The 144,179-nt window shown below is 41.4% G+C and overlaps 2 protein-coding genes and 1 long non-coding RNA gene across 7 annotated transcripts; all 3 read left to right on the top strand.

Moving 5' to 3' along the window:
• The first annotated feature begins 20,239 nt into the window (after positions 1-20,239).
• Positions 20,240-52,764, top strand: Gpr173 (G protein-coupled receptor 173). 4 transcript variants are annotated; one of them, XM_045140815.1, is made up of 3 exons: positions 20,240-21,210; positions 22,032-22,112; positions 48,554-52,764. In XM_045140815.1, exon 3 carries the CDS (start codon positions 48,651-48,653, stop codon positions 49,770-49,772), a length of 1,122 nt encoding a protein of 373 aa, XP_044996750.1. In that variant the 5' UTR covers positions 20,240-21,210; positions 22,032-22,112; positions 48,554-48,650; the 3' UTR covers positions 49,773-52,764. The 4 variants fall into 4 exon arrangements, with proteins under 4 accessions (XP_044996750.1, XP_044996748.1, XP_044996749.1 ...); XM_045140813.1 differs by having other exon boundaries at positions 22,032-22,227; XM_045140814.1 differs by having other exon boundaries at positions 22,032-22,245.
• A 1,011-nt stretch (positions 52,765-53,775) lies between these two features.
• On the top strand, positions 53,776-59,952 carry Tspyl2 (TSPY like 2). 2 transcript variants are annotated; one of them, XM_045140855.1, is made up of 7 exons: positions 53,776-54,820; positions 56,047-56,124; positions 56,234-56,345; positions 56,431-56,576; positions 56,703-56,794; positions 57,155-57,825; positions 59,227-59,952. In XM_045140855.1, exons 1-7 carry the CDS (start codon positions 54,041-54,043, stop codon positions 59,373-59,375), a joined length of 2,028 nt encoding a protein of 675 aa, XP_044996790.1. In that variant the 5' UTR covers positions 53,776-54,040; the 3' UTR covers positions 59,376-59,952. The 2 variants fall into 2 exon arrangements, with proteins under 2 accessions (XP_044996790.1, XP_044996789.1); XM_045140854.1 differs by having other exon boundaries at positions 59,224-59,952.
• Positions 59,953-66,350: 6,398 nt separating this feature from the next.
• Positions 66,351-135,199, top strand: LOC123456759. Its single transcript, XR_006634651.1, has 5 exons — positions 66,351-66,637; positions 66,725-66,800; positions 79,452-79,554; positions 127,390-127,487; positions 135,086-135,199. It is a non-coding gene; the product is annotated as an uncharacterized LOC123456759 (long non-coding RNA).
• The last annotated feature ends 8,980 nt before the right edge of the window (positions 135,200-144,179 follow it).

Raw genomic sequence — 144,179 nt, 5'->3', positions numbered from 1 at the left:
ACTACACAGCATAATAGGTCACATACAGCAATAGTGGGTGATTTGATGCCCCAGTCATATATTTAGGTAGGCCTACTAAACAAAAATATCAGCAGGGCTGGAGAGATGGCTCAGCAGTTAAAGGTACTTGCTTTCAAGGTGTGATAGCCCATGTTTAATTCCCAAGTACCCACTTAAAGCCTGATGCTGGGAAGATGACTTAGCAGTTAAGGAACTTGCCTGTGAAGCCTAAGAGCCCAGGTTTGATTCCTCAGTACCCACATAAGCCAGATTCACGAGGTGGTGCATATATCTGGAGTTCATTTACAGTGGCTAGAGGCCCTGACACACCCATTCTCTCTCTGTCTATTTGCCTCTGTCAAATAAATAGATAAAATAAGTTTTTAAAATGTCAACAAATACTTGCAAACTAAATTGAAGAACTCATTAAGGGGTTGAGGAATGGCTTAACAGTTAAGACACTTACCTGTGAAGCCTAAGGACTCAGGTTCAATCTCCCTCCAGATCCCATGTAAACCAGATGCACAAAGGTAAGGCAAGTGCAAGGTCACACATGCCCACTAGATGGTACAAGCATCTGGAGTTTGAATGCAGTGACTGAGGCCCTGGTGCTCCTCCCTCCCCCTCTCTCTCTCTCTAACAAAACATAAATAAATAAGGGCTGGAGACATGGCTTAGCAGTTAAGCACTTGCCTGTGAAGTCTAAGGACCCCAATTGGAGGCCTGATTCACCAGGACCCACATTAGCCAGATGCACAAGGGGGTGCATGAATCTGGAGTTCATTTGCAGTGGCTAGAGGCCTTGGAGCACCCATTTTCTCTCTCTCTCTCTCTCTCTTTCTCTCTCTCTCTCTGTCTCTCTCTCTCTCTCTCTTTCATAAATACATAAAAATAAACAAAAATTGAAATAAATAAAAAGAACACATTAAAAAGATTATACACCATGAACAAGTTAGTTTCATCCCAAGAATGTTGCTTGACATATATAAATAATCAATGTAATTCACTATATAAATAAACTTAAGAACAAAAATCACATCATCATCTCAATAGATGCAGAAAAGGCATTTGACAAAGTTCAGCATGGCTTCATGAAGAAAGTCCCAGAGAACTTAGGAATAGACAAAACATAACTCAAAATAATAAAAGCCATATATGACAAACCTATAGTCAACATCATGCTACATGGGGGGAAACTGAAAAGATTTCCTCTTAAATCTGGAAAGAGTAAATGGTGCCCACTATCTCCATTTTTATGCCACACAGTGCTCAAAGACTGACCTATACTGACAAGAGAAAGATGCAAAAGGGTTAATTATAGGAAGGGAAGAAATTAAACTATCCTTATTTGCAGATTATGTGATTCTGTACCTAATATACTCTACCAAAAAAATTTATATTTAATGAAATAACTTTAGCAAAGTTGCAAAATTGAAAACCAACATACAAAACCCAATAGCTTTCATATATTACAACAAACGAGCTTGTAAACAAAGAAATTAGGAAAAATATCCCATTCACCATAGCTCTTTAAAAAATAAAGTAGCACTGGGTATGGTGGAGCATGCTTTTAATCCCAGAACTTGAGAGGCAGAGTTAGGAGGATTGCAGAGAGTTCAAGGCCACCCTGAGACTTCAGAGAGAATTCCAGGTCAGACTGGGCTATAGGAAGACCCACTTTGAAAAAACAAAATAAATAAATAAAGTAGGGACAGTCTGGGGTGGTGAGGGACATAGCATGTTTGGGGCCAGTGCACTCCAAGTGGGTGAGTGGCACCAGCACCTTTGGGATCTATGCAGTCTGGGCTGGTGAGGGGCACCAGTGTATTTGGGGCCTGTGAGCCCCAGGTGGGTGAAGTACTTGGTGTGTTTTGTGCCTGCATGTTTAGGGCCTGTGAGCTCCAGAAGGGTGAGGGGTGTGGAGTGTGTAGGGGGCCTGTGCTTTTGAGTAGTCAGTGTATTTGGGGCCTATGTGCTCCAGGCTGGTGAGGGCTTCAATGTATTTGGGGACTGTGCACCCAATCTGTGCCACTAGTGCCCTAGTGGGTCCCCCTCCTCACCCTGTGCCTCTTGCATCAGCAGATCTTTTGGGCCTCAGCCATCTCCACTGATCCTGCAAAGCTGTGCTGCTGGCTGCATCCTCTCACCAATTCCCCTACACCAGCTAAATCCTCAAACCAAGCTCCAACCTGGTCTGTGGAGCCTGGTACCCCACACTCCACTCCCTGCCCTACCTATCTCCCACTGCTGGTATCCACCTACCTGTGCCCCCTTGGGCACAAATAACAAGGCTAATTAGTACAAGGAAGCACCAATACTGACTCAGTGGTGATTAAGAATCAAGTGCTCACTCTACTTTGTACTTAGTCCACTGTGCTGGATGCTAAATGTGAGCACACAAAACAACAATTTTGAAGTCTTTCCATTGCTGATTAACAATTCTGACATTAGGTGTGTCACTTATGCTCTCTGTACCTCAACTGCATCATCTGTAAAAGAGAAATGATGATTTCTTTGCAAAGTTCCTGTCCCAGACAGGGAGCACATGAATATCTGTCAACCACCCACCAGAGGGTACCACTGAGTCCTCCACAACCTGCTCAGCTGGATACAGTAAGGAAGCAGGGCAAAGTGCTACAGCCCCTGGGCCCAACAGGCAAGGCACAGCTGTGATCATAGGCTATAGAGATTCCAGACCTCCAACCACAGCTCTCAGATAGCCACCAGCCCAGAGTTGCAGGCACACTTGCAACCTACACAACCCGTGCAGATGTAGATAAAATGACATCCCTCTCTAATATGGTTCAAACCCATAGAACACTCATTGAAGATCCTAGAAGGGCAAAAAGTTTCTTCCTTCTTGATAAAACAGATTGTTACCCCAAGATAGGCATGCCCCAACACAAGAAAAACAACACAAAACAAAAAAACTAAGAGATCCTCACCAAGGTTACCTAGTCCCACAATGGAATTCTCCAATGAAAACATAGAGGAGAAAACAGAAATTGAATGCCAAAATAAAAGCACAATAAGCTTATTTACCCTGACCAAAAAAATCACTGAACTGGAAGCAAGTCATCAAAAAACCAACAAGCGTATAAATGAAATTGAGCAAAATCATCTCTTAGAGCACACAGCTTTCATCACTAGGCTTAACTTAATGGACAAAATCCAGAGAGACCTCAAAAGACAGATAAATGAATTGAAGGGGAATCAACAAATAGAGAATCTCATTAACCAGCTGATTAAGTTTAATGAAGACATGATTAAATGGAAGAATGAATTCCAAGATGCATCAAGAAGATCAAACCATGATCTGAAATTGAAACTCAATAAAGGGATGGATACAATGCAGAAAAATTCAAAAGAAAACAAAATTCAATAGAATGCTGGGCATGGTGGCACACGCCTTGAATCCTAGCACTGGGAAAACAGAGGTAGGAGGATTGCCATGAGTTCGAGGCCACTCTAAGACTACTTAGTGAATTCCAGGTCAGTCTGGGCAAGAGTGAAATCGTACCTTGAAAAAAAAAATCAAATAAAGCTTATAAAAACTTCCCTAGAAACCCTCACTAACAGAGTAATTCATGGGAAGACTGAACCTCAATTCTGGAAGACAAAGTAGAAGAAATGGTTCAGTAGTCCAAAAACTTTGATAAGTTCAAAAAAAAAGTCATGCAAACAAAATATGAGGGAATTGTGGGATACCCTAAGACAACCATATATCTAGATCATGGGTATACCAAAAGTGGGGAAAATCCAGGCCAGAGGCATAGAGAACATATTCAACACAATTATTGAAGAAAAGTTTCCCACATTCTCAGAAGAAAGACCCATCCAGATACAAGAAGCTCCCAGAACACAAACACACTAGACCAAAGAAGAAACTCTCCAAGACACATCATAATGAAAACTCTAAATAATGAAAACAAAGAGAGAATGCTAAAACCAGCAAGAGAGAACAAAATTCATAGCATACAAAGCCAATCCCATCAGAATTACCTCAGATTTTCCAATGGAAACTCTGAAAGCCAGAAGGGCTTTTAATAGAGCACTTTAAAATCTAAAATTTAAAAAAAAAAACTAGGGCTTCCAATCAAAACTACAGTATGCAGTGAAAGTATCATTCATAATAGATGGTGAAAGGAAACCCTTCAAGATAAAAGCCAGTTGTCTGTTTATATGGACACAAAGCCAACTCTACAAAGAATGCTTCATAATCCTCACAGAAGAGTTGAACAACCAACCTCAAGAGCCTACAAGAGGAAAACACAATAATCAAAAGTAGAGCAGGCACAAAAACATTCAATGTCCAAGAAAGCACCAAATTCCGTAAATCCTCCAACATGGCAGAGGTTAAATTGAACCTCACATTTATGACATTAGATATTAATGATATTAATTCATCCATAAAGAGACACAAGTTTACAGGGTGGATGAGAAAAAATGGACCCTTCCATCTACTATCTTCAAGAAACCCCTCACCACTAAGGATAGACACCTTCTCAGGACAAAAGGATGCAAAATGATTTTCCAAGCAAATGGAAATAAGTGTGGGCTCTATTTATATGATAATGTGGACTTCAAACCAAAACTAATCAAAAAGGACAAAGATGGAAATTTTTTTTATTCAACAAGGGGATGTTCTAACATGCAGACATCACACTGAGAACACAACATACCAAAACCTTTGGGACAAAATGAAGGCAGTCCTAAGAAAGAAATTTATAGCTTTAAGTGCCTGTATTAATAAATTAGAAAGGTCACAAGGAAACAACTTAATGCTTTCCCTTAAGGCCTTAGAAAAAGATGAACAATGGGGCTGGAGAGACGGCTTAAGCAGTTAAGGCGCTTACCTGGAAAGCCTAAGGACCCAGGTTCAATTCCCCAGCACCCACATAAGCCAGATGCACAAGGTGGCATATGAATCTGGAATTCATTTGCAGTACCTGGAGGCTCTGGTGCACCCATTCTCTCTCTCTCTCTCTCTGCCTCTTCCTCTCTCAAATAAATGAATAAAATATTTAAAAAAAAATTAAAAAAAATAAAGAAAAAGATGAACAAGGCAAACCAAAAATCAGTATATGGGAATAAATAATAAAGATTAGAGCAGAAATTAATGAAATAGAAACAAAAAAAATCAATAAAACAAAGAGTTGGTTCTTTGAAAGGATAAACAAGATTGATAAAACCTTAGCAAATCTGACCCGAAAAGAGAGTAGAGACACAAATTAATAAAGTTAGAAATGAAAAAGGCACCATTATAACAGATAGCAAAGAAATTCAGAGAATCATAAGGACATACTTTAAGAAAATACATTCCACTAAGTTTGAAAATCTGAAAGAAATGGATGATTTCCTTGATTTATATGACCTACCAAAACTAAATCAAGATAAGATAAACCATTTAAACAGACTATAACAAGCACAGAGATTAAAACAGTCATAAAAAAAAAATCTCCCAACTGCAAAAAGTCCAGACCTAGATGGATTCACAAGTGAATTTTACCAGACTTTCATGGAAAAACTGCATCAATGCTTCTCAAACTTTTCCATTAAATAGAAAGGAAAGGAATACTACCAAACTCCTTCTACAAAGCCAGCATTACCCTGACACCAAATCCAGACAAAGACAGAACAAAAATAAATTACAGGCCAATCTCTCTCATGAACATACATGCAAAAAGTTCTCAACAAGCCGGGTGTGGTGGCACATGCCTTTAATCCCAGCACTCGAAAGGCAGAAGTAGGAGGATTGCCGAGAGTTTGAGGCCACCCTGAGACTACAGAGTGAATTCCAGGTCAGCCTGAGCTAGACTGAGACACTACCTCAGAAAACCAAAAAAAAAAAAAAAAAAAAAAAAAAAACTCAACAAAATACTGGCAAACAGAATACAAGACTATATCAAAAATATCATTCATGGGGAGGTAATATGATGGAGAATGGAATTTCAAATGGGAAAGTGTGGGGGTGGGGAGAGAGGGAATTACCATGGGATATATTTTAATATCATGGAAAATGTTAATAAAAATTAAATAAATAAAAAAATAAAAATAAATAAATATATATATATATATCATTCATGGGGAGGTAATATGATGGAGAATGGAATTTCAAAGGGGAAAGTGCGGGGGGTGAGGGAGGGTATTACCATGGGATATTTTTTATAATCATGGAAAATGTTAATAAAAATTGTGAAAAGAAAAAATATATATATCATTCACTCTGAAAAAGTAGGTTTTATCTCAGGGATGAAGGGATGATTCAACATACACGAATTGATAAATGTAATATACCATATAAATGAACTGAAAGTCAAAAATCACATGATCATCTCAGTAGATGAAGAAAAGGCATTTGACAAACCCCAGCATGCATCGGTTCATGGTAAAAGTCCCAAAGAATCTGAGAATAGAAGGAACATATCTCAACATAATAAAGGCTATTTATGACAAACCTACAGCCAACATAATACTAAATGGGGAAAAATTTGAAGCCTTTCCACTAAAATCAGCAAAAAGATAAGAGTGTCCACTGTGCCCACTATTATTTAATATAGTGCCTGAAGTCTTAGCTATAGCAATAAGGCAAGAGAGACATACAATAGTGATATGAATTGGACAGAAGGAGATCAAATTATCATTATTTTCAGATGATATGATTCTATACATAAAAGGACCCTAAAGATTCTACCAGAAAACTGTTAGAGCTGATGTGGTGGTTTGATTCAAGTGAACCCCATAAATGTAGCCATTCTGAATGCTAGGTTCCCAGCTGATGGATATTTGGGAATTAATGCCTCCTGGAAGGAGTGTATTGTTGGGGGCGGGCTTATGGGTATTATAGCCAGTTTCCCCATGCCAGTATTTGGCACACTCTCCTGTTGCTATGGTCCAGCTTACGTGGGCCAGGAGGTGATGTCCACACTCTGCTCATGCCATCATTTTCCCTGCCGTCATGGAGCTCCCCCTCAAGCCTGTAAGCCAAAATAAACCTCTTTTTCCCAGAAGCTGCTCTTGGTTAGGTGATTTCTACCAGCAAGATGAACCAGACTGCAACAGTAAAATGGTACCGAGGAGTGGGGTTGCTGCTAGACACCTGACTGTTTGGCTTTGGCCTTTTGGAGCCGATTTTCAAAAGGAATGTGGGAGGATTTGAGACCTTGGCCTAAGAGATGCCTTGCAGTGCTGTAAGTACAGCTTGATGGACTATTCTGGTCTGAGTTGCAAGACCTGAATGCAGTAAGAACTATGGACTGTGAGGATTGGCTTATGAGGGTGAGAAAGAGCTTTGCTTGGACAGGGCTAGCAGTTTGTGAGAAGCTTGCTCTTATGCTCATGTCCTGAGAAGTTGTGCAGGGTTGCTTTGCATAGAAATGAACTGGTGTGAGCAGAGGGATATGGCACAGAAAGAAAAATCTTTGGGTGAACTGTTGCGCGTTCAGCTGCAACTGAGAGATTACAGCCTTTGAGACTGGGCTAGCTGCCCTGCACTGGGGCAACAGGAAGAATGTCGGTTCTTTTGAAGGGGCCTGAGTGCTCAAGGAGTGTCTTGTTCTTCAAAGTCTGCTTTATTCCCCCCTGGATTAACAAATTGGAACCCTACCTGGTATTGTGGAGTATAAGAAATGCAGGAGCCGGGCGTGGTGGCGCACACCTTTAATCCCAGCACTCGGGAGGCAGAGGTAGGAGGATCGCTGAGAGTTCAAACCCACCCTGAAACTACAGAGTGAATTTCAGGTCAGCCTGAGCCAGAGTGAGACCCTACCTTGAAAACCAAAAAAAAAAAAAAAAAAAAAAATGCAGGAAAGACAGGGTCATTAAGTTTGCAACATGGTCTTGTGTTTTGGAAATGGCCATGGGCAGTATGAAGCAGGTTTGCCGGATGCCTGCATGGAGACCCCATGGGGCCATGAGAATGAACCATGGCTTGCAGAGGAGACCCAGTGGAGATGCCAGGACCACAAGATGGCTGCTAAGGAGAGCTATTGGCCCCGATTCAGTTTTCCAGGACTGTGAGTAGCCTAGCTGGAGGGGCAGAATTGGAATGCCAGAGACTTGTTGCTGGTTAGACTTATCGGACTTGGAGATTTGTCACTGGCTATAGTTGTTGGACTTGAAGCTACAGAGTTTGATGTTTGCCCTGGTTGTTTTAAATTTTGTATTGGTTGAATGTTTCTTTGCTATGTCCAATGCCATCTTTTGCAGTGTGAATATTTATTCCGTGCCATTATGGGTTTTCTGAGGTTTTTTTTTTTTTTTTTTTTTTTTTTTGGTATTTTGGCTCAGTTAAAAGATCTTGGACTATGTGGTTATATGAACATCATTGGAATTGATAAAAACTATGGGACTTTTAAAGTTAGATGAATGCATTGCATTTTACATCATGTATGGTTATCAGTTTATGGGGGCCAGGGGCAGAATGTGGTGGTTTGATTCAGGTATCACCCATAAACTTAGGTGTTCTGAATGCTAGGTTCCCAGTTGATGGATATTTGGGAATTAGTGCCTCCTGGAAGGAGTGTATTGTTGGGGGCAGGTTTATGGGTGTTATAGCCAGTTTTCCCATGCCAGTGTTTGGCACACTCTCCTGTCGCTATGGTCCACTTTATGTTGGCCAGGAGGTGATGTCCACCCTCTGCTCATGCCATCATTTTCCTGCCATTGTGGAGCTTCCCCTCAAGCCTGTAAGCCAAAATAAATCTCTTTTTCCCAGAAGCTGCTCTTGGTTGGGTGATTTCTACCAGCAATGTGAACCAGATTGCAACAGCTGATAAACACTTTTAGCAACATAGCAGGATACAAAACAAACACACAAAAATCAGTAGCCTTCCTAAATACCTAACAACAAACATGCTGAGGATGAAATCAGAGAATCACTCCCATTCACAATTTCCTCAAAAAAAAGTGCCTGGAAATAAACATAGGCAAAGAAGTGAAGGATCTCTACAATAAAAACTTTAAAACACTGAAGAGAGAAATTGCAGAAGACACTAGAAAGTGGAAAGCCATTCCATGTTCTTGGATTGAAATAATCAATATTGTGAAAATGTCAATCTTACTAAAAGCAATATATACATTTAATGCAATCTCCATCAAAATTTCAATGGCATTCTTCACTGAAATCCTAAAATCCATTTGGAAGCACTAAAACACCTCAAAGAGCCAAAACAATTTTGAGTAACAAAAATAAGTTCTCAGGTATCATCATATGTAACTTTAAGCTACATTATAACACCATAGTAACAAAAACAGTAGGTACTGACCCAAAAACAGACTAGAACAATGGAACAGAACAGAGGACCCAGATATAAGTCTGGACAGCTCTAGTCATCTGATTTTCAACAAAAATGTCAAAAAGACTCATTGGAGTTCCTGGTCCAGTTTCCTGCCCCAGAGAGTATGTTGGGGGGGGGGGTTATGGTAGCATGGAGTGAGTATACCAGATCCCTGTTTCTTGGCTCCTCCCTGTTTTCTGGTCTGGGTTTCCTGTGACAGAGGGTGTTGCAGGGTAGGAACAGCAGCAAGGAGTGAGTAGGCCAGTTCCCTGGTCTGGGTTCCCTGCAACAGAGGGTGTGCAGGTAGGCATTGTGGCATGAAGTGAGTGGGCTGGATCTCTGCTTCCTTCTTAGCTCCTCCCAGTCCCCTATAGGTCTGGTCCTTGTGTGGGATGTGGAATCTGTCCTTTTGCTTTGGTATCCTTACTGGTCAGTGGGTACCAACATCCCTGTATACCTGAGTCAGAGGGTACATGGGCCAAAGGACAAAAACTTGTTTCCTTAATAAAATAAATACTCTCTCTAAAATGGGTAGACCACAACACAAAAAAAAGCCAACAAAAGTCAGAAAACTGAGAGATCTCCACCAAGGATGCCTAGTTCTACAATGGAAACCTCCAATGAAATCATAGAGAAAACAACAGAAATTCAATCCCAATATGAAAATACAACAACCAATGAGACCCTGATCAAAAGAATCACTGAACTGGAAGCAAACCATCAAAGAACCAACAATTTTATTAATGAAATTGAACAGAATCATCTCTTAGAACATTCAAATTTTGAGAATAGGCTTAACTTGATTGAAGAAAATGTTAGAATCCTCAAAAGGGATATGGATGAATTGAAGATGAGTCAAGAAATGGAAGATCTCAACAGCTGACTGATTAAGCTTAATGAAGACTTGATCAAATGTAAGAATGAATTCCAGGAAGCATCAAGAAAGTCAGAAAGTAAACTGATATCATACCTCAAAACAGACATGAACATGATGCAAAATAACACAACAGAAAACAAAAATCAAATAGAATTTATAGAAACCTCTCTATAACCCCTCACTAACAGAGTTGCTCATGTGGAAGACAGAACCTCTGACCTGGAAGACAAGACAGAAGAAATTGATTGGGAGGCCAAAAACTTCACTAAGTTCAAAGAATCAAGTGAACATAATATGAAGGAACTGTGAGATACACTAAAACGACCAAACATATAGATCATGGGTATACCAGAAGGAGAGGAAATCCAGGCCAGAGGCATAGAGAACATACTAAAAAAAAAAATTATCGAAGAAAATTTCCCCAACCTCTCAAAAGAGAGGCCCATCCAGATAAAAGAATTCCACAGAACACCAAGCAAACAGTACCAAAGGAGAAACTCTCCAAGACACATCATAGTTAAAACTCTTAACAACGGAAACAAAGAGAAAGTGTTAAAAGGAGAGAAAAACAACTCACAATATACAAAGGCAATCCCATCAGGATTATGTCAGATCTTTCAATGGAAACCCTGAAAGCCAGAAGGGTAGGGAATGGAACACTTTAAAGTCTCAAAAACTATGGCTTCCAACCCAAGCTACTTTACCCAGAAAAAGTATCCCTCATAATAGATGGTGAAAGAAAACCATTCCATGAAAAAGTCATTTCTGTAATTATATAAACACAAAGCCAAACCCACAAAGAATACTTCAGGGAATATTCCACAAAGAACACTCAAAAAACCAATCTCAAGAGCCAACAAGAAGATCACAATAATGAAAAATAGACTAGGCTCTACCTAGTACAAAACACAAGAAAACACCAAACCTCATAAAACACCTTGTGGTGGTTTGATTCAGGTGTCCCCCATAAATTTAGGTGTTGTGAATGCTAGGTTCCAAGATGATGGAGATTCAGGAATTAATGCCTACTGGAGGGAATGTATTGTTGGGGGCGGGCTGATGGGCTTTATAGCCAGTTTCCCCATGCCAGTGTTTGGCACACTCTCATGTTTCTGCTGTTCAACTTATGTTGGCCAGGGCTATTGTGGAGTATAAGAAATGCAGGAAAGAGAGGGTCATTGATTTTGCAACACAGTCTTGTGTTTTGGAAATGGCCATGGGCAGTGTGAAGCAGGTCTGCTGGTTGTCTGCATGGAGACCCATTGGGGCCATGAGGATGAACTGTGGCTTGCAGTGGAGACCCAGTAGAGATGCTGGGACCACAAGATGGAGAGCCAAGGAGAGCTGCCAGCCCCAATGAAGTTTTCCAGGACTGTGAGTAGCCTAGCTGGAGGGGCAGAATTGGAATGCCAGAGACTGCTGGTTAGACTTATCGGACTTGGATATTTGTTACTGGCTATATTTGTTGGACTTGAAGCTGTAGAGTTTGATGTTTCCCCTGGTTGTTTTAAATCTTGTATTGGTTTAATGTTTCTTTGCTATGGCCCAATGCCATCTTTTGCAGTGTGAACATTTATTCTGTGCCATTATGGGTTTTTTGAGGTTATTTTTTGGTATTATGGCTCACTTTATGGGGGCCAGGGGCAGATTGTGATGGTTTGATTTAAGTGTCCCCCATAAACTTAGGTGTTCTGAATGCTAGGTTCCTGGATGATGGAGATCAGGAATTAATGCCTCCTGGAGGGAGTGTATTGTTGGGGGCGGGTTTATGGGTGTTCATAGTCAGTTTCCCCATGCCAGTGTGTGGCACACTCTCCTGTTGCTATGGTCCACTTTATGTTGGCCAGGGGGTGATGTCCACCCTCTGCTCATGCCATCGTTTCCCCCTGCCATCATAGAGCTTCCCTTGAGCATATAAGCCAAAATAAATCTCTTTTTCCCAGAAGCTGTTCTTGGTTTGGTGATTTCTACCAGCAATGTGAACCAGACTGCAACACACCTCATAACTGCAGGGATTAATTCAAGCCTCATAATAATAAATATTAATTATTATTAATATTAAATATTAATGGTCTTAACTCACCCATCAAAAGACAAAATTTATCACGGTGGATCAAAAAAGTGGACCCTTCTATCTACTGTCTCCATGAAACCCACCTCACCACTCAAGATAAACCCCACCTCAGGGTAAAAGGATGGAAAATGATATTCCAAGGAAATGGAAATCAAAAAACAAATAGATGTTGCTATATTTAAACTAGACTTCAAACCAAAAGTAATCAAAAAAGACAAAGAAGGCCACTTCTTACTCAAGGGAATGATCTAACATGAGCACATCACAAATATATATGCACCAAACACAGGTACACCACAGTTTATAAAACAAAATCTACTTGACGAAAAGAAAAGAAAAGAAAAGAAAAGAAAAGAAAAGAAAAGAAAAGAAAAGAAAAGAAAAGAAAAGAAAAGAAAAGAAATAGGCCAGACGTGGTGGCACACACCTTTAATCCCAGCACTCAGGAGGCAGAGATAGGAGGATTGCCATGAGTTTGAGGCCACCCTGAGACTCCATAATGAATTCCAGGTCAGCCTGGGCTAGAGTGAGACCCTACCTCAAAAAAAAACAAAAAAAAAAAAAAAAGAAAAGAAAAGAAAAAGAAACCAATACCATCATAGTCAGAGACTTAAATTTTACTCCACTATCATCAATAGACAGATCATCCAAGCAGAAAATCAACAGGGAAATAATAGAACTCAATAAAATCATAGATCAACTAGGCCTAAAGGATATCTACAGAACTTCATACCCCAACTCTACAGAATACACATTCTTCTCAGCAGCCCACAGAACCTTCTCCAAAATTGACCATAGGTTATTAGGCCATAAAGCATGCCTATATAAAGTCAGGAAAACTGAAGTAACTTTCTGCACCATGGCAGATCACAATGCTTTAAACTAGAAATTAGCAACAAGAGACACATCAAGAACTCCATCAACTCCTGGAGACTAAACAACACACTTTTAAACAATGAATGGGTTGTGAAAGAAATCAAACAGGAAATTGTAAAATTTCAAGAATTTAATGATGAAGAAAACACAACCTACCAAAACTTATGGGACACAAAGAAGGCAGTCCTAAGGGGAAATTTCATAGTGCTAATGCCTTCATTACAAAGAAAGAGAGAACCCAAATTAATAACCTAACTGTCCAACTAAAGGCACTGCAAAAACAAGAAGACTCTAACATGAAGAGCTCCAGATGGAAAGAAATAATCAAGATTAGTAAAGAAATTAATGAATTGGAAACTAAGAAAACAATTTAAAAACTTGATGGTATGAAGAGCTGGTTCTTTGAAAAAATAAACAAGATTGACAAACCACTGGTCTATTTAATCAAGCAAAAAGAGAGAGAAAGAGAAAAAGAAACTCAAATTAACAAAATCAGAAATGAAGAAGGAGAGATCTCAATAGACATCAATGAAATTGGAAGACTCATAGGGCATACTTCCAAAACCTCTACTCCACAAATCTGAATAATCAGGAATAACTGGATAAATTCCTAGACACATACTACCTACAAAAACTAAACTTAAAGCATATTAATCTCCTAAACAAACCTATCACATTCATGGAGATTGAAAAGTTAATCAACAACCCCCCCCAATATAAAAGTCCAGGACCATATGGCTTCTCAGCTGATTCTATCGAACTTTCATTGAAGAACTGAAGCTAATTTTTTTTCAAACTGTTCTGCATAATCAGAAACCAGGGAATCCTCCCCAACTCCTTTTATGAAATGAGCATAACCCTAATACCAAAACCAGACAGAGATGCAACAAGAAAACTATAGGCCTATATCCCTCGTGATCTCAGATGCAAAGATCCTGAACAAAATCTTTGCAAACAGAATTCAACAACACACTAAAAGCATTATACACCTCGATCAAGTAGCCTTCATCCCAGGGATGCAGGGATGGTTCAACATATGGAAATTGGTCAATGTAATATACCACATAAATAAACTTAATCATAAGAACTACACGATCATCTCAATTGATGCAGAGAAGGCCTTTGACAAAATACAACACCACTTCATTATCAAAACAATGGAGAGAACAGCCATGGAGGGTTTATATCTCAACACAACAAAACAAATATATAATGCAACTAAAGCCCAAATAATACTTAATGGGGAAAGACTCAAGGAGTTCCCATTGAGATCGGGAACAACACAAGTGTGCCCACTCTCACCACTGCTCTTCAACATAGTACTATAAGTCCTAGCCCAAGAAATAAGACAGGAGAAAGAAATAAAAGCCATTCAAATTGGAAAGGAAGAAGTCAAGTTAGCCTATTTGCAGATGACATGATCCTGTACAAAAGTACAACTGGAGGTATCACCATACCTGATCTAAAGCTATATTACAAAGCCATAGTAACACAAAAAAAACAGCATAGTACTGACATAAAAACAGAAACATAGACCAATGGAACAGAATTGAAGACCCAAACCTTAGGTCAAGTAACTACAGCTATTTGATCTTTGACAAAGTTGCCACTAATGTAGACTAGAAAAAGGACAGCACCTTCAACAAATGGTGTTGGACAAATTGGATGACCATATGTATAAAAATAAAACTAGGCCCACTCATTTTGCCATACACAAAGATCAAGTCCAAATGGATTAAAGATCTCAGTATGGGGACCTGAAATTCTTCAACAACTGGAAGAAAAAAAAAATAGGAGGCACACTCCACAATATAGGACTGGGAAAAGACTTCTTGAACAAAACTCCAGTAGTCAGGAAATTAAACAACTTCTCAACCAATGGGATTTCATGAAACTAAAAAGCTTTTGCACAGACAAACATACCAGAAGCAAAACCAAAAGTTTATCTACTGAGTGGAGGAAAATCTTCGCCAGCTGTACCAGTGACAGAAGCCTGATATCTAGAATCTACAAAGAAGTAAAAAAAATTAAACAATAAAAGATCAAACAAGCCATTCCAAAAGTGGGGCAGAGAACTGAATAGGGAGTTCTCAAAGCAAGAATTACAAATGGCTCACACACACTTAAGAAAATGTTCAACATCCCTAACCATTAGGAAAATTAAAATTAAAACAACTATGAGATTCCACCTCCCCCTAGTAAGGATAGCAAACATTAAAAAATCTAATGAAAACAAAGGTTGGCAAGGATGTGGAGAAATACGAACACGCACTCACTGTTGGTGGAAATGTAAGGTGGTACAACCACTATGGAAATCAATATGGAGGTTCCTGAAAAGGATGAATATAGAGTTACTAACTGACCCTGTTATTCCCTTACTGGGAATTTACCCTAAAAGCTCCACACTTCAGTTCAAAGATATTTGCTCAACCATGTTTATAGCTGCTCAATTTATAATAGCTAAGAACTAGAATCAACCCAGATGTCCATCATTGGATGAATGGATAACCCAGATGTGGTATATCTACACAATGAAATTCTACTCAGCAGTAAGAAAAAAATGACACAATGAAATTTGTTTTAAAAAAATGGTCAAACTTGGAACAGATCATACTAAGCGAATTCACACAATCACAGAATGACAATTATCTCATGATCTCACTCATCTGCAGTTCCTAACATGGATCAGCCCGTGTTGCTGACATACCTGAATAGCATCTTGAGGCTTGGACAATAGGGAGGATAGGACTTGAAGGAAGGGGAAGAGTGGGGGGGCACACAAAACTGAACCCAAATTGAACCAGCACCATAGAAACCTATATCCTGGAAGTTAGATTAAAAGGTTGAACCCTCAACAGGGCCTTAGGGGAAGCACCTGAATCAAAGGGCCCTGGAGAGGGTGAGATGAAGCCTAACCTCAAATTTCTCTTGTTTCTCTTTCTTCTCTGTCGTTTTCGTTTTTCTTTTCCTTTGGCACTGGCCTGTAATTCCCTGTTCTGGGACATGGTTAACATCCACAATGAGCTATTAATCAGAGAGACCTACAAGGTCTCCCAAAACAAACAAGACAGACTTCTGTCAGAGCACTTGATTACCCACTGAGGTTAATGTTAAGACCCTACTCTTGAAGACACCATACACTGTTGGTATGGACCATGGAGAGACCTTGTTGGAATCCAGAAAAAAGCCAGTCCCCAGACAGCCCATTTAGTGCTGGAAGGTGCTAAATTAGTTACCGGGGAAACGTGGCCAACATTTGTCTGAGCAACTCAATATCTAAGCGACTCAGAAGCAAACAACCTGATTTGATGCTCACACAATAGTGGTTTCCCTCTAGCCCAGGCTGACCTGCAACTCACTATGTATTCTCAGGGTGGCCTCAAACTCATAGTAATCCTCCTACCTCTGCTTCCCAAGTGCTGGGATTAAAGGCATGCACCACCACACCTGGCCCTCTAATAGTTTTAAATACATTTTCATTTTCTATACACATATCATCTATAAATATTATTAGATATGTCATATAATCTGTTAATATTTTCATGCATACTTTTCTTTTCTAATCCATATATACATACATACATATATATATATATATATATATATATATATATATATATATATATATATATATATATATTTTAATGTGCTGGCCAGGGCTTTTGGTACAATTTGAGCAAAACTGATTACAATGGACAACTGTGTTTCATATGTAACTATTTACTTTCATTAAATAGTTATAAACTTCTTAGAAAGCATTCAACATTTCCACAATAAATTTGATATTTGTGGGCTGGTGAGATGGCTTAGCGGTTAAGTGCTTGCCTGTGAAGCCTAAGGACCTTGGTTCGAGGCTCAGTTCCCCAGGTCCCACGTTAGCCAGATGCACAAGGGGGCGCACGTGTCTGGAGTTCGTTTGCAGAGGCTGGAAGCCCTGGCGTGCCCATTCTCTCTCTCTCCCTCTGTCTTTCTCTCTGTGTCTGTCGCTCTCAAATAAATAAATAAAATTTTTTTTAAATTAAAAAATTTTTGATATTTGCTATGACATTCCAAGAAGCTTCTTTAAATTATTGGCAAACTTAAGTTTACTAAGATTTTTATGATGCTTTTTTGTACCTGTTGAAATGATCATATAAGTTTTTCCTTAAATTCCCTGAAAAACTTGTGCAAAATTAGACATTAGTGGAGTTTTTCTTCAAATGTTTTGTAGAATTCACTATTGCCAATCTCCAGGCCTTGAAGTTTCTTTGCAAAAATCTTTTTCTTTTTTCATTTATTTATTTGTAAAGAGAGAAAGAGAATGGGAGTGCCAAGGCCTCCAGCCTGAACTCCAGATGCATGCACCACCTTTGCACATCTAACTTTATTTAGGGAATTGAACTCAAGTTGTTAGTCTTTGCAGGCAAGTGCCTTAACCACTGAACAATCTCCCCAGCCCCAAAATTCTTTCTTATTCTTTTTCTTTTTTTTTTTTTTTTTTGAGGTATTGTTTTACTCTAGCCCAGGCTGACCTGGAATTCCCTATGTAGACTAAGGTGGCCTCGAACTCATGGCAATCCTCCTGCCTCTGCCTCCCGAGAGCTGGGATGGTGTGCACCATCATGCCTAGCAAATTCAGGCTGAAGAGATGACTCAGCCATGAAGGTGCTTGCCCATAAAGCATAAAAACCCAAATTGGATTCCCCAGTACCCATATAAAGCCAAATGATCAAAGTGGCACATGCATCTAGAATTTGTTTGCAGTGGCTAGACCCTAGTGCACCCATTCTCATTCTCTCTTTATTTCTCTTTCTCCCTCTGCCTGGGCATGGTGGTACACACTTTTAATTCCAGCACTCAGGAGGCAGAGGTAGGAGGATCACTGTGAGTTTGAGACCAGCCTGAGAAATAGTGAATACCAGGTTAGCCTGGGGTAGAGCAAGAACCTACCTTAAAAAAAAATTATAAATTGGGCTGGAGAGAGGGCGTAGCGGTCAAGCACTTGCCTGTGAAGCCTAAGGACCCCGGTTCGAGGCTCGGTTCCCCAGGTCCCACATTAGCCAGATGCACAAGGGGCGCACGCGTCTGGAGTTCGTTTGCAGAGGCTGGAAGTCCTGGCGCGCCCATTCTCTCTCTCCCCCTCTATCTGTCTTTCTCTCTGTGTCTGTCGCTCTCAAATAAATAAATAAATAAATAAATAAATAAATAAATAAATAATTTTTTAAAAATTATAAATTCAGTTTATTTAAGTTATAAACTTGCTAAGATGTTGTATATTTTTCTAAGAATTTCAGTAAATTTTATTTCCAGTAATTTTTCTAATTTGTCAGTATAAAATTCTTTCTAGTGCCCTCTTGTTATAATTTAATGTCTATAACAATAAGTGCTGACAAGTGTACAAGCAGAAAGGAACCCTCATCCACAATTGGTGGGAGTGCAATCTAGTGCAACCACTATGGAAATCAGTATGGAGGTTCCTCAAAACGTTAGAAATAGATGCCCCATAGGATCCAGTCATATCACTCCTAACTATATACCCTAAGGACAACACACCCTACAGCACAGATACTTGCACATCCATATTTATTGCAGCTTTATTTCCAATACCTACGAATTGGAAATGGCCTAGATAGCCAGTGACAGATGAAAGGATATGTAAATATGGTAGATACACGCAATGGAATTCTACTCAGCAGTATGGAAAAGTGAAATGATGAAATTTGCAGGAAATGGATGGATCTGGAAAGAATCATAAGTGAAGTGGCCCAAACTCATAAACACCATGTCCCCTCTAATATACAAGTCTTATATTGTCTTATATATACATGTATATAGGAGGAAAAATGTGGATGAGACCTGTAAACATAGAACTGTAACCAAAAATGAATATAAAAAGATGACCTAGAAGAAGGAGAGAGACCAAAGAAAGGATACTTGTGACATGTGAACAGAAGGGAGAAAAATATGAGGGGAAGAGAATAGGGGAAATAGGGGTAAGGGTGGGAGGAGGGACAGGAAACCACAAAAGCAAATTTTATTTGAAAACATCAGAATTTTTAAAAAATGTTTAAAATCTTGTGACTGGGGAGATGGCTAAGTGGTTAAAGGCGCTGAAAGAATGGTTCGGTGGTTAAAGGCACTTGCTTGCAAAGTCCAGGATTGGATTCCCCAGTACACACATAAAGCCAGATGCACAAAGTGGCACATGCATCTAGAGGTTTTTGCAGTAGCAGGAGGCCTTTGTGCGTCCATACACACACACACACACACACACTCACTCTCTCTCTCTCTCTCTCTCTCTCTCTCTCTCTCTCTCTGTTTTTCTGTTTCTCTCTCTCAAATAAATAAGATAAACACGATCCAAAAGAAGAAAGGAAATACAATACAATTTTATATGAAAAGAATTGGAATTGTTGAATGCTATAAAAGTAAAGAAACTTCAACATCATTTGGTCCCAATTTAACACAATTCTCCTTGTCTTCATTTCTCTGCCCACGAGACATTTTTCTCACCTGTTCCATTATGCTGTTCTGGAACATGGCCCCGAATAAGAGTTCATGTCTGTCTCCTGGTCCAGAAAAAAGTAGGGGTAGCATGGGATATCTTGACAGGGCTGTTCAAGCTGTACACCCGTTACTCCCTCACCCCACCTGCAGCCCCATCGCCTAGCCTTGCCCATAAAACTCCATTGTAAACAAGGTTATCTATCTTACTTTCAAAGGCATAAGCATCCTTCCCATCCCAAAGCATTTGAGAAACTTCCATCCACCCTTCGTCCCAAACAAGACCCCAGGCCTCCCTAAACGCTGCCCCCTCTGCACTAGTAGCTTAAGCAAGTTGCTTTATAGGCAGCCCCTCAGTTCTCTCTCCCCGTGTCCACGCAGGCCTCTCTGGACCATCCCAGAAAAGCCCGTGCCTGACTTTGCCAGCCAGCTATTGTTCTGTCAGCCCAGCCGGCACCCCAGCACCCTCACCAGTCAAGCCAGCCTGCCAGCTGCTCCCAGCCTCGCCAGTTTTCCACCCCACCCTCTACCCCGCCCCGCCCCGCCTCAGGGAGGACCTAACTGGTGGCTGAGAGTCTCCCTGCCTGCTCAGCCTCTCTCCTTTCCTCCCTCTCTCTCCCGGCCTCCCTCCCTCCGCCGCCCGCCCCTCAGGCAGGAACCGTGCAAATCGAGGAGAGGGGGGACTAACAGGCTGGATAGGGTCCAGTTGAGGGTCTGGGAGTCCTCACTGAGAGCCTACTTAGCATGAGCGCCCCGGCATCTTAGGACCTGGATTTGTGTGGACTACAGTAACTGCCAGACCTAGGAAGGTCCTTCCAGCTGGTCCATGGTGCCCTCGTCCTGCATCAGAACCCCCGCAACTCGGATGCTCTGAACCACCCTTCTCAACCCGGATCTAAAACCTGGGACACAGCTATCAGGCCAGCCTCTCTCGCCACCCCACCCCCTCTTTCTGGCTTCCATCCCCTCCCCAACACCACCTCTGCTGCTGCCTCTGGCTGTGGACCTTCACCTCTTCCCACCCCTCGCCAGGCCTGGGGTGTGGGGTGAGCATGGATAAGAGATCTCTCAACCTGGGGTCCTCCCATGCCATGGCCCGTGTGCTCCCAGGGAGGAGCCCCAGCCCCTGAGCATCTGCTAGAAGCTTGGCAGAGGCCCCGTGGGGACTGTGTCTTCTGAGGACAAAAGGCTGCGGCCAGCAGGCACATGGGGTGGAGTGGGGGTGAACCCGCAGCCAGACAGGCAGACCGGTAGAAGGAGCCAGCACTGCCCCCCTTTAGCAGCTTAGCGGTGACATGAAAATGGGGATAGGAGTGGGTAGTGGGGGAAGCACCTACCCGGGCTCCCACCTGCCAGCTACTTGGGAACCCCAAGGCTGTGTGCTGCCCACCTGGTGTTCCCCAACATTTTCAGCCCTGCCAAGTGCACCCCTCTGGTGCCTGCTTCCCCTGGTGCCAGCAATTTAGACCAGCCCGGCTGTATCCACGGCAACAGAAGCAAGAGTGGCACTGGCTGCCAGAACACTGAGGGTCCCACAATGTGGCCTGAGCTGTGATTACCCTGGGTGGGACAGCTTGAGTCCCCTTCCAGAATTCCAAGACAGCCCTGCTTGGAGAACCCAGGTAAGAAATCAGCATTCTTCCACCAAGGAGGGTGTGGGGGCTGGGACTTCTCTTGTTTCCCCGCACATTTCAGAGTCTCCATCACTGCCATGCTGTCTTTCCCAGTCTCTCTGCTTCATCTTTCCACTTCACCACATGAGCTATGAGGGCACTAAAGCCCTGAAACTACTTATCTCCCCCCTATCTTCCCCACATCCAAATGTCCCATGAGAAAGGGAACCACCACCTGTTTCCCCTGCACAGGATCTGTGTTAATCTTTATGATCACATTTGGACACAAGGTTGTTAATATTTCTTTGTGTGCTAGCCGTGGAAGGGGTGCTCAAGAGCACGCTGTACTCCTCACATTGCCTGCAAGTGCTTCCTCTCCCTTTTCCTTCACCCTCTACAGGTTCCTTGGCCTGTTTGTAGGATTGTGTGTGTGTGTGTGTGTGTGTGTGTGTGTGTGTGTGTGTGTGTCAGAGAGAGAGAACACCAGGATAGTAAGCAGGTGGGTTGATATGACAGGAAAGCTGCTGCTAGCCCAGACCACCCCTTCCTTCTTTCATTCCTTTCCCAGTCTCTCTCCATAGGTAACACAGACATTTGCTCACTCACCATGGGAGATGCATTGTGAATCCCAGCTATGGGGAGGAAGCTTCTGTAGTGTTAAAGGAAAGTAGAGTTTGGGGTGAGGAGCACTTCCAGGTCTTAGGCTGCCTAATAGCATAGAGGGGGCATGGGCCAAGCCACATGACAACCTGCAAGAGCCAGGAACAACGTGGTGGTCCTCACAGTGTGGGCCCAAGCCTCTATCACTTGGCTCTCTGTTTCTGTTTCAGATGCCCATGTTGTGTCTGGGACCTTCAGATGTATGGCACAGTAGCCAGAGGTCCCTGTATCTGGAGGGTCAGAAAAACCTGGTATATGGACAACATGGATTCTACCAGGGACATGGCCCCTAACTACTAGCTCTGCAGCTTTAGTGGAAGCCTGCCACTTATTGAACCGCAGTTTTATCATTTGTCAAAGAGACTGGTAATTCTTCCTTCATGGGTGTGTGCAGGGATTAAATAAGTTGTTGCATGTAAATAAAAGATGTGCATAGAGGTGGCACCGAGTAATGTCAGCAAAGCATAGGACCCAGTATTGCTGATTATTCATGATTAAAATTGCTATTGATTATTGTAGAGAGGGACTCTAGTACCTCTTCTCCAGGGTTTCAGCAGAGATCTGGGGAAGGCAGCATGTAGGTAGATGGGATGGGAAGTGGGGGAAAGCAGAAATAGCTTTTTGTTGTTACTTATTTGTAGGAAATAGTTGTAGTTGGGGACAGAGCCCCCATCCCCACCCATTGACAGACTTCCTTGCACTTTCCCTTGTTTGTGTCCCTCTGTGTGTGACACACACACACACACACACACACACACACACACACACACACAAGCATGAGCCAGCAGAAGCCTGGTTTGAAGCCTGCAACATGCCTGGCTCTAGTATATGCCCCTCTGTTGAGGGGAAACTTGGCAAGAGTTTGGTTTGTGGGCAGTGGTTGTCAGGGCGTGGAGATAAGCCTGAAGCTTCTGAGATCCATACAGCTTTGGATAGAGCTGGGGTGTGTCTCATGCAACAGCCAGATCTGTGAGGGATAGGTCTTAGGGAATTTGAACACCTAGTCTCTGGGTTAAGGGAAGAGTGGGGGTCTCCTGGCTTGTTTCTTTGAATAGATATATGGTGGAATACAGAAAGGTTGGAGATGAGGAGAGGAACTGGATAAAGGGAGAAGTGGAGATCAAGAAGACTCTCTCTGTGTGGGTAGGAAAATCTAGGCTTTTAAACATGACTAGACTTTTCTGAAGAAGCATTTGGTATGGCAGGGAAGGGACCAGCCTATTGCCCAGGGGAATCTGGACCTGAGCAACTGAAAACATGTGTCTGTGTGTCCATGTCTGACTGTGGGCACTGTGAGTATGCTTGAGTCTGTGTGTGAAGAGGCCATGTGACAGTATATAAGAGAGTGGGTGTCTGGGTAGGTTTATGTATATACAGGGTGGGTGGGTGTATTAGTTACCATTTTTGTACCATGACCAGATACCTAACCAGAACAACTTAAGGAAGGAAGGGTGTATTGCAGCTTACAGTAGAGGTTATCATGGCAGGGAAAACAGGAGCTCCCCTGGTCACATTCAGTCCACAGTGAGGAAGCAGAGAGTGATGAATACTTTTACTCAGCTTACTTATTTTTCCCCTTATTATTCAGTGAGACCCTGGTTTATTATATGTACCACCTACAATTAGGGTGGGTCCTCCCATCTCAGTTAACCTAATATAGGAAATCCCTCACAGATGTTCCCACAGATTTGTTTCCATGGTGATTTGAAATCCTATAAAGTTGATAACTAGAGATTAACCATAACAAGTATATCCCTTGTCAATTTGACACTCAAATATAAAATTCTTAAGTCAAACCTTCAGTCCTTTGTCCCCATAGGCTTATGGCCATCAAAGTGCATCTGTACAACTTAAAAAGTTCTTATAATCTTGCAATTTCAACACTGTTCAGAAGTGTAAGTGGATAGTCTCTTCAGCAATTCAGGCAATATCTTAACCATCGGCCATGTAAAATCAAAACACTAGTTACATATTTCCAACATGCTGTGGCACAGATTAAACATTACTATTCCAAAAGGAGGAATGAGGGCACTGAAATGAGAGACCAGATTAAAGCAAGGCTGAAACAGCACAGAAAACTCCAAATTTTGTAGCTCCATGTCTGGCATCTGAGGCTCATGATGAAATCATCTAGATGCCAAAGGCTTAGCTAGTCCTCCCCTCCAGCTTTGCTGCCTATAGCACTCACACCCTGCTCTCTCAGGCTGTCTCCACTCTGAACCTGCAGCTTTCCTTGGCAGACATCCTATGGTTCTGGCATTTCCAACATACTGAGGACCCCATTGCAACTTGGGCATAACCTTATCAGCTTCACACAAGGGCCTCATTACAGGGACTCTAACCCTGCCACACATTGCCTGGCCTCACTGGCCCTCTGGGACCATTGTTAATGCTCCATGGTCCTCTCAATCTTCCATCTTTCATGATCCCAAAACTGTTACCATGTAGACAATCCTGCCAAGTTCTGCTGCCAGCTTGGGATGAAGCCCAGCCCCCATGGACCACAGCTATACAGGCTGACTCTGGTGAAACATTTCTGTAAGCAATTGTGTTTGAGTTGGGAACACTCTCATTTTAGACTTTATTCTTTTAAATGAATTTGGATTTTCCCATGATGGTTTAATGCAGTGTTTTACCCTTATACCTTTTCTATTGTCCCAGTGCAGTACAGAAGGTTTCTATTCAATGGTGCTGGTCTCTAACAATTTCAGCTGCTTTTTCAGTACCAGCCTAAATGTTAATCTGTCTTGATATTTCCTCCACCAAATTAATCCATTTCTTTTAATTTTTTTCATTTATTTAAGAGAGAGAGAGAGAGAGAGAGAGTGGCCATACCAGAGCCTCTAGCCACTGTAAATGAACTACAGATGTATGTGCTACCTTGTGCATCTGGCTTTATATGGGTATTGGGGAATTGAACCTGAGTCCTTTGGCTTTGCCGGCAAACACCTTAACCACTAAGTCATCTATCCATCCTTAGTCCATTATTTTTTAATTCAGTTTCATTTAAGTTCTCAGGACATTGGCAGAAAGCAGCCCGTTTCTTTGATATCATATAATATGAACTGCTTCTAACTCAGTGCCTGATAGAGTTCTTGTTCTCCTCCAAAACCTCACATGAGCCAAACCTTCACTGTCCACATGTCTCTCAGCATCCTTGTGTTCCAAGCTCTCACCAGAATGACCCCATTAAACTCTGCCTACAGTATTCAAGGACTTTTCTAGCCCAAAGGTCCAAGCTCTTCCATGTTCCTCCTGCATGCCAATTCCAAAGGTTTACAAACCACATGGTCAGGTTTATCACAGTAATGGCCCCACTTCTTGGTACCAATTTCTTGTATTAGTTACTTTTTCATTGCTGTGATGAGCTATTTGACCAGAAACAACTTAGGGAAGGAAGGGTTATTTCATCTTACAGTTCTAGGTTACAGTCCATCATGGTGAGGAAGGCATGGCAACAGGAGCCAATCTGGTCACATTCTGGCCACAGTGAGGAAGTAGAAAATAATGAATGTTTCTGCTCAGCTTCCTTTCTACTTTTTATTCAGTCTGGGACCCCAGCCCATGGAATGGTGCCACCCACAGTTAGGGTGGGTATTCCCATCTAAATTAACCTAATCTAGAAAATCTTCTACAGACATACCCAGATATTTGTTTCCATGATTCTAAAACCTGTCATGTTGATAACAGAGATTAATCATCATACTAGGTATGACTTTGCATGTCTGTCTGGGTGAGCAAATGAGCATGTTTGATTCTGACCAAAGTATAAGTGTGTTTCTCTAAGCCTATACATTTGTTGAATGTCTGGATGTGTGTGTTGGTGTGTGTATCATCAATTTGTTTATGAGCATACATGTCTTGTTAAATGTATATGAGTATGTGAGTTTCAGAATGCCTTGGTATATATGTCCAACTAAGTGAATGCCTAGCTGTATCATATGGTATATATTCTTCTATGCCTGCATATGCCTTTAGTGTAGGCTCATCTAAATGGTGTGTTTGTGAGTATAAAGACATATATATGTGTGCCTATGCCTATAGGAAGATATGTGTGTGAACATGTTTGTGTGTTGTGTGGGGTATCTGCCATATATTCATGTGAATAGACTTATGTGACAATGTCTGTGTGGATTCTCTAGCATTTTTCATTATGTCTATGTCTGTGTGTGTATGTTTGAGTGTCCACTATCTGTAGATAAGCCTATGTGTCTATATCCATCTAGAGAAATCTAAGTATAAATGGGCATACTATGATAAGGAGAGCTAATTGAGTGGGTAATGCAGATTATATAAAGTAAAATGCATATTCTATATGTTCACATTGGACTATGTATATGAGTATGGCTATGGGGAAAGGGCATAGACTGGTATGTATCATATATACACACACAAGGCTGTATGCATAGGGAAATGGGTGCATTTATATATATCTAATTGTGTGTGAGTGTATATTTGGTTGTGGTATGCATGAATAACCATATTTCATACTAGATGGCTGCCCATAATTACTATATTTTTATTTGAATTTCTGTATATGAGTGTGAGTATGTGCTTGGATATGCCTAAGAGTAATTGTGCACATATATGTGGCTATATATGGTAGTATGTGTGAATATTTGACTGTGTGCATATGTTGAGTGAACAAATATGTATATATGCCTGTGTATTCACATGCATTTAAGTATATATCTCTGAATATGCCTGTATATGCCTGTCCAAATGTACAAATATGTAAAGTACCAGTTTGCACAGTTCTGATTATTTGCATTTCTGCATTTGTATTTCTTTGTTTGGTCTGAAGCATATATTATAGGACAATGTAAATAAATCTATGTGCATGCTATTCTTGTCTTCTAAGTATGTTTGAGTGTGTGCGCGCGTGTGTGTGTGTGTGTGTGTGTGTGTGTGTGTGCATTTATTTGAGGGTATCTTCACATGTGTGTGATAAGGGGATCAAATCTTCTAGTGCAGATGAATATATAGATGTGTAAGAATATGTGGGTATATTTCCATGTGTGTATATGTTTGAACATGCCCTTGTGTCTGATCTGTCTGTGCAAATATAGGTATAAATGAATGTTCTTTCATTTGTGTGGCTTCTCATTATAGATGAATGTGTTTGAGTGTATATAGTGTGCGTATTTGTGGTAATGTGAATGCTTCACAAGCATATTTATATTTTCATATCTGTGTGCATATGGGAATGACTTCATGTACAAATCTATATACATGTGAATATGCTTATATGTGTACATGCTCAGTTATGCATATAAGTCTATGTATTAGAATAATCTCATTTATATATGCATATGTATGCATATATTTATGTATGCAATCACACATCCACAGATAAGTATATGTGCATGAATATATTTGTGTGGTTCTACTTGAGGATGTATGTATATACTTTTCTGTGTATATGTATCTTCATCATCTCCTTACATTGATAGAGTTGGCTCATCTGTATACTTGTACAAGTATGCCTGTGACTACCCTTGTATTTGTGAATGAATGTATGTCATTTATGAGTATATTAGGTGAATTTATATCTTACATATATGCCTACATTAATGAGTAAATGGAAGTATACATGCATGAAAAAGCATGGTATGAATATGCCTATGTATGAATAAGTAAAGCTATTTGTGTATTTACTCGAAGATGATGTAAGAGAGAGACCTGAACTTAGTCTTTGACCTTGGTATTCTGTGATAGTCTTTATCCCTGACAGAGTAATAAGAGAGATAACTTTGGAGTTTGAGTGACTTGTGTACCACACAGCATGTGTTTATATGGATGCCTGAGATTCCATGGTACCTTGATAGACCATATCTGTCTACAATTGTGTAGATGTCCTACATATTGGCAAACTTTGGGCACATGAGCAGTCCATGACCTACTGAGATCTTTCTGCCTTTGACCAGATACTGGGCTTTTGTGGACATCACAGGATAATTTTTAAAAATATTTTATTTTTGTTTATTTAATTATTAGAGAGACAGAGAGAGAGAGAAAGAGAGCCTTTAGCCACTGCAAACCAACTCCAGATGTATGTGCCACTATGTGCTTCTGGCTGACATGGGTACTGGGGAATCAAACCTGGGTCCTTAGGCTTCACAGGCAAGCACTTTAACTGCTAAACCATCTCTCCAGCCACCTCATGATATTTTTTTGTAATCATTCACACCCAAAAAGTTGGAACCACTTGTGGCTGATATTCTACTGGATGATGTTTAAAAAGGATTCTTTGAAACATAAATGTCTCCCTTCCCATCCCACCATCATTAAAGGTATAGGAACGAATAACATTGTTACAGTAAATAGTTTTCAGAGAGGGAACCCAAATTTAGGAAAGTGTGAGTGTGTATGTAGTGTGGTATATTTGGAAAGAGAAGGCATAGTGAGGGCTTAAAGGTGTGTGAGATGATACATATGTGTAAGATGTGAATGTATCTTGCTGAAGTGTTAGAGAAAATGTGTAGAAACATTTTAGCTGTATAAAACAGTGTATGTGTGTATTTGGGTTTGAATGTGGGTGTGAGCAGGATGTTGAACAGGGCAGAGTGTGAGTATATTTAGGTGACTGAGTGTATATATGCAAATAGTGTGCTGTAAGATCTTTGGTTGTATATCTGGATGGGAACAGAGAGAAGGAGAGAGAAAGAAAGAGCAAGCTGGATGGAGTATATGAAAAGCCTGGGGCACATCTAGGTGAGAAATATACTATGGCATGTGAATGCCTTTGAATAGTGTGGAAGGGATGACAGAATGGGTTTATACGGGTAGTGAAAGCATGCAGAGATCCATTCAGATTGCATGCATGACATATTTGTGAAGGGAATGTGTATCAGTTGATGTATCTAGATGGTGTGTGTATATTTGCATGGACCTTGGTAGCATATATAGAATGAATCTGGATGGTGATGCATGTATCTGAATGGTGCTATGCTCATATATATGAGAGAGATAGAGAATGTGAGAAAGTTTGAGTATACATTTGGATAAGATTCATTTATGAATATGGTTTCTCTGAATTATGTGTAGGTAGAGATCTGTGGGGAGTGTGTGTATGTGCGTATGTACATGCACACACACACGCATGAGCAAATATATTTGGTTTGAGAATTCATAAATATATCTAAGTGAGGTGTATTGGAGTGTAGGACTTTTGGAGGGTATATGGGTCTTGATGCTATGTTTGAGAGAAATTCTAGGTGTATCTAAGGCAGGTATAAGAACTCTAAGTTGGCCAGAGGTGGGAGGATAAGTTTGAGTGTATCTAAAGGTTATATGGGAGAATATGGGTGTTTTCAGTTGGAAATTGTATAAGTGTGACTATCTGGATGGAGTGACTATAAGGGCAAACATATGAGGTGCATACATAGGCGAATGGGTGTACTTAGATGGTATGTATGTGAAAAACAGGCAGGTGCATGGTGTTTAGTATGTGTGAAAGTGGTTGTATTTGAGTGGTGTGTGCATGTGTGAGGAGACTATGTGAATATCTGGATCCGAGCTTACTAGAGTATGGGTATATCTAACTAGGATATGTTCAATTCTCTGGGGAGAGAGAGAGCATAAGTGGTATATGTGAATGAAAATATACACACAAGTCTGTGTGAAATGCGAGTTAATCTGGCATGTATACATGTGGGTTTATCTGGATAGTGTGTATGTGGTGGGAAATATATCTAAAATGGACCTGCAAGGTCTCTGTTGGAAGCCTCTTGGTTTGAGTACTAGTTCTGCAATTTATTGGCTGTGTGGCTTTGGGTATGTCACCTAACCTCAACAAAGCCCCAGTATCTTGTCTGTAAAGTAGTGGGGGTGGGGTAATACTACTTGTCTCACAGTGTAAGAATCAGAGGAGTTAACCCATAAAATGTGCTTGGAACACTGCCTAGCACATAATGAACCCTCTCCTGAGGAGTTATCTATTACAGAAAACAACAGTTTATTACCTGACTCTATCATGTTTATATACCTGTTATAATTATTACCTGCCCCAGTTGGTTAGTGTATGTCCATCTGCAAGTGCAAACGGGGTTTCCATGTCTATATTTTCCCTATTATATTTGCCCATGAGTGTGAGAAAGAAACTGAACTTACTTTCTTGATATATGAGTGTGTTCGCACATGAAAATAGATTTATACTTATAACTTATTTCAGTTTTCATATAAAAATGCAGGCATGTGAGAAAAGAACTTTCTAAGGGGGACTGGAGGGGGCTGGGCCCTTTGTGTATATTTACTAGTGCACGTTCTTGAATGCACAGACTCATATTTATGGTAGTGTCTTCGGGAGTGCAGGAGTTCTGCAATGCTGGTATGTTTGCATATATGAGCACACTTCTCGATCTATGTACATACACGTCAGTGTATTTTTATCTGACCATGGAAACAGGTTTATAGTTTTTTTTTCTTTTTTTAAAATTCCCATTTATTTTTATTATTATTATTATTTATTTATTTATTTGAGAGCGACAGACACAGAGAGAAAGACAGATAGAGGGAGAGAGAGAGAATGGGCACGCCAGGGCTTCCAGCCTCTGCAAACGAACTCCAGACACGTGCGCCCCCTTGTGCATCTGGCTAACGTGGGACCTGGGGAACCGAGCCTCGAACCGGGGTCCTTAGGCTTCACAGGCAAGCGCTTAACCGCTAAGCCATCTCTCCAGCCCTATAGTTTTTTATATGTAAACATGTACACATGGGTTTCTGTTCGTTCTTAAAATGTCAAAAGGTTGGCATTGAGGTTCATATGTGACGATGCAAATGGAGGCATTTGTATGTGATGTGTTTATGTCTATATGGCCGTGTATTAGGATGAGTGTGTTTCTGTTATTCATTCAGTATGGATTGCATATGTGTGAATGAATGTGTGCATCTGAAGGCTTGTGTCTCTATAATCTTTTTTTTTAAGATTTTATTTTTATTCATTTATTAGAGACAGAGAGAGGAAGAGAGATAGAGACAGAGAGAGAGAATGGGCACGCCAGGGCCTCTAGCCACTGCAAACGAACTCCAGACGCATGCACCACCATGTGCATCTGGCTTATGTGGGACCTGGAGAATTGAACCTGGGTTCGTAGGCTTCACAGGCATGCACCTTAACCGCTAAGCCATCTCTTCAATCCTGTTTCTCTATAATCTTTGATGACTACTGTATACATGAGTCTACATTGCTCTACATGTCTGCTTGCCTCTGTGTAGAATTAAGCCCAAGTTATGTGCCTATGAGCATACCTGTACTGTGTGTATGTTTGTGTATCAGGGAAGATTTGTGAGAGTGGGTCTGTATAAAATAGTGGGTCTCAATCTCTTAGTGTGGGTGTCAGTCTAAGGTGGAGTGTGTGAGTGGGGTGCTGAATCGTAAGATGTGAACAAGACTTCACCTATGACTGAATGTCAGTTCTTGTCTGCACATGTATTACTGTGTCTGAATGTAAATCTATGTAGTTAGGTTTGTTTGTATGTATGTCTACATGAAAGTTCCCTTTGAATAGTGAATGTGTCTCTGTCTATGCCTGTACTTTTAAAATATATATATATATTTTATTTTTATTTACCTATTTCAAAGAGAGAGAGATAATGGGTGTGCCAGTGCCTCTAGCCACTGCAAATAAACTCTATATGCAAGCACCATCATGTGCATCTGGATTACCTGGGTCCTGGGGAATCGAACCCAGGTCCTTAGATTTCACAGTCAAGTGCCTTAACTGTAAAGCCATCTCTCCAGCCTCCTATACCTGTACTTTTACTGCAAGGCAGTTATGTCTTTGTGATATATATCCTTCATTGATTTGCTGGTGAATGGGTGAGTGGTGAGACACATACCTATTTCTTTGTGAAAGAATGTGTGTGTGTGTGTGTGTGTGTGTGTGTGTGTGTGTGTGTGTGTGTGTACCTGCTTGTTTATCACCTAATATAATTCTAAATGTAGTTCAATTTGGGGGGGAGTTCAAAATAGGGTCTTATTCTTGCCTAGGTTATCCTGGGATTAGTCTCAGGCTGGCTGCGAACTCACAGCAATACTCCAACCTCAGCCTCATAAATGCTAAGATTAAAACTTTGTGCCTTTCAGGACAGAGAGATGACTTAGTTGTTAAGGTACTCACCTGCAAAGCCAAAGGACACAGAGTCTATTCCCCATGACCCACATAAGCCAGATGCACAAGGTAGAGCATGTGTATGGAGTTCGCTTGTAGCAGCTGGAGGCTCTGGTGTGCCCATTCTATCTGTGCCTCCCTCTCTCTCTCAAATAAATAATAAATAAATAAATAAATAAATGAATGAATAAATAAATTATTTGAATATCCATGTACATTACATATATGCTCATGTACATATATTTGTGTATGTTAGGGTTTCTATGTAATGTACTTAAAGGTGAATATTTTAGGGCATTCATAACTCAGCACTCAGAGACAGCAAAATTTGTAGGTCACACTGGAGTAAACTGAAGAGGATTAGGGGTACTGGAAGGTGGCTATTATATAATGGTATGCAACTTTCAAAGAAAATATTTTGCCAGGCATTGCAGCACATGCCTTTAATCCCAGCAATTGGGAGGCAGAGATCAGTAGCTCACACTGAGTTCAAGGCCAGTCTGGGACTACAGAATGAGTGCCAGGTCAGTCTGGGCTAGAGTGAGACCCTATCTTAAAACAAAACAGAACCATATATATTAGGATTTTTCATGATGCGGTGTTTTGAATAGATGGCTCCCAATATATTCAGTTTTTTTATTGTTTGTAGTTTGCATCTGCAACCACCTGGCTGGAGGCAGTATCACTGGGTGGATCTTAAGGTATGGTGGTGGGTTTCAGATTTCAATCTAAAGATATGCAAAGTGTGCCTAGCTGGAGTTCCTGAAGTGTGTTGTGGCTTTTGGCTTTTGGCTTGTGCTTCTCTCTCTCTGCTTGGTCCTGTGAAGGCAGGCCAGTTTCTCCTGCCATTATGGAACTTCCCCTGGATCTGTAGGCTTCAATAAATATCCCTTCCTCCATATCTGTGTCTGATTTGAAAGTTCATCTCAGTGAACCTGAAGATGTCTGCTACAAAACTTGGTACCAAGGAATGGACTGAGATGAACCTGACCATATGGATGTTGAACTTTTGGAACCTTTGTTTTGGAGAAATGGGCATGGTTTGGGTGCTTGCAAATGAAGATGCCTTCTGGAGTGGTAAGCCAAGTTTTATGGATTATTATGATGAGAGTTTGAGAATTCTAAGTGTAGACAATATTGAAATTTGAGGCTTGGCTTATGAGCTTTCTAAGGGGAAGGAAAGACTTCAGAGGACTTTGTTGGAACTGGGCTACTGGCATAAGGGCTGGCTGCATCCTGCAGCCCAGGCCCAGAGAGTTTGATCAAGGTTAAATTTGTAATGGACTGTTGTGCTTGGCTAGAGATATTGGACTGAGAGATTTAAGATTTTAAGCTGGAAAACCTCAGGCAAGTTAAAATTACAGGCACAGAGACTGGTTTTAGGTTACTCAAGCTGCTATTTTCAAACACATTAGCAATCTTAAGGAAGATGGTCCAATTGCTTTACCATGGAAAGGACACCTGAGGAAAGACTATCATAGAAATGCAAACTCTTTTGAAAAAAGAGTTGATTGGAGAAGGAACCTGCTTTTCAAGGTTAGTATTTATTTTGTCCCTGAATTAATAATATGGCTGTGTCCTGTACACCTGGTATTGGATTCAGAAGCATGGAAAATGTGAGGATTGATTATGAATTGCACATGCTTCCAGGAGCGGCTGCTGAGATGCGGCATGAGGCAGGGCATGATGCCCTGATAGGCTGAAAGAGCCTTTGGAAGATGGACCATGGTTTGCATGAAGACCTCAAAATGTCTTGGATATACCAGGACTATGCAAGCGCTACCATAGAGCATACTGTTGGCCTAAGATGGAAGTGTTCCCTGGCTACTGTGCCTAGCTGGAGGGGTGGAATTGGAAAATCTGGAGACTGTCAGTCTCTGGTTGTATTGGACTTGAACTGCAGAAGTTTGATATTTGATGGTGGTTGAGTTTGCATTGTTTTAGTCTCTCTTTGCTATGCCTTATACCAGTTGAAAATGTTTACTCTGTGCCTTTATATGTTAGAATTGTTTAACTTGTTTGATTTTACAGGTCTTAATATCTTAAATTGGTCAATACTGTGGGGTCCTTTGAAATGGAATTGAGTACAATTTACAATGTGTGATGGTTATAAATCTATTGGGGGCCAGGGGTGAAATGTGGTAGTTTGAATAGATGGCCCCCAATATATTCAGTTTTTTGTTGTTTGGAGTTTGCATCTGAAGCCACCTGGCTAGAAGCAGTGTCACTGGGTGGATCTTAAAGTGTGGTGGTAGGTTTCAGCTTTCAGTCTAAAGATATGCAAAGTGTGCCTAGAGGGGATCCTGAAGTGTGCTGTGGCTTTTGACCTTTAGGCTTGTGCTTATCTCTCTGCTTGGTCCTGTGAAGGCAGGACAGTTTCTTCTGCTATAATGGAACTTCTCCTGGATCTGTAAGCTTCAATAAATACCCCTTCCTCCATATCTGTGTCTGGTCTGAAAGTTCATCTCAGTGAACCTGAAGCTGTCTGCTACACGTGACATAACTTTTTTTGAGACAAGTTCTTACTATGTATCCCTGGCTGGCCAAGAACTCACTGTGTAGTCTAGGCTGGTCTCAAACTTGTAGCAATCCTCCTGCCCCTGCCTTGCAAGTGCTGGGATTATAGACATGTACCACTATGCCAAGCTCAGAATATAACAGTTTTTATTCGTTCATGGAAATCTGTAATGGTCAACATTTGTGGCCACTCCTCTGAGTCGTTAGTCATGACTGCAGTGGTTTATTTTATTGTTACTTCGCTCCTTTATCATTATCTTAATTTGGATTTGGTAAATCAATTGGTACTGAGTGTGTTGATGCTTCATCAAGTAATTATACTTCTTGGTGAAGACCCAAATAAGTAACAGTTGTTTGGACACATAAACTTCTGTCATGGCATGTCACTTGATCTTGGAAGCCATGTGTAAGGTAAGCTCACTCCACGGACATTATTCAAGCACAATTTGCCTTAAGTCCTCCATAATTCACTTGAATATGTGAAACATGGCTAGATGATTATGCCGATCAGCAACCCTTACATTAAAAAAAATGAGCTTCCTAGTCATGGGATACCACTGTGACTTCTCTGGAGCATCAGGTAGTTTCTAGCGTTCAGTATGGCTGGTGAGTTCACACCATAACACCTTATACTGAGAAATGTGCCATCCTTTTTCACCTCCCCTTTATAACTCACTTGTTCTTACCATAGTCAGGCAGAAATCCTGGATTTATGCTCAAAATAGCTACATATCTTCCATTTCTTGGCAGTTACAGTCAACAGAAAACTACTTACAAAAGGAAGCAGCAACAAATGGTCAAAGTGTAACTGTGAACTGTGCCTCAGTGTGCTGATTAAAACTCCAATGACCTGGGTTGAAGAGATGGCTTAGTAGTTCAGGCATTTGCCTTTGAAGCCTAAGAATCCAGATTCAATTCCCCAGTACCCATGTAAGCCAGACGTACAAGGTGATGCATGCATCTGGAGTTTGTTTGCAGTGGCTGGAGGCCCTGGTGCTCCCATTCTCCCTCCCTCTCTCTCTCTCTTCATGCCTCTTTCTCTCTCAAATACATAAAATAAAATAAACTTCAATAATCTGGCCAGAAAGATGGTTCAATGGTTAAAGGTACTTGCTGGCAAAACCTGATGGCCCAGGTTTGATTCACCACTCCCCAAATAACTCCAGATGCACAAAGTGATGCATTGTCAGGAGTTCGCTTGCAGCATTGAAGCCCTAGTGTGCCCATTTTCATTCTGCCATTCTTTCTCTCTTTCTCCCCCCACCTCAAAATGAATAAATAAATTAATTAATTTTAAACCTCCAATAATCTCACCAATAATCAGAATCTGCATAATTTAGCATTTGAATTTTGTGTCCAAGAGGGGGGATTCTGCTTCATAACTACTATCTCTTTCTTTTCATCCAGTCAAATGTGGTGTCAAAAATTCCTATAACAAGTACTCATGAATTTTGAATGAAAATGATAATTTTAACTTTTAGTCTCTCAAAATGGTGACAAAACCTTTCCTCTAAGTAGACACAGGCTTTGCTCTATACATACTAATAAGTGTTCTTTCATATTCAGATTATAATACTAAGGACTCATCAAGCAGGAAACCATGCTTAACCTCACTTCTTCTAAATTGGAATTCTACTTTGAATTTATAAGCTATGTCAGTGCTGCATAATCCAATATGTAGTATTTAAGTGTCTTTAATTTTTTTCAATGTAATTCCATTTTCATATGTTCAAAGAGCCATTTGTTGAAGCCAGTAAGCATCAAATCTGCAAAGTGAGAAGCCTTCTCAAAGAAATACTTAAATGTCTCTTTAGATCATTTCTCTAAAACAAAATCCCTACACTTTTAGGTTTAAAACATCAGAAAAGGGTATATTATCCCAATTCTGCACAGAAAGCTAAAAGATATTTGGGGAGAGTCTTGGTCTTAGTTAAATTCAACTAGCATTATTTACTGTTGGAATTAAACTTACAAAGTGAGTGACCCCTAGCCTATTTCCTTTACTTCATCCATCCCAAAAACAGTGTGGACAGTTTCCCTGCAGGGAACTAATATGTAAGATTTTACTTAGGCTTCTTTTTTTTTAATTTATTTATTTATTTATTTATTTGAGAGCGACAGACACAGAGAGAAAGACAGATAGAGGGAGAGAGAGGGAATGGGCGCGCCAGGGCTTCCAGCCTCTGCAAACGAACTCCAGATGCGTGCGCCCTCTTGTGCATCTGGCTAACGTGGGACCTGGGGAACCGAGCCTCGAACCGGGGTCCTTAAGCTTCACAGGCAAGCGCTTAACCACTAAGCCATCTCTCCAGCCCTTTACTTAGGTTTCTTAACCATTAAACCCTGTCACTACCTGATTGAGCTCTATGTAAGAATGCTCTGGGGCTGGAGCAATGTCTTAGCAGGACCCATATTTGACTCTCCAGATCTCATAAGCCAGACACACAAAGGTGAGGCAATCTCAAGGTCGCACATGCCCTCTAGGTGGCACAAGCATCTGGCCTTCGTTGAGGCCCTGGCAAGCCAATTCTCTCCCTCCCTCCCTCCCTCCCTCCCTCTCTCTCTCTCTCTCTCTCTCTCTCTCTCTGGTGTGTGTGTGTGTGTGTCTCAAAAATTTAAAAAGGGGGGCTGGAGAGATGGCTTAGTGGTTAAGGTGCTTGTCTGCAAAGCCAAAGGACACAGGTTTGATTCCCCAGGACCCATGTAAGCCAGATGCACAAGGGGGCACACACATCTGGAGTTCCTTTGCAGTGGCTAGAGACCCTGGTGTGCCCACTCTCCCCTCCCTCTCTCTCTCTCTCTCTCTCTCTCTCTCTCTCTCTCTCTCTCTCTCTTTCTCTCAGCCCTGCCTACTTCCATATTTCTCTCTCTCTCAAATAAATAAATAAATAAAAACTACAATATATTCTTTAAAAAGACTGGGCGTGGTGGCACACTCCTTTAATCCCAGCACTAGGGAGGCACAGGTAGAAGGATCGCTGTGAGTTCAAGGCCACCATGAGAGTACAGATGGATTCCAGATCAGCCTTAGCTAGAGTGAGACCCTACCTCAAAAAAAAGTTAAAAAGAATGTTCTGGCTGGGTGTGTTGGTACACGTCTTTAATTCCAGCACTTGGGAGGCCAAGGTAGGAGGATTGCTGTTGCAGAGTGAATTCTGGAGTTTGTTGGCAGTGGCTGGAGGCCCTGGTCTGCCCATTGTCTCTCTCTCTCTCTCCTTCTCTCTGTCTCTAATAAATAAAAATAAAATCATTTTTAAAAATTTTTTATTTATTTATTTGAGAGCGACAGACACAGAGAGAAAGACAGATAGAGGGAGAGAGAGAGAATGGGCACGCCAGGGCTTCCAGCCATTGCAAACAAACTCCAGACGCGTGCGCCCCCTTGTGCATCTGGCTAACGTGGGACCTGGGGAACCAAGCCTCGAACCGGGGTCCTTAGGCTTCACAGGCAAGCGCTTAACCGCTAAGCCATCTCTCCAGCCCATAAAATCTTTTTTAAAAAGTCTGTGTCTACAGCTAGAGACAGCAACCAAATATATATGTATGTATGTATGTATGTGTATATATATACATATACACACACATATATATATTTATAATAGACACTTTAGAATACTAGAAATGAGGGACTAGATGAATTGTAAGCAAAGAAGACTGGTTTCTGAGTTTATAATTGGTGAATCTGGGCATTGGGTACACCAAGGTTCATCACAGTGATTTCTCTTACGTTTTTATGTTTGAATGTTCTACAATGAAAAGTTCCTTATAAAATGACAACCAAAGAAATTAATTGCATTTGCTTTAGGAACATGTAATATTCAGATTGAGCATTTCTAACCAAAACTCTGAAATGTTCCATGGTCCAATTTTCTTTTTTTTTAGTGTTAACAAAATGATGCAAGTGGCATATTTCACACCTGACATCTTGCGATAGGTCACAGTCAAAATTTTGGCACATATTTGTATAAAATTACCTTCAGGGTATATGTGTAAGGTGTATACAAAACACAAATGAATTTATTTTATTTTTTTAATTTTTTTTTTTTTTGGCTTTTCGAGATAGGGTCTCACTCTAGCCCAGGCCGACCTGGGATTCACTATGGAGTCTCAGGGTGGCCTTGAACTCACGGCAAACCTCCTACCTCTGCCTCCCAAGTGCTGGGATTAAAGGCGTGTGCCACCATGTCCGGCACAAATGAATTTTACATTTAGACTTGGGTCTTATCCCAAAGATATTACATTTATACAGATACTTAAAAATCCAAAAAGTTCAGAATCTGATATACTTCTGGTCCCAAGTATTTGAGATAAGAAATACTCAACCTAACCAACATGTGTTTGTTTGCATACTAAATATGTCCATATCTAATGAAAAAGGAAGGAAGGAAGGGAGGAAGGGAGGAAAGAAGGAAGGAAAGAAGCTTTCATGTAACAACACTGCCTGCTGTACCAACGTTCCTTAACATTTTCTCCACTATAGGTACTTATTACTGCTCAGAGAAGCAGTCACATCAATATGAAATTACACTAAAATAAACAAGATTCTATACAGAAATGAAAGAAATACTCAACCTAACACGTGTGCTTGCGTCCATACGCACACCCATACTGTGTGTGTGTGTGTGTGTGTGTGTGTGTGTGTGTGTGTGTGTGTGTACATATACAACCCTCCTCTTCCCTCAGAATAGGACCTTGTGCATGCTAAGGCAAGCACACTACCACGGAGACACATCCCCATCCCCAACTTTTCTATTTTGGTAGGGGGGAAGGGGTGTGAAAAATTATGAACAAAATTAACTCAAAAGATAAACAAGGCCTGGGGCGATGGCTCAGTGGATCAAGTGCTTGCTGCACAAGTTCAGATCCCCAGCTCCCATATAAATGCTAGGTGGATATGGCAGCCTGCCTACAAGCACAACAGAGGCAGAGGATTTCCATGGCAAGCTAGATGCATAGCTAGACTAGCCAAATCAGTGAGATCTGAGTTTATGGAGAGACCCTACCTCAGTAAAGAAAGTGAAAAGCAATCAAGGAAGATAGTTAATCTCTGGCCCACACGCACACATGTGCACACACATACGCATACACATGCACATACGAGCACGCAAACTCACACAAATATGACCACAAGCATATAGACATACACACATGCATACACACTACAACCACATTCACATGTAAAAAATAAAAAATATAAACACCATATAAATACAAGTATGGCCAAATCAAAAATTTCACTTATTGGCAGGGCATGGAGGCACAAGCCTTTAATCTCAGCACTTGGGAGGCAGAGTTAGGAGGATTGCCATGAGTTCAAGGCCACCCTGAGACTACATAGTTAATTCCAGGTCAGCCTGGGCCAGAGTGAGACCCTACCTCAGAGAAAAAAAAAATTCACTGATTATATGCAAATGCAAAGTAATAATCTAACTATCTGGGATATTTCAATAAGATGCAATAAACATACAGTGTAGGACTGGGAAGATGGCTCAGCAGTTAAAGGCACTTGTTTACAAAGCGTACTCATTCAGGTTCGATTCCTCATTACCCACGTAAAGCCAGAGGAACAAAGTGGTGCATGTGTCTCAAGTTCATTTGCAGTGGCAAGAAGTCCTGGCATGCCCATTTCTCTCTCTCTCTCCTCAAAATATAAACTATTTTTAAAAACAGAGTCTAAGCCGGGCATGGTGGCACTTAGGAGGCAGAGGTGGGAGGGTCGTCGTGAGTTTGAGGCCAACCTGAGACTACATAGTGAATTCTAGGTCAGCCTGGACTAGAGCAATACCCTACCTTAAACAAACAAACAAACAAAATCCTACCTTTCCCACAGCCTCCTATTATGGCAAGTGCCCACCAGCTGGGAAGTTCAACATATCCTTTCATCCTTTCAGGCATTAGCTGATCTGTGTAAAAGAGCAGATTTATTACTAGAAATATTCCTGTGGTAGTATGTGTGTATCAGTAAATTTTTGTGTGAGACTAAGTTGGTATATTCACAAACATTTGTCCATGTGCAAGTGTCTGTATACGAGTGTATCTACACATATAAGTAAATTATATAAATAAGTATATTGCTAATGTATGTGTGAGAAGGAATGGACCTCTGTTCTCTCTGTGTGTTGGAGCTGTTGCACTGCTGTACATTGGTAAGAGTTCATATGTGAGTGATGAAGTGCCAGGATGCACGTATCTGTATTGGTGAGTATGCCCAAACTATGTGAGAAGGTTTAAATTGATTTCCTTGTTATAGAGTGTAGAATAGATATGAGACTATTTTTATTTGCCTGTTTTTTTTAATTCTGTATAAATATATCTGTAAGTATCTTGGGGGGATTCTATCTGTGTATACATACCTGGGAGGCAGATTTCAGGTGTATGATTTTTAATCTTAGTATTTGTAACAGCGTTTGTATTTGAGACAATGTAGATATGCTGTTATAAAAGTCTGAATGTGGGGGAGGATTTACATAATAAGTTATATCAGCTCAGTGATTTACATATGAGTCTATGTTTAAGTGACATTTGGTTTGCTTGTTAGTGTTTGAGAAAGAGAGAAAGTGTGTGTGTTTGTGTTAGAAAAGCTCTAAGTGGGGTTTTGTGGGCCAGTACATATGTTTGAGAGACTGTGAATCTGAGTGTGTCTGTGTTGATAACCAATTCTCAGCTCTCATATACCTAATGTGCTCCTTTCTGTACCATGTTTAGTACACCAAATGTGTCCTTTACTATCTGGAAATGGAGTTTGTAGATAATATAAACTCTGCATATGTACTTTCAAAAGAAAATCCATACAGTACTTTAGATAATATCCATGCTGTGTTATATATAATACCAGAAAGAAATAAAGGGAAGTGATTTATAATAAAATAATTTGTATCTCAGTATGTAAATGCTTGAGTGTGGCACTCTCTAGAAAATTCAAGAAAATAATTAGGCTCACATGACTTATAATTAATAAATATGAATTTAGAAGAAGGGGGAAAGTCAGATTTACACAATGCAGGAAATGACAGGCAGAGACTTACAAAATTTTTGATTCCTCCATGCAAAATACACTGCAAAGCAAAGTACTGATACTGTTGACTCACATGATAGTCACATTTCTGGATAATTCAGGGTATATCAAAACCAGGAGGAAAAAACATATTTATTGATGAAACAGAGCTAGATTATAGGATCAGCTAATTCTAAGATCAGAGTTCTGGGAGTTTCAGGACATGTTGGTGATGTGAGACTCTTCCACCTATCACAGGATGATCAGTACCTTTTCCTCTGATCCTTAAATATGATGGCATCTTGTACCCATTGTAGCAAACAATTCTCATGCAGATTTCTGAAATGTCCTCTAGGGGGCAGTAATGCCTTTGTTAAGGACAACACTGTGGTGCTTAAAGCAAGGGTACTGTGTACCTGTGGGGCTGGGGGTGTAGCTCACTTTGGTAGAAGCTCTGGGTTCATTCCCCAGCATCACACGAAACTGGCTGTGGTGGCACATTCCTGTAAGTTCAGCACTGGAGAAGTGGAGGCGGATCACAAGTTCAAGGTCTTCCTCACATAGTGAGTTTGAGGCCAACCTTGGATAGAGAGGCCTCAAAAGTTTTTGTAGAGAAGAAAAGAAAATGCAAGAGTACACGATATACCTCCATGTGTGTGTGTCGTGTGTGTGGGCGGGTGGGTGGGTATATGTAGAGAGATTGAGAGAGCTGGTTGTTGCCTATGGGTCTCCACATCAGTAGACTGTGTTTGAGAAGTCTGTGAGTGTCCAGCACCAGCAGGTTTTTATAGTGCATGCATGCTCATCTTTGGCTTCAGCTGGAGCTCAGCCATGGCTGCCAGTCTGCTCAGGAGCACCTCCCTCATTTATACAATCTCCCTTGCTTTCCCAGCAACATTAGGGCTTTGTTTGTTTGCTGTGTTGGGTTTTTTTGCGGGGGGTGGGGAGATGAGGTTGTTTTGTTTGTTTTAGAATTTGTTTCCACTGAAACTCTGGGCTACACATTATTTATCTTCTCAGTCTTAAGTGTGTCTCCCTCTCTCTTTCCATCTTTATGTCTATTGCTTGGACTCTGTCTCTGTCTCCAGATACTCTCTCTGTATCTCCCTGCTTTCCTTCATCTCTCCTAGTTTTCCAAATCAGGACTTCTTAAACTTTTTCCACTCACAACCTCTTTTCACTTGAGAATTGTCTCATTTAAAATTTTTATTGATTTATTTGAGAGAGACAGCAAGAAAGAGACAGACAGAGAGAAACAGTAAGGATGGGTGAGCCAGGGTCTCTTGCTGCTGCAAACTTCAGATGCATGGGCTGCTTGGTTCATCTGGCTTCAAATGTGTACTGGGGAATCAAACCCAGGCTGTCAGGTTTTGCAGGCAAGCACCTTTAACTGCTGAGCCATCTCTCTAGCTCCCACTAGAGAGATTTTTATGCAGTCCTAAGCATATAGGTATATTAAATAGGTATACATAATTTTACCATTAAAGACCAAAACAAATCAATCAATGGAATTGAGTTGAACTGTTATACATAGAGCATTGTAAGTGTTTTTAAGAGTGGATATTTTGATTTTTATAACTGTCAATGCTAAAAACACCACTTCACCTAAATACATAATACATAATGGCAGAAGTATGTCTAGGACCATTTTGTAAATTTTTGGAAATTGGGCCCTGACATCAAGCAAAATTCATCTAGTAGGGTTTTTACATTTTTATTTTTTGAAATTCAAGTCATCAAATCAAACATTGCTTGAATTTAAACAGTTAAACATTAAACAGTGTTTAAAATCAAACATTCTGGGGCTTGCAAGATGGCTCAGCAGCTAAAGGTGCTTGCTTACAAAGCCTGTTGCCCTGGGTTCAATTCCCCAGCCACCAATATAAAGCCAGACAGGCATTCATTAGCAAAGGCATTCAAGAGCAGCCACACACACGCTCACTCACTCACTCACTCACTCACAGATGCAAATAAGTAAATAATTATTTTAAAACATTCTAGGGCTGGAGGGATGGCTTAGCGGTTAAGGCGTTTGCCTGCAAAGCCAAAGGATTCAGGTTCAATTCCCCAGCATAGCACCCACGTAAGCCAGATGCACAAGGGGGCGCACGCATCTGGACTTCATTTGCAGTGGCTGGAGGCCCTGGCGCACCCAGTCTCTCTCTCCCTCCCTCCCTCTTGCTCTGTCAAATAAGTAAAATAAAATAAAAAACATTCTAGCCAGGAGTGGTGGCACACGCCTTTAATCCCAGCACTTTGGAGGCAGAAGTAGGGGGATCACTGTGAGTTCGTGGTCACCCTGAGATTCTGTAGTGAATTCCAGGTCACGTTGGGCTAGAGTGAAACCCTACCTTGGAAAACCAAATAATAAATAAATAAGTAAAAACATTCTAAAACAATACAATTCAAAGAAAGACTAATTTGATACTTACATGCCGAGGAATGATAGGAAAATACTAAAAAAAAAAAAAAAAAAAAGTTTTCTACAATGAAGATACATGGTTTTAAGATGTTTATATAGGAGCAGTAAACTTTGTATGAACAGTAAAATACTTCAATTTGTAACATACATTAGTCTTCAATCTGAGCCAAGGTGTTTCCAGCAGCATATGATGGCACTGTGTGGGGTGACGAGCATGCACAATACAAAATTGTGTGTTGTATGTTCAGAACCAAGGCTTCAGGAAAGTCATGTGTGGCAACATGGACAAGCGCTGCCAGAAACACTTTATGCATTTGATTTTGAATTAATTTCTGGTTATTGTGTGTTAAGAAGCTTGTCAAAATTTTTACAACCCCCACATTCAATTGTGTGACCCCCGTATGGGGTTGCAACCCACAGTTGAAGAAGTTATGTTCTAGGGGCTGGAGAGATGGCTTATCAGTTAAGCCTGTGAAGCCTAAGGATGCCGGTTTGAAACTTGATTCCCCAGGACCCATGTAAGCCAGATGCACAAGGTGGTGCATGTGTCTGGAGTTCGTTTGCAGTGGCTGGAGACCCTGATGCACCCATTCTCTCTCTGTCTCTGTCTCTCTCTCTCTCTCTGTCTGTCACTCTCAAATAAATAAATATTTTTTTAAAAAGGAAGTTATGTTCTAGGGCTGGAGAGATTGCTCAATGGTCAAAGTTGCTTGCTTGCAAAGCCTAACAGCCTGGGTTTAATTCCCCAGTGCCCATGTGAAGCCAGATAAACAAAGTGTGGAGCATATGTCTGTAGTTCATATGCAGTTTCAGGAGGCCCTCATATGCCCATTCTTTCTCTCATTCTCTCTCTCTGCTTGCAAATAAATAAATAAAAATATTAAAAAAGAAATTATGCTCTAGGTTCTCTTTCCTGTGTTATCCCTCCCTCCGTCTTTTCTCTCTCATTTCTTTCTGAGTCAAGCTGTTTCTCTATATATCTGTGTGTCTTTTTCTCAGTCTTCCTTCCCTTTCTGTCTGTCTCTATTTCTATCTTCTCTCCCCGTTGTTTCTTCACTGTATCTCATCTGTCCCTCTCACATGTCTCTTTCTATGTAACTCTCGGTGTATCTGATTATCTCTTACTTTCAGTCTGTCTCTGTCTTTTTCCTTTTACCCTTGCTGCTCTCTCAAGAGAGAGTGTGTTTGTGTGTGTGTGTGTGTGTGTGTGTGTGTGTGTGTGCCCCCAGTTCTAAGGGGGGGAATTAGGCATTGAGGGGCTGAAAGAGAGCTTACCAACCCTACTTCTCCCCAGCCCCTGCCCTAGCTCCTTCTTACCAGTAAGCTGCTGGCTCTGAGACTTACTGGTGCCATCAAGAAAAGCCTGGTTTGCTAAGAATGTAGCTCAGAGGTAGAGACCTTTTCCAGTGGTATGAGGCTCTGAGTTCAATCCCAAGTACTGGCCAAAAAAAAAAAAAAAACTAAACTTACAGGGCTGGAGAGATGGCTTAGCAGTTAAGCACTTGCCTGTGAAGCCTAAGGACCCTGGTTCGAGGCTCGATCCCCCAGGACCCACGTTAGCCAGATGCACAAGGGGGAGTGAACGCATTTGGAGTTCGTTTACAGCGGCTGGAGGCCCTGCCACGCCCATTCTCTCTCTCTCTCTCTCTCTGCCTCTTTCTCTGTCTGTCACTCTCAAATAAATAAAAATTAAAATAAACAAAAAAATTACAAAACATACTGGTTCCAGGCCAGGTTGTGTTGGGCAGCAAAGCAATGAAGAGGGGATGCTTTTATGGGCTACAGTAGAGAGGAAGACATACACTTTAAACCTCATATCTCTTCAGTCCAGCCTCAGACCTAGCCCCAATAGTTATCCTGAACTTTTTCAGTTTCTGCCTGAGTAGCCCAGTCGAGCTACCCTGTCTCTGTGATCTGTCATGTCACCTAGGCACAGCCCCACACTCCCTGCCTGTCGCTCCTGTTTTCTCCAGGCTTTGCTGTGCCACTCTTGATGCCAGTCACGCTCCCCGGGCTGCTCTTTCAGAGAATCCTGTCTGGATGTATCCGGGCAGCCCTCTGCACCCACCAGTCTATTTAGTCTGTCAAGAAATTCATTCACTTGCCTGTTTCCACCAAGAGCCTATCAGGTGCACCTTACTGCTCTTTCAGTCCATAAATGCTGCCTTCATGTAGGGTTTGTTCTAAAAGGATGAGGCAGGCCATAGCCTAGATTTTAAAAGCAAATGATCTAATGTCATAGAAGAGAGAAATTGTAGGAAGAAAAATAAGAGATGAAAAGGAATATGGGATATTATGATCTTTCACCTGAAGTACTACGGCAGAAGCTTCCTCAGCAGTCTCCTTATTTCCACCTATGCCCCACATGATATGTTCTCACAGCAATATGTAGAAATTTATTCAATCCTGAGTCCTAATCACATCTCACCTCTGCTCAAAACCCTCCCAGCTCACTCTGCATCAAAGTTTTCACCACAGCCTCCATGATCTGTACTTGCCACGTCTGTGATCTTACCTTCTAGCACTGGCCTCTTGCTTGCCGTGGCTTCCTTGCTCTTTCATTTCTTTTTTTTATTAATTTTTATTTATTTGAGAGCAACAGACACAGAAATACAGAGAGAGGGAGAGAGAGAATGGGCGCATCAGGGCTTCCAGCCTCTGCAAACGAACTCCAGACGCGTGCGCCCCCTTGTGCATCTGGCTAACGTGGGACCAGGGGAACCGAGCCTCGAACCAGGGTCCTTAGGCTTCACAGGCAAGCACTTAACCGCTAAGCCATCTCTCCAGCCCTCCTTGCTCTTTCTTAAATGTACCATTTAACTCAGGGCCTCTGCTCTGGCTAGTCTCCCTGTCTGAAATTCTCTTCCAAATAGCTACAAGACTCAGCTCCTTGCTTAGATGTTTCCTCCTCTGCAAGGCCTGTCCTCATCAAAAACTGCTTCACCACCCCTAGCACTTCTGATCCTTTTTCTCCCCTTTATGTTTATTCTTAGGAACTTGCCATCATCTGCTATACTAACTGCACCTAGGTCTCTTCTTATCTAGAATGTCAGTGTCACAGGGGAAATGATCTTCATCCGTCTGATTCTTGGCTACATCCTCAGTATCTAAAACAGCAAATGGCACAAAGTAGATGCTCAATAATTTTTTTTTTCAGTGAGCTAACACAAGCATGGAATATATTCACACATACTCCTCACTTCAGCCAAAATAAATACCAAAGGGCCGCTCACAATCTTACACAATTTGCCCCTGGACCTTTATGACTTCAATTCCTATCCCTGCCTCCCTCCATTGCGCCACTGTTCCTTGAGCATGCTAAACACATTCCTGAACATGCAAAAAGAAATCTGTTTTGGTGGTACAGACCTGTAATCCTAGCACTTGGGAGGCTGAGGCAAGAGGATCCCAACTCTAAGGTCTACTTGAGCTGTAGAACAAATTCAAAGCCAGTTTGGGCAACTTAGCAAGACCCTGTCACAAAATTAAAAGTATTTTCAAAAAGAACTTGAGGCCAGGCATGGTGGCACACACCTTTAATCCCAGCATTTGGGAGGCAAAGGTAGGAGGATTGTAGTGAGTTCGAGGCCACCCTGAGACTACATAGTGAATTTCAGTTTAGCCTGGGCTAGAGAGAGACCCTACCTCAAACCTCCCCCATAAAAATAGCTTGTATAAGCCGGGCGTGGTGGCACACACCTTTCATCCCAGCACTCAGGAGGCAGAGGTTGGAGGATTTCCATGAGTTTGAGGCCACCCTGACTACATAGTGAGTTCCAGGTCAACCTGGGCTAGAGTGAGACCCTGCCTCAAAAAAACAAACAAACAAACAAACAAACAAACAAACAAAAAAAGAGCTTGAGTATATAGCTCATTAGTAGAGTTCATGCCTACCATGCCCAAGACCCTAGTTTCAATCTCCAAACAGAGGAGAGAGAGAGAAAAGAAGGAAGGAGGAGGTGGAGAAATCTAATGAGTGCCTGCAGCATTTTGGATTTTTAAATATGAAATACAATAGTAATGAATGAGTCACATTACACTTAGGGCCAGTACCATTTTATAAAACCTTTAGGTGAGCCATGTCTGTATATGTGCATATGAGTAACGGGGTTGTAATGTAATACATCCCTTTGTTTTAGTATGTGGGAGCAGTAAAAAAAAAAAAAAAAAGTCTGACCACAACCTTAGGGCTGTGTAAAGAGGGAAAAGAGCTGCAACAATATCATAACCCTACTGACCCACCAATAGAGGAAACAGGTAACTGAGGATATCAAATGACATGAAAGACCCACATCTAGCAAGGAGGGGATAAGCGCAGGACTGGGCTTGGGCACAGGGCCTGACCCTATCTGGGGAGTCAGTGGGAAGGGCTTGTAGACACACTAACCCTGCCCTTTCTGTTTCTTTCTTGCCTTTCCTTTCCTTTCCATATATTTCTTGTTGTCTTGTTTCTTTCTCGCATCATATTCTCATTCTCTCCATCTCTGTGTTGTTTTCTATCCATTTATATCTTTGGCTCTACTTTTCAATCTCTCATTACTTCCCACTCTGACTCTGCGTGCATTTTTTCTGTCTTCTACCCGCATCTCTCTGTCTTTCTGTGTCTGTGTCTGTGTCTGTGTCTCCCTCCATTGTCCCTATTTGCAGGTGTAGCCCAGAAGGACAACTGATGGGGTCCCTCAGGGCCCATCAAGTACTGGACTGGCTGACCCCATAGGGTTGGGAGTAGTCCTTGCCCCTCAGTATGGCCAACACCACCGGAGAGCCCGAGGAGGTGAGCGGCGCACTGCCTCTGCCATCAGCATCGGCTTATGTGAAGCTGGTGCTGCTGGGATTGATCATGTGTGTGAGCCTGGCAGGCAATGCCATTTTGTCCCTGCTGGTGCTCAAGGAGCGTGCCCTGCACAAGGCTCCTTACTACTTCCTGCTGGACCTGTGCCTAGCTGATGGCATACGCTCTGCCGTCTGCTTCCCCTTTGTACTGGCTTCTGTGCGCCATGGCTCCTCATGGACCTTCAGTGCTCTCAGCTGTAAGATCGTGGCCTTTATGGCTGTGCTCTTTTGCTTCCATGCGGCCTTCATGCTGTTCTGCATCAGCATCACTCGCTACATGGCCATCGCCCACCACCGCTTCTATGCCAAGCGCATGACACTTTGGACATGCGCAGCTGTCATCTGCATGGCCTGGACCCTGTCTGTGGCCATGGCCTTCCCACCTGTCTTTGACGTGGGCACCTACAAGTTTATACGTGAGGAGGACCAATGCATCTTTGAGCATCGTTACTTCAAGGCCAATGACACATTGGGCTTCATGCTTATGTTGGCTGTGCTCATAGCAGCCACACATGCTGTCTATGGCAAGCTGCTCCTCTTCGAGTATCGTCACCGCAAGATGAAGCCAGTGCAGATGGTGCCAGCCATCAGCCAGAACTGGACATTCCATGGCCCTGGGGCCACTGGCCAGGCTGCTGCCAACTGGATCGCCGGCTTTGGCCGTGGGCCCATGCCACCAACCCTGCTGGGTATCCGGCAGAATGGGCACGCAGCTAGCCGGCGGCTGCTAGGCATGGACGAGGTCAAGGGTGAGAAACAGCTGGGCCGAATGTTCTACGCCATCACACTGCTCTTCTTGCTCCTCTGGTCACCCTACATTGTGGCCTGCTACTGGCGAGTGTTTGTGAAAGCCTGCGCTGTGCCCCACCGCTACCTGGCCACCGCTGTTTGGATGAGCTTCGCACAGGCTGCTGTGAACCCTATCGTCTGCTTCCTGCTTAATAAGGACCTCAAGAAGTGCCTGAGGACTCATGCCCCCTGCTGGGGCACAGGAGGTGCCCCAGCTCCTAGAGAACCCTACTGTGTCATGTAAAGCAGGTGGATAGGCAACAGGCAGGGAAAAGGTCATGGGCACCATGATGGGGAGCAAGGGAAGGGTGAGGCCCCATACAGAAGCCTTCTTTTTGAGCCCCAGCCCCAGCCCCTCTAACCACCCATAATTAAGGCACCTTTGCCAACACCTCCCTAGGGTGGAGAACTGAGTGAGGAACTGGGAAAGAGGCATTTCTAGTTTTGTGGGACCTATCTCCACAGCCTCCTTCTCCACTTCTACAATCTCATATTTTCCTTCCCTCTCTCCTTCCCTCTTCCCTGTTCCCTCCACTTCTCTCCTCTTTTTCAAGTGACAATTCAGAAAAAGAAAACAAAACTGAAAAATGCAGGGTTTTCTACTAACAACTGAGGAAACAGGCTTTCTTGCTTAAATGTCCCTCCTTCTGACATTGTCCAAAATGAGGGAATCCGTTCTGTAAAATAGATTCTAGAGATCTTATTGAGCCCGGTGCTCCCATTCACTCTCTCCTTCCAAGTCTTATAGCCAAGCCTAGATAGGAGAAATTGATCCAAGGCTGCTGACAAGAGGGACCAAAGGGAGCACTGGGTTCCTGGGGGGAGGATGTCTAATTGCTATGTGGTGTGCAATGTTGTCTTTGGCTAACCCTGGTCCCAAACCCAGTCTCCTCTCCCTCCCCACAAATGTCCAGATTTCCCAAGTATTTCTTGGGGCTCTTTTGTGAAGCCAAGAGGGTGGGGAGAAAGGCCTCCAAGATGGGCCCAGGCTAGGTGAAGAGCAAGATGGGAGATGAACTCCTCAACCTGAAGAGACTAAGCTTGACTACCTTCTCTCAAGTTTCCTTCTGGATCCTAAGCTCCCAACTTTTCTTCCTAGTGATATACATCCACTCCAGTCCCACTAAGGATGATGTGGATTCATGAAAGCAAGGGCAGCCCCCAGGGAAGCATAGGGAGCAAGATGAACTCCCTAGAGTCTGGGGTCAGCTAAATTCAACCCCAGAATTGTCTTCTTGGTGCATATAACTCTTCTGAAGATAAAAATTCTTTTGGGGTCTTGGTAACTAATAATGGTATAAACTCCAGGGCACTATGGACTTGACCTCTTTTTGTCCTTCTTAAGCCTCAAACCTCTCCTTAGTTGCCCTTGACCTTCTGGTCCCAAAATGCCCTTCCTTCCAACAGTCCTCTTCCTTCCTCTCTCCACCCTTACCTATACCCAAAGTGGAGCAGACTGCACCCAGATTCCCCAGATGGAAGGTCCAAAGTCTCCCTTCCAGTGACAGAGCCCACTCTGGGTTTATTTCAAGGCCAGTTCTGTGGACTGGTGAGCCACACTGGCTTTCCTTTGCCTGAGCTGGCCCATGTTATCTGTTTCCCACTCATTTCCTGCAGAGACAGGGATCTATCTGTATTTATCCAGCCCCTTCTCTTCCTTATATAAGCCCCTGTCTTAATCTCCCTCCCTACCCCAAGACAGTTCCTGAGCTGGGCAATTCTTGACCCAAAAGGAATACGGAGGGCACTCTAGACAAAAGAGATATTAATGAACCTGGCTATTGAGTGGCCCTGGAAAGGAAGGCCAGAGTGGCTGAAAGGTTGGGAGTGTGTATGGGGGGCAACCTAACCTATTTTCTCAGTGATAGTGATGGGGGTGCCTTTCTGAGGGGTGGGGTGGAAAGACCAAGGGGGTTGGGGAACAAGTAGGGTATGCTTAGGAGGGTTTTCCTCCATTTCTTTTTTCTAACTGCCTGGATTCATCGTTGGATTTTGTAAATGGAAAAACTGAAAAGAAAAATGTTATATTGGTCGTTTTCTTTTTATGTGTGTGTCTGTGTCTTGTCTGTATGAACACGTGGGATGGTATGCTTGAGTGAGACAGTGTGAGACTGTGTTGCTTTGTGTGGAGAGGAACCCTGAGGGAAACTTGCCTGATACACAAATGTGAGCAAACACCTGTGTGTGGAGAAATGTAATCACACACACACACACACACACACACACACACACACACACACACACACACATAGCAGTTGAGAGGAGATAAAACCTAGTATGTGCCTGCAGCAAGAAATAGAGTGTTTGGAAGATGAAAATTCTATGTATGTGTGTGTAAGAGGGCCAAGTTCCACCTCATAAGATTGTCTTCATCCAGTGAGAAGGGAGGGATAGGGAAGAATACTTAAGAACCCCACCTCTTCCCAATATCTGGAGATTCAATCTCCTCCCCAAAACTCAAACAAGATGTTTTCGAAATCGGACCACCATTGGGACTGGAGGGATGGCTTAGCCATTAAGGCATTTGTCTACAAAGCCAAAGGACCTAGGTTCAACTCCCCCGAACCTCATGTAAGCCAGATGCACAAAGGGGCGCATGCGTCTGGAGTTCATTTGCAGTGGCTGGAGGCCCTGAGCACCCATTCTCTATCTGCCTCTTTCTCTCCTTTCTCTCTCTCTCAAATAAAAGTAAAAATATTTTTTAAAAAAGAAAATAAATTGGACCACCATGAAGAATGAAAATTGGGGATCAAACATAAAAGTAACTGATGAGGTTAGAAAATGGTTCCAGCCAAGTAGTGAATTCTGGAGGAACTGCCCAATCTGACCTGGGAGCCCTTCTTAGGACTTTAGTCAGCTTTGACTAAATTCAGTGGAAGGTATGGCATGGGGAAAAAAATCTAGGTCTGCAGGGTTCTACCCAGCTAGCCTACTTCTTGGGCGCTCATTATTATTTATTTAATCTCTTGGGTGCACAGAATGGGGCTGACCACACTACTCAGTTGGCACATTGTCATCATTGGTCCATGCAAAGTCCTTTTATGGTTTTGTTTTGTCCCTGTCATCACTTATCCCTGATCCCATTCTCTTCCACCCCACAAAGGCACTCACTCTTGTGTATTTAATGTATGTCTTTCCAATCCACCGTTCATATGTTTATTTACGTATATGTATCTGTGGAAAATATATGGTATTGATGTGTGTTTTTATTTACATAAACAGTATTGTACTAGAAATCTTGTTGTTTCTTTTTTTTCCACTCAACATTCTGTTTTTGAGAGATCCAGCCATGTTGCTTGCTATACATAGATCAAATTCATTTTAACATATATTACATTTTCTTATCCATGCCTCTTGTGGTGGATCCCTAGGTTCCCTCCAATTTTCTGGTACCACTACCCTGCAACAATTACTTCCTGTCTTTAGGGATGCCTAATTTAGAGGAAACAAACCGTGATTTGGTTAGGGTCACAGTGGAAGGGACACACCTGTGATGTAAATTTTAGAACCAAAGCCAAAACTTCACTATCGTGCCTCACCAAAGACCATACGTGTCTGGTCATAAAACGGTAATAAAAAATTAAGATAGCAGCACACGCTTAGGAAAGGTTAGGAGGATAATCAGTAAACAAAGAAATAAAAGTTCTAGAAAAATCTAGCAGACGAGTTGAATGATAATCATTTGATGACGCAGAGGAAGTTACTTTTGTTGCGACTGTGATTATTTCTGGAGCCATTTTGCACAAATGAAAAAGAGCAAGTCAAACCCTAACCTCCAAAGACCTTGGGTGCCTAAATGACTAGCGCAGCAAGGTAGCCAGTGCCCAGAGGGGCAGCAGCGCTCACCCGCGGCGAAAGCTGGTGGGGGAAGGAGCTGCAGGTTTAAGAAATGCGTAGTTGCTGGAGAGAAGAGAGCAACGACGGTGAGGCTCACCGATTTCATGAGCGCACATCTTGCTCAGTGCTTGCGTGTCTTGTCCCCTCCCCCCATCCTGCCACCGCCATTTTCTTTATTTTTTATTATTATTATTTTGTGTCCACTGATAAGTTTTCCTATTGGATAAAACGTCCCAAGAGTAAGGAAGAGGGGCTTCTTACCCTAGCTTTCCTCACAGCCAATCATCCTGCCGTTTTCCCTACTGCGCTGGGTGGGGGGGAGGCAAATCAGCCCCATGATTGGTGGATACGAAGGGAACCAACTGGAAAGTGATGATGTGTAGTGTTGGCAAGCGGATTGTGTGAGAGCTGATAGGGGTCGAGGGAACGCAAGCGCCTCCAGCGAGGCAGGCAGCCAATGACGAGACCCAGCAGCCCCTTGTCAGGGAGTGGGCGGCGCTTCGGCCTTTGGCGCGGTGGGAGTAGGGCAGGCGCTATGTGAGGGAACGTCACAGCGAGGCGGCGAGCCGAGTTGGTCGCGTGAGGTGTGGCAGCTCCACTTCAAGTGTGGCTGGTGGCGACGGCCTGGCGGAGAGCCGAAGCCGTGTACTTACCTGAGCTTTGAGCGCGGTCACCATGGACCGCCCGGATGAGGGGCCTCCAGCCAAGACCCGCAGGCTGTGGAGCTCCGAGTCCTCTCGGCGCGACCCGCCGCCCCCGCCGCTTCTGCGACTGACCCTGCCTCCACCCCAACAGCGCCTGAGGCTCCGGGAAGAAACCGAGGCTGCACAGGTGCTGGCTGATATGAGGGGGGTGGGCCCCACGCTGCCCCCACCACCGCCCTATGTCATTCTGGAGGAGGGGGGAATTCGTGCGTATTTCACCCTGGGTACTGAGGGTCCAGGTTGGGATCCTGCTATCGAGTCAGGGTTCGGGGAGCCCCCTCCCACGGGGACCCTGGAAACATCCCTCTCTTCCGAAACCTCTGGGGAAAGCCTGGAAATTGACTTTCAGGTTGCGGAGCCCAGCAGCCTCGCAGTAGAGAAAGCCCTAGAAACCTGTAGCTCAGGGGGGTGGGGGCCTCAGATGTTAATCTGTCCTAAGAGGAAGGAGGAGGCTGTCATCCTAGTGGAAGATGAGTATGAGGGTGAAAAGGAAAGTGTGAGGAGGAAGCATCGGCGTTGGAGGAAGAGAAAGCAGAGGAAGGTGAAGAAGGAAAGCAAAGAGAGGAATGCCCAGAGGATGGAAAGCATACTGCAGGCACTAGAGAGCATTCAAATGGACCTGGAGGCAGTGAACATCAAGGCGGGTAAGGCTTTCTTACGTCTCAAACGCAAGTTCATCCAGATGCGAAGACCCTTTTTGGAGCGCAGAGACCTCATCATCCAGCACATTCCAGGCTTCTGGGTCAAAGCAGTATCCTTCTCATCAATACTCATGGCCAGCAGCCCATGACAGAAAAGGGGTGGGGGTGGGGGGAAGGACAGACAGAGGGGATGCAAAGATGGGGGTGAGCCCATGGGAAGACTCAATAGCTTGAGTCGAAGAGGGATGAATGGAGGAGGGCAAAACAGCAGAGAATCTGTATTGGGGTTGAAAATGAACAGGGACACACAAATGGGAAACAGGAACAGCATAGCATTAAAAAAAATGGATCACAAACAGTGAAAGGGGGAGGGTAACAGAGAGCGTACAGCAGAAAGACTGGACGGAGATAGTAAAAGGAGGGAGGATACAGATGGGCACATAGTAAAGAAACTGCCCAGAAAAGATGCTTAAACCACACAGCCTGGGTCTCTGCTTAGATACCTGGAGACCTTTACCCTGGCTACAGAGCTATGCATTATAGGGGCAGAGATATAGCTTGGCTGGAGTCCCTGAAGGACCCAGGGAAAGAATACCCGGATGTGAAGACCAAGGGGTTAAATAAAGGAAAGAGAATAAGAAAAATCCAATTCACTATTAGTAAATGTTAAGCTCATCCCTAGGGAATATATATGAAAAAAAAAAAATATATATATATATATATATATATATGACATATTTAAAGCTCATGAGTTTAACATCTTAATAGAATTTACATGGGTACAGATCCTTTGCCCATAACACAAAGTATCACATGATTATAGGCCTTCAGCACACAGGCATAGGTTTTCGTGTAGACATATGACTTCCACACTCAGGCACAGTGTTATGTGGCTACAAGCATACAGCATACAGACCCTCAGAGCCATTCACACATCATGTGGATGCAGGCTTTCAACACCCACACATGCACTATCACGTGAAAACAGCAAATATATTATCAATTGGCCATAAGCCTTTAGCCCTCAGACATAGTATTTTGTGAACACAAGCTCTCAGCACCCAGAGACAAGGATCACATGGACATAGACCCTTAGCACATAGGCACAGCACATATGAACCATAGCAATACCACCTAACAATAAGACTTAGTATTGCATGAACACTAACATTTTCATGGGAATAAAGTAAGGTTATGTCATATGACATTCCACATACATCACATGCACATGGAAGGAATCCTACTTCAACCTCTGTTGTGCTCTTTCCTGTCTGGCCTTCATCCCCTCCCTCTCATTGAACAGTTAATCCTTGACCTAAACTGCTCCACTCATCAGTTCCTCAACCACCCCAGAATTTCAATCTTGATCAACCAACGTGATGAAGACATTTTCCGCTACCTGACCAATCTTCAGGTCAGGCCACGGAGATGACCAAGGATCTGGTCCTCAGAGGTGAGGGGGGGGGTGGGAGGGGTCATGGACAGGACAGATACCACCATTATCTCCCCCAACCCCTGAGCAGGTACAGGATCTCAGACATATCTCCATGGGCTACAAAATGAAGCTGTACTTCCAGACAAATCCCTACTTTACAAATATGGTGATTGTCAAAGAGTTCCAACGTAACCGCTCAGGTAAGTAGCAATCCCAGATTAAATCTAAATCCCCCCCCCCCCATCTTGTCCTTTCCCACTTCTTCTAGATGTTCTTCTTCCCCAGGTCGGCTAGTGTCTCACTCCACCCCAATTCGCTGGCACCGGGGCCAGGAGCCCCAGGCCCACAATCACAGGAACCAGGACACCAGCCACAGCTTCTTCAGCTGGTTCTCAAACCACAGCCTCCCAGAGGCTGACAGAATTGCTGAGGTGAGGCTCCCTGACATTGTCAGAGAAGACCTTGCTAGGCTTTTCCCTGGGTGCCTGGGAAATTGGGAGTAGAGTCAGAGGCTCATACTTATCACTTTTCTCTCTCTCCTCATCTTATTTCAACAGATTATCAAGAACGACCTGTGGGTTAACCCTCTACGCTACTACATGAGAGAAAGGGGATATAGGACAAACAGAAAGAAGCAAGAAAAGGAAAGGTGATGGGACAATTAGTGCCTACTGAGTTGGGTTTTGTTATTATTTGGAGATAGGGCAAAGACTAGGCTAGTGTCACACAGGGTTTATAGAGGGACAAGGGACCTTTGCAGGCAAGCACCTTAACCACTGAGTCATCTCTTCAGACCAACAGGGGACCTTTGAGATAATAAAATGCAGTGCTTACAGGTGAGGCCAAGAAGTGGCCTGATGTTACAGGGTCAGGGGCAACAATAAGACTTTTCCCATCCCTAGAAGCCCTTGTACCCTACTGTCTCCCTAGTTACTTACCACATTTTGATGTCTGTCCTGGGGATAATCCTCTCCATTAACCTCCTAATCAGTCCCCAACTTTCCAACAGTAAAGCCAATGATGAATATGAAATGGTGATCATGGAGGACACTCATGATCTTTACACAATGGAAGAAGTTCTCAGTGAGATCTCAGACACTGATGAAACTACCGACAATGAGATCACTCATGACATCAAGATCTCTGACTTCATGGAGACCACTGACTACTTTGAGACCACTGACAATGAGATAACTGACATTAATGAGAGCTTGTGTGAGAATGAGGGTCCAAACAATGATAGTGCTGATGATAGCGAGACCTCTGACAACAGTGAGCCTATTGTCATTGAGGAGAGTCCTGATGGCAACAATGAAAACCTGGAAGACAAGAACACCTATGACAATGAGTATCCCAAGAATGAGAATGCTGAAGGTGAGAAGAACCTGAAGAGTGACAACCAGCAGAGTAATGGAAACAACGTATTCAGCAGTGATAGTGACAATGGAGATGAGGGCAGTGATGATGAAGATAATGATGGTAATGAAGGTGACAATGAGGGTAGCGATGACGATGGAAATGAGGGCGACAATGAAGGAAGTGATGATGATGACAGAGTCATTGACTATTACAAGAATGACATTGAAGTGTTCAACAAGGATCTGTATAATAGCACAAACCAGGATGACTATGAGGTAGAGATCATCTCTGACGAATCAGAGGAGGAAGATGTTAGTGAAGGTGAGCCTCTTCCTTTCTCTTCTGGGAAATTCCAATCACCGTTGGGTAAGATGGTGTGCTCTGTGGGCCCAGAAAATGGAGGAGATACTTGCACCTCAAGTAGTGGGGAAGGAGGACAGAGAACTGGAGAAAGGAGGTAACATTTGAATTGAAAGCTGTATTCCTTCTGAAGAGCATTGTGGAACCTCCATGGGATGGATAATGTGATCAGTGGTCTTGAAGGTCTTAATGCATAATATTTTTGGCAAGGTTTCCAAAATTGTCTAAGCTATCTTCCCAGCCCTGAAATGAGGTTTTTAAAGACAGGATTCTAACAACCTCTAAAAGGCCAATATTGTATATATTATTTGCCTAATACATTTGCCCACCAAACCCTTCTGTAAGAAACAGCTTTCAGAACTGGCTGGGGAGATAGCTCAGTCGGTAAAGTGCTTACCTTGTAAGCATGAAGACCCGAGTTTTATCCCAGTACCCACATAAATGCTTGCATGATGCCATGCACCTGTAATTCAAACCTTAGGGAGGCAGAGACAGGTAGATCCCTGGTGGACGGAGTACCTAAGATGCTCATGCATACACACCTATACATGAGCATCCACACACATGTGAACATGCACACATACTACACACAACACATTTAAAAAAAATCACTGTAAAATTCTGCATTTCCTAAATTTCTTGACCACGGAAGCCATGGTCTTTGTTGACCAAAAAGAATGCATTTAGCAAAATGCTTGGGAAGGGTTGCGCATGGAAATTTGAGGGAGAAAGACATTTATGGTGACTCCCAAGTTTTGTTCAGGCCTGGAACCTGACTATAGTCAAATGGGAGGTGGGACCCTGTGGGAGGTGGAAGGGCCAGAAAAACCAACCATTCCTGAGGATTTGACCATGAGGTTCCTGGCAAACTTTCACTGAAGAAAGGGGCAGGGCACAAAGAATGAAGACATTCCATGAGCGAGTACCAAACTTGATACATATTATTAAACATGGTAGGGGAATTGTCAGTTTTCTCCCTCTCCCACCTGATGGTATCTCTTCACTCCCAACAACGAACAAGAGCACAGAGCCATCAAACCTAGCCCTGGGGTGAGAGCTGAAGTGGGAAACTGGGCTGAAGAAGACAGACTAGAGCCTGTTTGGAGCACACTAGGGGAGGGAGCAGAAAAGGCTACTTTCAGAGATGTATACATTTTAACAGGAGAGGCAAGGTGGGCTTGAGTATATTTATAGTGTGTCTGTCTCTGTCCATTTTTCCCTTTCTCTTCCTCTCCTGTTCCAGAGGCACTTGGCAAGTGGTCCCAGGCCAGCAAAAGCCCCAGCTATGTGTTCTGTTCCTTTTCAAGAGACACCTTCCTTCCCACCTAACCGCTCCTCTCCATGCCCCCCTCTCCTTAGCAGACAGCATGCAAGGTGAAGACAGCTATGAAGAGGAACAAATCTTTGAGGAAGGAGGAAGTGAAGTCGACTCAGAAGATTCTGACATCCAGGAGTTGCTGCAGGTCCCAAACACCTGGGCCAGCCCAGGGAAGAAGGGGAAAACTGGCTAAACACCTGAGTCTTTGGGGCTCTCTCAGTATCGCCCCTCCCCTGCCCCATTTGACCTCCTCATCAGCTAGGGCTTGGCAGTCCCCAGATTGCACTTATTGGGGGAGGGCTGCTGACTTCTTACACGGGTTTAAAGGCTATTTTTATGGTTTAGTAATTGCAGAACTCGTATTTGGGAGGATTACCCCTTTTTGGCTCACCTCTCCCTGCAGGCTTGTGTGTGCTGCTAAACATATTTATTGTGATGCCTTGGTTTAGGGCCCCTCCTAGCCCACTTCTCCTCAATAGCATTGGCCTCAGTCCCTCCCCCGTGCTGTGTGGACACCCTGATCCCCAAGTTGGGAGGGCCGCTGTGGCCTTTGCCGCGGCAGCACAGTGGTCTCAAGGCTCTGGCTGCTACCCTCTTCTCCCAAGTGTCCCCTTCCAGCCCTCTTCTTCCCTCCTTGCTGTGCCGCTAGTCTGCCTCGGTGTCTATGCAAGGCCATTTCGTCACTGCGGTATTCCACCCAGCCCCTCCCACCAAGGCCTCCTCTTTCTCTGTGAACCCAGATGATCCTAATAAAACTGAGCATATTCAAAGTTCTACTTTGAGTCTTTTGTCCGTCGCAGTACGTCGTCCTTAGCCGTCAGTCTGTCCACGGGTTAGTACGTACAGAACTGGCCTACGCAGTTGCCAATAAGAAGGGAGCCATGAAAGCTTCCGCAGGTGGGCGTAGGGTTCAACAAGACCGCAAAGGCGTTGCATCAGGCCAATGCGGGCCGTCCTGGCCAATGACAGGGCCAAATCGGGTAGCCCCTCCCATTCCTGACGGATGCAACAGACCCTGCAAGATAGCAAAAAGCTTCCCACGCCTTTCCCTGTGGCGCACGCGCAGAGATGCCCTGCACCCTAGAACATCAATTTATTTGGTGATTCATCTATTCATTTAGAGTGCGTCAAACCTTTCTTCAGGCCTAGTTTAAGCTGGCATGGAGGAGCCAGAGGAATCAATTTTTGTCGTCTGCACGCAGTTTAAAAATAAAAGTCACGATTCCGATCTAGACAGCAAGACCGAACCACACAGGAATGTTCTTTTATCTTATGGAGGGGATTCAGGATCACCGGAGCTGGGCCTGATGGGGAAGGCAGGACAAAAGATGGCTGCGACACAGGAGTTCACATAAAGATAAAAGGAGAACAAAAGGAAATTACTCCGTAGCGGTGGGATGGAGTGGAGAGGTCCGGAGCTGGGCATCTAAAAGGCAGGCTTTATCTGGGAGACCTTGGGAATAAAGGCTGACTTGTATTAAATTTGGATACAGTAACTTTATTTCAGAGGACACCATAAATATTTGCTTTAGAGCATAACAATGAGTTTTAAATAAACATCCTGACTGGTCTTTTACAATGTATCTTTTGAACTTTCTATCCAAAGCCTTCATTTTGCAGGAAGACTTTGGATATTGTCAGATTTGTGTTTTGTTTTGTTTTGTCTTTGTTTTGTTTTGTTTTTCGAGGTGGGGTCTCACTCTAGCCCAGGCTGACCTGGAATTCACTATGGAGTCTCAGGGCGGCCTCGAACTCACGGCAATCCTCCTACCTCTGCCTCCCGAGTGCTGGAATTAAAGGCGTGCGCCACCACGCCCTGCAGATTTGTGTTTTAAAGAGTGCTTTCTGCTGACTGCCCCGGGAATAGATGGAAGGAAGGATGGCAATGGGGAAAGAGTTTCTTAACATTATCGCAGGTGAGAGTGACATGATATAGATGAATTTGGGTGTCTTTGAAACTATTTTTTTTCTTTTCTTTATTTATTTAAGAGATAGAGAGAGAGGGAGAAAAAGGGAGAGAGAACGGTCATGCCAGGGCCTGTAGCCATTGCAAATGATGTGACATATTGTGCATCTGGTTTACATGGGTAGTGAGAATTGAAACTGGGTCCTTAGGCTTTGCAAGCAAACCCCTTAAACACTAAGCTATCTCTCCAGCACCCCCTTTTTATTTCCAAGGTATAGTCTCAGTCTAGCCTGAGCTGACCTGAAAATCACTCTGTAGTCCCAGGCTGGCCTTGAATTCACAGCAGTCCTCTTACTTCTGCCTACCAAGTGCTGGGATGAAAGGCTTACACAACCACACCTAGCAGAAGACAATTTTTTTTTGGGGGGGGGTTCAAAGTAAGGTCTTGATCTAGCCCAGGCTGACCTGGAATCCACTATGTAGTCTCAGGGTGGCCTTGAACTCTCAGAGATCCTTCTGCCTTCTGTCTCCCAAGTGCTGGGATTAAAGGCATGGACCACCATACCTGGTTTAGAAGACATTTTTTTTAATGTTTCAGAGAAGTTTAGATATAAAAATATTAGGAAATAATACTGAGAAATCAGGCTAATTTCCCTTATTAATATTTCACATTAGACACAATTATGGAAGCAATATCAGCATATTATGATTATCCAAATATCCATATTTTATTCAGGTTGCCTTAGTTTTAATCCATGGTCCTTTTTCTGTTCCAGGTTTTCGTCCAGAATGCCATACTCCATTTAGTCATTATGTCTCTTTAGGCTCCTATTAGTTGTGCCACTTCCTCGGACTTTCCGTGTTTGTGATGAGCTGGTATACTCAGCGTTGGAGTGGGAAGATATGCTCCTCTTCCATGAGAGGAAAGTACCTACATAAGATTATTGGACTTTTTCTGCACAAAAAAAGCTGTCTGTTCCATACAAGGTTTTAAGATACTGGGGTTTTCAGATTTGTTTTCTATATGGCAATGGAGATTAAAAGAGCAGGGGTGACTGCCAGGTTGCTCTGGGACTCTTCTTTAAGATGGTTTGAATACCAGATCTAATTAACACAACTCGAGGTGTTTCTGATGATGAATTGGTAAGAGGATAGAGATTTATCATGCCTGGTTCTGACCTTGACTCACCTTGTTAGAGATAGGTAAACAGAATTGAGACTTGGAAAAAAGGAGGACCTAGCCAGGTGTGGTGGCGCACGCCTTTAATCCCAGCACTAGCGGAGGCAGAGGTAGGAGGATTGTCATGAGTTCGAAGCCACCCTGAGTTTACAGAGTGAATTCCAGGTCAGCCTGGGCCAGAGCAAGACCCTACCTTAAAGAACCAAAAAAAAAAAAAAGAAAGAAAGAAAGAAAGAAAAAAGGAGGACTTAGCCAGGTATAGTGCTTAGTGCTGCTCACCTGTAATCCCAGTTATTCAGGAGACTGAGGCTGTGAAATTGCTTGAGCCCAGGAATTCAAGCTTGGGCAACATAGCAAGACTCCATCTCAAAAGGCAAAATAGCTATAAGAAAGAAATGGAAATGGCTTGCCCAAAGCAATGCAATATCTCAAAGCTAGAGCTTACATAATAAGTACAGGCTTGTGCATCATAAGGCAACATATTCTTGAACTATGAACATATAGCATGTATGTGTGAAGAGGAAAGGCCACAGGGGCAAAAAGCCCTGGAATGGGCCAGAAGAAGGACAGGCTGACAGGCTGGGATACTCTTGGCAGGCTGACCTTCTGGCAAGAGTATCCCAGTCTGTCTGAGAAGTAGCCAGCCTGGATGCTCTTTTGTTGCTGTTGTTTTTTCAAGGCAGGGTCACACTCTAACCCGGACTGACCTGGATCTCACTCTGTAGTCCCAGGCTGGCCTTGAACTCATAGTTATCTTCCTACTCACCCTCCTGAGTGCTGGGATTAAAGGTGTGAACCACTACACCTGGCCAGCTTGGTTACTCATGCTTCATCCTATCTTTGCTCATGGAGCTCCCTCATTTTATCTAGAGGACCTCAGTTTTCCCATCTACAGTTGTAGCCCAATCATTCTGGGGGATCAGCCCAGAAGAAACAACCAGCATGTGATCCCTGGATTCCTAAATGGAATCTAGCCTTGAAGCCAGTCTCTGAAGTCTAATCTTCATCATGGTTTTCCCTGATTCCTTTAGGTACTCCCAGTCATCTCTAGCTCATTAGCCTAGCATTTGAAGCTCCTAGCTCCTGGGTGTGAGGTTTCCAAAATCTCCTATTACCAGGCCTTTAAAGTGCCACCCACTTCGATGGAAAGAATTAGATTGGCAGAGACAAACTGGATTCAGGGGCTGGGGAGAGGGCTCAGCTCTTGATGCTTACAAAGCCTGATAGCTCAGGTTCAGTTCCCTAATACCCACATAGAGCCAGATGCACAAAGTGGCACATACTTTTAGGGTTTGTTTGCAGTGGCAAGAGGCCCTGATATGCCCATTCTCTCCTTCTCTAATAAATAAATAAAAATATTGCCAGGCGTGGTAGTGCACACCTTTAATCTCAGCACTTGGGAGGCAGAGGTAGAAGGATCAATGTGAGCTCAAGGCCACCCTGAGACTACATAGTGAATTCCAGGTCAGCCTGGGCTAGAGCAAGACCCTACCTAGAAAAACCAAAAAAAAATTTATATGCATTAATATGCCTTCTCTGTTCCATAGTATATGCCCACATGAAGCCAGATGCACAAAGCAGTATATGTATCTGGAGTTTGTTTGCAGTGGCAAGAGGTCCTGGAGCTCACCCACTTGTTCTCTCTGTGTCTCTCTCTGCTTGTAAATGAATAGATAAGTAAAAACATTTAAAAAATAGATTCAGGAATGTCCTTAAGATGGTCCTTTCAATTGAAAGTGTGGAGCATGAGCAGGGAAGAATTCATATTCATTCAGTAAATACTCTTTGAATATTTGTGTGCCTTATACTAGATTAGGTAATAGCAATACAGCAAGGAAATGAGAGGCCAAATCTCTGTCCTCTTGGAGCTCAGCGTTCTTTGTGTGTGTGTGTGTGTGTGTGTGTGTGTGTGTGTGTGTGTGTGTCATGGACTTCTTTAGTGATCTAGTGAGGCCAGGGGAACTTTTCTCCAAAAATTCTTTTATTTTCATTCATTTATTTATTTACTTTTATTTTTCAAGGTAGGGTTTCACTCTAGCCCAGACTGACCTGCAAATTCACTATGGAGTCTCAGAGTGGCTTCCAAACTCACAGTGATCCTCCTATCCCTGCCTCCCAAGTGCTGGGATTAAAGGTGTGCGCCACCACACCCGGCTCAAAAATTCTTTAAATACATAAAATAACATACCTAGAATTAGAAAAGAAACAGATAATACTGAAATAGTAAAATGCAGACAAAGGAAATATATGCTAAAGTAATATATTTGCTCTTCATAAATGTATTAAATCATAAGATTTTATAGAAGTTGTAATGACTATATGACTTTAAAACAATGACTACATATTTCAGAGATTATATATTTCAAAGGATCTGCACTTCTTTTTTAAAATATTTTATTTAGCTGGGCATGGTGGTGCACGCCTTTAATCCCAGCACTTGGGATGTGAGGTAGGAGGATCGCTGTGAGTTCGAGGCCACCCTGAGGCTACACAGTGAATTTCAGGTCAGCCTGGGATAGAGTGAGATCCTACCTCAAAAACCAAAACAAAAAAAAATTATTTATTTATTACAGAGAAGGAGAAAGAGGCAGATAGAGAGACTGGGCCCATTAGGACCTCCAGTCACTGCAAACGAACTCCAGATTCATGCACCACCTTGTGCAGCTGGCTTACGTGGGTCCTGGGGAATTGAACCTGCATTCATAGGCTTCACAGGTAAGCACCTTAGCCACTAAGCCATCTCTCCAGCCTGAGATCTGAAACTTTGGTAATATGAAATGAAAAATCTCTGACTTCTGCTGGTGACAGTACTACTATTACTATTATGGTTAGTTGCATTCTTTTTCTTTTTTAAGCGCTAAATTTTACTGCATGGAAAGGAAAAACAAAAACGTAAATTTGTTCTCATCCAAGTCATGACTCCCTAAACCTGGTCCCAAAACCCTGCAGAAGGTTTTTCATGGAATTCAAATGTAAAAACAAATGAATAGAAAACAAATAATAAAATACATTTAAAGGGGCTGGAGAGAGAGCTCAGCAGTTAAGACATAGACATTTGCTTGCAAAGACTAGACCTGGGTTTACATCCTCAGTATCCACGTAAAGCCAGATGCACAAAGTGGCACATGTGTCTGGAGTTTGTTTGCCGTGGCTAGAGTCCCTGGTGTGCCCATTCTATCTGCCTCTTTCTCTCTTAAATAAATAAGTCAAGTATTTAAATTACATTTAAAAATAGGAGGTTTCTTCCTGTCTTTCCTTCTTAAACAGTTCTCTTTTAGGGCTAGTAAACTGGGTTTTACTTGGGAAATTGTTGTGATTCCAAGATAAAAAATTTGCTTCCCTTCTTCCTTCTACTTGAGCACTGGAAAAGGCAAGAGTTTGAAAGGTGAGAACTTAATTTTCTTTTCTATTTTATTTTTTGACTTTTGCTGTTTTTGAGATGAGTTTTCACTCTATAGCTCCTGCTGGCCTAGTGACTCACTATGTAGCTCAGGCTGGTCTCACTCATTGTGATCCTCCTGGCTCAGCCTCCCAAGTGCTGAGATTATAGGCATGTGCCACTACACCTGGATAAAACCTTAATCATTTTTGCCATAGGCAATTCATTTATGTTATTTCATTTCATCTTTACAAAATTGGGAGAAAAAAATTAAGTATTTTCCCATTTCACAGATGGCTCCTAGTGGGGTTGTCACTTGACTAATGGATAAGTAGTTGGGTGTGGTGAGTAGCGGGCCATATGCTCATCCTTACCTTATTCTCCATGGATGGAATTGTGAACAATGTTCACTTAGAGAAACCTGGCTCAGAAATCCCTGCAGGCGAGTGTGGAAACTGGGAGCATAGCCACGGTGTCTCTGAGCAGAGCTGGTAGGGACAATGTATCTTTATGGAAAGTAAGACATCAAGATGGTGGGAACTCTGTTCACTGACTCACACTTAGCCTGGCTTAGGGCTTCGCGCCTGCGTGCTCAGAACTAACTCCCGGAAACCCCGTCGAATAGACCAGCAAAAAGGAATGACTAGTGCTCCTCTCCTGGCCAATCGTATTAACCGATGAGCTTGGCTTACAAACCAATCGAAGACCCTGAGGGGGTCGAGTTTTCTTCTCCTTGGATCTGGGTGGGTGGGCGGCAGATGAAAAGTGTCCCCATCTCCAGCCAATCCCAGGGAAGACCAGAGGGCACTCATCCAATGGGAGCCGAGAAGCCGACCGTAGCGGTGGAGGCCCGGGAGCTTACCAGCGCTCCAGCTAGCAGCTAGGGGCAGCGTCCCGAGTGTTCTCGAGATTCTGCTGCAGACTTTCCGTGTTGTTTCGTGTGCAGGCTCAGCCGAGCTGCGGGAGGCCGGAGATATCCCTATCGAAGCGGTAAAGATGGGGTTAGTGGGAAGAGTGGCCCAGAGAGCGTGAGGGCTGGGCCTGGCGCGCTTTTACCTGGAGGCCTCTCTACCCTAGGTCCGTGGGTGGCGGAGTATCATTTGCGTAGCAAAGGGAAGGCGAGCGCTCCGGAAGCCCCCACACGGGCCACCAGGTGAGTACCCTGCTGAGCCCACGACAGACCTGAGCCCGACCTCCTCATTGTCTTGAGCAAGAATTCTGTGCAGATCTGTCATTCACTTAATTGTGTTCTGGTCTGACTCCATATCACCTCCCTCCTACTGTCTGTGTTTCTCTCACTGAGACATATTCCAAAACAACCCAGACGTAGGAAGGCTGAACCTGAGATCAAACTGGCTATGGAACTTTGAGCTATTAGCTTAATCCATCTGGGCCTCAATTTCATCGTCTGTCATATGGGGAATCTAGTAATTTCTACCTAAGACGATGCATGTGCCTGATCCCCAGTAATTTCTTTCAATAAATAATGAAGATCGTGATTGGAAAGGATATTGTTTCTCTTGTTCTACCTTTGTCCCCCCTCCCCCCTCCCTGGTCTAGCTCCCTCCCACCTTGGATCTTCTTTCTGAATGCTTCTGTCTCCTCTGCTGTGTTTTCACTCTAAACCTGTCTCTTTCCCTTTTGCAGCCCCAAAGAAATTAGAGGTGCACTGTTCATAACAATGAGATTGGCCTAAGAGAAAGGTGCAAAAATGGAGCCTGTTTAGACTGTTGCTAGTCTCATTGTGGAGAGAACCTCTCTGCTCCCCAGCCTTTTCTGTTAGGTTAGAGACACTCTGAAAGGGGAACAAATTAGATTAAAAAATAAAACACTTTTTACCTAGCTGTGGTGGTTCATACCTGGGATTACATCATTCAGGGGCTGAGACAGAAGGATTGCCACGAGTTCAAGGCTATCCTAGGCTACATAGTGAGTTCCAAGCCAAACTGGGCTACAGTATAAGACCCAGTCTCCAAAATAAAACAAACAACCCCCCCACATTTTACTAGCCCTTCGTCCTGTGTAATGTTACTCACCAGAAGAATCCCAAGGACCTTTTAGTTACATCCCCGCTATGCAACCCTGGTCAGAAAAAAACCCTGGTTTTTTGTCCTTATCCTGAAATCCTTCCACCATACCTCCTGAAATTTCCCATCAGGTAGCCAGCCACAAACCTCAACCTCATTTCATCCTGGCTATTAAATATTATCTTCATTTTTCCTGTCATACCTTGGTCATTCTGACACCTGTTGGGCACAGCACTCATTTTTTTTTTTTCAAGGAGGGTCTCGCTCTAGCCCAGGCTGACTGGGAATTCTCTATGTAGTCGCAGGTTGGCCTCAAAATCACAGTGATCTTCCTACCTCAGTCTCCCCAGTGCTGGATTAAAGGCGTGCGCCACCATGCCAGGCTCAGCACTCTTGTTGTTTGGTTTTTTTTTTTTTTTTTTCATTTTATTTTATTTTGTTTATTTGACAGAGAAAGAGGGAGAGAGAGAGTATGGGTGTGTCAGGGCCTCCAAACCACTGCAAACAAACTCCACATGCGTGCGCCCCCTTGTGCATCTGGCTAACGTGGGTCCTGGGGAATCGTCCTTTGGCTTTGCAGGCAAATGCCTTAATTGCTAAGCCATTCCTCCAGCCCACTTTATTTTATTTTATGCGTATATTATAACAGGTTATATTCTTTTATTGCCTCACCCTAGCTGCCATTATCTTAGGGGCCCTCCCCAGTGGGGTTATGATATTCACTGTGGGGTCATGCAAGTCTCAGTCAGTCCCTGTAGGGTAGCAGGGGAGGGAACTGTAGCTCGCTCGCTTGCTCTCTCTCTATATCTATCTATCTATCTATCTATCTATCTATCTATCTATCTATATATATATATATATATATATATGTTTTTTTTTTTCTTTTTGAGGTAGGGTCTTGCTTTAGTCCAGGCTGACCTGGAATTCACAGTGTTGTCTCAGGGTGGCCTTGAACTCACAGCAAACCTTCTACCTCTGCCTCCCGAGTGCTGGGATTAAGGGCGTGTGCCACCATGCCCAGCTAATTAATATATATATATATATATTAATATAATAATATCATAATATAAATATAAATATAAATATATATATATATATATATATTAAGGTAGGGACTGACTTTAGCCCAGGCTGACCTGAAATTTACTTTGTGGTTGCAGGCTGCCCTCAAACTCACAGTGATCCTCCTACCTCTGCCTCCTGAGTGCTGGGATTAAAGGTGTGCACTACCAATATAATAGCCCAGTTGGAATATAAAGGAGAAATGAATGAAGAAAAATTAATGATGAAGTAATATGTACTTCAACAGATAAAGGCTGGGATGTGATTCAGTCTTCCATATAATACTACTTGCACCTATACATGTAACAGCTACAGGTGTGTTGAGTGATTACTCAGAAATTACAGATAGGATACAATGGAAAAGTCTTCATAAAGTTCTAAACACATTGTTTTTTGTTTGTTTGTTTGTTTTGGTTTGGTTTTTTTTGGTTTTTCAAGGTAGGGTCTCGTAGCCCAGGCTGACCTGGGAGTCACTGTGGAGTCTCAGGGTGGCCTCAAACTCACGGGCAATCCTCCTACCGCTGCCTCACAAGTGCTGGGATTAAAGGTGTGCGCCACCACACATGGCTAAAACACATTGTTTTAATGTGTAAAATCTGTCAATTTACATGGGTGTGGAATTTATGGAAAAGTCAGTATAAATTAATATCCTTGATCTGTCCCCTTTACCCCTATCTCCTACCTTTACCGATTCCATTCCACCCACAGTTGCCTCCTTAATTGTTACTTGAACTCAGCAGGCACACTTCTGCCTAGGAGGTTTTGTGGTTTGCCCTGTCCCTATAATGCTTGTCCTCAAATCCACAGAGCTCATGCTGTCTCTTCTTCAGGCCTCTACTTAAGTGCCTCTTTCTTGATCAGGTCTACCTTAACCATCCCGTTGAAAATTCCAGCCTCCTAGCACTAGCCCTGATGTATTTTTCCCATTGTATTCTTCACTTTCTTACATAATATAGTCCTGTGCTGCTGAACAATGGGGATATTTTTTGAGAAAAGTATCATTAGGCAATTTTGTCATTTTCCAAAATATCATAACGCACTTACTCAAACTAAGACCTTTATGACATTGGTAGACAATATAATCTTATGGGACTGCTATCATATATGCAAGCCATTGTTGACTGAAATGTCATTTTGACATTATGACATGACTATATCATTTACCTCTGTTGTTTGTTGTTTATTGGCTGATTCTCCTGTAGAAAAAGGCACATGTTTTTGTCTTTTTTGCTTCCTGATAGATCTTTTTCACCTAAAACAGTGTTTAGAGGTCCTCAGTAAATATTGGTTAAATGAATAAGTAATGCTACATGAATAAGCAGATTTTTCACTGACCCGATGGTCTGGTGGGGAAGTATAACGTTGTATGGGATGTGGTACAAATTTTTGTCCTGTGAAGCTGTCTTGTACACAGCAGGATGCTGAGTGTCTCTGGACCATGCCTACTAAATGTTCATAAGGCTCTTCAATTACTATGACAGTCAAAAGTATCCCCCCACAACACTCAGTGACTGTTCACTCCGAGAACCACTGCTTGATTAGTGCTTTCTCCTGAATATGCGCTCTCCAGAGCAGCCTTCTAATACCCATTTAACTAAAATGCTGGGAGGTGGGATTAGGTAGTCCTTTCTGTGTTTCTAATTGTCCTTTTGATACATTTAATCTCCCTCCTCTAATCCTTTTTTTCCGTTTTTTTGTTTTCAGAGTATTTTTTTATTTTTTTCACTGCTGGAGTCAGCTTCTTTCACATGCTAGGCAGCCCTTTTAGCTTTTTTTTTTTAGTTTCTAGAGGTAGAGTCTCACTCTAGCCCAGGATTCACTATGTAGTCTCAGGCTGGCCTCAAACTCACAGCAATCCTCATACCTTGGCCTCCTGAGTGCTGGGATTAAGCATGCACCACTACACCCTGCAAGTTTACTCTAACTACTTTATTTATTTATTTATGAGAGAGAGAGAGAGATAGGCAGGCACCCCAGATTTGTTTTCAGAGCTTTTAAACTTTCAAATTTTAAATAATTTCAGGAGAGTTCCAATATACCCTTCAAATGCCCCAAATGTTGAGAAAGTATAACTACACTTTATTGAATATTAGAAACTATTGCTCAGTACTACTAATCCAAGCATAGTTTACATTTGATCCATTTTTTTCTAGGATCCATTTCAAGATACCATGTTGCATTTAGTCATCATGTCTCCTTATCTAGAAGGTTCTTTAGTCTTTCATATCTTCCATACTTATGTTGTTGTTGTTGTTTTGACATAGGGTCTTGGCTCTAGCCCATACTGACCTGGAATTCACTATATAGTCTCAGGATAGCTTCGAACTCATAGCAGTCCTCCTACCTCTGCCTCCTGAGCGCTGGGATTAAAGGCATGGGCCACCATGCCCACCTCCTTGAAAAATTTGTGTTTATTTTATTTTATTTGCAAGCAGAGAGTCAGAGAGACCGGGGTGGAGGGGAGCTAATGGGCACAACCAGAGCCTCTAGCCATTGCAAACAAACTCCAGACACATGCCATGTGCCACTTTGTGTGACTGGCTTTACATGGGCAGAGGTTTGGACCCAGGTTGTTAGGCTTTGCAGGTTAGCGCCTTACTCGCTGAGGCATCTCTCCAGCCTGTGTTCCATACTTTGATACTTGGGAAGTGTCCTCACCACTTACTTTAAACAATTTAAGTTGTGAGGTTTCATTATGATTTTTTTAAAGTTATGTAATTTGGGCAAAAATGCCACAGAAGAGATGTTAGATCTTCAGTATGATGTCTTTTGCTTTCCTTCCATAAGATGATATCTGCCAGATTTTTCCACTATAGATACAGTCATGTGCCACATGACAATGTTTTGGTCAACATTGCATGGTCAATATGACACTGGTTCCATAAAATTATATCACCTAGTGATATCATAGCCATCTTAGTTTGTGTAAGTACAGGCATGATGCTGGTACAACCATAAAATCACCTAACAATAAATGTCTTGGAACATATCCCTGTTGTTAAGCAGTGCATAGCTGTACTCAAGTGTGTGTGTGTGTGTGTGTGTGTGTGTGTGTGTGTGTGTGTGTGTGTGTTGTGTGCTTGCACATGTGCTGTGGATGGAACCCAGGCTCCTGTGCATGCTGGGCAAATGTACCACTGACCTATACACCCTAGCCCTCAATTCTTTTCTTCTCTGTAATAAGTGATTTATAGTGTTACACCTTGAGATTGTATAAACATTAACAACCCTGTTTCAAATCACAAATCATCCACTGTCTCTGTGTGAATATACTTAATACATAGCTGTTGCTAGAAAAATTTAGTTACAACATACTCTCCCTCTCCTCGTACCCATCCTGGGGATCTAATCCAGAGTCTTGCACATACTACCCAGGAGCTTTGCTGGAATGCCAGCCACTGTCACCCTCTTTTGTGTATGTATGTGTGGTGTGTGTGTGTGTATGCTCATGTGTATGTGGGCACATATGTGTATAGGTGCACACATATGTATACGACACATTTGTGCACGTGTGTAAAGAGCAGAGGTCAATGTAAGGTGCCTTCCTCAGTTGCTCTTCACCTTATTTATTTATTTATTTATTTATTTATTTATTTATTTATTTATTTATTTATTTTGAGACAGAAACCTACAGAATTCACTGATTCGGCTAGACTAGCTAGCCAGCAAGCCCCAAGGATTCTCCTCCTCCACTTCCCCAGCACTGGGATTACAATTTTGTGACACCACTCCTGGCTTAATGGGTGCTAGGAATCTGAACTCAGGTCCTCATACTTATGCAGTAACACTTTACCCACTAAACCATCTGCCAGCCCCTAATGTCACTCCTTACCCTGCTCCAGTCTGAGTTTAGTTTTGTGTGTATCTCCCCAGCTCATTACCCTACCACTCCCCTTCCTCAAAACCCTCCATCCCTGTTATCTTTCCCTTAAGTTGCTTGTCAGATATGCCTGCAACTCAAGCTGTTCCAGGTTAGGAGCCACATGTGAGGAAGAATCACTACTTGTTTTGTGTGTATCTCTTGTTCCATTCATTTGTTCTTTTGTTTTGTTCCCCAAGTCCTCTCTTCTTCTGTGTTAAATACACACCATGTATTGTAACCTTTAAATTCCCTTATTAACTATATTGTTGAGTTAAGGTCTTAGTGATTTCCTTGAGAATTATAATGAAAATTCCACCTTAAAGCAATCTACTTTGGATGAGTAATAATCTAATTTCAAAATAATATGCAAACAACTGGAGAGATGGCTCAGCAGTTAAGGTGCTTGCCTGCTAAGCCTAAGGACCCAGGTTTGATTCCCCAGTACCCACATAAGCCAGATGCACATGGTGGCTCATGCATCTGTAGTTGTTTACAGTGGCTGGAGGCCCTGGTGCACCAATTATATATATAATAAGCAAATATATATATATAATAAGCAAAAAATTAAAAATCTTTAAAAGAACTAATAATATGCAACAACTGCTCTAGTGCTGAGACACAAAAAGATCACCAAATTCAAATCCAGTCAGGGAAGGGAGGGAGGCATTTTTTTTCCAGTGTTAGTCTGATCCTTCCAATGTCTGTTTTAGTAATGCCATAAAAATTACCTCTTTTGACATTATAAGCCTTTCAATAGTTTATTCACTTTTGCAGTTACATTGAAAACATGAAGGAGAATGAAAGAATTTTCTTTCAGAAAACCTTATCTTCAAGTTAACATTTAGTCTAATTTCAATTTGAAATTAGTGTTTTCTTGTAGGACAGGTCTGGCAGCAGTAAGTTTTCTAGTTTGTGTTTTTTAAATTTATTTGACAGAAAGAGGGAGAAGGAACATGACAGAGAGAGAGAGAAAGAATATGAATAAGCACCTCTACCCACTGCAAACCAACTCCAGATGCATGCACTGTTTTGTGAATCTGGCTTATGTGGGTATTGGGGGGATCAAACCTGGCTTTACAGGCAAGTGCCCTAACCGCTAAACCATCCTTCCAGTCCTGTGTGTTTTCTTTTATTCTTTCTTTTTTTAAATTTTCATTTATTTATTAGAGAGAGGGAGGGAGAAAGAAAAAGAAACAGAGAGAGAATGGGCACACCAGGGCCTCTAGCCACTGCAAATGAACTCCAGATGCATGTGCCATCATGTGCATCTGGCTGATGTGGGACCTGGAGAATCGAACCTGGGTCCTTAGGCTTCCCAGGCATGCGCCTTAACCACTAAGATATCTCTCTAGCCCCTTCCTTCCTTCCTTCCTTCCTTCCTTCCTTCCTTCCTTCCTTCCTTCCTTCCTTCCTTCCTTTCTTCCTCCCTCCCTTCTTCCTTTCCTCCCTCCCGCCTTTCTTTTTGGTTTTTTGAGGTAGTATTTTGCGTTTTACTCTAGCCCAGGCTAACCAGGAATTCATTATGTAATCTCAGGGTGGCCTTGAATTCATGGAGATCCTCCTACCTCTCTGCCTCCCACATGCTGACATTAAAGACATGTGCCACAACACCCAACATGTGCTTATTATTATTATTATTATTATTTGGTTATTCGAGGTAGGGTTTCAGTCTAGCTCAGGCTGACCTGGAATTCACTATGTAGTCTCAGGGTGGCCTCGAACTCACGGCGACCCTCCTACCTCTGCCTTCCGAGTGCTGGGATTAAAGGCATGCGCCACCACGCCCGGCTATGTGCTTGTTTTTGATATGTATATGCACACTCATGCGTGAGTACAGGCATGCATGTAGAGGTCAGAGGACAACTTTGAAACTGGTTTTTGGGAGGAATGTGGAACTTTGGAATATAAAAACCTTATAATGCTATAAGCAAAGTGAAATGAACCATTCTGGGGGATGTTTGGAAGACCAGAAGGCAAAGAGAAATGCTGACCCATAGAGTCCTAGCTCATGAGGTTTTAGAAGGTCAAAAGAACTCTCTTGGGAACTGGACTAGAGTCAGTTCATGTGATATTCAGGCAAAGAATATGTCTGCATTCTGCCTGTCACCTGAGACCTTGAGCAAAATTGAATTTAAAGTAATGACTGGGTCTGGAGAGATGGCTCAGCAGTTAAGGCATTTGCTTGCAAAGCATAACAGCCTGGGTTTGATTCCCCAGTACTCATGTAAAGTGAGATGCACAAAAGGCATATATATCTGGAGTTTGTTTATAACAGCAAGAGTACCTGGTGTGCTCTCTCTCTCTCTCTCTCTCTCTCTCTCTCTCTCTCTCTCTCTCTCTCCTTGCAAATAAATAAATAAAAATATTTAAAAGTAATGGACGAATATGTTTGGCAGAGGAAATTTCAAGGCAGAAAGCATTGAATGGATGACATCTTTTCTCTTTGCTTCCCTGGTTCAGATCTACAATCAAAGAGAACAAAATACAGAGCATAAATATATATATAAAAAGTTTGGCACATAAGAAATGTAAACAAATTGAATATCCCCAGGCACAGAGACTGCAGCTGCTTTGGCTGCACATTTTAAACATGTGACCCCCATTGAAGATAAGCCACACCAGCTATGGTGGCTCATGCCTTTAATCCTAGCACTTGGGAGGCCGAGGTAGGAGGTGTGCCAAAGTGGAGGCCAGGCTGAGCTATAGGGTGAATTCCAGGCTAGCCCAAGCTAAAGTGAGACCCTGCCTCAAAACCAAACAAAGAAAAAGAGAAGAGTAAAGATAAGCCAATTGCTTTGCACTGTGACAATAGGAGAGGTGACCTGAGGGCAAGACTCAACCAATTGAAAGTTCCCAATGGCTGGAACACTAATTCTTTTGAAAGGAAAAATACCTGAAGGGAGAAGTCTCTGCAAGAAGGCCCTGTGAGGCCGCTGTGTGAAGCTGTGAAGGTGAACCCAAAGTTGCAGTGAAGGCCCTAGAATGTTAGAGATGCCAAAGCTGTAGGATGATCACCAAGAAAAGCTTCAGGCTTGGGGTGAATTCTGCCCAAGAAAGAAGCTACAGGCATCACAGTGATGCAGGATTTGGGGGTTCAGGAAGGGTCCCCCCAATTCACGAACCCCAAGCTTGGATTCTGTTCTAACTTTAACAAAGAATCGATCAAGATGAACTCAACAAGGATAAAGTATGAATTTTATTTATTTATTTATTTATTAGTTTATTTAGGGAGAAATCACAAATTGTGGGGTTTATTTAAGATTGGGATCTAGGAAGGAAGGCTAAAGCAGAGTCATAAACGTGGGAAGTAGGAAACATGCTCTCATGTGGAAAACATTGTGCCGTTTATAGAGTTCATTTAAGAGAAATTGAGATTTTTAGGGAAATAATTGAGTATAGCCACAAGCACATGGAGGGATGTTAAACTGAGACTTTCGAGAAAAGACTGAGGTAGGGCCACAAGCACGTGGAGGGTAGTTCGTAAAGCTCAGTAAGAGAATGTGAAGCTTTCAGCCAGAGATTGGGGTATAGCCAGAAGCATGTGGAAGGTAGAATGTAGATGTAGGGAGACTTAGAAGGAACATACATGGCATCTGTTAAGAGGGCAAATGGTGAGGCTCAAGGAAGAATAAGAGGGAAAATATCAAAACAGAGACCAAGAAATTCAGAGGAGAAATGAGTAATGAAGAGAGTTACACTTCATGGCTACCCCAAGTTTAAAGAAATTACACAGGGCTGGGTATGGTGATGCATGTCTTTAATCCTAGCACTCAGGAGCCCAAAGTAGGGAGATTGTTGTGAGTTCCGGGCCAGCCTGGGACTCCATAGTGAATTCCAGGTCAACCTGGGCTAGAGCAAGACCCTACCTCAAAAAAAAAAAAAAAAAGAATTTAAACAGGTAGCAGGCCTGGACTTAGTGAGACCACCCACATGGTAAATCAAGAGTGTAAGGGTAATACACATGTGGTAGATTCAGAGACCAGAGGAAGGTCGTGCATGTAATCAAAGTGAGAAGTTACCCCATACTATAAAGCAGAGGCAAGCAGAAGAGTCCTCCAGACCAAGAAATAGTGTTATACTCTCCTCCTCCCCCCCCCCAGCCAGGCTAGGTGGGGTCAGAGGCCAGACTCACATGTATTACTATGGCCTGAGCTAGGAGAGGCAAGCAGAGCGCGCGCGCATGAGAGAGAGAGAGAGAGAGAGAGAGACAGAGAGAGAGGGAGGGAGGGAGAGAGGGAGAGTGTTATTCAGACGAAGGAGCAATGTTATGCTTCCCCCTCACCCAGGGGGGGAGGCCAGATTCACTGTATCCAAGCAGCATAGGATAGGTCCAGAAGAATCCCATAGAGAGGGTTGGGGTGGGGAAGCAAGGCAGAAAGAAGATGAGAGCCTTTATATGTAAGGTGAAGACCTGACCATTAAGTAGATTTGGAAGGTGAACCCCAGGGCCAACCCACCTGGGCCGTCTATCTAGGTAGTTTGCTAGACTATGAACAGCAGGGGGCACTGTAGATCCATCTTGATCAGACACTAGTTCCATTTCTACCAAGTTTCATTTTCATGCCAGGGCGAGGTGGCATGTGGGGTGGCATCTTCTGGTTTTCTCTGGGCCTCAGTTCCTAACTGAAACTGCCCAAAATAAACTAGCCTTTTCCTATTTTCCTTCAACAGCTGAAAGGGCAGAATTGCCTAAGCCTTTTAGAGCCCAGATGATTTCACCATTAGTCCTGGATACTAGACAAGAGCTGAAGGATTTGGTGTTTTCCCTGCTGGCTTTCAGTCTTGCTTTGAGCCAATCTTTCTTTACTATGCCTTCATCCCTCCCTTTTATAATGGGGATATTTATTCTGTGCCATTATATGTTGGAAGAATATAACTTGTTTTGATTTTACAGGACTCGCAATTAAGAGACTGCTTTGACACTTTGGACTTTTAAACGAGGTTGAGACTATTCAAAACTATCAGGGGCTGGGAATGTAGCTTAGTGGTTTAGCACCTACCTAGGATACACAAGGCTATGAGTTCAATCCCTAGCAGTACACAAACTATCAGGATCTTTAAAGTTGGGCTGAATACATTTTGCATTATGAGATTTCTAGACATCTATTTGGCCAGAGGCAGAATGTGGTGATTTCATAGTAATATATTCCCATAGACTCATGAATTGCATGCCTACTCCCCAGTTGGCGGTGCTGTTCAAGAAGTTTGGGGAAGGTTCAGGATGTGGAGCCTTGCTGGAGAAAGTGTGTCATTGGGAGTGGGCCTTGAAGTGTCTCCCTCTACTTCTTGTCTCTGCCTCCCCTTCCTCATTGCTGATGTGTTGAGGTGGCTCTGGCCATGCTTTCTTCTCTAAACTGTAAGCAGAGAATAAAACACTTTATTTCCTTAAGGTGAGTCAGGTATTCTGTCCCAGCATTGAGAAAGTAACTGCTATAGGGAAATAAACTATAAAAGTAATCTAGCTCTAGACAGGTACATTCTTACTTTGGGTGCTTCCTTTGAGAGACTGAGTTCCAGGTGTGGTCTGGTCAGTAGATGGTGATTCAGAGTTAGAGTGTCAAATGCTGGTCATACTTCAGGGCCGTCCCTCCAGCAGCCAGTTGGTACTCCTGGCCCTGCCCTTGTGCAAGTAGCCTGTTTTATGATAGTCTGCTTGGAACTGGCATTTAATTTCCCCTGCAGACTCTGGCTCAAATTCAGTTTCCAACTTACTGATTGCACACTCAAAGACTTAGTCTCTAACAGTCTAGCAGAATTCTGTTGGTCCGTATTCAGGATTCAGTGTGTAGTTACATGTCACTTTCTCTGTTTCCTGAGAATACAGTTCACAGAGGGCCACAATCTGCTAGCCAGTCAGCTCCGCAGGAGTCTTTGAAATGGTGTCTGGCAGCTATTCTGAGCCGAGTCTGCTTCTTCTACGGAGATGGCTGCACAGCACTGCACAGCCCTGCTTTGAGGTGTTTGGTTCACTGTACCACTCCCCTCCTGATGCCCTATGCTACAGGGTCTCTGTGCCACCACCTTAGCAAGGCCTTCTTGAAATGGAGTTCCACAGCTGTTCTAGCTGACTGAAAACTCAGTCTTCTGCTATCCTCCACCCTCCCTTTGTCTGGATTTTTTTTTTCTTTCTATCTGCTTTTAAAAATGCCCATTACTGGGCTGGAGAGATGGCTTAGCGGTTAAGCGCTTGCCTGTGAAGCCTAAGGACCCCGGTTCGAGGCTCGGTTCCCCAGGTCCCACGTTAGCCAGATGCACAAGGGGGCGCACGCGTCTGGAGTTCGTTTGCAGAGGCTGGAAGCCCTGGCGCGCCCATTCTCTCTCTCTCCCTCTATCTGTCTTTCTCTCTGTGTCTGTCGCTCTCAAATAAATTAATTAATTAATTAAAAAGAAAAAAGAAAAATGCCCATTACTGAAGGTACCATGCAGACATCCTGAGCCTGTGTTTGTTGAGCTGAGGAAACCCGGGTGGCCCCCAGATCTCTGTGAAGTTGGCGATCCCCAAATCAAGCCAATCCCTCAGAGATGAACTTGCAATTTCTTTTTTTTAAAATTAATTAATTTATTTATTTGAAAGAGAGGCAGATATAGAGAGACTGGGCACACCAGGGCCTCTAACCACTGCAAACGAACTCCAGATGCATGCACCACCTTGTGCATCTGGCTTACATGGGTACTGGGGAATCGAACCTCTGTCCTTAGGCTTTGCAAGCAAGCACCTTAACTGCTAAGCCATCTCTCCAGCCCTTGGATTTTTTTTTTCTGGTTTTTAAATTTATCTGTTTTATTTTACTATTAAAGCTAGAAACAGCCAGGCATCACTGGCCTCTTCTAATAGCTTTTAATCTTTCCCTAGATTATTCCCTAGAGACTCTGGCAGACCATACCCGGGTGTTGTCTGCCATCTTCTCTGTCCACTCTGTGACTATTGATTGGCGATTAATTCACTGAAATTCAAGGTAATTATTGATAATAGGTAAGCTATCACTACTGCCGTTTTGTTAATTGTATCTACTGTAGGTTTTTGCTTTGTGGTTGGTACAAGAATTACATCAAGCATAATTATAAGAAGCTAGTTTAAACTGACAGGAAATTTGATTGCATTAAATAACTATACTTTTACTTCATTCCCACCACTGTTTTTGATGTCACAATTTTTTTTTATATTATCTGTCCCTTAGCAAATTATTGTTTTAATACTTTTTTTAACCTTCATATTGGGTATATGCGGTTCATACAGCTCCATTATATAATTGTAAATATTTGTACTTACTGTTTTTGGTTTTTTTCAAGGTAGGGTCTCACTCTAGCCCAGGCTAACCTGGAATTTACTATGTTGTCTCAGACTGTCTTCAAACTCATGGCAATCCTCCTAGCTTTGCCTCCTGAGTGCTGGGATTAAAGGCATGCGTCATTACACCCAGCTTGTGTATTTACTTTTACAAGTGAATTTTATACTAATGTGGGGTTTTTTTGTTGCTTTTTTTTTTTTTCAAAGTAGGGTCTCACTCTAGCCCAAGCTGACCTGGAACTCACTTTGTAATCCCAGGCTGGTCTTTAACTCACAGCGATTCTCCTAGAGTGCTGGGATCAAAGGCATGTGCCACCACACCCAGTTCATACTTATGCATTTATGGTACTAATTTGCATCCTTTTCTTTCAGCTTGAAAAACTCCCTTTAACATTTCTTAAAAGGTAGATCTATTGATGAAGAATTTCCTTAGCTTTTGTTTATCTGGGATTGTTTTGTGTCTCATTTATGAAGAATAGCTTTTCCAAGTACAGTATATTCTTGATTATCAGGGCTTTCCCCACAGAAGATTATTTTACTCTTTCCTGACCTGTAAGATTCTGCTGAGGTGTCTCATACTAACCTTCTTACAAATCTGTTATGTGCTACTTGCCTCTTTTTGATGCATTCAGGATACACTCCTTGTTCTTGATTTTTGGTAATTTGATTGTAATATGTCTTTTTTGTAATATTGTTTGTGTTGGATCTAACTGGATATCTTTGACCTTCCTACACTTTAAAAGTTACATCTTTTAAGCCAGATGTGGTGGTGCACCCCTTTTACCTCAGTATTTGGGAGGCAGAAGTAGGAGGATCGCTGTAAGTTCGAGGCCCCCCCTGAGACTACATAGTGAATTCCAGGTCACCCTGGACTAGAGCGAGACCCTACCTCGAAAAAATACCCCCCAAACAAATGTGTGCCTTTTGTAAAAATCAGCAAGTTTTCTGTGATTATTTTTCTCTTTATTGACATTTTTCATATATGTATATGATTTTTACTTTATTTATTTATTTGTGTGTGTGTGCATGCATGGGCACCAGGGCCTCTTGCCTCTGCAAACAAATGTCAGATGCTTGCTCTAGATTTTGTGTCTGGTTTATGTGGCAGCTTGAAAATTGAACCTGGACTGGCATGGCAGACTTTGTCTCTAGCTAACCCCTTCTGTCTTCCTAACCCCATAGATTTTTTTTTTTTTGACCAAACTCCCATAGCATTACCTTGTCATTCCTATTGACTATCCCCTTCCACTGAACTTGTTCTTTCCAACTACTCCCTCTTCTACTTTGATGTCTTTTATTTTTCCCTTCTCCACCATCCATCTTACTCTTTCCTGACCTGTAAGATTCTGCTGAGGCATCTCATACTAACCTTCTTGCAAATCTGTTATGTGCTACTTGCCTCTTTTAGCTGCATTCAGGGTACACTCCTTGTTCTTGATTTTTGGCAGTTTGATTATCATATGTCAATTTTGTAATATTGTTTGTGTTGCATCTAACTGGATATCTTTGACCTAACTACACTTTAAAAGTTATATCTGTTAAGCTTTTAAACATTCCACAACATGGAATGTTGATGGACTCAATATGGTGCAGATCTTGTTCAGGTAAGGACAATTGCTGTGATGTCAAGAATGCAGCAGCTGTTTCATATGCATAAGACAGAATTCCAAAGCACTCATCCCCATCCTCTGGCCCTTACTTTCCTTCTGTCTCCTCTTCTGCAGTGTTCCTTGAGCCTTGGAAGGGGTGGTACAAATACCTTATTTCACACTGAGGACTAAACAGTAACTAATTCTCAGAACTTAGAGGAGTTTTCAGTCACCACAGTAGTCAATGCCAACTGTAAAAAGAAGCTTCTCTGACCAAAAGTAGTTAACACTGTTGATGACAATCTTTTCCTAGAGACCTACATGGCAATTTCTAGCACTATGATTGCTAGTCATCAGGGAAGAGTCTTCCATCTCAGTTCCCATTTGATTTCTCAATATCCTGTAACTTCATGTGGTGTCTTCAGCAACAGAGTCTTGCCATTTTCTTTATTCAAGCAGATAACTAAGAACATTGGCAATATCTAGTGTTTTGGGAGTCTCAAGGGTCTCCGTGACCAAGAACACACCAGGAGGTATCCCGCTCCTGGCACTGGCATTTTCTTGTAACAACCTGTAGCTTCTGGAAGTAGCATTATCTACACATGTAGGGTACTTCTGCTCAAACTCTATTTATTTATTTGCAAGGCGAGAAAGAGAGAGAATAAGTATGGGCATGCCAGGGCCTCTTGCCACTGCAAATGAACTCCAGAAGCATATGCCATTTTGTGCATCTTGCTTTACAGAGGTACTGGGGACTCAGACCCAGGCCATCAAGCATTGCAAGCAAGCACTTTAACTGTTGAGCCCTCTCTCCAGTCCCTCAGACACTCCTTTTAACTTACATTTTTATATTTGTTATTAATGAAATAAGTTTCCGTACAACTTTTTCATACATCTTTAGTTTTGTTTATCCCTCCCCATTCCCCCTCCTCCTACGCTTACCCCGACATAAAACTTTACAGGAGAGATGGCTCAGTGGTTAAGTCGCTTGCCTACAAAGCTCAACAACCCAGGCTCAATTCCTCAATACCCATGTAAAGCACAGAGTGGTACATGTGTCTGGAGTTCATTTGCAGTGGCTAGAGGCCCTGGCACACCCATCCCCCCACCTTGAAAATAAATAAATAAAATATTAAAAACCCTTTCAACTCCCAATCTACTATTCCCCCTTCTTAATCCCCCCCCCATTTCTCTTTCTAGTTTACTGGCCTCTATTGACTTAACCCAATGTACAGACAAATCTAAGAATTCAAAGCTCCTTTTTTTTTCTCTCTCTCATTGCAAGCCAATAAAATATTTTTAAAGGTTTTTTTTTTTTTTTTTTTAACTGGAGTGGAGAGATGGCTTAGTGGTTAAGGCATTTGCCTGCAAAGCCAAAGGATCCTGGTTCAATTTTCCAGGACTCATGTAAGCCGGAAGCACAAGGGGGGGGGGGGGCGCATGTACCTGGAGTTTGTTTGCAGTGGCTGGAGGCCCTGGTGTGCCCATTCCACCCCAACTCTCTCTCTCTTTCTCTCTCTCTCTCTCTGCCTTGTTCTCTCTCTCAAATAAATAAAATATTTTTTAAAGTTTTTTTTATTTGTGACCTCTCTAATTTTTTAATGTATGTACCTAAGGCTATATATTTCCCTTTTAGGACTGCCCTCACTGTGTCCCATAAGCTATGGTAATGTAGTATTTTCATTGCCATTTTATTTTAGAAATCTTTTTATTTCCTTCTTGATTTCTTCAGTGACCCATTCATTGTTCAATAGTATATTGCTTTAATTTCTATGAGTTTGTGTATATTCTACAGTTCTTCTTGCTGTTGATTAGTAGCTTTGTCCCATTGTGACCAGATATAATACAAGGAATTATTTCAGTGTTTGATATTTGTTAAGATTTTCTTGTGTCGTAATATATGATCTATTTTAGAGAAAGTTTCATGTGCTATAGATCTGTCTAAATTATTGACCTCATCTTCATTTAATTTTGGTAGATTTTATACTTCTAAAAGTCCATCCATTTCTTTTGGTGTATCCAAAGGATGAAATCCTTATTTCATTATTTCCTTATAATGTTTTTTAAAATTTCTATTTCATTAATTTCTGCCCTAATCTCAATTATTTCTTCATAGCTACTGTTTTTGGAGTTGGTTTGTTCTTGTTTTGGCAAGACCTATAACTGTTGAGCTTAATCTGTGACTTCATGTCTAGCAGTGTTTGTTTTATGAAGTTGGGTTCTCCTGTGTTTGGTCATACATATTTAGGATTGCAATGTTTTCTTGGTGATTTGTCCCCATGATCAGTATCAAGTATCCTTCTTTAGCATTTCTAACTATTTTTGGTCTGGAGTCTATTTTGTCAGATATTAGAATTGCAAGCGCTGCTTTTTTCTTGGATCCATTAGCTTGGAATACTTTTTCAATCCTTTCACCATAAGGGAATGTCTGTCTTTGAGAGTGAATTTCTTGAAGATATTTAAAGGACCCAGACTTTAGGTTATATCTTACAGATCTAGGAGCCAAGCTCCATACCACATGGATTCAGGTTCTAGGTCTTGGTGTCAAACCAGCTCTCATTGACTCAGGATCCAAGCCCAATATACCTAGAACTGTATTTTACTAGAGTGGGCCCAGTTTTGGTGTCCTAAACAAAGTCTGCTTCTCAGTTTCCTCTTCATTGATAGGTGTTTCTCACCATGATGAGTTGCCTAGATTGGGGGAGCGGTGGATAAGTAAGGTATAACTGTCCTTTCTTCCCTCTTCTGTGTGTCTTTTCTTATTTATATGCTCTCCAGGTGATGTTATCTCTCCTTTGGCTTTCCTTTGCTCTACGAAGGCATTTTCATGTGTGCATAGTTCAAATTGTTTCTATGAGAGCAGATGAGCATTGGAAAACCCTGTTTCACCATCTTGCTCACCTCCAGACTCTCAAAGTTTATTAGTCTGGTTTTGTTTTATTTTGCTTTTGTTGTTGATATTGTAGTTATGATCATTTTTATTGTTGATATGTGTGTGTGTGTGTGTGTGTGTGTGTGTATGTATGTTTATTGATTTTGGGGGGGACTAATTCTACTGATTCTATGATTATTCTTCTATTCTGTTATTTTATGGTCCCTGAGTTTTCTGCAACTTTTTAAAGTTTTTCTTTACATTTTTATGTCTGTATCCCTAAAGATCATAGTCAGTAAAGTAAATAAGCCAATGGTTTTTCTCTTTAAATACTTTACTTTGGCAATGTGTCTTCCACACTTTGCTATGGCATGTTCTATGAGAAAATACTTTCAAATTTCAGCTAGTTTAAGAGGCCACCTGAGCTTTCACTTTCTTTTTCTGTTTTTATGTGTGTATGCTGTGTGAGTGTGCAGGAGGGCACATTTATGACACAGCATGCATTTGAAAGTCACACGACAACTTAAGGTGTTGGTCCTTATGTTCCACCTTGTTTGAGGCAGGATCTCTCATTGTTCAAAGCTTCATTAATCAGGCACTCTGACCTTCTAGCTTCTGGTGAGTTTTCCTCTCTCTACCTTCCCTCTTGCTGTAGGCATGCTGGGATTACTGATGCTCATGCTGCAGCATCTGGCTTTATATGGGTTCTAGAGATTTGAACTCAAGTATTCATGCTTGCATGTTAATTGCTTTACCCACTGAGCCATGAATCCAGACTCCATTACTTTCTGTTTGCACAGGGCTTCAGTCAGCCAGAGCTTTTCCTAGGCATACACATGGCCTTGGGTATGTGTACTCCCCAATTTTAGAGCCCTAAAGTGTATCAAAACTTATAAAGTTCTGGTTATATCATTCTCTGAAGTTTCTTTTTAAATTCCTAAAGTAGTAACATCTCTTTGTTGTCTGAAATTTGTTCATTTGTTGGCTAATACATCACTGATATGGAGGCGGAGGGTACAGAAAGGGACTCATCATAATTAAAATGCCACAAGCCCTACTGTGTTATCAAGATTCAGTAGTTTGTCTTGTGTATATGACTTTGGTTAACTGCTATAGTTCTGAAATGATTGGCTTGGGTTGATTTGTTCATATTTATAGTTTTATAGGGAAAGTGAGTACACCAGTCCTTACTCTGCCATTCCTTTGTTCTCTTATTACTCATATCTTTAAAAATACAGGCTTTGGTTTTGTGGTGGTTGTGAGTTTTGCTATTAATGAAGCTAGGGCTTATACATGATAGGCAAGTGCTCTGCTACAGAGCCACACCCCTAGCACTCTTATTTCTTCAAAACATATTTATTTATTTAGGGGAGAGAGAGAAAGTCTAAGTATGGGCATGGCAGGGCTTCCTGCCACTGCAAATGGATTCTAGATGCATGCACTACTTTGTGCATCTGCCTCTACATGGGCACTGGAGAATCAAACTCAAGCCATCAGGCTTTGCAGTCAAGTACCTTTAACTACTGATCCATCTCTCCAGCCCTGTTTAAAATTTTTTTTATTTTTATTTATTTGAGAGAGAAAAACGCAGAGGGAAGAGAGAAAATGGGTACACCAGGGCCTCCAGCCTCTACAAACAAATTCCATACACATGTGCCACTGTGTGCATCTTCTAGCCCTATATAAAAATATTTTATTAGCTTATTTGAGAGAAACAAAGAGGTAGACAGAAAGATAGTGGGTATAGGTGAACCAGGGCTTCTGCCACTGCAAACAAACTCCAGATGCATGCATCACTTTGAACAAATTAGTCTTATTTTTTGAGACATAAATCTTGATATGTAATCCAGAATGACCCTTCTGATCTCTTACCCCAGCCTTCTAAACAATGGGATTACAGGCTTGTACCACCATGCCCAGTTCAAAAACCAGCTTTTAAACATTCTATGTCCCATATCCCCTTCCAATTAAGGCTTTAGTCCTAACAGCAAGACTCCCCAATAGTTTTCCTCCTTACTTTCTCTTTTCTTCTTCCATTCTACTTGATCACATAAAATATATTTCATATATGATTATATACATGAGTTGTAAAGATAATTTATTGAAACTCCAAGAACTCACTATCCCATCAAATAATAGCATTCATAGTAACATCTACACATGTGTCATTTTTGTTCCATGACCCTACACACCCTCAGAAAACATATCTTTTTGTTTCAAAAAGTAGTTTTGCATATGAATTTTTATTTTATTTTTATTTTTAATAATTTTTGTTTATTCTTATTTGAGAGCAACAGAGAGATAAAGAGGCAGAGAGAGAGAATGGACGCACCAGGGCTTCCAGCCACTGCAAACAAACTCCAGGTGCATGCGCCCCCTTGTGCATCTGGCTAACGTGGGTCCTGGGTAATCGAGCCTTGAACCAGGGTCCTTGGGCTTCACAGGCAAGTGCTTAACCACTAAACCATCTCTCCATCCCTGTTAGAGTTATTTTATTAAATAGGTCTACAAAGGTAACAAAACTGAAGGACAACATGCAGCCTTCCAAGAAGCACAACACTTAGAGTTAGTGCAAAATGTACAATTTACAGCTTCTGAGAAAACACCAAATCTCATTTCCTTAGGGTCCTCTTCAATTGGCTAATGATATTCACCTTGGGGTCATAAGGCCTCAGTAAGTTCCTTTGGAGGTAGTGGGGGGGGGCTGGGCTTGAGTTCAAGTTTTTTTTTTACAGTATCCATTGTTAAATAATATAAGGAAAACATTTATACCTCAGAAACCTCTTTTAATATGGAAAACAGATACTCAAAGTGTACTATTAGCATAAAAATAATTTAAACAGTTCATTAGCAGTAGCTTGTTTCCCTAGGCTTCAGTTATTTCATCCACGGGAAGGGAAAAACCAACAATAAATCTTTGTGAATGGATGAAAAGACCTCAAAACTACTAAACCCAAATAACAAAACAGCAATGTGCATGCTACATTTGGCAGCCACTTCTTCTGGTAGAAAGTATTTATTCCATTCACCCTAAGTCCATTTCTCATTTACTCTACACCTCCTCTGTTCTATCCAAATACTTACTCTCTAATCCAAAGAATAAATGAGTCAACATTTTGGTAGCAGGGCCTGAAACTTCTTTTATTGTTGTTTTATTTATTTGAGAGAGGGAGGGAGAGAGGGAGAGAAAGAGAGAGATTGAGAGAGAGGGAGAGAGAATGGGTGCGCCAGGGCTTCCAGACACTGAAAATGGACTCCAGATGCATGCGCCACCTTGTGCATCTGGCATACGTGGGTATTGGGGAATCAAACCAAGGTCCTTTGGCTTTGCAGGCAAGTGCCTTAACTGCTAAGCCATCTCTCCAGCCCTGAAACTTCTTTTTTAATTTTATTTATTTTATTATTGACAACTTCCATAATTATAGACAATAAACCATGATAATTCCCTCACTTTCCCCTTCACAACTCCATTCTCCATCATATCCCCTCCCCCTCTCAATCAGTCTCTCTTTTATTTTGATGTCATCATCTTTTCCTTCTATTCTGATGGTCTTGTGTAGGTAGTGCCAGGCACTGCGAGGTCATGGATATCCAGGCCATTTTGTGGCTGAAAAAGTGTACTGTAAGGAGTCCTACCCTTCCTTTGGCTCTTGCATTCTTTCTGCCACCTCTTCTGCAATGGACCCTGAGCCTTGGATGGTGTGATAGAGATGTTTCAGTGCTGAGCACTCTTATCACTTCTTCTCAGCACCATTGTGCCTTCTGAGTCATTGCAAGGTCACTGCCATCTGAAAAGCGAAGGTTCTCTAACCAAAAGTGAGATTAGCATTAATGTATGGGTATGAACATTAAGAGAAGTGCTTACTGGGCAGTTTTAAGAGCATAGTATATACATTTTGCCAGACAGCAGCAGACGTTACACCCCCAGGGCTCATGACTACCCCATCATAGGATTTCAGTATCAGGCATATATTCCCTCCCATGTAGTGGGCCTCCAGTGCAATTAGAGAGCAGTTGGTTTCCCCCATAACAGACGTGCTACTATTGCACCCATTGGCTCATTTGTTCTGGCTGACCAAACTCAGGATTTTCAGTGTCCACTGTTGTTTATTTCCACTGATGCCTTCTTTCTCTCTCATGGAGCTACATGCAGCACAGCTTTTTCCAGCTTTCTGTCAGCTGGTCTACATGGAGGAGGTTTTTACCTCAGCTCCAGCAAGATTTCTCATGACCTTGCAGCCCAAGCATGTGGAGTTTCTAGCAATAGGGTCTTACCATCTATGTCTTATCATCTATTCCTGGTGGGAAACCAAGAACCTCAACAGTGGCCTATAATGTTTTGGGAACAACAGGGAGTTCCTTAGCCAACAACTCACTGGAAGGTTTCCCATCCCTGGCACTAAAAACTTTCTAGTAACAATCTATGTCTTCGGGGTGCATCATTGTCCAAAAAAGTAAGTTTCCATATTACTTATTCATACCCTCTTAGATTTTGATTAACCCTCCCCCCATCCTTCCTTTACTCAATCTCTTCTCACTTAGGCCTTTCCACCCCCAGTTCTTCTGTTCTTCTACTTACATATATACAATACCATCCCCTTAAATCCTCCCCTCTTCTCCCTCCCTGATAGCCCCTTTCTAGCTTACTGGCCTCTGCTACTGGGTTTTATTCCAACTCATATACAAGTCCAAACACTTGTAGCTAAGATCCACATATGAGAGAGAACATGGGGCATTTGGTTTTCTGGGCCTGGGTTGCCTCACTTTGGTAGTAGGGCCTGAAACATCTGTTCTTTATACTTCTAGATCCCTAATACCTCCAGCTCTTATTTGTATTTTTGGGTCTTATGCAACTAAAAGAAAACAGGGTCCTTGAGTGAATAGGATTCAGATAGCCAGACTCTTTCTATCATGGTGACTGCTGGGGTGTGCTGTTGAGGTGGGCAAAAGGTTGGAAATAGGTCAACTTCCCAACTAAGTCAAGAAAAGAAGCATATAAGAAATTAAGTGTTCTAGTTTCTCCATCCTTTAAAAATCTTTATTTATGTGCAAGCAGAATCAGAGGGGAGAGGAGAAAGAGAACAGATGTGCCAGGGCCTTACAACCACTAAAAACAAAGTCCAGATGCATGTGCCACTTTATGTATCTGGCTTACATGGGCATTGGGGAATTAAACCCAGTTCCTTAGGCTTTACAGGCAAGTGCATTAATAGTTGAGCATCTTTCAAACTCATTCTCCATCTTTTAAGAATAGTCAGATCTTAAACAAAGCCAATTAGGTCAGTATTTCCAGAAAGCTCCAAAAGCTACGAGAACTGCCCATAGCACTAGATAATACTGATTGGTTGCAGTTATAATTTAAGGGACAAACTTACCATTTGTAAGTTTTATATTTAACATTACCTTGATTTTTGGATATGTGGATTTTTTTTTTCATATGTCTGGGGATGCTTAACTAATACATTGCTTATTTGGCTTTGTTGTAAACTTTCAAAAAGTAGTAGACATTTTTGACTTTTCTTTATAAAGGGATGCATAAACACCTATTCACCCCAAATATGCCACTGACAGCAGACCAAAGAAATCATGTGTTGTAGTTACTTTCTAGTTGTTGGGACAAAACACATGACCAAAAGCAGCTGATGGGAAGAAAAGGTTTATTGGCTTACAGTTTCAAGAGGAAGCTTCTTAGGAGAAGGGGAAAACATGGCACGAGCAGAGGCTGGACATCATAATTTTGCCACAGCAGGTGGAAAACAGCAGCAAGAGAGTGAGCTGAGCTCTGGCAAAGGGGGACTGATTATAACACCCCTAAGCCTGCCTCATGCAATGAGACTCCATTTCCCAACTTGCCATGAGCTAGGGACTAAGGATTCAAACCACATGAGTTTATGAGGGACATCTGTTTCAAACACCACACTAATCCACTCAAGTCAGACTTGGCAAACCAATGTATTTATCAGGGTTCCTTACAGGAACATGGGTGGCTGAATGGCAGTTGCATCACTGGATGCATCACCTAGAATGCATGAAGACTCAAGAAAACTACGAACCTGGAGCTCCTTGCCCAATCTATAAACTCCCATTGAAGGGGCTCCTTTCCCCCAGGAGTTGCTTACTTCCTTTATAATCTTGTAGTATTGTGAATCTTGTAACCTTCTGAGCTTATTGAGCCTTGTAAGTATCATGAGCTTCCTGAACCTTGTAAGATTCATTGAGCTTCCCCCCTCCCTCCAGGAGTGAATGTTAAATTCAGAGGAATAGCCATACAATAATACTGTTTGCTATATCTTCAAACTTTCTTTTTCATTCAATATTATATTTCTGAGATTCATATCTGTTGTTATATTGGCTTATTATTAATAATATATGTTTTTTTCAGTTATTTGCATGTGTGCGTGTGCATGAGTGCAAATGCACCAGAGTGTCTTGCTGCAAATGAATGCCTGTCCTGCTTTAATAGGCTGGCTGCAGAATTGAACCCAGGCCATCGGGCTTTACAAGCAAGCACCTGTAACTGCTGAACCATCTCCCTAGCTGATATATTTCTTTAGATAATCATAAAAGAAATTTTTCTGGGCTGGAGAGATGGCTTAGCGATTAAGCGCTTGCCTGTGAAGCCTAAGGACCCCGGTTCGAGGCTCGGTTCCCCAGGTCCCACGTTAGCCAGATGCACAAGGGGGCGCACGCGTCTGGAGTTCGTTTGCAGAGGCTGGAAGCCCTGGCACGCCCATTCTCTCTCTCTCCCTCTATCTCTCTCTCTGTGTTTGTCGCTCTCAAATAAATAAATTAAAAAAAAAATTTAAAAGAAATTTTTCTTTTTTTCTATTTTTCTGTTGATGGATATTTTCTTATCCTTTCCAGCTTATTACTCTTATGAATACTCCTGCCATGAGCAGTTTTGTACATGTCTACTGAACATACATACCCATTGTTCTGTTATTTACGTGGGAATGAAGTTACCAGCTACTAAGATATATAAAACTTCATTTGTCAGGATTATGCCAATCTATGTTCTAAAATATGATAATAATTTGCCTTCCTTTTAGAACATATAAGAGACACTGAATGTAAAATGATAGTTTACTATGGACCTAATTTTTTCCAATAAATGCAGGTGATCAACTTTTCATGGTTATTGGCCATGTTTCCTCTTTTTTTTTTTTTTTTTTTTTTTTTTGACTTTTTGAAGTAGGGTCTCTTTATAGCTCAGGCTGACCTGGAATTTACTATGTAGCCTCAGAGTGGCCTCAAATTCACAGTGATCCTCCTACCTCTGCCTCCCAAGTTCTGGGATTAAAGGACTGCGCCACCATGCCCAGGCCATGTTTCCTCTTCTGTTAAAGGACTATTAATCTCTTTTTACATTAAAACAGTTAAAACGTTTTTTTTTTTTTTGTTTTTCGAGGTAGGGTCTCATTGTAGCCCAGGCTGACCTGGGATTCACCATGGAGTCTCAGGGTGGCCTCAAACTCATGGAGACCCTCCTACCTCTGCCTCCCAAGTGCTGGGATTAAAGGTGTGCACCACCACGTCTGGCAAACATTTTTGAGGGCTGGCAAGCTGGCTCAACAGTTAACGTGCTTGCCTGCAAAGACTAATAACCCAAATTTGATTCTCCAGTACCCACGAAAAGCCAGATGCACAAGGTGGCACATGCATCTGGAGTTTGTTTGTAGTGGCTTTCCATCTCTTCTGTCTGTTTCTCTGCTCACAAATAACTAAACTAAAATAAAGAAATGGCTTTCTTGCCTGCCAATGAAGCATAGCCCCATATTAGACTGTAATATGACTTTCATAGCAGCCAGCAAGTCTCTGTAATATTTATCTTTTCAGTTTTTCTCTCCTTTTCCCTTCCTTCTTTATATCCCATCTCTCTTTCTCTTGGTGTAGCTATAGTAAATTGCAGTAGCAGTTTGGACTAAATCATCCAGTACCTTAACTGGTTTCACTGCTATCCCCTGAAGCTTCATATGAATAGCAGAGGCTGGTTGAGTCAAGAATTTATCTTTTAGAGCTGGGTGTGGTGGCACACACCTTTAATCCCAGCACTCAGAGGAGGCAGAGGTCGGAGGATTGCTGTGAGTTTGAGGCCATGCTGAGACTACATAGTGAATTCCAGATCAGCCTGGACTAGAGAGAGATACTCCCTCAAAAAACTAAAATTAAAAAAAATATATATCTTTTAGGAGAATCTCCTCCTTTGGTGACCCTGATTCTATATCTTTCTTACAGTATTCCAGACCCTTTGGAGAAAAGCAACAACAGTCTTATTTCCTCCCTTGGGTTATAGTAGATAACTTGGAGTAGTTAAGGAGCTTTAATTGGGCCCTCTTTGATCCCTGAATTATACAAAGTATAAAATATTGTTGTTCCCATTTAGGGCCTTCATGGAAAAACCTTGGATAAAGATGATGTGATGGTTTGATTCAGATGTCCCCATAAACTTAGGTGTCCTAAATGCTAGGTTCCCAGCTGATGGAGATTTGGGAATTAATGCCTCCTAGAGGCATTGTATTGTTGGGGGTGGGCTTATGGGTACTATAGACAATTTCCCTTGCCAGTGTTTGGCACACTCTTCTGATGTTGGTCAGGAAGTGATGTCCACCCTCTGCTCATGCCATCATTTTCCCCAACATCATGGAGCTTCTCTTTGAGTCTGTAAGCCAAAATAAACCCATCACCCCCAAACTGCTGTTGGTTGGGTGATTCCTGCAACAATGCAAACCTGACTACAATAGTAAAGTTGGTACCAAGAGTGGTGTCATTGCTGCTTGAAACATGACTGTGTGGCTTTGGCCTTTTGTAGCTGATTTTCAAGAGGAATATGGAAGAATTTGAAACCTTTCCCTAAGAAACACCTTGCAGTGCTGTAAGTACAGCTTGATGGACTATTCTAGTCAGAGTTGAAAAACCTGAATGCAGTAAGAACTATGGACTGTGAGGTTTGGCTTATGAGGGTGAGAAAGAGCTTTGCCTGGACTGGCCTAGAAGCAGTTTGTATGAGAGGCTTCCTGTTACGCCCATGTCCTGAGAACTTGTGCAGGGTTGCTTTGTGTTGAAACGGATTGTTGTGAGCAGAGGGATATGGGACTGTTTCAGTGAAGTTCACATTGCTGGCAAAAATCACCCAATCAAGAGCAGCTTGTGGGAAAAAGGTTTATTTTGGCTTACAGGTGTGGGGGGAAGCTCCACGATGGCAGGGGAACACAATGGCATGAGCAGAGGGTGGACATCACCCCTGGCCAACATCTGGTGGATAACAGCAACAGGAGAGTGTGTCAAACACTGACAAGGGGAAACGGGCTATAATATTCATAAGCCCACTCCCAACAATGTACTGCTTCCAGGAGGCGTTAATATCCAAATCTCCATCAGCTAGGAACCTAGCATTCAGAACACCTAAGTTTATGGGGAACACCTGAATCAAACCACTACATTCCGCTTCTGGCCCCCCATAAACAGATAACAATCCATGATGTAAAATACAATGCATTTATCCCAACTTTAAAAGTCCCCATAGGTTTTTTTTTTTTAAATCAATCCTAATTATGTTCAAACATTCCCATAGTCCAAGGTCTTTTAACTGGGCTGTAATACCAAAAAAAAAACCCATAATTTCACAAAATGAACATTCACACTGCAAAAGATGGCATTGGGCATAGAAAAGAAGTACTCAAACAATACAAGATTTACACAGGGCAAACATCAAACTCTATCCAACAACTTTAGTCAGTGACAAATCTCCAAGTCTGATAATTCTACAGCAACAAGTCTCTGGAGTTCCAGTTCTGCCTCTCTGGCTAGGTTACTCACAGTCTTGGAAAACTTCATCTGGGGCCAGTAGCTCTTTTTAGCAGCCATCCCATGGTTCCAGCATCTCCACTGTGTCTCCACTGCAACCCAAGGTCCTTCTTCACAGCTACATTGGGTCTCCATGCAGGCAATCCTGCATCACACTGCCCATGGCCATTTCCAAAACACAAGACCCTGTTGCAAATTCAATGACCCTCTTTCCTGCCTTTCTTATACTCTATAATATCAGGTGTGGTGCCAATTTGTTAATACAGGTGAATCAAAGCAGAATTTGAGGGCTGGAGAGATGGCTTAGTGGTTAAGGCATTTGCCTGCAAAGCCAAAGAACCCAGGTTTGATTCTCCAAGAACCACATTAGCCAGATGCACAAGGGAGTGCATGTGTCTGGAGTTCGTTTGCAATGGCTGGAAGCCCTGGTGTGCCCACACTCTCTCTTTCTCTCCCTGTGTCTTTCTCAAAATAAATAAATAGCCAGGCATGGGGGCACATGCCTTTAATTCCAACACTTGGGAGGTAGAGGTGGGAGGGTCACTAGGAGTTCGAGACCACCCTGAGAATACACAGCTAGAGTGAGACCCTACCTTGAAAATAAATAAATAATATAAGTTAAAAAGAAAGCAGACTTTGAAGAGCAAAACATTCCTTGAGCACTCAGGCCCCTTCAAAAGAGTCTCCATTCTTTCTGTTGCCCCTGTGCAGGTCAGCTGGCCCAATCTCAAAGGTTGTAATGTCTCATATAATTATAGCTGAATGGGCAGAAGTTTCAGCCCAAAGATTTTATTTTTCTGTGCCACATCTCTCTGCTCACATCAGTCTGTTTCTATGCAAAGCAGCCCTGCACAATTCTCAGGACACGGGCATAACAGCAAGCCTCTCACACAAACTGCTTCTAGCCCAGTCCAGGCAAAGCTTTTTCTCATAAGCCAGACCTCACAGTCCATAGTTCTTACTGCATTCAGGTCTTTCAACTCTGACCAGAATAGTCCATCAAGCTGTACTTACAGCACTGCAAGGCATCTCTTAGGCCAAGGTTTCAAATCCTTCCACATTCCTCTTGAAAATCAACTCCAAAATCAAAAGCCACACAGTCAGGTATCTAGCAGCAATTCCATTCCTCTGGTACCAACTTTACTGTTGCAGTCAAGTTTGCATTACTGGCAGAAATCACTGACCAAGAGCAACTTGTGGGGGGAAAAAAAGGTTTATTTTGGCATACAGGCTTGAGGGGAAGCTCATGATGGCAGGGGAAAACAATGCCATGAACAGAGGTTGGGCATCACCTCCTGATCAACATCAGATAGACAACATCAGCAGGAGAGTGTGCTAAACACTGGCAAGGGGAAACTGGCTATAATACCCATAACACTGCCTCCAGGAGGCATTAATTCCGAAATCTCCATCAGCTGGAAACCTAGCATTTTTTTTTTTTTTCTGAGGTAGAGTCTCACTGTAGCTCAGGCTGACCTGGAATTCACTATGGAGTCTCAGGGTGGCCTCGAACTCACAGCGATCCTCCTACCTCTGCCTCCCGAGTGCTGGGATTAAAGGCGTGCACCACCACGCCCGGCTTGAAACCTAGCATTTAGAACACCCAAGTTTATGGGGGACTCTTGAATCAAACCACCATAGGCATAGAAATGAAATCTTTGGGCAGAAATTTCTGCCTGTTCAGCTGCAATTATATGAGCAATTACAACCTTCGCAATTGGGGCAACAGGAAGAATGTGGACTCTTTTGAAAGGGGTGTGAATACTCAAGGAGTATCATGTTCTTCAGAGTCCATTTCATTCCCTTCCGCCCACCCCACATTAACAAATTGTCACTCTATCTGCTATTGTGAAGAATAATAAATGCAGGAAAGAGAGGGTCTTTGAATTTGCAACATAGTCTTGTGCTTTGGAAACAGCCTTGGGCAGTGTGAAGCAGGTCTGCTAAGGATTGCCTGCATGGAGTCCTAATGGAGCCATGAAAATGAACCATGGGTTGCAATGGAGACCCAGTGGAGATACCAGGACCATGAGACTGCTGGTAAGAAAAGCTGCTGGTCCCTGATTGAAGTTTTCCAGGACTGTGAGTAACCTAGCCAGAGGGACAGAATTGGAACTCCAGAGGCTTTTGTTGCTGGTTAGAATTATCGAACTTGGAGACTTGTTACTGGCTAGAGTTCTTGAACTTGGAGCTACAGAGCTTGATGTTTGTCCTGTTTAAATCTTGTATTGGTTGAATATTTCTTTGCTATGCCCCGTGCCATCTTTTGCAGTGTGAATGTTTATTCTGTGCCATTATGGTTTTCTTTATTTTGTGTTATGTCAGTTTAAATACGTTGGACTGGGCTGGAAAGATGGCTTAGCAGTTAAGCCTATGAAGCCTAAGGACCCCGGTTCGAGGTTTGATTCTCCAGGACCCACGTTAGCTAAATGCACAAGGGGGCACACGCGTCTGGAGTTCATTTTCAGTGGCCGGAGGCCCTGGTGTGCCTATTCTGTCTCTCTATCTGCCTCTTTCTCTTTCTGTCCTTCGCTTTCAAATAAATAAAAATAAATAAAAAATTTTAAATACCTTGGACTATGAGGATCTTTGAACATCATTGGGATTGATAAAAACCATGGGGACTTCTAAAGTTGGACTGAATGCTTTACATTTTACATCATAGATGGTTATCAGTTTATGGGGGTCAGCTGCAGAATGTGGTTTGATTCAGTTATCTCCCATAAACTTAGGTGTCGTGACTGCTAAGTTCTCAGATGATGGAGGTTTGGGACTTAACGCCTCCTGGAGGCATTGTATTGTTGGGGGACCAGCTTATAAGTATTGTAGCCAGTTTCCCCTTGCCAGTGTTTGGCACACTCTCTCCTGTTGCTGTTGTCCACTTGATGTTGGCCAGGAGGTGATGGCCACCCTCTGCTCTTGCTATTGTTTTCCCCCTGCCATCAAGGAGCTTCCCCTCTAGCCTGTAAGCCAAAATAAACCTTTTTTTTTTTTCCCCACAAGCTGCTCTTGGTCAGGTGATTCCTGCCAGCAATGTGAACCTGACTGCAACAGAACACAAGAGTCAGTTCAAGCGTGACCATAGAAGTGGACCTCTTGTGGGGAGGAGGGTCGAGCCTTCTAAATTAGTATACAGGCTTGGAGGAGTCATAGGAGGAACAGATAGAAGTTGTGATCCACTAATATCTTTTTGTTCCCCCCTATTCTAATTGGTTTTCAGAAAGTTCTGAGGCTCTTGATCAGACCAGTGCCAAAATACTTACAGTTGCTATAAATGTCTAATTCCCATAAGACCCAGTCAATCAAGGGAATCAAGATTGGGCCCAGAGCCAACAGACTGTGGAGAGGAGCTTCTTTTCCCTGGAGGATGTGCATGCATCCTAACCCTGTCAGCAAGATGACTATTAATAACACCAAATGCTTAAAGGATGGGATCCTTCTTTACCAGCCTAGTTCTGTCATATATCTACCTAGGTTTTCAAATGGGGGGGGGGGAATCAGGGTAATGCCCTGTCTCATGGAGGAGGGAGTGAGTTTCCAATGGCATCTCAAAAGATGGCTGTCTAACATTATGGCATTTGATTCATGGTAATTTATGTAATCCATAGGTCTGTTCTTAGAGGGGTATAAAGAAGGGACATGATGTCCCAAGTGAACTTGTGTATGGAATGAATGACAGTGGCTTTTGTCATTATAAAGTAGGCCTTCTTTAGTTCATTTTTACCTTTCCATTTGTAACTATTATTTTGAAAGATAGAAATCACTTACATTATTGACACTTAAGAATATCTACCATTGCAGCAAGCATGAATAGGTGTCTTCTGTTTTAGAGTTTAAAACATAGAAACATGTTTCTAGTAATTTGACATTAAAGCCTGTCACAGAAAGAACATAGTTATCTTTCTTTAAAAAATACTTTATTTTATTTTTTTTTGAGGTAGGGTCTCACTCTAGCCCAGACAGACCAGGGATTCACTATGGGGTCTCAGGGTGGCCTCGAACTCATGGCAATCCTCCTACCTCTGCCTCCCAAATGCTGGGATTAAAGGCATGTGCCACCACGCCCAGCTAAAAAATACTTTATTTTTATTTATTTATTTATTTATTTATTTATTTATTTGAGAGAGAGAGGCAGAAAGAGGGAGAGAGAGAATAGGCACGTCTGTGCCTCCAGCCACTGCAAATGAACTCCAGATGCATGTGTCTTCTTGTGCATCTGGCTTATCTGGGTCCTGGAGAATCTAACCGGAATCCTTTGGCATTGCAGGCAAATGCCTTAACCGCTAAGCCATCTCTCCAGCCCCATAGTTATCTTTTTATTTATTTATTTATTTATTTGAGAGCGACAGACACAGAGAGAAAGACAGATAGAGGAAGAGAGAGAGAATGGGCGCGCCAGGGCTTCCAGCCTCTGCAAACGAACTCCAGACGTATGTGCCCCCTTGTGCATCTGGCTAACGTGGGACCTGGGGAACCGAGACTCGAACCGGGGTCCTTAGGCTTCACAGGCAAGCGCTTAACTGCTAAGCCATCTCTCCAGCCCCATAGTTATCTTTTTAAAAAGCATTTTATTTCGGCTGGAAAAGTGTCTCAGTGGTTAAAGGGACTTGCTTACAAAGTCTACCATTATGGGTTCAATTTCCCAGTACCTGTGTAAAGCCAGATGAACCAAATTTGTGTACAGTGTCCAGAGGCCCTGGTGTGCCCATTCTCTCTCTCTTTCTCTCTCTTCCCCTCCCTCCTCCTCTCTTTGTCTCTCATTTGAGAGAGACAGGCATAGAGAAAGAGTGGATGTGCCACTGCAAACAAACTCCAGATGTATATGCCACTTTATGCATCTGGCTTTACATAAGTACTGGAGAATCAAACCTGAGCAATCTTTGCAAGCAAGTGCCCTTAATTGCTGAGCCATCTGTTTAGCCCAGAAGCTTAGCTGTCTTGATGAAGCATTTTAAAGCTAGTTTTTATAACTTAATATAAACATATCAATATCAATGGATTGATTTTTAAACTTGACATTAACTTACTAAAAAATGTGAGCCTGAGTAACATTCATGACATGTAACAAATTAAGGTTACCTGTTCACATGTTACTAAATCATAAAATTTTAGCTTTTTTATATATTTTATTTTATTTTATTGTTTATTAGGGAGAGAAAGAGGCACAAAGAGAGAGAGGAAGAGAGGGAGAATGGGCATGCCAGGGCCTCCAGCTACTGCAAGTGAACTCCAGATGCATGTGCCCCCTTGTGCATTTGGCTTACATGGGTCCTAGAGAATGGAACTGGGATCCTTTGGCTTTGCAGGCAAATGCCTTAACTGCTAAGCCATCTCTCCAGGCCAAAATTTTAGCATTTTGTAAGCCTAAATTAAATCTGGCTGCTGCTTTCGTTTTATGTTCTTTTTTCCTGTCTCACAAAAATGTGAGAACTGCATTCTAACAAAACTTTAGTGATCTTAGATAAGAGAGAACAAGACTATATGCTGTTTGTCATTGTCCTTTTCTTTTGGAGTTTGTGTATAGTGGCAAGAGGCCCTGGTGTGCCCAGGCAAGTGACACATTGTTTAAACCTGCTTGGGGGTGTCAGAGATTGGGGGGCACTTCTTCCCAGATTCCAGCTTTTCATGAATTTAACCAGCATATGACAATTTACTAATATGATTTACATTGCAGTGAAGTAGAGAAAACTGGAGAAACAAAAAGTCAAAAGTCTCAATGTGTTGATCCTGATTTAAAGTTTCAGTAGCCATATATGACACTTTTATCTAGTTAGAAAAGCAGATCCCTGTGGGTCTCAGGATCATGCCCCCAGCCAGAGGTCAGCACATGGCAGCCAAGAGGGATGAGGTGGCATAGCCATGTGTGGCACTTAGAGCAAATAGAACCTGCACATAAGGCACTTAAAACTGTGGAGTAGGGCTCGAGAGGTTGTTTAGTGGCTAAGGCACTTGCCTGTGAAGCCTAAAAACCTGGGTTCAATTCCTTATTACCCACATAAAGCCAGATGCCAAAAGTTCATCATGTGTCTGGAGTTCATTTGCAGTGGCTTGGAGGCCCTGGCATGCCCATTCTCTCTGTCTCTCTTCTCTCTATCTCTCTATCTCTTTATGCTTACAAATAACTGTGGAGTAGATACAATGTGAACACAATAGCACTTAGGATAAATTCTCCCATTTAAATCTATTGGGAGTCCGATGTGGTGGTGCATGCCTTTAATCCCAGCACTCGGGAGGCATAGGTAGAAGGATCGCCATGAGTTCAAGGCCACCCTGAGAATACAGAGTGAATTCCAGGTCAGCCTGGGCTAGAGTGAGACTCTACCTCAAAAAGCCAATATATATTTTGTTCAATATATATTTTGTATTTATAGTTTGTTCATTGAGTCTTCACCCAGCTATTATCCCTCTCCTGCCATGTGCCAGACCATGAGCATGTTGCAGCCATGCTGTTCTTGTCTGTGGTGTCTGACTGTCTCTTTGATGCCCCCCTGTCACTGCTTGCCACTTAGTATGACTTGCAATCTTGCAGGTCTGGGCACCCCTTGGGGTATTCCTGCCATGTGGCATGAATGCGTCCCCAAATACTCTTTCTGCACAAACCTAGCACAGCAATACTATGTGGAATCTGCACTCACCTCCTGCAGATTAGCATTGGCCATTAACATTTGAAGCTCAGTCAGTGTTCCACAGAGCAAACATAAAGTGTATCTTGACAAGCTCAATGGTCTACACATAGCATTTACATTTTGTTATTGGCTTTACGAGTAGGTAGCGAAAAATTAGTTTTAGAACATGTCTACCACAAAAAATTCCAAATCTACCATTTACCAAGTTTTAAATGTGCCTGTTTTCCAAGCAGAATAGAGTTACAGAGAAGATGATGGAGAACTAGGAATAGAACACACCATGCTTCCTGCCATGAGGGAAGCAGGAAGCAGAACACCCTCTGATTTCCAGGCCAAACACACCAATATAATACAGGAATTGGGATTCCCTGTAAATTCACCAAAGTGATATGGGAATTTGGGGGTATCTTTTGAGAGTAACGTAGTCTTTCTTGGCTCCTGATTATACTGTAACCCATGAGTTAGGGTGACAAAAAGATGGAATGGGTCATGTAAAACTTCTACTGAGTCAATGACTTTTACATTCTTGTCTTATGAATTCAAAGAATTGACATCTATAGACCAGAGGGTAAAGTTTACAGTTTTTATTAGGTTATAAAGGGAACTTAAGGAAGGAAGACAGAGCTTATGCTCAGGAGGGGTCATGAGCACCAGGTTTTCCAGAAATGGGGAAGCCGATAAAGAGAAGGAAGAAATGCAGAAGCTTCTCCCCATTCCCCAGCAGCATTTTTTTCTAAGTCCAGTCTTTCTATAATATTTTCCATATCAATTTTTCCTGTGAATTTCATTTTTCTTTTCTTTTTTAATTTTTATTTATTTTTTGAGAGACAGAGAGAGAAAGAAGCAGAAAGACACGCCAGGGCCTCCAGCCCCTGCAAACAAACGCCAGATGCATGTGCCACCTTGTGCATCTGGCTTTATGTGGGTACTAGGGAATTGAACCAGGGTCATTAAGCTTTGCAGGCAAGTGCCCTAACTGCTGAACCATCTCTCCAGCCCCTCATTTTTATTTACATCTGAATAAAACTCCATTCTATATATGTACCACACCTTCATAATCCATTCATCAGTTGGTAGGCATCTAGGCCAATTCTATTTCCTAGCTATTATGAATTGAGAAGCAATAAATTCAGATGAGAAATTATCTCTATAGTAATGTGTAGAGTCCTTGGGATATATGCCCAAGAGTGGCATAGTTGAGTCATATGGTAGATCTATTTTGAGCTTTTTGAGATCTATGCATTGATTTCCATAATGATTGCACTAGTTTACACTTTCATGGAGTGAATAAGGGCTCCTCTTTCCCCACACCCTCACCATCATTTGTTGTCACTTGATATTTTTTGATGATAACCATTCTGACTGAAGTTAAATGGAACTTCAAAGTAGTTTTAATTTGCATTTCCCTGATGACTAAAGATATTGAACATTTAAAAATATATTTTTGCAATTGTGATCTAGACAGGTTTGAGACTGATATGAATTCTCTCTCCTGTGCCTGGCATGTACACACCCCACCCACCATTGTGATCCTTGACAGGTTTGGTACTGGGTAGGATCCTCTCCATACCATTTGATACGCAATCATACTTTCCTACACTGTGATCTTGACCAGATTGGGACCAACGTGAATCCTCTTCTCTTCACATTTGTGGGCTCATACATTACATTGTTATTGGGTCCAGCATTCAAGTTTAGCACTTGGAATTTTCTTAGGTATCCTCCTAACTCCATGTGGGTGCAGATGACTCAAAACTGGGGCTAGAATTTGTGCTCATGGTCAGTACCTAGATTCCATTTAGCAGTCCTCTTTCCACACTGCAGGGACACTGATGAGCTCTCATGTGGGTGAGGACTGAAGCATGTTTGACACAGCTGCAGTTGAATTTAGACCAGCACCAAATGCTTCAAAGACTAAACTCCAAGCACTACAAAGCACAGCAAAAACAGTGAATAGAAAGAAACATCAATTAACATGCTAAGTACTCACATAACATAGGTTTGACAAAAAGACCTGACCAATGCACTATCTCCAGATAGGTAAATCTCAACATAACACCAAGCCAATATGTCTCCCTGAAGAAATACCAATATGATAACAGAGGACCCCCATGAGAGCTACCTAGAGAAAACTCTAGACAAACAGTTCATATGTACACAGAACTCAAAGAAGACACAAATTAAAAAGACACAAATAAATACAGAGTACACAACCAGTTAGATGAAAGGAAATCTAACCAGGATATGAAAATGGAACACAATAAAGAGATTGAAACCCTGAATAAAAACTAAACTGAAATAAGATGGAAATGAAAAATACAAAAGAAATTGAGCAAAAAGCTCCATAGAAAGCCATGCCAAAAAAATGGATCATGGAGAAGACAGAATATTATGCCTTAGAGACAAATGAAAGGTATTGGATCCATTAGTCAAACCAGTGACATGTTCAAACAAATAGAAAAAAAAAAAACATGAGAGCAATGTCCAACACCTTGAAAAGGATGAATGTTCAAATTATCAGCACACAAGAAGAATTTAGGTCAATTGCATAGAAAATATTTAAATAAAATCATAGAAGAAAATTTCCCAAATATAGGAAGAGAGATGCATGCTGGAGAGATGGTTTAGCAGCTAAGGTGTTTGCCTGCAAAGCCGAATGACTCATGTTCAACTTTCCAGGTCCCACATAAGCCAGATGCATAAAGTGACACAAGCACACAAGGTCTCACATGTGCACAAGGGGGACACATGTCTGGAGTTTGATTGTAGTGGCTGGAGGCCCTAGTGCCAATTTTCTCTCTCTGTCTCTGTCTCTCTCTCTCTCTCTCTCTGTGTCACTTTTGCTCTCTTGCATAAAAAGGCCAGTCTGTTGAGCTTGCCTCAAAGAAAAGAAAGATGTCCATCCAGGTACAAGAGGCAAACAGAACAGCAAATAGGACTGAAAAGAAATCCTGGGCTAGAGAGATTGCTCGGTGGTTAAGATGCTCACTTGCAAAGCCTGGGTTCAGTTTCCCAGTACCACAGAAAGCTAGATACACAAAGTGCCACATGCATCTTGAGTTTGTTTGCAGTGGCAAAAGGCCCTGCCTGGAGTGCCCATTCTCTCTCTCTCTCTCTCTCTCTCTCTCTCTCTCTCTCTTTCTCATCTCCTTGCAAATAAATAAAAGAATAAAAGAAAGAAATCCTCTGTGTCATATTATAGTCAAAATACTAAACACATAGAACAAAAACAGGGTACTAAAGGATGCAAGAGAGAAACATCTCATCACATATAAAGGCAAGCCCATCAGATTATAGATGATTATCAGTGGAAATACTGAAAGCCAGAAGTTCTTGGAATGATATATTTTAAGGGTTTTTTTTTTTGTTGTTTGTTTTTTTTTTTAAGGCAGGGTCATGCTCTAGCCCAAGCTGACCTGGAATTCACTATGTAGTCTCAGGGTGGCCTCAAACTCATGGTGATCCTCCTACCTCTGCCTTCCAAGTGCTGGCATGTGTCACCATGCCCAGCTTCAAGGGTTTTTTTAAAAGAATTATTTATTTATTTATTTATTTGAGAAAGAGGCAGATAGATAGATAGAGAGTGAATGGGCACTCCAGGGCCTTTAGCCACTGCAAACAATCTCAAGATGCATGTGCAACCTTGTGCATCTGCTTATGTGGGTACTGAGGAGCCAAACCTGGGTCCTTAGGTTTTGCAGGCAAGCACCTTAGCCACTAATCATCTCTCCAGCCCTATTTTTGAGGTTAGAATATATATATATAATTTATTTGTGTGTGAGAGAGAAAGAGGCAGTTAGATAGATGGAGAGAGAGAATGGGTGCACCAGAGATCCTGCCACTGCAAGCAAGCTCCAGATGCATGTGCCACTTTGTGTATCTGGCTGTTTGTGGGTACTGAGAAATCAACCCCTGGGTTGTTTGACTTTTCATACAGTCTTAAGTGCCGAAGCATCTCTCCAGCCCGCACTTCAAGTTTTGAAAGATCACAGCTGGTATACCAAACTACTAAACCAGCAAAACTGTATGTCATTATGGGAGTGGAAGGAGAAACATTCCATGATAAAAATAAACTGAAGGAATTTATGAGCACTAAAATAGTCATGCAGGAGATAAGGAATGTTCAAGAATCTACAGGAGGAAAAAATAACAACCAATGCTAGAATACTTGTTGAACAAATGAAGACCAAAACAATGCAAGCTCTACAAAAACATCAATATGACAGTGATTAACATACACTTTTAATAATAACTGAATATTGGGGCCTTGATACCCTAATCAAATGACATAGACACAAGCTTCAGAGATGGCTTAGTGGTTAAGACACTTGCCTGCAAAGCCAAAGGACCAGTTCAGTTCCCCAGTATCCACATAAAGCCAGATGCACAAGGTGGCACATGATTCTGGAGTTCAATTGCAGTAGGTAGAGGCTCTGGCATGACAATTCTCTCTCTCTCTCTCTCTCTCTCTCTCTCTCTCTCTCTCTCTCTCTCTCTGTCTGTCTCTTTCTGTGTGTGTGTGTGTGTGTGTGTGTGTGTGTGTATCCACCTCTTTCTCTCTCAAATAAATAAAATAATAACAAAAAGAAATAGACTAATAGGCTGTATCAGAAAATGGGATCCAACCTCTTCCTATCTTCAAAAAAACCACCTCACTGTCAAAGACAGAAAATGTTTGGGGTTAAAGTATGGAAAGAGATATTCTAAGCAAATGAATCTGGAAAACAACTAGATATAGTATTCTAATATTTGACTGCCTGCAAATTAAAATCAGAGTAAATGATGAAGGTCACTTCAAATAGGTCAAGGAAACAAATCATCAGGATGTCATCACAATATAAACATACACTATTTTCTTTATGTTAAACAAAATCTACTATATATAAATTTAGAGAAAAATCCCAACACAATACTAGTGAATGACTGTAATCAAACACTTTTACCAATGGACAGTTCATCTAGACAAAAATCAAACCAAGAAACAATGGATTATTTTCTTGATACCATATATCAAATGGACCTAAGAGTCATTTATAAAAATTCAATCCACACACTACAGAATACATCTTCTTCATCAAAGCCCATAGAACTTTCTCTAAAATAGATCACATATAGAACAAATCAAGTCTCATCAAACTCATGGATATCACTGGAGAGGTAGGAGGATTACTGTGAGTTCAAGGCCATCCTGAGACTAAATAGTGAATGCCAGGTCAGCCTGAGCTAGAGTGAGACCCTCCCTTGAAAAAAAAAAAAAACCTTCATGGATATCAAAATAAGTTATTTATCTAGCTTGATGCAATAAAGCTAGAACAACAGCAGGAGAAACTACAAAAAAATGCACTGACTCCTGAAGATTGAATAGTACACTATTGAACAATGAATGGATCATTGAAGCAATAAAAACAATCCTAGTTTAATAAAAATGAAAACACAACATAACAAAATCTAATGGATAAAATAAAGGCAGTCATAAGAGGGAAGTTAATGCCTACATTACAAGAACAAAGAGATCTCAAGTATATAACTTAATGAGATACCTAAAGGCCTGGGAAAAGCAAGAACAAACCAAATCCAAAAGAACCAGATGGAAATAAATAATGAAGATCAGAGCAGCAATCAGTGAAACAACAAAAAAAAGGATTAAAAAAAATCAATGAAAGAAAAAGTTGATTCTTTGAAAATGTAAATAAGATTGACAGACTTAAGACAAGTTAACCAAAATAACCATAGCTAGAATGATGGTTAAAGGCCCTGTTTGCAAAGCCTAAAGGCCTGACTTTAATTCTCCAGTACCGACATAAAGCCAAATGCATAAAATGGTACATGTGTCTGGAGTCCATTTACATTAGCAGGAGATCACAGTGTGCCCATTCACTCTTTCTTTCTTTCTCTCTCAAATAAATAAAATATTGTTTCAACTGAGAGAAGACTTTTTAAATAGAATTACAGATGAAAAAGAAAACAGAACTGGTCATGGTGGCACACACCTTTAATCCCAGCACTCGGGAGGCAGAGGTAGGGGGATCACCATGAGTTCAAGGCCACCCTGAGAATACTTAGTGAATGCCAAGCCAGCCTGAGCTAGAGGGAGACCCTACCTCAAAAAATAAAAATAAAAAAGAAGGAAGGAAAAAAGAAGACAGAACAAATACAAATAAAATTGAGAAGCTCATAGGGCCATACTTCAAAAACTTACATTCTACCAAATTAAAAAGTTTAAAAGAAATGGATAAATTTCTTAATGCATATGACCTACAAAGTTAAGGTGAGTGTGGGGGTTTGATTTAGGTGTCCCCCATAAACTTCAGTGTTCTGAATGCTAGGCCCCCAGCTGATGGCAATTTGGATAAAGCCGCCTGGAGACAGTGTATTGTTGGGGGCAGACTTACAGGTATTACAGTCAGCTTCCTCTGGCCAGTGTTTATCACACTCTCCTGTTGCTGTTGTCCGTCTAATATTGGCCAGGAGGTCCACCCTCTGCCCATGCCATCATTTTCCCCTGCCATCATGGAGTTTCCCCATGAGTCTATAAGCCAAAATAAACCCATTTTTCCCACTTGCTGTTCTTGGTTGGGTGTTTCCTGCCAGCAATGCGAACCTGACTGCAATAATGAGGTAAAAATTTAGGGCTGGAGAGATGACTTAGTGGTTAAGGCACTTGCCTGCAAAGCCTAAGGACCCAGGTTCAATTCCCCAATACCCACATAAGCCAGCTGCACAAGGTGGTACAGTCATCTGCAGTTCATTTACAGTGGCAGGAGGCCCTAATGGGCCCGTATCTCTCTCTACCTGCCTCTTCCTGTCTCTCAAATAAATAAATAAAACAGTGAAAAATGTTTATAAATAGATCTACAAGAAGCAATGCAATAGAAATTAAAATCTCCTAATCTCCTAGACCAGGTCCAGATGGGATCACTGCAGAATTCTATCAGATTTTAAAGAAGAATTGAAATCATTGCTTCTCAAATTACCTCACAAAATATAAAAGGGGGGAGTATTTCCTAACTCCATCTATGAGGCCAACAATACACTAATACCAAAACCAAAATAGCAACACAACAAACAAAACTATAAACAAAATCCCTGCTAAACATAGACACAAAAGTTCCCAACAAAGTACTTGTAAAACCAAATTCAATAACATATCAAAATGATCATTTTCCTCAATCAAGTCAGCTTTATTTCAGTTGCAAGGATGGTTCAATATGCACATATCAATAAACAAGACATCACCTGAATAGACTCACAGACAGAAACAAATGATCATTTCAATAAATACAGAAAAAGCCCTTAAAAATTCAATATCATGAGTCATGATAAAACAGTACAGAGACTAGGAATATAGATTACATGTATCAAAATTAAAGGCTGGGCTGGAGAGATGGCTTAGTAGGTAAGAACTTGCCTGTGAAGCCTAAGGACCCCAGTTCGAGGCTCATTTCTCAGTACCCACATAAACCAGATGCACAAGGTGGTTCATGCATCTGGAGTTCATTTGTAGTGGCTGGAGGCACTGGTGTGCCCATTCTCTGTGTCTCTCTCTCAAATAAATAAAAATAAACCAAAAAAATAAAGGCTATATATAACAAACTTACAGCCAATATCATATTAAATAGCAAGACTTGAAGCATTTCCACTAAAATATGAACAAGAGTAGAGGTCCATTCTCCCCACTACTATTTAACATAGTACTTGAAATCTTAGCTACAGCAAAACAAGAGAAAGAAAGAAAAGGGACACTAATTGGAAAGAACCAAGCCAAACTCTCCTTATTTGCTGATAACATGTTTTCTTTTTATTTATTGTTTTGGTTTCTCAAGGTAGGGTCTTACTCTAGCCCAGGCTGACATGGAATTCACTCTGTAGTCTCACAGTGACTTGAACTCACAGCGATCCTCCTACCCCTACCTGCCGAGTGCTGGAATTAAAGGCGTGTGCCACCATGCCCGGCTTTGATGACATGTGTTTAAATGTAAGATACCCTAAAGACTCCACCAGAAACTCCCAGCACTGATAAGCACTTTCATCAAAGTGGCAGGATATAAAATTAACACAAATAACAGTAGCCGTATATACCAATGATAAACATATTGACAAAAAAATCAGGGGTGTCTAGTGGTGTGCTTGTTTGGGGCAGATGGTGGAGAATACTGGGGAGAACCAAGTTACATCATAACATCAAGGATAGAGTGGCCCGGCGTGGTGGTACACACCTTTAATCCTAGCACTCAGGAGACAGAGGTCGGAGGATCGCTGAGTTCAATAGAGAGCTGTCTACCATGAGATGGGTTACCTCCACCTCATCTTCTCAGGACCAGAAGTCATTACAGAGCAAGTGGTGACACAAATACTGCTCTCTCAACTAGCCTGGAAACCAATTCCACAGATGGTAACAGGCACTGTGGTCATTCAAACCTCATCAAGACAGAGATCCAGAGGCTACAGAGAAAGCAACACTAAATCTGATCTCTATCTTGGCCATCTAGACTCAGGAAACATTGTAGAAGAGGAGGTGTAAAGATTGTAAGAGCCTCAGTGTGGGTGAGAATAACCTGAGACACCATGCCCATACATCTCTTCCCCCACAGAGACTGACTGAGGCTTTTTGGTCCCCATAGTGAATACATAGACCAACGAAATAACATAGAATATCCAGTACATGAATGTATACCTGGATCTTCTATTTCATTGGTCTGTGTGTCTGTTTTCTGTCAGTACTATAATTTATTATTTTTTTGAAAAAAATTAATTTATTTACTTCAGAGAGAGAATAAGGCAGATAGAAAGACAGAGAATGGGCACACCAGGGCCTCCAGCCACTGCAAACACTCCCCAGACGCATGTGCCACCTTGTGCATCTGACTTATATGGGTACTGGGGAATAGAACCTGGGTCCTTAGGCTTCGCAGGCAAGTGCCTTAACCACTAAGCCATCCCTCCACCCCCTAATTATTGAAATTGCATTGAGGGGCTGGGAAGATGGCTTGACAGTTAAAGGCATTTGTTTGCAAAACCTATTGGCCCAGGTTCAGTTTCCAAGGCACCCATTTATTTGAGAGAGAAGGAGTGGGCAAGCCAGGGCCTCTTGCCACTTGCAAATGAATTCCAGATGCATGTGGCACTTTGTGCATCTGCCTTTATGTAAGCACTAAGAAATTAAACCTGGACTGTCAGACATTACAAGCAAGTGCCTTTACTCACTGAGCAATTTCTGCAGCCCTGAATTTTTACAAAAAGAAATTGTATTGATTTTTTTTTTGTTGTTTTTTCTAGGTAGTGTCTCATTCTAGCCCAGGCTGACCTCAGTATGTAGTCTCAAGCTAGCCTCAAACTCACAGTTATCCTCCTATCTCTGCCTCCTGAGTGCTGGAATTAAAAGCATATGCCACCACGCCCAACAATGTATATTGATTTTGGTAGGATGGCCATTTTCATGACATTAATTCCTCCAGTTCACAAGCATGGGAGATCTTTCCATCTTCTGGTATCTTCCTCAGTTTCTTTCTTTGGTGTTTTAAAGTTTTCATTGTAAATGTCTTTTACTTGGGTTTACTTTCCTTCGTTATGGATAGCCCAATGTATCTAATTTTTTTCTTTCCTTTTTCTTTTTTTTTTTTTTTGTTTTTGTTTTTTGCTTTTTGGTTTTTCAAGGTAGAATCTCACTCTAGCCCAGGCTGACCTGGAATTCATTATGTAGTCTCAAAGTGGCCTTGAACTCACAGCAATCCTCCTACCTCTCTTGGCCTCCCAAGTGCTGGGATTAAAGGCATGTGTCACCACCCCTGGCTAAAAGTATATAATTTTTTTGTATGGCTATGGTGAATTGGACTGTTTCCCTGATTTCTTTCTAAGTATGTTTGATATAAACATATATTTGGTATACAAAGCTACCAATTTTTTTGTTAATATATCCTGCCACTTTGATGAAAGTGTTTATCAGCTCTGGGAGTTTTATCATGGAATCTGTAGGGTCTCTTACATGCAGAATCATGTCATTAGCAAATAAGGACAGTTTGACTTGGTCCTTTCTAATTTATGTCCCTTTTATTTCTTTCTCTTGTCTTATTGCTCTAGCTAAGACTTCAAGTACTACGTTAAAAGCAGTGAGGAAAATGGACACCATTCTCTTGTTCAGATCTTAGTGTGAATGCTTCAAGTTCCTCTCCACTTAGCATGATGTTGGCTATTTATTATGTTATTATTATTTATTATGTTGATATATGATGTCTTTATTCCTAGACTCTCCAGTGGTCTTATCATGAAGGGATATTTATTTATTTATTTACAAGCTCAGAGAGCTAGAGAGAAGAACACAGAGAGAGTGGGTGTGCCAGGGCCTCCTGCCACTGCAAATGAACTCCAGATGTGTGCACCACTTTGTGCATCTGGATTTACATGTGTACTAGGGAAATGAACGCAGGTTGTTAGGCTTTTCAGGCAAGAGCCTTAACTACTGAGACATCTCTCCAGCCCCTCATGAAAGGATATTGAATTTTCTTTAAGGCTTTTTTGCATCTATTGAGATGATCATGTGATTTATATCCTTGAGTCTATTTTTGTGATGTATTATATTTATTGATATATGCATGTTGAACCATCCATATATCTCTAGAATAAAGCTGACTTGATCAAGGTGAATAATCCTTCTGATATGTTATTGAATTGGTTTACAAGTATTTTATTAGTAACTTTTGTGTCTATATTTATTAGGAACTTGAGTATATAGTTTTTTGTTGTTGTGCCTGGTTTTAGTGTTTGTGTAATGCTAGCTTCATAGAAGGATGTAGAGAATATTCATTATCAATTCAATCTTGTTATTTATTATGGTTATGTTCACATTATTTATCTCATCTCAGCTTAACTTTGGTATGTCATATGCATCTAGAAGTGAATTCTTTACTTTTTACATTTTTTACTTTGATAATGCAGGGTTTTTTTGTTGTTATTTTGTTGTTTTTTGTTTTTTCAAGGTAGGGTCTCACTCTAGCCCAGGCTGACCTGGGATTCACTATGGAGTCTCAGGGTGGCCTCGAACTCACGCGATCCTCCTACCTCTGCCTCCTGAGTGCTGGGATTAAAGGCATGTGCCACCACGCCCGGCGGTAATACAGGTTTTTGAAGTATGTCTTTGTACTTCTTTCTATTTTATTGATGGCTGCCTTCATCTTAACTATTTTTTTTTCTGTGTGATACTTTTAGGTTTATTTTGATCTTGTTTTTTTCCAAGGCCTTAAGTAAGATACATCTTTAAGTTATATATTTGAGATCTCTATGTTTTTGTATTGTAGACACTTAGAGCTATAAACTGTTAGGACCTTCATTGTGTTGCATAGGTTTTGGAATGTTGTTTTTATTTTCTTTCAGTTCTAGGAACTTTTTGATTTCCTTCTGGATTTCTTTGATTATCTATTCATTATTCCCATAGTGAGTTGTTAAATCTACAAGAGTTTGTGTCTACTCTGTACTTTTCTTTGTTACTTTTTTTTCTAAAATTTTATTTGCAGGTAAAAAGAGGGAGAAAGAAAGGAAGAGAGAGAAAAAAATGGGTGTGCCAGAGCCTCTAGCCACTGCAAACAAACTCCAGATGTATACGTTACTTTGTGCATCTGGCATTATGTGGGTCCTGGGGATTGTAACACATGTCATTAGGCTTTGCAGGCAAGTGGCTTAACCACTAAGCTATCTCTCTAGCTCATGTTACTTTCTATCTTTATTGTACTGGGTTTGTATAAAATAAAAGGAATTATTTGAATTTTCCTAATTTTTTCAGACTTCCTGTATGTCTTACTATGTGATCTATTTTATTTTATTATTTACTTATTTTGAGAGAGACAGAGAGAGAAGCAGATAGAGAGAATGGGCATGCCAGGGCCTCCAGTCACTGCAAAAGAACTCCAGATGCTTATGCCACCTTGTGTATCTAGCTTACATAGGTACTGGGGAATTAAACCTGGGTCTCTAATCTTCATAGGCAAGCCCCTTAACTGCTAAGCTGGCTCCAGCCCTATTTTATTTTTAAAACATTATTTTTGTTTATTTTGCAGAGAGTGAGAGAGACACCGAGAGACACAGAGCAAGAGAGAGAGAATTGGCACTCCAGGGCCTCAGTCACTGAAATTGAACTCCAGATGCCTGTACCACCCAGTGGTTGTGCTTGCCTCACCTTTGGGCATCTGGCTAATGTGGGATTTGGAGAGTCAAATATCCTTAGGCTTTCCAGGTGAACACCTTAAATGCTAAGCCATCTCTCTAGCCTCCATATTTTTATTTATTTATGAGAGAGAGACAGAGAGAGAATGGCCATACCAGTGCCTCTTGCTACTGCAAATGAACTCCAGATGAATGAGCCACTTTGTGAATCTGGCTTTACATGGGTACTGGGGAATTGAACCCAGATGGGCAGGTTTTGCAAGCAAGAGCCTTTAACTGCTGAACCATTACTCCAGCCCATGTGATCTGCTTTAGAAAACATCCAGTGGTTCTGCTGTGAAGAATGTGTTTTCTGTAGTGTTTGGATAGACTGTTCTATAAATATCTGTTAGTTGTATTTGATATGTGGTGTCATTTAACTCCAACATTTCTCTACTTAAATTTTTGTCCAGATGACCTTTGTATGGGTGTGAATGGGGTGCTGAAGTTACTCACTCTTACTGTGCTTGGATATACCTCTCACCTTATGTCTTACAATATTTCTTGTATAAAATCAAGTACACCTATGTTTGCTGTGTAAATGTTTAGAATTGCATTGTCCTCCTGGTGGATTGTTCCCTTAACCAGAATCAACTGGCTTTTAAAAATCGCTTATTTATTTTGGTTCAAAGTCTGTTTTGTGAGATGTTAGAATAGTAATACCTGCTTGCTTCCTGTTTCCATTCACTTGGAATATTTTTTTTTCTTAAATGAGTATTTCCAAAAGTTTTTTTAAAATATATTTAAGGAGGAAGAGATAGAAAGAATGGGCATGTCAGGACCTCTGTCCACTGCAAATGTGCCACCTTGTGCATCTAGCTTTACGTGGGTACTGGGGAATCAAACCCAGGTTCTTAGGCTTTGCAGGCAAGCACCTTAACCACTGAGCCATTTCTCCAGCTCCAGAATATCTTTTTCCATCATTTCATGCTAAGGTAGTGTCTATCGTAGGTATTGAAGTGAGTTTTTTGAAGATAAGCAAAAAGGTGGATCTTGTTTTCTAATCCAGTGTTTTAGTCTGTATCATTTGATTAGGGAATTTTTTAAAAAGATTTTTATTTATTTATTTGATTATTTGAGAGTGACAGAGAGAGAAAGAGGCAGATAGAGAGTGAGAGAGAGAATGGGTGCGCCAGGGCTTCCAGCCACTGCAAACGAACTCCAGACGTGAGCGACCCCTTGTGCATCTGGCTAACGTGGGACCTGGGGAACCAAGCCTCGAACCGGGGTCCATAGGCTTCACAGGCAAGCGCTTAACCGCTAAGCCATCTCTCCAGCCCTATTTTTAACTTTTTATTCAATTTGGGCCTCCAGCCCATGAGTTGGTACCACCCACATTCAGAGTGGGTCTTACCTCCTCAGTTAAACCTCTCTGAAAATGCCTTCATAGAAATACTGAAAAGAATGTCTTACTGATGCTGTAGGCCTTGCTGAATGCAATTAAGTTTAATATAAAAATTAATCATCACAGCTGGGCATGGTGGCACATGCCTTTATTCCTAGCACTTGGGAGGCAGCAGTAGGAGGATCACTGTGAGTTCAAGGCCAGCCTAAGACTACATAGTGAATTCCAGGTCAACCTGGGCTAGAGCAAGACCCTACCTCGAAAAAAAAAAATCACAGTTTTTACCTGTATAGGTCTGTTTCTGGCTCTCTTTCCTGTTAGTCAACTTTTTGTCCCCGAACCAGTATCACACGGCTTTAATTATTTCAGCTTTCTAATAAATCTTGATATTTGATAAACATCTTCCTACCTTTTTTTCCTTCAGACGTATGTATTTTTGGCCTTTTTATTTTAAAAATATTTCAGTATCAGCTTGTTATATACAAATTTGGGGCCGGGCATGGTGGTGCACGCCTTTAATCCCAGCACTCGGGAGGCAGAGGTAGGATGATCACCCTGAGTTTGAGGCCACCCTGAGACTACATAGTTAATTCCAGGTTAGCCTGGGCCAGAGTGAAACCCTACCCTGAAAAGTCAAAAAAAAAAATTGAAATTGGGCTGGAGATTGCTTAGCAGTTAAGGTGCTTGCTTGCAAAGCCTAAGGACCCATGTTCTACTCTCCAGATCCCACATTAACCAGACACACAAAGGTGAGGCAAGTGCAAGATCATACGTGTCCACTAAGTGGTGCAAGCATCTGGAGTTCGATTGCAGTGGCTGAGGCCATAGCACACCAATTCTCTCTCAAAATAAAAAAAAAATGGAATAGCAATTAATGTATAGATCAGTTTGAAGACAATTTATGTGTATGATGTTGAATCTTCCTAGGTATGAATTTCATCCCTCTATTTTACATAAATACCTATCTATTTTAAATAAATTCTTTTATGTCTTTTGTCCAGCCTTATAATTTTCTACATAAGGCCTTTATACTTGCATTAGATTTATCCCTTCATGCTTTGTTGATTTCCTTGATGTTATAAATGAGATTTTTTTTTTTTTTGGTTGTACTAGTGCTTAAACCCAGAACCTTTTTCATACTAGGTAAATTCTCTACCACTGAACTATACTTCCAGCTCAAAGATCTTTTCTTTTTGTGTATTTTTATCTCTTTTTCAGGTATATAGAAATGAAGTTGATTTTTCATTGATAACTGCTCACCCTATGAGCTGCTGCTTGTTTCTCTTCGTCTTTCTTCTTTCTCCTCCTCCTCCTTCTTCTTCTTCTTATTGATGTTTTTGAGATAGTATCTTACTATAAAATCTAGGTTAGCTTAGAACTCACTATGTAGGCCAGGCTGTCTTTAAACTTGTAATCCTTCTGCATTAACTTCCAAAGTGCTGGTATTACAGGAGTATGCTACCATGCCCAACCTTAATTTCTATTTCTAAGTAAGCTTTTCATCTAGAATCAAATTGATTTTTTTTTTTTTTTGGTTTTTCAAGGTAGGGTCTCATTCCAGCCCAGGCTGACCTGGAATTCACTATGTATTTTCAGGGTGGCCTCAAACTCTCAGCAATCCTCCTACCTCTGCATCCCAAGTGCTGGAATTAAAGGAGTGTGCCACCACACCTGGCTCTTCTTTTTTTAAGGTAGGGTTTTCTAATCCAGGCTGACCTGGAATTAACTATGTAATGTCAGGGTGGCCTTGAACTCACAGTGATCCTTCTACCTATGCCTACCCAGTGCTGGGATTAAAGGTATGCACCACCATGCCCAGCTCCTGTATCCTTTAATATGTCTCCATTCTTGGTTTTTAAGGACTTCTTTACTTTTTGGAAGTACCAGATGTTCCATGGTCATCTTATGGTTTCCTGTGGTAGTCCTTGCATCAACCTTGTTCTTTTTAAGTTATGGTCCCCTTCCTTCCTTCCTTCCTTCCTTCCTTCCTTCCTTCCTTCCTTCCTTCCTTCCTTCCTTCCTTCCTTCCTTCCTTCCTTCCTTCCTTTCTTTCTTTCTTTCTCCCCCCCTCTCTTTTTCTTTCTTTCCCTGTCTTTGTTTTTTGAGGTAGGGTCTCACTGTAGCCCAGGCTGACTGGTAATTTACTATGTAGTCTCAGGCTGGGCTTGAACTCACAGCAGTCTTCCTATCTCTGCCTCCTGAGTGCTGTAACTAAATGCATGTGCCACCACACTCAGCTCTTTCATGTTTTCTATGTTGACAACCAATTATATTATAAATAATGAAAATTTTCTTTCCTTTTCAATATTGGTGCCTTTAATTATTTTTTCATTTTGTTGAATGTCAAGACATTCAGTGCAATGTTGACTAGAAAAGGTAATAATGGAATTCCTGTCTTATATATTTTAGAGGGAATACCACTAACTTTGCCTGCTAAGAATATTTGTTGTTGGGTTTCTACAGGTTTTATCAAGTTAACCAAATTTCACCCTATATTGAGCAATTTTTTTATTATTTTTATTTCTAAACCATGAAGGGGTATTGAAGTTTGTTTTTTTTTTAATCAAATGTCTTTGCTGTTTCTTAGGATGGTTATAGTTTTTTTTTTCCTTTAATTATCTGACAATATGGTAAATGATATTTAAAGATTTTCCTCATGCTAAAACAAATCTGCATTTCTAATATAGACACAACTTGATCATGGCCTTTTCTGTTTCATATTGCACTGAATTTCTTTTGCTAATGTTTGGTTTAGGAAAATGTGTCTGTGTGCATGCAATCTTTAATTTTGCTTTCTCACATTGTCCTGATTTTATTTTGGCATTAAGATTCTGTCACTGTTCTCTCTTACAGTATTCTGGAAGATACTGTATGGCTTTGGAAAAATCTGATTGGTAGAATCTTCCTGTAAAAGCATTTTGGTCTAGTGTTTTCCTTTCAAATAATGTGCTAATACTAAACTTTTAAACTGAAATCTTTTCAATTTTTTAAACAACAATCTTGAAATTTGTTTCCACATATTTTATACTAGGTTTTATGCTTGAAATGGCTAACAGACAAATCCTAAGCAAAACTTTGTAATGGTGTGTTCTTCAAATTCTTAACTGTCATCATTAACAAAACAAAAAAAATTCTTCATATAAAAGTAGATGGTAAATATTTAAAACCAAACTTTAAAATGCTCAAAAATGTTTAACTGAAGTCATGTAACAGCTTTTCTTTTGTTTCACTGACAAATATATTGTTAACTTTATGATATTGTGAGTAAATGTCAAATTCAGTTCATCTTTTTTTTCATTATTTCAAAATAATGATGAAGCTCTTATTTGCAGAACATCCATCATTATTAGAATCATCACCCTGCAGCTAACTTGGACATCATTAAAAGGGCTCATCGGCTACAAATGAATAGACATATCTGATATTCATGAAGACAGAGTTACAGGGCTTCTACCTGCAGCTATACCCTCCAGTAGCCCCTGGCCTCCCTGCACTAAACCCCATCCCAACAAGTTACAATTTGGGCTGTGCATGGTATTTTTTGGAAACTAGAACACAGACTCCTCCAGCTGCACTGCAGACCCCTTGTCCTCAGTAAGGAGAATTCTACAGAATCTGGCCACTGAAGAGGCTGTCCAGGTGGCAAAACACCTCCTTGTCCCTGCTTAGCACCTTTACCACAAAGCAGTCACTGAGTGCTGGATGTCACATATTCATACTGCACGAATTGCAAAGGGATTTGTCAGACCCCACTTCACTAAAGGCCACCCTCTAAGGATCTCCAGAGAAGGCACGCCTAGAAAGAGGTGGTCTTCAAAGGATTTCCATTGCCTCAAGTCCTACCTGGCCACCTCTAGAGCTGAGGGAATCGGTATCTCTTCATCTACTTATAATCCATATACCAACTGGAAATCTGTGCATGTTATTTTTGATTTGTTAATCTTTTGGTGTGAAGAATTTGAAGTATTCTGTTCTTCTCATAATTACAGTAATATTGAGAATTTCTTTATCTTCTTGAGTCAGTTTTGGACGTAGTTTCCTTGGAATTGGTCTATTTTGTCAATGTTTTAAAATTCATTGGCATAAAGTTCTTTTTTAAAATTATCTGCTATATATAATCTATTGCTATGTCTCCTTTTTCATTACTAATACTGGTTATTTGTGCCTTCTCACTTTTTTTCTTGATCAATCTCACCAGAGGTTTGTCTATTTTATTAGTCTTTTCAAAGAACCAACTTTTGGCTTTGTTGCTCCTCTCTATTGTGTCTTTGTTTTCTATTTCTTTAATTTCTGCTCTTATATTTTTTGATCTTCTTCCGTCTACATTTTTTGGATTTATTCTGTTGTTCTTTTTCTGATTTCTTAAATTGGATGTTGAGCTCATTAAATTTCAATCTTACTTTTTCTTCTTTTTTTGTTTGTTTGTTTGTTTTGGTTTTTGTTTAAGTCAAGGTCTGCTTATAGCCCATGCTGACTTCAAACTCAGTTATCCTCCTGCATGAACCACTGAGCCTGACTCCCAAACTTTCTTATTTTCTAATTTGTGTATTTAAAGGATATAAATTTCCCTTTAAACACTGATTTCCCACAAGCTCAAATATGTAGTTTTTTCATTAGTATTTATTTCTGAATTCTTTAGCATACATCATTATCTCTTTGACCCGTGAATTATGTGGAAGTGTTTCTAAATTCCCAAATGTTTGATGGTTTAAATTTTTATCTGTTATTGAAATCTATTTTAATTGTATTTTGGTGAGATGATGTGCTCTGTGTGATAACTCTTGAAATTGAGACTTGTTTCATGGCTTAGAACATGATCAATATTTTTTAATGTTTCCTACGTGCTTTATAAGAATGTGTATTCTCTAATTGTTGAATATAAAGATCTATATATGTCTGTTAGCAAGTTTGTTAACAGTCTTGTTCAGATTTTATTTATCTAAACTGAGTCTTTTGGTCATGATCTAAAAATAATTTTAAAAGTTGTTATGCTAATGTTGAAATGTGACAGTGCAGTTGTTAGTTTCTCCTTCTAGTTCTCCTTTTAACTTTATATATTTTGAGATGATTTCATTAGAACTATTGAAATTAAGATTGTTATATATTCCTGGTAAACATGTCATATCACCCTATCCCTAATCATTGAAGAATTATCCTATACTATTTTATCTTGTATTCATATTCATGTAGCAACATAAAGCTTTTCTTCTCATTAGGATTTGCATGGTATGTAATTTTCTATCATTTTACTTTTAAGCATTTACATACCTTTGTTCTTATATCTTTTGGGAACAGCATATGGTTGGACCTTTTAAGCAATCCAATGATCTATCTTTAAATTGGCAGGTTTAGTTTATTTACATTTACTGTGGTATGTTTCAACTTGCTTCTACTATCATACCTTCTTATTTTTGTTTTCCACCACCACCTTTCGTACACTACATTTTCACTTTTCTCACCTGTGTTTTTAGATTTGTTTTTTCCTTCCCAATGTTGTAATTTTTTTCTGTGCTTATCCTTGACATTGTATCTGATATGCTTAATTTACAAATTGTAAACAATATTTTAATCCTCTCTTGAATGAGGGAAGATTAAAAACCTTCAACTTCAGTCATTGCTCTCCTAACCACATTTTTCCCAAGTACATCCATTAGTTCCTTGCTTTATGTAACCTCACAATTAAATATTATCAGTATTATTTTATATAGACTTGCATGTATTCTTTTATGTCAGACCATCCTTCTGGAGTTCTCTTCTTTCATCATGACTATTTTTAGTATAGGTCTCTTAAAATTAAATTCAACAAATCTTTGTTGTATGTAAATGGATTTATCCTCATCCTTAAAGGGGTTTGTTACAAGTATTTTTGGTCAACTCTTAAGATACATGATCCCATTTTCTTGCTGTGAGAAATGTGCTTTGTTGCCTTTGAGAAGTATACTATCTGCCTAATTGCTCTTTTGTTTTGTTTTGGAGTATATGTACAGTGAGTCCTAAGGTTTCATTCTAATGTGTGTAGGCTTTTTAAAAATTTATTCTATTAAACACATTGGAAATTTGTTTAATGGCTCAGTAGATTTATAATTCCTGGAAATTTTGTAACCAAGCATTATTACTCATTCTTTACAGTTTTTGTTTCTCGGAATCTAGTTACTGATAATTTGGACCTTCTCATTCTATTTTCTACATCTTATAACATCTCTGATATTTTCTACCATCTTTTACTTGAGGAGGTTTTTCAGATATATCTTTCAACTTATTGGTTCTCGCTTTAGCTATATCTAATGTGCTGTTTTCTCTTTCCATCAAGTTATGTCAAAATTGTTTTCCTCTGTAAAGCCTCCATATATTTTACTTTATAATCTGTGTTTAGTAGTCTCGTGGCTTGCTCATATTTGTGATTAAATTACTTCCTTATGTACAATTATATTTAGTCAGTGGTCACTGTTTACATCAGTTATAACATTGTAAATATTGTTCATACCTCAACTACATAGTACACTCATATTCTTTGTGGTGCCTCTGTTTTGTTTTCATAGGGGCTAGTAATTGTTTTGTGTTTTCTAGTGTTGTAGTTGCTACTACCAATTCTTTGAAATTCTTTTTAAAATCCAAATCAGATCATGTTTCTATTCTGTTCAAAATTTTCCACTTGTCCCAAGATCTTCAGTATAAAAGCCAGAGTCCTCTTCGTGGTTCAAATGTTCCTGCACAATCTAGTTCCCTTCACCTCTCTGACCTTATCTTTATCAGTATCACACTTGCCACATTGGCCTTCTTCCTGTTCCTCAAACATGCTAGGGACCTTTCCTTGTCAGGACTTTTCTACTTTCTGTTCTCACTGCCAGGTACACACTTTCTCCTAAATAATTGGATGGCTTGCTCAATTATTTCTATAATGTTCAAATGTCACCTCTATAGAAAACTATTTCCTGATCAACACGTGTAAAATGACCCCATTCATTTCTACTCTGTGTGTCTTATCTTTTTTTATGTGTTATGTATTTCTACAAAGCACTGAGAAGCACCTAATATATCTTATATTTATTTATTGTGGTTAGATTTGTCTCTACAAATAGACTGTAAGCTCCACAAAGCAGGAATATCTGTTTTGTTCACTGCTCTGTCCCAATGCCATGAAAAGTGCAAAGTAATATTCAGTAGATAATAAATAAAATATTTGTGGAGTAAACTGAATTAATGAATGAATTAATTAACATGAAAGACTCATACAGAAACACCAGAAAAGTATGGTAGGCATAAAAGTCTTTAATTCTATCTTACGAACCTTGAATGTCACTGCAAAAGAAGGGTACGGGCTGTTAAGAAGCACTGAGGCTAGCTCCTGGGTTTTCTGTGGGAGAAGGTTCTCAATTAGCAGGATCATACAAAGCCTTATACTCTTTCTTGTTGATTCTATATTCTACCCCTGAAGTAGGCCTGCCTCATTTGCAACCAGGCCTCAAACTTATATTGCCATGCCTTCCTGTTATTGTGTGAAAACACATTTCCAGCTCTCTCTATTATCCTAGCTAGCATCTTCCTTTCTCTTGCCCTGTGAGGATCTTTTCCACTAGACTTTATCTTCAGTACTTGAATAGAATCTGATATTGTATCTGGGACACAGTGAGGACTATTATAATTCTGATCACCACAGATAAAATGGAGGGTTTTTTTTTTCCCCATTGTTAAGGTAGCAACAGGCATGAGATTTTAGTCCTCACTCTGCCTCAACCCTTTTGGTACTAAGCTGGCTGTAATGTTTATGCCTGTGCATGACTGTATGGATACTAATCCTGTTGCCTAACAGTGATCATGCCCCTCCTTTTGTCACCCACTAACTTCATCATAATGTTACTAATACATACAGAGTTATGTGGCATGCCGCTGGAGACCACCCTCTCCAAGGCAACACGAATTCAGTAATTATAATCACATTGGTTTTAACCATCTAATCAGAAGCCCAGTTGTATAAAATTTGACCTACTGTATTTTAAGCTTCCTGCCTTATACTTAAGACACAGATGAACAAGATGTGTTCCTAGGTACAACACAATAATTTCAGAGCAGTGTAATCCATACAGTAAAAGTGGTGGGCATAGCAGACTTAAAGCTCCTGCCGAACATCTAGTTCATGTCAGGAGACCATGACGGTTTTTTGGAGGAGATGACATATAAACTGAACCTCAAATGGTACATAGGAAAGTTTTAGATGATTAAAAATGGAAGAAAAGGGCAATGTAGGCAAAGGGTACATTATGGGTAGTGATACAAATAAAGAAAGCAACATGGGAGCTGGGTGTGGTGGCGCACGTCTTTAATCCCAGCACTCAGGAGGCAGAGGTAGGAGGATTGCTGTGAGTTCGAGGCCACCCTGAGACTCCATAGTGAATTCCAGGTCAGCCTGGGCTAGAGTGAGACCCTACCTCGAAAAACCAAAAAAAAAAAAAAAAAGAAAGAAAGAAAGAAAGCAACATGACATGCTGACTTGCATTCACTCTTTTTTTTTTTTTTTTTCTTCTGAAGTAGGGTCTCATTCTGGCCCAGGCTGACCTGGAATTCAGTATGGAATCTCAGGGTGGCCTCAAACTCACGGCAATCCTCCTACCTCTGCCTCCCGAGTGCTGGCATTAAAGGTGTGCACCACCATGCCCGGCTACTTGCATTCACTCTTGTTTCCATAAGAGCATACCAGGATACTTTGACACATACTAAAAATCAGACATATCTTTGTGGCCTCCCCTAACATGCCAATATCTCAGAAAGTTAATGACAAATTTGACATGATTATCCATGAACTTATCCGTGCCTGCTTCTAAACTTTGGAGTTTATATGGCAAGCTCCTTTCAGACCCAATCTGGGGTTGAAGTCTCACTGTCTTGGAGGTCACACTCCCCGGGCTCCACATGTGAAAAGTTTTTCCGACTCCTGACCTGACAATATCCATGGAATAGAAACTCTTCAGGAGGGCTGGAGAGATAGCTCATAGGTTATGCACTTGCAGTAGCAAGAGGCCCCGGAGTGCCCATTTTCTCTCCCCCCCCATGCAAATAAACAAAATAAATATTAAAAAGGGGGAGCTGGAGAGATTGCTTAGTGGTTAAGGTGTTTGCTTGCAAAGCCAAAGGACTTTGGTTCAATTCCCCAGGACCCACGTAAGCCAGATACACAAGGGAGTGCTGCATCTGGAGTTCATTTGCAGTGGCTGGAGGCCCTGGTGCACCTATTCTCTCTCTCCCTCTCCCTCTTTCTGTCTCTCAAATAAATAAATAAAAATAAAGTGTTTTTTTTTTTTCTTAAAGAAACTTCAGGAAATGGATTTGGCATGCCTATCTGTCTTGACCTGAAATATTTAGGTTCATCTCTCCCTAAATTACATTAAGGTCAACAATAATCCAGAAAAAACAAGTAGTGGAGTCTGGCAGGCTTAATTTCATAGCATGGACCTCCCATGTTTCAATTATACACTCTTAGCCAATTTAATTTTCTCTCTAATCATCAGTTTCCTCATCATTGAAAGGGGCTAATGCCTACTTTGACAGTTATCAGGTTCTTTTGTTGGTTTGTTTGTTTGTTTTCAAGGTAAGGTCTTATTTTCATGGTAGTCCAGGCTGACTTGGATCTCACTCTGTAGTCCCAGGCCAGGCCGGCCTTGAACTCATGTTAATTCTCCTACCTCTGCCTCCAAAGTTCTGGGATTAAAGGTGCATGCTGGGCTGGGGAGATGACTCAGTGGCCAAAGACACTTGCTTGCAAAGCCTACTGGCCAGGGTTCAATTCCTCAGTACCCATAAAAGCCAGATGTACAAAGTAGTGCATACATCTGGAGTTCATTTACAGTGAGAAGAGACCCTGGTGTGCCCATTCTCACTCTTTCTGTCTCCCCACTCACAAATAGATAAAAATATTTTTTATAAAAAGAGATATGTACCATCAGCTCTGGCCAATTATTAGGTATAGAGGAGATGTAACTAGCACTTACCCAGCATCTACTGAAAACACACACACATGTTATGTCATATCATAGTAGTTCAGACCAGGAGCTATACATCTAGAATAATGAGTTTTTCTTGCAATTCAACTACTTAGTGCTATGACCTTGATCAAGTTTCCTAACTTTGTAGCTGTCCTTTTTTCATTTGCAAAAATTATGTTACTATACCTACCACAGAGTTGTTTGTATATTATAGCTCTATATAACATGTAGGGGTAGGGCCATAACAGACCCTACACTCCTCCCATCCTGTCCTCTTAAGAGAGTCCTTCCCTCCCATGATGACCTACCCTTCCTCAACTTCCCCTTCTTTCTAAGTCTGTCAAAGAGAATCAAGCTTTCCCATCAGGGTCACAAGGACACTTTTTTATTGGGACCTTCATGATGTTAAACTGCTCTTGCATTCCAGAATTAAACCCACCACTTTTGCGTTTTGTTAAATCTTAGTTTATTTATCCTGGATTTTGTTTGCTAATAAATTGTTTAGTAGAAGTTTTGCATCTTGGGCTACCCTATTGCATTAGTCTGGTCAAAGTTTTATGTTTTGGATATTAAGTGCCCTCCAAAAAGGCTTATGTGTTGAAGACTGGGTCTCCAACTGGTGGATCCAGTCATTGAGAGCTGATGAGATAATGAGGCCTCTGGCTTAATCAGCCTAGCATGTGTGAGGTCCTAGGTTCAAATCCTAGCACGGAGTATTTTTTTTGAAAATATTAAAAAAAAATTTTTTGTTTTGTTTTTGAGGTAGGGTCTCACTCTAGCTCAGGCTGAACTGGAATTCACTATGTAGTATCAGGTGGCCTTGAACTCATGGTGATCCTCCTACCTCTGCCTCCCAAGTGCTGAATTAAAGGCATGTGCCACCACGCCTGGCTGAAATTTTTTTTTTAATTTATTTGCAAGTAGAGAGAGATTCAGAATGAGAATGAATATGAGTATTTCAGGGCCTCCAGCTGCTGAAAACTCCAGATGCTTACGTCACTTGTGCATTTGGCTTTGTGTGGGTACTGGGAAATCAAACCTGGGCCATCAGGCTTTATAATCAAGTACCTTTAACTGCTAAGCCATCTCTCCAGCCCTTGAATATTTTTTAAAAGCTCTAATATATTAATTCATTGGTGGATTCATAATTGAATGGCCATTAGGAGGTAATGTAAACTGGAACATTGGGGCCTGATTGGAGGAAGTGGGTCACTAGGGGACATTTTTTTTGAAGAGTATATCTTGTTCTCAACCTCTTTTATCTGTCTGTCTGATTCCTTGTTGCCATGATATTCTGGTGCATCACAGTCCTGTAACAACTGAGTCAGTTCACCATTTATTCTCTGAAACTGGGCCAAAATAAATCCTTCCCCTCCTTAAGTATTTCCCCCTTCAGGTGTTTTATCCAAGTGATAAAAATCTGAGTAACAATGTTTATGGTTAAGAAACAAGTTTTCTAGGACTGGCCCAATTCATTCTAAACCTTCAAATTAATTATATTCAATTTTTGTTTATTTATTTATTTTATTGGTTTCTTGAGGTAGGGTTTTGCTCTGGCCCAGGCTGACCTGGAATTCACTCTGCAGTCTCACGGTGGCCTCAAACTCACAGTGATCCTCCTACCTGGGCCTCCTGAGTGCTGGGATTAAAGGCGTGTGCCACCATGCCCGATTACATTCTAGTTTTAATTTTTTTGGCCTATTTTATATTGTTTATAGTATTTGTGCATTTCTCTTTTTAAAAATTAGTTCCTCCAGAGATCTTCTTAGTGATTAGCCTTGAAATTTTACCATATAGGTGCAACCTACAGTCTAAAGTTAATAAATATTACCATAACCCCTGCCCAAACAATAGAAAAACTTAATAACATTTTAACTGCTGAGCCATTTCTCCAGCCCAGACTTGATAAAATTTTAATGTCTCTCAGCTTACTTGCTATTGTGTCTACATTTTAGGGTTTTCTTTCTTTTTTTTTTTTTTGAGGCAAGCCCAATAGACTGACCATTTTTATGAGACAGAGAGAACAAGAGTGAGCAAGAGAGAGAGATAATTGGCACACCAGGGCCTCCAATCACTTTAATCAAACTCCAGACATGTGTGCCACCTTGTGCACATGTGCGACATTGTGCATGTGTCACCTTGTGCATCTGGCTTATGTGAGATCTGGGAAGTTGAACATGGGTCCTTAGGCTTCACAGGCAAGAACCTTAACCACTAATCCATCTCTCCATCCCATTTTTAGTTCTTTTTTTAAGGAAGTTATTAACACAAAAAGGATACAACATTACTTTATGCATTGTTTAATTAGTTTTAAATACTTTTTTGCTGGGTGTGGTGGCTTACTCCTGTGATCCCAGCACTTGGTTGGCTGAGGTAGGAAGACCACTGTGAGTTTAAGGCCAGCCTGGGCTAGAATGAGTTCCAAGTTAGTCTGAGCTATAGTGAGCTATACCTTTTTTTTTTTTTTTTTGCTATTTTATTTGCCCACCTTTTTTCTTAAGCCCTAGACCTCCCTTTTTGGAGTTAATTTCCTTCTTGAAACTTCTTGAAGATCCTTTAATCCAGATTACTTAATAGAAAACTGTCTCAATCTGTATTATCTATAAATGCCCCTTTAAAACTTTATTTTTCTTAAAAGATAGATTTGGGGCTGAGCATGGTGGTGCATGCCTTTAATCCCAGCACTTGGGAGGCAGAGGTAGGAGGATCACTGTGAGAAAGAAGTTCAATGGAAGGGGATGGGGAGGGGAGACAAAAGAAAATGATGAGAAGTGATTACAATCAAAATATAGTATGGAGCCGGGCGTGGTGGTGCATGCCTTTAATCCCAGCACTTGGAAGGCAGAGGTAGGAGGATCTCTCCATGAGTTTGAGGCCACCCTGAGACTCCATAGTGAATTCCAGGTCAGCCTGGGCTAGAGCAAGACCCTACCTCGAAAAACCAAAAAAAAAAAAAAAAATATATATATATATATATATATATATATATATATATATATATGTATGTATATGTATATGTATATATATATGTATATGTATAGTATGGGTATATATTAAAATTGTCAATAAAAAGGCTTTAAAAAATGATTTTTCTTCAGGAACAAACCTGTCAAATACTGTGATGACTCTTCAAGTTGGGGACATGCCTCTGTTAAGAGGCAAGGCTGCTTCCAGGAGTTCATTCACATTCTCAGAGGTAGGATTGACCATATCAAAAATACTTTCAAATCTTTGTTCTAATTCTTTTGGATCCTCTCTAACCTTGGGTGAAATCTTAGCTTCAGTAAACATCTCAGACCCAGTCTAGAGAATATGAACAGGAAGAGTAATTTATATTGGAAATAGGTACTTGGTGAGGAGACAAATCTGAGGAAACATTAGGACTAAAATGGAAGCTGGGGCTAGAGATGGCTTAGTGGCTAAGGTATTGCCTGCAAAGCCAAAGGACCCAGGTTTGATTCTCCAGTACCTATGTAAACCAGATGCACAAGGTAGCACATGTGTCTGAAGTTCATTTGAGGCGGCTGAAGGCCCTGAAGAGCCCATTCTGTTTCTCTGTCTCTATCTTTCTAAAATAAAGAAAGAAAAGAAAATCCCACAGCTAACGTCACACTAAGTAGTAAAAGACCAAAATCTTTGCCCCCAAGATCAAGAATGAGAGAACCACAGCTGGAGAGATGACGTAGCGGTTAAGTGCTTGCCTGTGAAGGCTAAGGACTCTGGTTCGAGGCTTGATTCCCCAGAACCCACGTTAGCCAGATGCACAAGTGGGCGCACGCATCTGGAGTTCGTTTGCAGTGCTGGAAGCCCTGGCACACCCATTCTCTCTCTATCTGCCTCTTTCTCTCTCTCCCTCTGTCACTCTCAAATAAATAAATAAAAATGAACCAAAAAATGTTAAAAAAAAAAATGAATGGTAGCATATGCCTTTAATCCCAGCATTTGGGAGGCAGAGGTAGGAAGATCACTGTGAGTTCAAGGCCAGCCTGAGACTACATAGTGAATTCCAGGTCAGCCTGGGCTACAGTGAGACCCTACCTCTAAAAACCAAAACAACAACAAAAAGAATAAGACAGGGATGTCCTTTCAGTATGGTACTGGCTATTCTCACCATTGTAATCAAGCAAGACAAAGAAGAGGCATCTGTATTTAAAAGAAAGAAGTTAAACTTTATCTACATGCAATATGATTGTCTATATAAAATCCAATGGCATTTACTTAGAGAAAGCTCTACTGGAAGTAGTTAGTGAGTCCAGCTAGATGGAGAATAGATCAAATTTAAAAACCAGGGCTGGAAGTGCCGGGTGTGGTGGTGCATGCCTTAAATCCCAGCACTCAGGAGGCAGAGGTAGGATTGCAGTGAGTTCGAGGCCACCCTGATCCCTGATCATACAGAGTTAATTCCAGGTCAGCCTGGGCTAGAGGAGACCCTACCTCAAAAAACCAAAAAAAAAAAAAAAAACAGGGCTGGAGAGATGGCTTAGTGGTTAAATGCTTGCCTGTAAAGCCTAAGGACCCTGGTTCAAGGCTCAGTTCCCCAGTACCCATGTAAGCCAGATGCACAAGGTGGCTCATGCATTTGGAGTTTGTTTACAGGGGCTGGAGGCTCTGGTGCTCCCATTCTCTCTCTCTCTCTCTCTCTCTCTCTCTCTCTCTCTCTCTCTCTCTCTGCCTCTTTCTCTCTGTTGGTCTGTCGCTCTCAAATAAATAAATTTTAAAAACCACAATTTTAAAATAAATTTAAAAACCAGTATGTATCTATATTTAGCTTTACACTACAACAGAGACATAAGTGAGGTACATTATAAAGAGAAAAGGTTTGTTAAGCCCACATTTCTTCAGGCTCCTGCCAAGTATACACATTTCTATGGACCTCTATGGAAGGCAGTAGATGGTAGTGGTATGAAACCCATTTCAAAGCAGACCTATCATATAGGGAGCCAGGAAACAGACAGACAGAATTGGCAAAGTCTCAGGAGACCGACTTGAGGGCATTCTGCCAGTGACCTAAAGAACCTCCCATAAGATACTACATTCTAAAACTCCACACCTGGGAATGAAGGCTGGACTTTAGTATACAATCAGTCATCTGAACCATAGCCATATATATATACTTGTTGCAGTCAGGTTTACATTGCTGGCAGAAATCACCCAAACAAGAGCAGCTTGTGGGGAAAAAAAGAGGTTTCTTTTGGCTTACAGGCTCGAAGGGTAAGGTCCATGATGGCAGGGAAATCGATGGCATGAGTAGAGGGTAGACATCACCCCCTGGCCAACATAAGGTGGACAATAACAGGAGAGTGTGCCAAACAATGGCAAGGGGACACTGGCTATAACCATAAGCCCGCTCCCAATAACACACTCCCTCCAGGAGGCTTTAATTTCCAATTGCCATCAGCTGGGGAGACTAGCATTCAGCATACCTAAGTTTATGGGGGACACCTGAATCAACTCACCACAATACTCATAATGAATAAATAGAAATAGTAAATAAATAACCAGGGCTGGAGAGATGGCTTAGTGGTTAAGGCACTTACCTGCAAAGCCTAAGAATGCTTGTTCCAATCTCCAGGTCCCACTTAGCCAGATGTAAAGTGACACAACCGTGCAATGTTGCACATGCGCACAAGGGGATGCACACGTCTGGAGTTCATTCACAGTTGCTGAAAAGGCCCTATTGTGCCCATGCTCTCTCTCTCTCTCAAAAATAAAATAATAAAAAAGAAAAGAAATAATCATTTCTAATAACAACTAAAAATGTGACAGAAAGAAATGATTGCATATCCCCATAACCCAACTACTTCAGAGCATGAGGTAGGATGATCAATTGAACATGAGTTTGAGGCCAGTATGGACCACAGAGGAGTTGTTATCCCTGAAAAAAGAAAGAGAAGCTGAGGCAAAAAGATCACCAGTTTAAGTCCATTCTTGATTATACAGTGAGTTTAAACTGGCCTGGGCTACACAAGGTAACACCATCTCAAACAAAACAAGCCAAGGAAATGAATCTGACAAAATATGTGAAAGGCTTGTATAACCATGTGTGAATCAGCTTTCCATCATGACATCAAAATACCTGAGGCGATTATAAAGGGAAAGGTTTACTTTAGCTACTAATTTTGGAGGTTTCCAGTGCATAGACTTTCAGGGGATATTCAGCTAATCTATAACAACCTATATTAAAGAGAAAAAACAACAATAAAATAGATGGAAAGATCCACATTCATGTGTTGGAAAACCCAGTGCTTTCACAATGTCAGTATCCTGCAAAATAATTTAGATTTAGTATAATCCCTATTTTTAAAACTCTCAGCAGGGGCTGGGGAAATGGCTGAGTGGCTAAGGCATTTGCCTGTGAATCTTAAGGACCCCGGTTCCATTCCCCAGGACCCACGTAAGCCAGATGCACAAGGGGGTGCATGCATCTGCAGCTCATTTGCAATGGCTGGAGGCCCTGGTGCACCCATTTGTCTATCTGTCTGCCTCTTTCTCTCAAATAAATAAATAAATAAAACATTTAAAAAGAAATTTAAAAAATCTCAGTAGACTGTAGAAATTGATAAGATGATCAGAACATTCAGATTGAAAGGCTTTTCGAGCCGGGTGTGGTGGTGCACGCCTTTAATTCCAGCACTTAGGAGGCAGAGGCAGGAGGATTGCCATGAGTTCGAGGCCACCCTGAGACTCCATAGTGAATTCCGGGTGAGCCTGAGCTAGAGTGAAACCCTACCTCGAAAAACAAAAAACAAAAAAGAAAAAAAGAAAAAGAAAGGTATCTCAAGCTTCGAACTACCAGTGGGACCTCACACAGGAGGAAAAACAGTGGAGGCCTTCAGTTGCACACAGGTCTGTAATGATTTGAACAAGGAGTTTCTTTTAAAAAAAACTATTTATTTATTTGTTAGTGTGTGTGTGTGTGTGTGTGTGTGTGTGTGTGTGTGTGTGTGTGTAAGAGAGAGATGGGGTGGGGGGAGAATGAGTACTACAGGGACTTTTGCCACTCCAACTGAATTCCAGATGCGTGTGCTGCTTTGTGCATCTGGCTTTATGTCGGTATTGGGGAACTGAACCTAGACCGGAAGGCTTTACAAGCAAGTTCCTTTAACCATTGAGCCATCTTCTTAGCCTCAGAATTTCTTTTTTAAAAAACATTTTTTATAAGAGACAGAAAGAAAATGGGCACACCAGGGTATTTTGTTGGTACAAATGAACTCTGGACACATGTGCCACTTTCTGCATCTGACCTTATGTGAGTTCTGGGAAATTGAACCTGGACCAGCAGGCTTTGCAAGTAAGTACCTTTATCCACTGAGCCCAGCCCAGAACAAAGAATTTAAGTGAAGCAGGAGAAGCAGAAGTTCAATGTCATCCTCAACTACATAGTAAATCTGAGGCCAGTCTGAGCTACATACATGTGACTGTCTCAGAAAATAAAAAGAGGGCTGGAGAGATGTCTAAGTGGTTAAGGTGCTTGCCTGTGAAGCCTAAGGACCCAGGTTCGATTCCCTAGTACCCACCTAAGCCAGATGTACAGGTGGCACCTACATCTAGAGTTCATTTGCAGTGGCTAGAGGCCTTGGCATGCCCATTCTGTCTCTTTCTTTCTCTCTAATAAGTAAATAAAAGCCGGGCGTGGTGGCGCATGCCTTTAATCCCAGCACTCAGGAGGCAGAGGTAGGAGGATCACCGTGAGTTCAAGGCCACCCTGAGACTCCATAGTGAATTCCAGGTCAGCCTGAGCTAGAGTGAGACCCTACCTCGGAAAAAAAAAAAAAGTAAATAAAAAATTAAGTTGGGCATGGTGGTGCACACCTTTTATCCCAGCACTTGCAAGGCAGAGGTAGAAGGATTGCAGTGAGTTCGAGGCCACCCTGAGAATACATAGTGAATTCCAGGTAAGCCTTGGCTAGAGTGAGACCCTACCTCGAAAAACAAATTAAAAAAAAATAATAATAATAAATAAATAAAAATAAATGAAACATAATAATCTATTATAAACATATAAAGTAAAACTACACTGTAATTTATAGTTAGACCATGCCAATCATACAATGGGGATATAGAGGACATAGCAACCCTCATGCACTTGTAGTGATATTGGGACTTTGGCAGCCATCCAAAGGTAAATGTCACAGTACATAGTCAAATTCAGTACCATCATGTACCCTCAGAAGAAATTCTCATACAGATTCAAAAAGGGCCTCATGCTTGAGAAGGTTCATTGTTGTGTGGTCTGCAATCATGGGAAGTAGGAGGCATGCTATGTGTCTGTTACATACAATGTGTCTGTTAACACATAGAAAATGATGGATGCACTTACACAGGACCTTTTAGCAGAACAGTGATTTGGATGTAGAGTAACACTTCAACATGCAAAACTGAATGAAAAAGAACAATGTAATATCACACTTCCTACAAGTCACAAATATCTGCACCCACAAAATATGCATCTCCAAAAACTCAGAAGGGTACAAGTTAAACACATCCACAAGATGTCTGTGTGGATTACAGAAGGAATGAGAGTGTGGATAATAGAAAATGACTATCTACGCCTGCTCCAGTTAGCACTGGAATGAGAAGCCATTTAAATGCAAAAGAATACCCTTAATCAATGAGGAGCATATTAAATGCATTGAAATACCTGCCCATGATGGAGCAGGTGTTGGAAATAAGGTAAGATGGAATGAATGAATAAAAAGGTATACATTCTACTGATTAAAGATAATGTAACATTACCAGTGTAGTAAGGTTTCCTTTACTTTCTGCATCTGGAACTTAAAGGAAAAAGAAATATTGGACATGGCCTGGAGAGATGGCTCAGTGACTAAGGCACTTGCCTGCAAAACCTAATGACTTGAGTCTGATTCCCCAGTACTCATGTAAAGCCAGATGCACAAAGTAGCATGTGCATCTGGATTTTGTTTGCAGTGGCTAGAGGCCCTGACACTCCTGTTCTCTCCCCCTCTCTCTTTCTCTGCTTGTAAATAAATAAATAATATTTTTAAAAGAAATATTAGGGCTGGAGAGATGGCTTAGCGGTTAAGCGCTTGCCTGTGAAGCCTAAGGACTCCGGTTCGAGGCTCGGTTCCCCAGGTCCCACGTTAGCCAGATGCACAAGGGGGCGCACGCGTCTGGAGTTCGTTTGCAGAGCTGGAAGCCCTGGCGCGCCCATTCTCTCTCTCTCCCTCTATCTGTCTTTCTCTCTGTGTCTGTCTCTCTCAAATAAATTTAAAAAAAGAAATATTAAACTTGGCTAAAAAACTGGATCCTTTCAAATACAGCCTTTATGGGAGGATCCAGAGAAAAGGCCATTTGCAAAATTGATAGCTATATATGTCAAGTAATGGAAGATTTGTTACTTGTCCAAACAATGAAAACACATCTGGAACACTAGAAAGAACTGAAGGTACCACTTAGTTAAAGTTATAGTAACCTACCTGTGTCTTGTACATAAGCCAAAATCAAGCGGAATGGGAATTGCTTAAGTAAGTCTTTGATGGTGGCACTGATGTCTGCTATCCTTCATTGACTTGGATTTACAATTTTCTTAGTCAGAAGTAGCTCTAGTGTGTTCCACTTGGCTTTGCTCACTATAACCAGGTAAGGGAACCAATGCAAAGATTTTTGTGAGCTGCCAAGTATATCTATTTCAATTATGGAGTCCAGGACTGGAGAAATAAGAGCTAAGTGGATTCAAGGACTCACTAAATCTATTATGAAAAGGGTCTGTGTTAAAGTTCAGTTGATGCCTTAACCTCTGTAAGATCCTACTGGAAACAACCAGTGTGCTTTTTTTTTTTTATAGTGTGCTTTGCTGCTGAGCTAGCAGGTTAAATTAATTCAATGCACATTGAATTTATATTTTCAGCTTAACCCCATCTGTACTTCCATTGGACTTAAGTTTCTCAATTTAGTGACAGCAGTCCCCACTGTAAGGTTTGGCCTATATAGGAGGGGATCACAGAGCATTTCAAGAGGGGTGGGTTCCTTCACAAATTTTTCCTATATCCCTAATGAAAAGTATCTTCTGGAACTTCCCAAACAGTGTATGTAGGGTCATTTTTAATTTATTTTTACTTATTATTTATTTACTTTGGTTTTTCAAGGTAGGGTTTCAGTGTAGCCCAGGCTGACCTGGAATTCACTATGTAATCTTAGGGTGGCCTTGAACTCACAGTGATCTTCCTACCTCAGCCTCCGAAGTGCTGGGATTAAAGTCATGCACCACCATGTTGAGTTTTTAAATTTTATTTTATTTTAAATTATTATTATTTTGTTTGTTTTGTTTTTCGAGGTAGGGTCTCACTTTAGCTCAGATTGACCTAGAATTCACTCTGTAGTCTCAGGGTGGCCTTGAACTCACAGTGATCCTCCTACCTCTGCCTCCTGAGTTCTGGGATTAAAGGTATGCACCACCATGCCTGGCTCTTTATTTATTTATTTATTTTTTTTTTTTTTTTTTGAGGTAGGGTCTCACTATAGCCCAGGCTGGTCTGGAACTCATTCTGTAGATCCATACTGTCCTTGAATTTACAACAGTCCTCCTACATGCTGGGATTAAAAGCATGCTCCACCATGCCTGGCTTGTGTATAGGATCTTAAATGGAAGATCTAAAGTTTTCAGTCTCCCTAAGCCTTTTAGTATTTTCCTCTATATTTAATCAAGGCACATCCAGCTTTTTTTTTTTTTTCAGTACTAAAGATTAAAACCAGGGCTTCACACACATTAAACAAATATTCTACCAGTCCAGCATTTCTTTACTTTTCTTTTTTCTTTTCATTTCATTCATTCAGACATCCAAGGAAGGAACTGACCAGCACAAGACTTCTGGTGGAAACTACGAATGGTTTTGGAATCCATCATCACAGCAAGCATTTCTTTATTAAAATTTATTTTAAATTAGCATATAAAGTAGTGGATTTCCTTATGACATTTTAATTTTTTGTTTTGCAGGCACACATGCATATGTAACATGCATGCACATGTACATGCGTGCACATGTGGAGGCCAGAGGACAACCTTGGGTGTAATCTTTAGGCATTCCATCCAACCTCTTTTTGAGACAAGGTCTCTCAGTGGCTGAAGCTCAACAATTAGGCTAGACTTGCTAGCCAGTAAGTTTCAGGGATCCTCCTGTCTCTACCTCCCCAGTACTAGGATTACAGAGGTATGCTTACATGGCTGGCATTTTATGTGGGTACTGGGAATTGAATTTAGGTACTCATGCTTACAAGGCAAACATTTTACTCACTGAGCTATCTCCACAGACTTCCTATGCCATTTTTATATACTTACTTTTGGTTAATTCTTCCCTCAGTTCACTCCTCTCCTCCATCTCCCTGACCACCCCTCCCATCATCCCTGCTGTAACTTTCTATTCCTGGTATTCCACCCTCTACTTTCATATCACATGTGTTGTTACTCCCCACCTCTTCCCTTACACCTCTCAGAAAACTAAAAAAATAGAAATACCATATGACCCAGCTATACAACTCCTGAGCATATACCTAAAGGACTCTATATCCTACCAGAGAGATACTTTCACATCCATGCTTATTGTTGCTTTTTTTTTTTTTTACAATAAAGAGGGAATGGAATCAGCCTAGATGTCTATCAACAGATGAATGAATAAGGAAAATGTGGTACATATAACAATGAATAAAAATTTAGTAAAGAAAAATAAAATTTGCAGGAAAACGGATGGAACTGAGTATTTAGCATACTGAGTAGGGTAACCCAGACTCTGAAAGGAATACTACATGTTCACTCTCACATGCAGATACTAGCCTATCATTGTTTTATTTTGATACTTATGTGGGAGTAATTTTGGATAGAGGACAAGAAACTAGAAAACAGTCCAGCATTTGTAAATCACTTACTGTGTACCACCTTTTTGTTGTTGTTGTTTTTTGTTTTTTGAGGTAGGGTCTCACTCTAGCCCAGGCTGACCTGGAATTCACTATGGAGTCTCAGGGTGGCCTCGAACTCACAGCGATCATCCTATCTCTACCTCCCGAATGTTGTGATTAAAGGCATGCACCACCATGCCTGGCTGTGTACCACCTTTTGATCCATGTTTCAGCAAGCCAACCAACCAAACTGTTAGAACTGTTTCTAATCCCCTAAGCTGCAACACTAAATACAGTCTGCGCCTAGTGAGCTCACATTTAGTAAATTTATCCAGATCCAACATTATGTTCTTACAACTATTAACCCACACCTTTATTATCCGTTTCCCACATATATTCTCCAGATTTCTAGCTGTCTGTTAGAAAACTCACATAGGGGAGATGGCTTAGAGGGTTAAGGCACTTGCCTGCAAAACCAAAGGACCCAGGTTTGATTTCCCAGTACTCACATAAAGCCAGATGCACAAGGTGGCACATGCATCGGAAGTTAATTTGCAGTAGCTGGAGGCCTTGGCATGCCCATTTTCTCTCTCTCCACCCTCCATCTATCTGCCTTTCTTTCTCTAATAAATAGATAAATAATTTTTAAAAAGAAAAATCATATGGTTCTGGAATTTATCCTCATGGTTAATACTTTGTGTCTTACCTTTAGAGGCCTACTGAGATTTATTGGGCATGGCACCACACATCTATGGTCTCAGCTACTCAGGAGGCTGAAGCAGGAGGATCATGAATTTAAGGCAGCCTAGGTTATATAATGAGACTGCTATCTCAAAGAAAGAAAGGAGAGGAGAAGTGGGGGAGGGAGATCTGCTTCAACTTGAGTATAGTTATATATAGGTCTATCTAAAAGTAAAAGTAGGATGTCAGGAGTGGGTCTAAAGGAGAACATTTTCTTATATAGCAATACTCTAGGGAAAACTATTAAAGTTTCCTCAGGCAATTCAGGGTTAATTCGCACAGAAAGGGTGTAGAGGCCTCTCCTACTAAGGGTAGGGTGGCTACCTCCATTGGACCAGGTGAGTATTTAGCATATATACCTACAGTTCCAATTACTTTGGAGGCTGAAGCAGAAGACTTGCTTGAACCCAAATGAGCCTGGGCAACATAGTGAAACTTATCAACAAATAATGAATGTACCCAGCTTCATCACGGTCTTCTTCATTCATGACTCCATTTCAACTTTCAGTGTTTTATTTCTTCACAAACAATGGACTGAGAGTTTGGCTTGCACTGTAATTCAGACAGTTAAAAGGTTAGAGTCTAGGCTTCGTTGTTGGCAGCTACAGGATATAAAAGTCTCCTTCAGAACACATAGTGAAGCTTTCAGACCAATTCTCAGCATTGAAGCTAGGGATTCAAATCTCTAAATTCACTGTTTTCTTTCCCCACTTTGTCTAGTGACATCAGTAGCAACGAGCCAATTTCATTATATTTGAAAAAGTGCCAAAGTATCATGTAGACAATCACTCAGATCCTTGCTTCTTGTAAGTGGTTGATTAGGAGCATGCTAGAGTGACATTTTGTGGGCCACTATTGCCACATCATGGCATGGACCAATAACAAATATGAGCAAGGCATGGAGGGAGGAAGAAAGGGGGAGTATTACTTGAAGAAACTGACTAAGATTAATCATGGAGACTGACAAAGCCAAATATGTGCAAGGTGGAGACCCAGAAGAGCTGATGGTGTAGCTCTAGTCTGAAGGCTGACAGACTCAAGACTTAAGCAGAAGCAATGTTTTAGTTCCAGTCCAAAGACAAGAAAAAGCAACAGTCCAGCTGAAAAACAGGCAGAAAGAATTATCTGTTACCAAGAACATGTTTTGTTGTTGTTGTTTTCTTTTCAGCCCTTCAACTGATGAGATGAAGTCCACTTTCATTGAGGAAGAAAATCTACATTCTTCAATCTACCAAATTAATTACTTTATTTTATTTTGTGTGTATGTGGGGTGTATGTGTGTTTGTTTAGAGGCCAGAAGACAAGTTTGGATGTTAGCCTCAGGTATGCCATCCATCACATTTTGAGATCGATTCTCTCACTGCCATGGAGCTCACCAATTAGGCCAGAATGACTGACTAGCGAGCTCTAGAGATCCACCTATCTCCACTTCACCAGAAATAGGATTACAGGGACACACCATCACACCCAACATTTACTTGGATACTGGGGATGAAACTCAGGTCCTCATACTTTCAAGGCAAGCCCTGTACTGACTGAGATACCTCTTCAGCTCTCACATTTAAATTCTAATCTCATTTTAAAACACCCCTAGAAAAGTATCCAGAATAACGCTTGACCAAATGTTGGACATATTATGGTCCAGTTAAAGTGACACCTAAAATTTACCGTTATAATGCAAAACTTTGGGTAAAGCTGGAATGTTCTTATCTTAGTCTTTTTTAAAAATACCTGTTTTTGGAAACTGGGTGATCTGCAAAGAACAAAGGTTAGCTTCTCACAATTATGAGACTACAAAGTTCAGCATTAGGTTGCTAATATCTGGTGAGGGTTACTCATTACATCATACCATGGCTATTATGGTTTTAATGTGAAATGTCCCCCACAGATTTACATGTTTGAATATTTGGTCTCCAACTGGTAGTGCCATTGAGGCAAGCCTTAAAGGAGTCCCCCCTTTCTGTATGATTTTCTGCTTCCTGCTTCACTGACATTAAAAAATCATGCCACATGCTGTCACCATCATAGAGCCCCCAGCTGACATAATTTCTTCAGCAAGACGGATTGTATTGCCTTAAACCATGAATTGAACCTCTCCTAAGTTTCCTTTGTCATGTATTTTGTCATGGTGACAAATTAAAAGTAGTGGGGGACTGGAGAGATTGCTCAGTGGTTAAGGTGCTTGCCTGCAAAACCTAAGAACCCGGGTTTGGTTCCTCAGTACCCGTATAAAGCCAGGTGCACAAGGTGACACGTGCATCTGGAGATTGTTTGCAGTAGCTCAGGGGCCTGGTGTGCTCATTCTCTATCTGCCTCTTTCACTCTCTCTCATAAATAAATAACATTTTTTAAAAAGAAGGTAATATAATGGCAGAAGGTTTAAGGGTAACAGAAAATGAAATCAAGTAAGAGCTAAACTTGGTAGTTTGAAGGTGAAATATTCCCCATAGTCTCATGTGTTTGTGATTAGACCTTATACCCAGTCCCCAGATGATGGCAGTTTGGGAGGTGGAGCTATGCTGGAGGAGACACATTGTTGGGGATGGGCTTTGGAGTATTATAACCCACCTCCCCCTTTGTCATAGCTAGCTCACTCCTGCTGCTACCTTCCAGCTGCTGTTGAGAGATGTGATATTCAGCCTCTGCTCTGCCATGCTTTTCTCTCCCATGATGAAGCTTTGCCTCAAGATTTTAATCCTGAACCTTTCTTTCCATAAATGGCTTCTGGTTGTGTGTTTTGTCTCAGCAATGAGAAGGTAATTGTAACAAAAAACTGGCAAGAGGGGGCTGGAGAGATGGCTTAAGCAGTTAAGGTGCTTGCCTGCAAAGCGAAAGGACCTTGGTTTCCCCAGTACCCACATAAGCCAGATGCACAAGGTGGCACATGCATCTGGAGTTTGTTTGCAGTTGCTGGAAGCCTTGGCGTGCTCTCTCCCTCTCTCAAATAAATAACTAAATAAAATATTTTAAAAACTGGTAAGAGGTAGTATTGTTGCTGCAGTAAACCTGACCATGCAGTTATTGGTCTTTTGGATCGGATTTATAGGAGGATTTGGAACATTGGATAAATGATACTTTGCAGTGCTGTAAGCAGAGCTTAATGGATCATTCTGGTGAGAATTTGAAAAACCTAAGTGCAGAGAGAACTGTAGACTGTGGAGGATTGGCTAATGAGGTTTCACATGGGAAAAAAGACTTTGTTGGGACTGGGCTAGAAGCAGTTCATTTGATATTCTTACTATATTCTGTCCATGTTCTGAGAATTTGCACAAAGTTGAATTCAAAAGTAATGGACTGGTGTGTTTGGCACAAAAAGAAATGAAATGTTTCATGTCCCAGAGAGTATAAGACCTTTCAGCTGTGATTGTTTAAGAGATTACCGCTATTGACTTTGGGCCAGCTGCTCTGTATTGGGACAATAGAAGAAGTGATCTTCTTTTGAAAGGAAGGGGTCTGAAGGAAGAATGTTGAAGGAATTTTCCTGCTCCTCAAAGTTGGTTTTATCCCCCCTGGATTAACAAATGTGATAGCCCACCTGGTACTGGTTTTGGAAGTATTAAAAGTTCAGGAAAGGAGGGTCATTATATTTTTAATAGTTTATTAGAGATGACCCCTAAGTGATGTGGAACAGAGTCATAGACCTTTGATAGAGGCCATGGCATGGATCGATGAAGATGAACTGTGGGTTGTAGCAGAGACCCCAGAGATACCATGACTGTGGGATGGCCTCTAAGACAAGCTACTTACTCTGGCTTGGTTAGATCTTCTTGGAAATCAAGCCTCCAAGGATGGAAGGGCAGAAGTTGGATTTCAGAGATTTTGTCTGTTTCCAGATACCAGACATGGAGCTGCAGGATTTGATGTTTGCCCTGCTAGTTTTCTATCATGTGCTGTTCCAGACTTTCCTTACTATGCCCAATTCCTCCCTTTTTTAAAAATGGGAATGTTTATTCTGTGCCATTATATGTTAGAAGTATTTAACTTTTGTTTTGACCTTATAGGCATACAATTAAGAGATTGTTTCTGGTGACACTTTGGATTTTGGACTTTTGCATAGTGTTGGGACTAATGAAGACTTTAGGGATTTTTAAAGATGTAATGGATGCATATTGCATCATGAGGTGGTCATGACTCTATGGGGGCCAGGGATGAAATGAGGTAGCTTGAATGTAATATATCCCTCATAGCCTCATGTTTCTGTGATTAAGCCTCTGGGAGGTGGAGCCTTGATGGAGTAAGTGTATCACTGAGGGCAAACCTTGAGGTTAATTAGCCAAGCTTTCCAGTATTAGTGATCTCACTCTTGCTTCTACTTTCTAGCTGCTGTGGAAAGATGTGAAGCCCAGCCTCTGTTTTGCCATGCTTTTTTTTTTCTGCCATGGTGAAGCTTCCCTCCAAAACTGTAAGCCTAAAATAAGCACTTTCCTCTAAGGAGCTGCTTCTGGTCAGGTATTTTGTCCCAGCAATGAGAAGGAAATGGCCACAGTAACCCACGTCCATAATAATGGCCCCAATCCCTACATGAGAGCAGAACCCTCATGACCTGATCAACCTCTTAACATTGAGGCTTTAAGGTTAAGGTTCTATCACATTTAGCAAGTTGCTATGTTTTTTTGTTTGTTTTGTTTTTCAAGATAGGGTCTCACTCTAGCCTGGAATTCAATCTGTATTCTCAGGGTGGCCTTGAACTCATGGTGATCCTCCTACCTCTGCCTCCCGAGTGCTAGGATTAAAGGTGTGTACCACCATGCCCAGCTGCTATGGTTTTAATATGATTTGAGGTCTGGAGATGGCTCAGCTATTAAAGGCTCTACTTGTAAACCCTGATGGTCCAGGGTCACATCCTCAGTAACTATGTAAAGCCAGATGCAAAAGTGGCACATGCATCTGGAGTTCATTTGTAGCAGCAAGTGGCCTAGGCATGCCCATATTCATTCTTTTTTAAAAATCTTTTATTGAAAATCTCAATAAATATATACAATATACCATGATAATAGTCTCCTCCCACCATTCTCCCTTTCCCCTTTTACCCTATCCACCTTCTACTGATTCTCTTCTTCTCCCATATTCATTCTCCCTAATAAGTTTTTTTTTAAAAATTAAAAAGAAAGAGGGGGAGAGATAGACAACTTTTATAGCTAATGGAGGAGGTAAACCATAAATTCCCCTTTTCCATTTGCTAAAAAGTATTTACTGATAGCAACAATCAAAAAGGTGAATAAATCATTAGTAAAAAGTATTGATCAGCAAATGGGTGTGGCTGTTTCCAGTGAAAGACCTTAGCAAAATGTATGTCGCTAAATTACATCATTCCTTAGGTATTTATACAAAGATATACTATCTTCTATAAGATTGTTTCTTTATCATAACTGCATAAAATAAATACAAATTAATATATTTTCAATAAACCTTCTTTCAAAAAACTTTTTATTGATGTATATAGATATAGAAAATATATCATGATCATAGTCCCTTTCCATGACCCTCCCTTTTCACCTCTTGCATCCCCCTTCCACTGAATTCCTCTTCTTTCCAACAAGTCTCTTCCATTTTTTTTTTAAAGGGTGAATTTTTCCTGTCTTTCTTTCTTTCTTTTTTTTTTTTTTTTTTTGAGGTAGGGTCTCACTCTAGCTCAGGCTTACCCGAAATTCACTATGGAGTCTCAGGGTAGCCTCGAACTCACAACGATCCTCCTACCTCTGCCTCCCGAGTGCTGGGATTAAAGGCGTGTGCCACCACACCCGGCTTTCTTCCATTTTTATGTCATCATTTTTTTCTTCCTGTTATTCAGGTCTTGTGTAGGTAGTATCATGGACATTGTGAGGCCATGAATACCATGGCCACTTTGGTTTTGGAAGACTGTATTATAAGTACTACTCCCCTTTCTTTGGTTATTACATTTTTTCCAGCCACTACTTCCTCACCCTGAGCCTTGCAGGGTGTTATAGAGCTGTCTCATTTAGTGCTTCACATTCCACTGTCACTTCTTCTCAGCACTTTGGTGAGTTATGAGTCACTCCAATGGTCACCACCATCTGAAAAGAGAAGTTTCTTGCTGGGCTTGGTGGCGCATGCCTTTAATCCCAGCACTCGGGAGGCAGAGGTAGGAGGATTGCTGAGAGTTCGAGGCCACCCTGAGACTACACAGTTAATTCCAGGTCAGCCTGGACCAGAGTGAGACCCTACCTAGAAAAAAAACAAAGAGAGAGAGGGAGAGAGAGAGAGAGAGAGAGAGAGAGAGAGAGAGAGAGAGAGAGGGCAGTTTCTCTAACCAAAAGTGGGAATAACAATATATGGGCATAAACATAAGTATTTAGAGAGCAGTGTGGTGTGTATAATGTATTCATTTAGCCAGACAATACTAGTAGTTCCCCCTTAGAGTTTATGACTTCCCAAGCCATAGGCTTTTAGCTAGGTTTTCAGTAACAGACACAGATTCCCTCCTGTGGAGCAGTCCTGTCCAATCAGAGAGTAAGTTGGTTTCCTTCATAACACACATGTCACCACTGCACTTGTTGGAACACTTGGCCTGACTGGCCAGCCATAAAGCTTGCAGGATCCACTGCTAATTCAGACCATTGGTGACTTTCCTCCCCCAACAGGCCGCATAGTACTTTCTATCACGTGACAACTAGTCAACAAGGAGGAGGCTTCTGACTTAGATCCAGTTTGATCTCTCAATGACATGCATCTCAGGCATGTAGAATCTTCAGCAGTAGGGTCTTACCATCTAGTTCTGGTGGGAAACCAAGAGTCTTGGCAATAGCCTATAATGCTTTGGAAGCATCAGGGGCATCCATGGCCAACAGTTCCTATAAGGTATCCCACCTCTAGCAGTGATATTTTTCTAATAACAATCTGTGGCTCCTCAGCACATTATTCACCTTTACAGGATACTTCTGCCCCAACTCCATCCTTTTCTTAGCACCCCTAGACTGTCTTTATACTGAAAACTAGAAACACAGCCTGGGTGGTATTTATTTTGAGACACATGGAAGCTGTCATTTCTAGTTAGTTTGAAATCCCCAATGTGAGTGGCTAGTTCCCTCTGAGAACCACTCAATAAGTTCACTCCTTCTGGCCCCTTTCCATTCCCTGGAGCTTCAGCTTTTAGTGGACAATGTCTGGTTGTGTAGAGAGGTCAATATTGAAAATGGTAGGGCTAAAGAGATACCTTAGCATTTAAGGCACTTGCCTACAAAGCCTAAGGACTCATGTTCCAGATCCCACATAAGCCAAACGCACAAGGTAACGCAAGTGCACAAGGTCATACGTGTGCACAAGATGGCACACATGT

This window comes from Jaculus jaculus, chromosome X, assembly GCF_020740685.1.
Source record: "Jaculus jaculus isolate mJacJac1 chromosome X, mJacJac1.mat.Y.cur, whole genome shotgun sequence".
NCBI classification, from domain to species: Eukaryota; Metazoa; Chordata; class Mammalia; order Rodentia; family Dipodidae; genus Jaculus; species Jaculus jaculus.
This window is presented reverse-complemented; position numbering and strand designations above follow the sequence as displayed.

Bases quoted from the DNA above. Each gene is read 5' to 3' on its own strand.
- Tspyl2 (XM_045140854.1), top strand. From the start codon at position 54,041: ATGGACCGCCCGGATGAGGGGCCTCCAGCCAAGACCCGCAGGCTGTGG. The intron at 54,821-56,046 runs GTATCCTTCTCA...TCCACTCATCAG, and splicing joins CAGGCTTCTGGGTCAAAGCA to TTCCTCAACCACCCCAGAAT. The intron at 57,826-59,223 runs GTGAGCCTCTTC...CCCTCTCCTTAG, and splicing joins GGAGGAAGATGTTAGTGAAG to CAGACAGCATGCAAGGTGAA.
- Gpr173 (XM_045140815.1), top strand. From the start codon at position 48,651: ATGGCCAACACCACCGGAGAGCCCGAGGAGGTGAGCGGCGCACTGCCT.